Below are 144,179 nucleotides of genomic sequence, written 5' to 3'. Positions count from 1 at the left end.
GTGTCCACCATCCATGTGCATCGTGTTGCACATTTGGGTGTTTCGTTCTAAATCCATGGACTATCAGCCGACACGGAAAGTAAGTCCAGCGTTCGCCCACTGCAGCGCTCCGGGGCGGCGCGCGCATGCGCGGTACAAAAACAACTCTCCTCTCTAGCCGACGCGCGCATCTGTCCGCAGCCGCAGCGGGAGAGGTAATCTGCAGTACGTGCCACATGGGTCTTCTCTGCGCATGCCTGGTCGTTGCCTAGCAACGGAGACGCGCGCTGTTGCTCTCTCTCATTCTCATCTTTCCTCCTGGCGCAATGCGAAGTACCGGCATGAGTGCCGGACTCGACGGCGGCGGCGATGGGCGCGGGACGGCGCCGAGTGAGCGCTTGAGTCCGGTTGTGGAGGTATAGCGTTCTAGAATGAAGGGAGATGAGAACGGCTGCGTCTCCTCAAAGTAGCGCCCGCAGGCGCATATGTATAGCGCGGGTACGGCTCCAATTCACCCTAGACACGTTCTGCGTGAGCACGCAAAACAACTCGAGCAAAAGAAAAAAAAAAATAAGACAGAACCAGCGGTCGCGCTTATCTTTATCAACACTGCAGACCTAAGACAAATTGGCCTATTTCATTACCAAATCTGCTGGCACTTCGGCTGTTTTGCGCTTTTTTCTTTATAGTGGTATAACGAGTGTGCAATAGAATGAGGGCAGGCTGCTGACCATTGAGTATAAGGATTCAGAGTATATCTCTAATTTTATTTCTTGCTAACACATCCCTGCGCACAGAAGGTCTCATATTCGAGGGCATGGTGAATTCTACTTGACAGCAACGAGATCGCGTTCCTTGTATCTTCGCAGTTCTACGTTTACTGTTGTGTAGTTGATTTTACTGGGTGCGCGGCGTTAAATAGTGATTAAATAATTACGCAACTGACACTAATTGGTAATTATATAGTTGGTTAGATATTAATTAGTAATTATTAGTCAGTTAGATTAGCAAATAGTAGAATTATTTGTTAATGACTTCATTAGTAAATATTTAGTAATTGATCACTGATTGGCATACGGCCATATAAGGCACGCGTTCTCGCATACTGTGGTGATGCTATATAATTGGTCGAGACCTTCATGACGTCATCCCGTCTCGGCGAATCAGAGCCGCCTTAAAAGCGTGACACTTTTGCTGACGACCATGATGAGGCAATAAAGGCTTTCACCCTAATAAACCACGTGCGGGTTGCACGCCGGCAATGAACGAACATACCTTTTGGCTTGACGGAGTGGAAGCACACATTGACCTTGGCGAGGTCCCTTAACAGCTCTTCATATACCTCTCTGGAGTCTGCATAGCTAGTCCAGGTGTTTCGACACTTTTTCTAGTCCTGCAGGTGCCTCCTTAAGATTCCTTCTTCAGGGGCCGTCGGCAAGACGTACAATCTCCTGCAGGTGCCTCCTTAAGATTCCTTCTTCAGGGGCCGTCGGCAAGACGTACAATCTCCATGGTGCTCCGTGCCACAGGGAAAGTGGCGCGAAATAACTCATTGCTGCCAGGCAGCCACACGCCTGTTCCCGTACTCCGCGTCTCCGTTATTAGGCAACGGCCAGGCATGCGCAGAGCACGTACTGCAGATAATCTATTCCGTGTCCCTATTTGGGTCTGCGTACCAGGGTGGGGGAGTATGGTAACCTTCTGTATCGGTGGCAATAAAGTTTCAAATAGTGAAGCTTTCGCTTAAAGATCACGAAGAAAATGCACAAAGACTAGCAGCTAACCATCAAAGCAATCCTGTGCTTGCTGCATTTTGCAAGGAAGCAGCAACGTGCACGAGAGGACGCATGATGGCAGAAAGCAGCGGCATAGCACGCCAAAACATTTGCCAGCATCCGATGTTATGGTGGTTATCGACGCGAAAGGCGATCACTCCGTTCTCCCACGGTCGCCTCGAACGGCGCGCACCAGTCGAGGCGGCCGTGGTTCTCCCAGCATGCTTTGCGTGGGTCCACCAGGGGATGGCGTGACGCTGAAATTTGTGGAAAGGTGTATTCTAGGTTTTCCTCCCTCGAATAATCTGGCAAGCAACCACCCGGCCCGTCGTTTATGTAACGATCCCGAAGTTCCTTTATAAACTCTCCAAATGTATCTTGATACTATTTGCCCCTTTCGCGCCGACTTGGTCGCTGCCGGATCAACGACGACAAGGAGGAGGTGAGAAGGTCAGGAGGTCGCGTGGTGGAGGCTAATACCCCAGTCACACGGTCATCTTCAAAGGCGATTGAGTTGATAGCCTTAGAGATTTTCAATCGCGATTGAACTCGAAGGAGTTGTGCCGCTGCTACACGGCAAAACTCGAAGGCTATTGAAATAGGTCTGGTGTTTGGCGTCAAACGTTTATGACGCCACTATCGTTGCTTTCGGTTTTGCTTAAGGAACTAAAATCTCTCTATAAATGCAAAATAAAATATAACTGTTACCTTTTTTTAGTAACTGCAGGTGTTTAGTTGTTATTCAAGGACAACTTTTTCTTTTCTTTAACACGTTGGCGTTCATACGACTGTGCTTTTCATTGTGTTTGTTTTTCTCGGCATCGCATGCTACAGTAGTAGAGAAGAGTACATACATAATACGCCTAAAAAAAGAGCGATACTATTTTAAAATTATTACGGGTATTAATATTTTACCGCGTAAATTAAAGATATAAAATAGTACCGCTTGTTCACGTTTTTGCATCGTAAACGCGCTGTGCACGTGTGTGCGTGACGCTCCTCGGGTCAACGCTAGCAACCTTGCGCGACATTCGAAGGCCTTCGAGATCTCGATAGAGTTCTGAGCTGTTCCGTGTGACAGTACCTTAAATTATCAAGTCCAAGAAGCCAACTGCGTACACAGTATAAAATAAACTACCTGTTAGAAGAGCACAGTCAGCAGCGCGAACATCGTTGATTCTTTTTTTTTTTTTTTTTTTTTGCAAAAATGAGAGTCCGTAAATTTTTATTTTACACCAACTGACTTACTTGAGGTTTTCCAGCACTTCTCGGAGCCAGCAGTATAGTGCTCTAGAAGATTGGGCAGTGTGTCGACCGCGCTGCGAAATGCATGGGAGCGGGGGGCCGCTTTTGCGGTGACGGAGGCGCCGCAGCGCAGAGGGCGCCACCAGCAACTGGTGTGTCAGCCGTCCGGGCGCCCGCGTATGCGCGCTGTGCAGCAGGGTGGATACCGCGCGCACTGTACGTTATTGTTTGCTTGTGCGTCGTCTCGAGCTGTTCGCGACAAGATTTTATAAATGTGCCGGTTAATGGGGCTCAGTACTGTTAGCAATCACCTAATTTATTTTCGCTTTTGGCCGTCGGCAACACCTCGCGGAAGCAACATGACAGGAGCTGGACTCCGAAGAAAACAGCTTGGAGAAGGCGTACAAATTCAGGCTCGCACACCACGCTTCACTCGCCGTACAGCTTGCTTTAGCATTCCTGAAGCACCTAATTGACGTCCAGAAATGCACTCCTTTTGAAAAGAGGGCAGTGTGGAGACAAGATGTATGAAGAAGTCAAACATGCCACATGTGCGTTCGAGCGCTGACTAAAGCTGGCCACAGTAACCCCATTATCAAAACAGTCAAAAATGGTATATTCCGTTGTTTCACGCGCAGACTATGCCGACTGCACTAAGTTACCTGAAGCCACAAGAAAAGTCGGCATTCAGTTCGAATGAATTAAATATGGACTACCCCGCATAGAGGTAGAGACATGAAAAACGAACGACACTAGGTAAACGGCTACTAAATAACTAAACACAGTGGGCCAGGAAAGGTAGAGGAAGTGGGAAGTAAAGGATGCACAGAAAAAAAGAAAAGAGACGTGTCGCCTACAAGGGAGGGACAAAGGAGGCACGCAGCGCCGTGAAAAGAGCGACCGCGAATGTGAACAGAGGTTTGGAATTGTCGTGCGGCGCAGCAAACGCACGACGAAGAAAGCGGGCAGCTAAAGACGAAGAAAAATGGAGAAATATGACAGGCAATAAAAAAAGGGAAACAATCGAGCTTAAGAACCAAATGGAGGCCTGGGAATCAAGAAGAAAGCACACAAAAAGGCTGCAATCGAACGCGTACATATAAGCGTCGAAATTTAAGTCAACAGCTACGTAAAACTGCACACTAATATAAGAACAAACCATTTTATCTTCTTTCCATAAATTGGAACATTGCTGTAACGGGTAGCTTTAAGTATCCAGAGATGCGCGCTATACTTAAGACATTTAATCTCAATGCATTATAGTTTGACAATGACTTAATTGTTCCACAAAATGTTTTCATTCTAGGTAGTTTTTATTCTGCGTGCTCAAGCAACCGGTGATATGTAAGTCACTGACCACAGAAGATCGTTCTAGTCCTGTTTTGGTGCGCATATAAAGTGAAAAAAAAAAAAAAAGAAGAAAGAAAGAATAGCTTTGAAAAAAAAAAAAAGAAAGAACGATGGAAAATAGAGGACGCAGAGGCTATATTGTACGCCTAATTCGCTTCCGCTACACAATTCTTCAGCGAATGAGAGGTTGTGAGGTCGGCACGGCTTTTCGCCACAAACAAAAACTGCGCCATAGGCTCCAAGCTATAGTCGCAATTTACTCAAAAATTTGGCTCGGGTATATGATCCTTTTGGACGTCTTTGCACTTGAGATTTTGCAACCTTTATCTAAAATGTGGAGGTTCAAAAATGTTACCTATTAGAGCACCAGAAAGCTCACACTTGAAATAATGAAAGCTCATGTGTTTTTGCGGCTTCGCTCTTTGCGAAGTTAGCGAACAACGACAAGAGTTCTCAAAGGGAAAATAATTGAATTCCCTTCGAATATTCCACGTGTAATATCAACCTTGTTAACAATTATAGCCTGATTAGTGCTGCAAATAGTACCCGCGGCAAGTAGCCCGATTATAGTCCGGCAAGCAGTAGTTGGCGAGTTTATCCAGTCGATTACTCACATTCTCCAACCCCCCGCCCCATACCACACACTCGAAGAATAAACACGCATCTGAATTCGCATCTGAATTCGGCCTTATACTAATTGCATGGGCATTTGGTGCCCGTCACCGTTTTCGAATTTTTCGTTTTCTTGCGGTGCGCGCCAAGAACTGCATCATATCTGCCAATACGACGCGCAATTATAAGTGTTTTTTTTTTCTTTTTGTTTTTGTTTTTTTGCTCTGTACCATTTGATGCCAATAAAGCGTCCGCTCTGAAGTGCCCACTATGAACGTATTCCCTCGTATACGTATGTGACAGGTTTAATTTTTCATATTTTATCTGAAGTATTGTCCTGGCTGTACTTGACATTTTTTTTAATCTAAACAGCTGGTTCACCCTTTAGTCAGTGGCACGTAAACAAATGTCCGCGATATATGCATATTTGTTAATCATGAACAGAGAATTATATTTTCCTTTTTTTTTCTTTTTGCCGCTAAATACCGCAGTGCTTTACATTAGAACGGTAATAAATAAATGTGCTTTGCTAGCACACTGTATTTGTAATTTCTATAAGTGGTGGGTGATTATAGGGCACATAAAGAACACCTATTAAAGGATATATATTACAAATTACTGACGATTTAAGATAAACGTTATGTATTAATAAGCACAAGCAGCAAAATGTAAGCAAAATGTTCGTAAATAAGGTTCGTAAAAAAAAAAGCTGTTCTAAGAGACCTTACAAAGCACAAGCTTTGATTCGCATGTATACTAGCTGTTATTCTCCGCATGTTAATAGCGCTCCTCGGCAGTAGCCTTTATTCCCTTACTGGAAGAACGAACGCAAAACATCAAGCTTCGTTGAAAACATTAAGCACAAGCTCATCTGGACGATTTATGGCTGCCCGCAGGAAGAAATATTGAAAGAGTTTGAAATAGCGATTAAAATATCGCGCGCTGCTCCGTAGGACTGCCCAAGCGAGCACGGCGTCTCCAGATTAACCTAATGGAATGGCAGGGATGAGTTTAAGCACTTGTAATAAGTAGCCCCTTTATTAAATATTGCACCATTTGCGTAGCGTGTCAAAATAGCTCCAAAGAGAACCGCGCCTCTCCTCTGTACCCCCGCTATCCCCGCGGCCGCTACGCGCCGAGCGGCGAACGTGGCACCCCTGTTGCACGTCGCGCCCTCTCGCAGTAGTCGGTTCCTGTCATCGCAAAAGCGGCCCGCTCTCCGGCGCCGGTCGTCACACTGCCCAATATTCTAGCCAGCAGTAAGGTAAAAGCAGAGACTGGCTATTGTTTCGAGCGCGTATGCCAGTAGTTGAAATCCGACTTGTGTGTGAAAACTCAGTTATTGTTTGTTTTTTTTTAGTTTACACAACGGAAGTTATTGGTCATTTGTCCATCAAGGTTCGTTTCCTATTAGTTTGCATTTCGAAATTGTGTCTTTAAAGTCAACATTTAACTGTCTCATATATTTTCATCGTTTCAAACAACAGGTTCTATTTAACAATTTGTCAGGTGTTTTATAGCCGCAATCACAATTTTAAACTCTTCCAGATAGCCCGGAACGTTGACAACGTTGGTGCACTGAACGGTTGGCCGAGGCTAGAGTCACGCCCGTGGCAGCAGCCGACCCCACACACGTTTCACCTACTGCCACGCACGGAAATACGTCACACTCACGTGACCCGTGCATGATGACGTCAGTGGATGCGCGCTTCCGTTAAAATGGCGCTCTGCAAGTGTTCTGTACCAGCGTGGTACTGTAGCCGAGTGGCGATTCATCTGTGTTAAGTTTGCTCGTTGTCATAGCTTTAAAGGCGTTAATTTTGTTGCGGCGGTGTTAATGATTGCTATTGGTACGCATGAGCTATTTTGTGTTGTGAGTTGTGTGGTAAAGGCGAAGTGTTGCACGCGCGCAGCGAGAAAAAGTCAATTGCTGCGTTCCTGTCTCGTGTAAGATACCTTCATATTTTGGCGACGAGGATGTTAGCTTAATCCAAGACTTCGGCGTAGACTGCTGACCGTCCATCATGAGTTTTTCAGGTCTTCAGCCGCCTCCGCCCTTCCGTGGGAGTAATGGAGGCTGGCGTTCCACAACTAATGATGGCGTCTGGTGTCTCCACTAGATACCTCCACACTTCTGCTAACCGGAGAGGGCTATCCTGCCAGCGAATTTTCTACACATTGTCGCCGTCGTCCCCTTCAGCGCCTACCGCTGCTGCCTCACACTCGATGCTATCTTTACAAATTTTCCGTAAATGTGATCGCCGCACGCCACCGTTTTCACTGCCGAGTACAAACTGCCGGAGAGATAGCATATGAGTACATCGCTGCCCTTCGCAGCCTTGTCGGCGACTGCGGTTTTGGGAGCTTCGCGGACATCATCAGGGACCAGCTGGTGAAGACCATTAGTCACTATTTCAGTGAACGCCATCTCCTTCTTGACTCTGTCGCGCTAGACAGTGCCAGCAAGCTTCCTGTGAAGCAAAGGAGCTGTCAGAAGAGGTCGCACCAGTACAGCGCGTGGGATGCGAGTGCACACCATAACGGGTCCTTCAGGTCCCTTGCATCAAATGCAGTTGCCACCTATGTAAATCTTCATCTGCACTTCCGGAGTGTTCGTGCTATCGCTGCGGTTCTCCTGCCCACTTGGCGAACGACTCCACATGGCAAGCTCGCAAACGAAAGTGTCGTCGGTGCGGCGAAGTGGGCTATTTGGAATCTGTCTGCAAGTCGTCTGATCGTTCCAGTGAAGTGCAGAAAGTCGAAGATGATTCTTCCAGCAGTGCTGCTATTGTTCAGGTCTCTACTGTTCCTCTGCAACCTGTTGCTTTGCCAGGCAAGCTTTGGGATAAGCCTGCTATTGACATCGTGGGGCGTTTCGACCAAGCTCCTAGTAACTGTCGCTTTGCAATAACACTCATTGACTATTACAGTAAATGGCCAGAGGCTTCTTTCACAACTGCCACAGTTTAAGAATTGCTTCTAGGTACATTTGTTCACGAGGATTACCCTGAGGAAATAGTGTCGGATCACGGACCAAAATTCTCATCCTCGGGGTATACGTAACTGCTACTCCTCAGTTTATGACCCTTAACCCAAAGAACTTGTAGGACAGTTTAATAGGGTTTTCAGGGCATATGTTCAGATGGCTCTTTGCGAGCAATGTGACCTACGTCCGCTATTATAACTCTGTGTCTACCACTGTGCGCCACATTCCACGGCAGGAATCGCACTAGCCATCCTAGTTCATGGCCAGATGCCTTGCATAAGACTTAACGTTGTGTGCCTGCCCGGATCAGTGATTCTCGACTGATCGTACAAGAGCGCTGAAGCTCTATTGCCAGTGGCTAGAGCAGAAGCAAGCCAAATATAAGCTTTATGCAGACCAGCAGAGTGGAACCGAGCACTATGACTTTCAGATTGGCGACTATGTGCGAGTTTGCAAGCAGATTGTGCGAGGCAAGCTGGCTGCTCGGTTCCAGAGCCTCGAAGAGTTGTGGAGCGAATTGAACCAGTCTCACACCTGCTGGATGATGGGCGAGTGTGGCACTCGTCCAAATTATGAGCTGTTAGAAAAGCAGTTGTTCAGCGCCAACCTCCGCCTTCGGCTCTGATGGCTTTCCCCACTAACATATTGTTGCCCACTGACTGCACCCGAGTGTCGACCAGTCCACGTACCAGAAACGCAGACCAGAGTCCAACCTCGCATAACCCCAATAATGCAGATGTTAGCCCGGGAACTTCCTCATTCCTGGCTTTGCCCGACATAGAACCGACAGACCCCCCTCAACCAAAGTGTGCCTCAACAGCAGCAACTACTACTCCTCTTCCTTCTCTCCGCAGAAGTAAATGTGAAGAGAAACTTCCCGCAAGGTTTAAAAGACTGTGATGTATTAGAGGATATTAGCAAGGTTTTTTTTTTCTTTTAAGTGCGGTGGAAATATGATAAAGACTGTGTTGTTGCACATGTGTACGCAAGAAAACGAAGTGAAATACAGAACGGCTGGAGAGTATTCAATTTCTGCGTTGCTGTCTTGTGTATGCTACAAGTTGCATTATGTTTCTTTGGTTCGAACCCGGGTGCTCCATCCAGAACAGTAGTTGGTTATGTAAAGTATTGCTCAATTCAGGTATAGGCATTTGGTAGGAATGAGCCAGTCTTTCGCATATATTACATAGCCCTTCTGGCCTTTTGTGCATATCGTCGTGCGAAAGATAAAGGGATGTTCCTTACTTTTGCTCACCTTCAAATAGTGTGTCGTGTGGTGGCTGCATGGTGACTAGGACAGTGAATTATGTTGACCAATATTTTTCATGTAGCAGTCACGATTTTGTACGAGCAGACAGAAATAGCTAAAGATGTTTGCACGGGGCAAATGACATCTATGTTCTCATTTACCAACTCACTTGACCGGTTAGGTTACGGCATTGTCAAGAGCAAGCCTTTGGCGTAAATTGCTTTCTTCGCCATTCTCCTGTGAGACCAGAACAAGTACACAGCTAATGTAAGCCAGACCACTCAACTTCTACACACAAACGATCGTTATAGGTAGGCACTGCATTGTGTATCCAAGATGGTGAGGGAACCATATCTGGTAGACTACCAGTAGGCCTGTTCCTTGGCTGGAGTTGCAGAGGCGCTCTATTCAGCGCACCTACTGGAGGAATAGTCGAGTCTCCCCATTTTGGGCTGGAACTGACCTGCGACGCTATTTATTAGGACGACTTTCCACCAACAAGGTTATCTGCTTTTACTTCAGGTTTCCATGAAAATAATTAAATAGTGCTCCTTTGTTAAGGCGCGACACTGATCCGCTCCCTTTTTAACATTGATCGGACGTTCCAAGAGCCTAAATGGGGAATGTTGCATACACATGCAGTTAAATTACTTAGCATTTACTAAACATGTTTATTCAGTCATATTTTTTTACCTACTATGTCTAAATATTAAAACATCCTCGCAGTCAGTGGAATTACATTTTTTAATCAATAGCTTTACGGGTTGAATTCATGATCGAACGGGATGAAAAGCACAACAGCTGTATACATTCCAGACTAACTTGGGCTATGAGCGACACTGTAGGGGAGGGCTCTGGATCATTTCGATCACCTTTAACTTCTTTAAGAGGAACTGACTGTGCACAGTACACGGGTGCTATGCGTTCTGCATCAATTCAAACACGGCTGCCATGGCTCAAACCACTGTACCCTGGTTCAGTGGTTGAACATCTTAACCACCGAGTCACTGTTTATTTATATTTATTTATACAAGTACCTGCAGCGCCCAGGGGCATTATAGCAGGGGGGGCAATAACGGAAAAAAAATACCTAAAATGAGCATGTTACAATACTGAAAGTATACAGTAAAGCACATTTGTTTAACAATAAAAAGAACAACACTGAAAATGTGAGTGCGAGAAACAGGTTTAAAAGGGTGGAGAGCTACTACGACAAATTGGACGCCAGGAAAGACTGAAAATGTTTACCTGTTTTACATTGTGCTATGCTCTTAGGAAGACTATTCCAAAGTGAAGAAGTGTGAGGAAAAAAGGAATTACGGAACACATCAGTTCGACATCGCGTTACAAGAACTTTCAGCTTATGGTCGCGGCGTTCAGAGATAAAATGTGGAGGTAGAATGTACAAGCTCTTGTTTATTCCCGTAAGATCAGAGTATATTTGGTAAAAAAGTTCTAATTTTGCGGTTAGTCTCCGGTAAGCCAATGTTTTCCATCTAAGGTTTTCTTTAATTAATGTGATGCTACTACGGAAGTTATAGTTGCCGGAAACAAACCTGGCAGCGCGGTTTTGGATGCGTTCAAGTTTTTCCACAAGGTAAGAGCTTTGAGGGTCCCATGCCGCACAAGCATACTCGAGTATAGGACGGACGTTAGTTACGTATAGCTGTTCTTTTACTTTTGTGGGGGCTTTATAAAAATTTCGTCTAATGAGATTTAGCGTTCTAGATGACTTTAAGGTTAAATATTCTATGTGTCGGTTCCATGTCAAATTTTCTGAAAAATAGACCCCTAGATACTTGTAATGTTGGACCTTTTCAAGTGGTAGCCCGTCCAAATTATAGACTGATCTCACGGGAAGACGTTTACGGGAAAATGACACATACTGGCATTTAGCAGTGTTCAAAGACATGCCCCATTTAGTGCACCAACAATGAATTTTGTTCAGATCACTCTGTATACTACTTACATCAAGATCATTTCGTATATTCCTGTAAATGGCACAATCGTCAGCATATAATCTCACTTTACATTCAAGCCCTTCAACAATGTCATTTATAAAGACTAGAAATAGCAAAGGCCCCAAGACAGACCCTTGGGGCACGCCAGAGGTTACGGTGACATTCGTTGAATTAGTACCATTGATTACAACATTTTGAGTTCGCCCAGATAAGTAACCTCTAATCCAGTCTACTACTTCAGGGTGTATACAGAGAGAAGATAATTTATATAACAATAAAGCATGAGGAACGGTATCAAAGGCTTTGCGGAAATCCAAAAAGATGCAGTCTACCTGAAAACCAAGATCAAAATAATAAAAGAGATCATGAGAAAATTCTACCAGTTGAGTCGTGCACGACAAGCCAGGCCTGAAGCCGTGTTGAGCATTTGAGAAGAAATTATTGTTTTGGAGATGTTTCATCACAGAGCTGTAAATAATGTGTTCTATAGTTTTGCAGCATATGCATGTAAGAGAGATTGGTCTGTAGTTTTGCAATGCCTTTTTGGGACCACTTTTGTGGACTGGGATGACATTTGCTGCCTTCCAGTCTGCAGGTAAAGAAATGCTGTATAGTGATTTATTAAACAAGGCTACTAAGAAATGCGCAATTTCTTGTGAGCAAGCTTTTAATACATGCGACGGGATGGCATCAGGCCCACTGGCTGATTTGTTTTTTAGGCTAGAAAGTAACTTGAGGACACCGTTATATGTGACAGTAACCGCGGGCATGTCCTCGTAGGCTTTTTCTTGTGTTTCAGGCAATTCACCAGAGAATGCGGCAGTAAAGACGGATTGAAAATAAAAATTGAAACAGCAGGCCTTCTCATAATCGTCGGACACTGTCTTCTCGTCAACTAACAAAGTAGGGACAGAGGTCACCTCTTTACTATTGATTTTAATAAATTTCCAAAATTCTTTTGGATTTTTGGTGGCGGGGTAAAAGTAAAAAAATAGGTATATAAACCTTGACTTTTTTCTTGGCACACACTATAGTTTATTTCATCCATGTCTCTGCTGTAACACCCTAAGTTTACTTCACTTGACAATAATGAATCAAAAGCCAAGACATTTGTGTTTGGTGCATGATAGCCACAGTTGCTTAAGCGCCATAAAACCCCATATAGATAGACATTGAAGTTCTGCATATGGAGCCGCAACTTTAAACCCAAGCTCTAAGGCCATCTTGGCCTATGCAGTGCTCAGGGCACTGCTGCCACCCAGTCAAGTGATCTTGCAACTTTGGTGACAGGTTGCAAAGCTTGAACAGTTACTGTGCACTCCTAATGCACTGTATGCAATGACTATGGCGAAGGAAAGCGAGAGACGGTGGCAGGCGGGCACCGTCTGCAAAGCTATCCGATAGCCCCTTTCGGGCCCTGACAGAAAGAACACATTCATATAATGCCTCCTTCCTGGTAAGCACGTGAAGCTCTCATTGTTGTTTTTTTTTTCTTTTTAATTATGTTTATGAAGAGCAGTACTCTCCCCCATGTTTTCTTTGTGCCACCCCACCGAGAGTACCATAATGGCAGACCCTGACTCTCTGCAAGAGCAAAGAGTAGAGTTGCCTGGCACTTCCTATGATTTTGTTACTCTTCAAAAATGCTTTTGTCGCAATGCCCAGTCTACTACTCCCTTGGCTTTGGTATCTGTGACAGCACCTTTTGCATGACATTGTGGCCCATAAGGCTTGACAGCAGTAGTCAATAAGCCAAGCACAGATTCCTCGTGAACTTTTACTAAAGCTTTCTTAGCACACTTGTTGCATGCAGGTTACCTGCATGGTTGGTCAAAGGACCCCATGCCTTGGGGTGTGCAGTTAAGCTGCACAATAGGGAACTTGTGAAGCTGCCGAAGTTTCTCGGGGAAGCAGACAAGACCCATCCTCACCTTACATACATCTTGAGCTTTGGGCTATTTGTGCCTCATAAAAGAGTCAAAAGATTGTAACCTATTATATACATTCTGCTTCATAAAGTGCTTTTAAATGGCACCTTCGTTTCTTAACAAAGATACGACTTTTCAATAACCAAGAAAAAGCAAAACAATTATGTCGAATTCAGATTTACTGCAAAAGCATGGGGTAAATAAAGGTGTGAGGTATGTCTGATGCCGTGACCTTTGTCTTCAACTATTTGAGGATGCCTCTTGCAGTTGGCAGGCGACATGAACAGGTGACTCCTGTGACGTCACAAGACCGCATGTCACGGTTGAATCGGCAAGTGCTGCTAACTTTAGCTTCGCCATTGAGATGGGAGGGTGAGATCAGAATCGCCTTCTAGGACTCTTGGGTCCCAGGCTAGACATGCTACCCTAGGTCACGCAAGCACATTCATACGGCTTGGTTAAAGTTGGGCTTTATATCTATGTCACTCCTGGCAGCTTGAGCAGCACACATTACGGCCTACCTCACAGCATGCCTCTGGCAGGTGGCATGCCTTACCACTTTTCGGCTGTTTCTGCGACGTCATCTGTCTTAAATTTACCTGCCTTTGTGTTTGCTTGCATTAAATGTGCGTGTGACATCAGCAGCGACATATGTTCTCATGTGGTTTAACCATGTAAACTGTCCTGATCTTCAATCTGCTTTAAAATAGCAGGCCTGGTCCTTTGTGGCAGTTGTCAAATGCCGAGAAACTTGCGCTAAGCGATACAAGGAACAGCAGGCAAGAAGATACAAAGTCATCTACATACACCTTATATCACATATATCAAAATAAACTACGCCAAACTAATGTTCTTGCTTGCTTTATTAAATTTCCCACATTAAACATTTTTTTCAGGTCTATATGACAGCAAAAGAGCAGAATTTCTTCGTTACAGTACAGATCTAAGTATGACCATTTTTGCATTAACTACACTTACATTGAATACTTGGGCTCACAAAAAGACTGAGGTAGACCCTAAGTTCCATGCCGCGGCGACCCCTTTTTTGATAGGTAAACCAAGGTGCCCTTGGGTTGTGCAATGTCAGTGCACGCTATAAAACCCAGGTGGTTGAAATTTCTCGACTATTCTACTATGCTTTGAGACGTTAAACCCATTAACTAAAGAAGTAAACCCCAAGTGATCTTTCTTTACCCACACAGGAGTAGCACATTATACGGCTGAAAAGAAAGTTAACTGAATCACAGAAAATGTGAGCGCATACAGCTGTAGGTATAATAATCTACTGGTAGTAAATTTACTGCCAGCTGGTTCTTAAAAGGACATGCATGTGTATGCATACTGCTATGACAGGAAGCACACTTCTAAGCAGTAATAATTTTTTTTTAGTGCCTAAAGCTTTGAATAAACATGTGCATGTCTTTTGAGTGTCCTGCGTACGCTGACGAGCGTGCATACTACGAACATAGCATAGAAAAGCTCTCCTCAGGGCCTTTAACAATGGGCATTGTTTTAGGTCTCTTAGCCTGCCCTAGGCAACAGAGACTCGCAACGAACTTTTTATTTACGTATTTGAAAGACATTGGACTTTTAGACAAACTAAGTTCACCTTGAATGTCGCACTGTGGCATTTTTCATGCTGTGAACTATATAAGCGCATTTATCGGACTATGCATTTCATCATTTCATTTTATACCATTACTCCACGATGCACCTTAGAACACACTTAATGGCTGCATTTTATCTCCCTCTTAATTTCTTTTAATCTCCTCAGGATTCTTTTTCCATCTTTACCTCCCGAATTCCCCTTCCTACACAGAGTAGCATGTCAGAGAAATTTAAACGGCTAAAATCTCTGTTCTTCATTAAAGGGTCTCTCTCTCTCTCTCTCTGTGCATGTCTTTTGACCTTGTGGCCAGCAGGCACCACCACAACACTTTGAACTCGCACAGAGAACATACTTTTGTCAGCATAAAGGAATTTTTCAAGCTCACAATACTTTTAGAATAAAAACAACCAAAGTAATATATATGTCTCTTTGTGTGCATTCTTGTGACAACGTACCAGGCACATGGACTCTTGCGAAATTGCTGCACCTACTGTCCAGTAACGAAACATTTAAACACCCAGCACAGCAATCCTGTTTTGATCTGTATTTTTGCATGTTTTCGAAATAGCGCAAGTGCACTGGTCCACAGTCAAGAGATGTGTAAGAATGCCCTTCCCAGTTGAATTGAGGCCTTTTGTAGTTAGAGTCGGCACCTGTGACTCAAGTCCCAACATCAACTACAGTTGATGTCATGACACATAAGCCAAGGTGGGGCTCATTTCTAGAAGAGTCAGTATTTTTGTCCACTTGGGCATGCCTGCTACGAGCAATGATGAATATGTTTTGAAAATGCCCAAATATTGCAGACAAGAAAAGCATACTCTGCAAAGTCAGCATTAACCGTGCCCATGACATGGACGAGCAGGGTCATGTGTTTCTAGTGAAAGTAGCAAAGGACAATTAAGCTCGGCTCAGTGACTACTTTTATTTCTTGAAGTACTGGGGAAGGTGGAGAGGTCCTGGGTGAAAACAGAACATATATGAGGCAACACAAGCAGAAGTTCTTTTAAACTGATGAAGAGAGTATACTTAAGTTCTTTTGGACAGCAATAGAAAATGAATTGACTGGTTCTGTTCAGAATTTGTGGCAGTAGCACAGCACAAAAGGGTAAACAAGGATCAATATATTTCTAGCGTCATCCTGACATTTCAACAACTCATTTGGCATCCTGGACAGTATGACGAAATATTTACAGCTATATGAATTAACAGTTAACTAAAATGTAAGCATGTAAAACAAGGCAGAACATGAAGTCCCGGCGGCCCATGACATGAACTAAAATACAGTGATGATCATCTGCCCTGGTGCTTCTCTGCAGTGCACAGGTACAGAGGGGCGAAGCATACACAACAAACGGTGTGCTAGCATACAGGCAGGCTGTGCCTAAAACAGCTGAAAGCAACAACGATGCACTTACATATGAGGTCCAGTTCTCGGGAAAGCAACATAAAAAAAAAAATACTGCAACAGCGAGTAGCTACCGCACCAAATTAACATGTACTACGTACTACTTTAAGTACAGCACTGCACACTTGGAGAAGAAGTGACCGAAGGGGCTGTAAGCAACTCGCACTGCACACAAACCTCGCAGGTACACACACTGTCCCGCTTGTATCCCAACGACGTGAAGAAACCGGGAGCACAAATGATTGAACTATCTACGCGCAAATTTTACGATAAATGACTGATGCAATAAATACACTGAACTTTCAGTAATGCTAAGAGAGCCTTACCAAAATAGTCAATGCGGGAAGTGTTCTCAATGTGGTAATATGGTCCCTGGAGGCTAGCACACTAACTACAGTGGTTAGAACACTACTACAACTATGGTGTCTACTACAACGACACATCTCTTCGCCGCCATTTGTAATACGTCCCGCAGTGAAAGTAGCTTGCAGCAGTGCCGCACTGTACCAATTGTTGACAAAAAAAAGAAAGCAACCGCAAATGAAAATATTGCACTTAAAAATTAAATTTCAGACTCTATAAAGGTCCGCATAGATGGTGTGTTTTAGTTTTCGCCTGTAAATTCTGTTATACCATCCATGGCTGCAGCTGAGATGGCAGACGACGCGGCCTGGGAGACACGAGAACACCATACACGAGATAGTATACAACTTCGAGTGTCTCAGAGAATTGCAGTGAACAGGACATCCCACCTAACGACGCCTAAGCGTAGCTATATATTATCCGTAGAGCTTCCGTGTAAGCAATTCTAGGTTATATGAAATGCGAATCACACTAGGGTCGCGGTAGTGCGCGCGGCCTGTTATCATATGTGCCACATATTACAAGTGAGACATATATGTACCACAGAAAGAACAGGGTGCTCGCATTTGGGCGTAACAGCTGGTTGAATATATTACGAAACGAGCTGTGGTGATCATGCAAAATAGTAATAAAAAACTAAAATCTTTATTTAATGCATGCGGGTTGAACTATAGTCACGAGGCACATATTATATCTGCCGGATTTTTCAGCGCTGGAAAATATTTACTTACTGCCCCATCTCAATGATTTTCCAGGTACGCTGTTTTTGAAAGAGAGAAAAAAAAAAGGAACACTGTAGAATGATGGAATGCAAGGACGTTTTCAGTATACAAACAGGGGGCTTCTCTGCATGCCAACTTATGTTGCTGTAAAGCCCACCCATTATGATATTTTTTTACAAAAAAGTACCCGATATCCTCTTCACTGGCTGTGATGCTGCATCGTGGGCGGAAGCCGGCAAAGCAGTGATAGGAATTGGTTAATGTGATAAAAAAGATCCATGTTGAAAATTTATAACTTTTGCTACAAATATATTCTACAATTTAGCTCAAAGGACGGGATTGCTGCACATATGTTGGTCATGTTAATGTAAAAGACTTTCTCCGCAGAGTGAACCGCATGCAAAGGTGATGACAAGACCTGTTTCCGCTCATAGATACATGTTTCATCTATGCCAATAAACAATGAACAAGAAGCAAATCAGCAATTGCCAAATAATTCTTCAGCTGGAAGCAACATTAGAATAATAAAACTATTGTGTAAGTATTATTGTTTGTGTTACATAAGTAATTATCTGATCTTTTCAATGTTACAATTATTATGTTGTTATAAATTATCAAAGAATATCATTATGTTGTATTATAAACATTATTTAACATTACAAAGCAAAATCCCTTTGATATAGTCTTCTCTACATTGTTATGCACGTTTTCAATAATGACTATAAAACAATATAATAAAAATATACTTGAAGCAGTGGGTTGCAGAATTTTCCCCCTGTCTCTTACCGCGAATACATTTAAACTAACAGTACTTTGCAACTAAATCTCTTAAATTCTGCCTGCAACAAAGCGCATGCACAGATATAGTATTTTGTTAGAAAGGTTTTCTTACTACCCATTCATCACTACCCCATGGGGCACCCTTTTTTTTCTATTTACATAAACAATAAAACAGAGGGCTCCGGCTACTCATTTTCACCCACTCATATGAATCACCTGGTCTGACATTAAGCAATTACGTTAACATATCTACATAATATCGCACAAACACAATCAGTACACTAGCATATAAAACCAAGTACTATACAGCACCTCTTAATTATGGCCTGGTTATTATATGCTTGGCTCCATGCATGGTATCGACGCGAGTGCACCGAGTTGTATATGTTGTTTAGTGTTGTGCAGGATCATATATATGTCACTATATGACTTTTTGGAGTCACTCTAGCTAAAAAGTGTTTAGCTGTTTGACTGGAGAGGTAAATTTTCCCTCTGGAAACAAAGATACATTCCAGATTGATAGGTAGTTCAATAATCGAGCCTGAAAACTATGTCATTCTGGCAGGAATATGGTTTCTAGCTGGAAAGAAGTGATTTCCCGTTCAAAAGCCCAGCTGTAATTCAAATTATTTTAATTCAATTCATCTAATTTATGCTGAACATTTCATTTATGAACTCTCGGACAAAAAGCTGCAGAGACAGTTTAGGACGAGGTAAGGGAGGCTGCAGTGACAGAATTATCAAAAGTTCAAACAAGAAGTTTCTAACGAAGAAATTCAGCCTTTTCTGAGTGCATGCATATAAATGAAAGATGAACCAAAGTACCACCAATATGCAACATTACTATTCCTAAAATAACATAGCAAAATGCACACGAAATTTCCATTTATAGGTTCAGTGAACAAGGTACCATGCATTGCACAGTAAAATAGAAAACACAGGTCCCTCTAGAAATATTGAGCACAAAACTTTGTCACTCACATGGTTGATATTGAAAAAATACAGTTTATTTAGTAAAACCAGCACTGTACAAGTTAAAAGACTAAAGGAGGTAATTAGTTTGGCAATGTCAAATCATCCCTTTTTCACAGGTACAAAATATTAAAACAATGTTGCCCCTGATTGGGTTAATAAATTGCTGACATTTTTCGTCATCAAAGTGCAAATGATAAAAAGATGGTAATAATAAATTATAAAGAAATAATATAGATAGACAATTTGATGCTGAATGATTAGCTCTGTTGAAGCTTGACAGTACATTGTTTATGAAACAAACGGCTTTTTTTTTTTCTAGAGGCAGAAGTGCACTGATGTCTTTTTTTTTTAGTAGTTGCCTTCCATACCAGCGTGCAATAGTTAAGGTGGGAACAGAATATGACATGGTAAACTTGATACTGAGTCTGAAAGAGGGCATACCTACAACACAGGACAGTCTTTTGGATACCTGCTCAATATGACTATCCCATGTCAGCTGACTTGAGAATATGCACCTAGGATTTTATGGTGTATCACAACGTTTATTTCATGACTTCTTAATTTTAAATTGAGGCTTGGGGAAACATGTTTGTTTTTAGGTGCAAATAAAATTTCTTTGATTTTAGTTTCATCAATTTTTAGGCTGTTTATTTGGTAGTTCAAGTAGTTTTTACAGTGCACACTGTTAGCCATTTCAAACATATCAAGTTTATTAGTTGAGCTAAAAGACAAACTTAAGTTGATGCATGAGATCATTTATGTATAAATTAGATTTAAGAACAGCCCAAGAATGCTGCCTTGTGGAACATATATGTGCAAATCTATCTAACTGGCTTAAGGAACAAATTTCCAGTTCATCCCAGTTGGATAACAATGGATCCCCAACTGTAATTCTACTGCGATTAACTGGAAATTTGTTTTTTAAACCAGTTAGACCAGTTAAGGTTTTCACCTGGCATAGCAAATTAGAATAATATATCCATTGATGTGAATGTACCGAGTTCAGCCGGTCAGATATGATTGCAAAAGAGCATGGGCACTATAACAATCTAATTTATTAAGAGTTACATGGCATAATAAATAAAACAAAAATGCCAAAAGTGAATATGTCCGCCTTAATGTTGTAACCATAGAAGGGCGGATCGACCTGCCCTTTCGAAAGCCATGCCAAGATTTTGATAAAATATTGTGCTTGACTATGTCGAGGTGGCTTAGAATAACATTTTCAAGGCCCTTGGAAAATATTCTTTCGTCTTTTATATATGACCAAAACTTTTCCTCATTTTATGTCATTTAGAAAACTTCCAGATGAAATAAGCAACTAGAGGTTGAAAATTCTGTCTGGTAAATTCTGTAAACATGTCAAGTCAAGTCACTTTTATTTTTCAACATTTACAATGTTGATGGTCTCCAGGCAAAAAGCTGTAGGGACAGCTTGACGGGGCCTGGAAACCGGCGGCAGGCAACAGTGACAGCAGTCAGTGACAGCAGTACAAAAAAATGAGTACAAGAGATCAGTCGCTACTTGGAAAAAAAAAAAAAAAAAAAAACTGATATTTTATCACAGACATACAAATGAGACGAATGAAGTGAAAATATAAGTTATATCAGGGTGTTATATAAAGACTAGCGTTTACATACACAAAATATTACAACAAACCGATAATTACAACATGACGGACACAAAAACTCAATCTACTATGTATATTACACGCGGTACCATTTTACACTGGAAACAAGCAAAAACACAGGTCAGCCTATAAACATTGATGTAGTGCTAACAAATGTCAACGTCGAAGCTAGTGTACCACAAGAAAGTATGATACACTTACGATTCATCTGTGTGGTGGCAAAGAGGGAGTTAAAGTGGCCCCAGTAAAAAAAACATTGGAACCCCCTGGAATGTCAATCGGTACTGACGCACTCAATTTTTTTCCAATTGGAATTTTCCTTTCAAGTGGGCAGCCCAATTGGGCTCAATGGGTTCCAGTTGGAATTCATAGGAACCCACTGGAAAGTCTATTTGGAACACTTGATTCCATTTGAAAATCTCATTCCAGTTGGTTCCAATTTGATTCAATTGGATCCTGCAACTACTTGTGCAAAGTAGTCTATAGAGTGCCATCTGTGCATAACTATAGTATTAATCAGTTCATATATGTTCCAAATGATTACTCTGTTAGATGAATCTTTACCAACTGGTTAGCCCACTTTATCAAACCCATTGCATACAGTGAGACAATTACCATCTGAGTTCAATTGGTCTGGAAGACAGAAAACTGGACGAGTTGGTTTGGATATATGACTATCAGTAGCTTAACCTGTAAAACACAATTCTTCCTCTTACTATCGCTGCGCCTACAAAATTAAATGAAATAACTACACTCGAATGGCAAGACTGGCTCCAGCATGAGAGTAGAAAGAAGTATGTTTGCTGGGTGTATGGAATCTTGTGTTATATAATGCATCTGTGAAACTGTACAGTATTGCATTTCTTATGCGAGACGTATGCTTGCCTGTACTCCTTGATATCCATCAAGAATGTTTCCATGCAAATTGTAAGTCAGTCTACCTTTTGTCCCATTCGGTATGTTCCGTTGAACCCAAATGAGTGTGACCCATTGTATATACGTACCATTGGCACATCCCATTGGACCCACTGAGTGCAATTGGTCTCACCTATTGGCTGCAATGGGTTAAGTGTCAAAAAAACACCATTGGTTCCAGTTGGAAAATTAAATGGCTACAGTTGAAAATATCCAATTGGTCTTTTTTGACTGAGCTCGTATAATGCAGGCCCTGAAAGCATTGATTCAGGTTGAATAAGTACTAGTACTAGAACCCCTTTATAGTAAAGTCAGTCGGACCAGCAAATTTATTTACTATATCTGCTTATCAGAGCTGCTGATCCTAGTGGTAAAGAGTTTAAAAAACTTTGCTTTTGCGATTCTATAGGTATATTTTAATTCATGGGAAGTACGTCGGCACGGCCAGACACACTTCAAATTTTTGTCAAAAATGTATTTACTATAAAAGTGAAAAAATTACAGTCGTCTGCGGAAGACGAACTGGGACTTGAGTTTTCCTTAAATGTAACCGTGAGCTGTTTGCTGTAGCAAGTTCTATGCTCAATTCAGTTCAATTGGCTAGCCATAATTGGTCTGTACATCAGATGTCAGTTTATTTTCAAGGTGAAGTTAGCAAGCAGGAGATATATATGGCTTGTTTCTCTTCATTGGTACTTGAAGCAACCACAGTACCAACAGTCTTATATTTTAATTAATATTTTCCAAGTGCTGTACTGGAAGCTTCACTTTCAGAAGACTGCAAATATAAATAAAGTAATTGCAGTACTCAAAAGCAGTAGATATTACTGCTTCATGTCTCCTTATCCATAAAATGAATGAATGAATGAATGAATGAATGAATGAATGAATGAATGAATGAATGAATGAATGAATGAATGAATGAATGAATGAATGAATGAACATTATATATTTTACACTTGACCACAACAGCTTGCAGTTGGTAATGTTCACGCCATAAACATTTGCACCTGTCTCTCCTCCCCCTCTCCCCCTTTTCACCCATGACGGCAAGTGTATAGCACCACTGTGCCTATAGCTGACACAACAGTGAGTGCTGGTGAGCACTTTCAACTAGTTTTGAATTTCAACCACCTTGCACCATCTGTCCCTTCGACGGACCCTCGACGCCTCACGTACCTTAAATTCTGCATGGAGAATATATGGTTGTGACTCAGCGACCGCAGACGAAAAAGCTACCACTCTGTAGCTTGAAAGTGAGTGACCCAGTGCAAAAGCAACATAAACAACAAAATGGCATACAAGGGAGCTTGCAAACAAAGCTAACGAATTACACGGCAATATGTATATATATATATATATATAATGGAATAATAATGTTGGTGTATATCAACCATACTCACGACAAAATGCAACTTTAGTGCCCTCAGAGATGAGGAAAAGAAATCATTTACCCTGGAAGTATATTTATTTACCAATTAAATGAGGCAATGAGAACTACTTTAGCGCCTGCAGTGTCTTGCATAATTTATTCTTAAGGGTGGCAGATATTTCTCTTTTGGTTTTAATTTAGAGAGGGACACAAGAAAAGCAGCTGCTGTGGGAGAAGAGAACCTCAGATAATATACTAGCTGGTATTTAGAGAGGACATTAATGCAAGTAACCTTATATTTAAGAAAACAAATCTGCTGTTATGAGCTGTATAACTGTCCCCGACAATTAATCTAATTACTTTCTTTTGAAGCATTAGTAACTTATTAAAGTTAGTGCTTGATGTGGTGGCCCAGACCAAATGGCAATAGTTAAGATAAGATTCGAATATTGTGTTGTAGATTATCAACTTTAGATTTGGAGAAAATTTTGAGACATCTGCAAAGGATGCCAACAGACTGTGGCTACCCTCTTTGCAATGTATGTAATCTGTTCTGTTCCTTCCGTATGTGCATCAAAAATGATGCCCAACGATTTAAAGCTGTAGATAATTTCTATTCTGTTAATAAATTTTAAGGTAAATAAAATGGGCATTGATGAAGTTACTTTAAAGTTTAAAAGTCAAAAGAGATGTCTTACTATTGACAATTTTAACAAGTCCATTTGATCTTAACCGTGACTGAAGAACAATGTTTCCTCTTTTTAATAGGTTACTTATATATGGACGAATCAGTAAGAAAAAGCTTTTATCATCAGCATACAAAACATATATAACGTCGAAAGCAAGTTTATATAACTATATCATTAAGCATTAAAAAGAAACAGACCCAGAAGGCTACCCTGGGAAGCTCCACATTGTATAGCTCTTAAACTAGGCAGAATACCATCAATACAGACAGCCTGTTTACATTGACTCAGATACGATCGAAACAGAATAAGAAGGGAGCCGCGGATGCTGTACCTTTCAAATTTATTAAGCAATATTTTATGATTGAGGAGATCAAGTGCTTTACTAAAGTCTAAAAACATACTTAGTGTTGTATTCTTACATTCAGTACCCTGAAAAATAATTTCTTTTTGCAGCAGCAGAGCAGATTCAGTGGACCGTCGTTTGCAAAAGCCGAGCTGACTGTCATTAATAATAAGTGTTTTTTGAAGAGTTCTCAGTTTTTTTAACTATAACTCGAGGCACTGCAGATGAAGTTATGTGATATTAGGAAGATAGTGAGAGACCGGAAAGCGTGGCGTGACATGGTCCATAGGGTCACGAAGAGTCGGACACGACTGAACGACTAAACTGAACTGAGAGCTTTTGAAGAATCGGATAGAATGGATATTGGTCCATAGTTAGATATTTCTTTCTTATCTCCTCCCTTAAAATTATTGAAACCTTGGCAGACAGAAATGAACAGCTCAGAAATGATGAAGACACAATTCGTGATTCCTTTTCTTAAAGGAATGACCAGACAAATGAGTGCTCATTTTGTCGTTTGTTGCTATATGTGCCCCTATCCATTTTTGTGTGCTGTCCTTCATGCAACACAAACATGTTCAATCTACTACATTAATGAGCTTCATTTCTTGTCATATGGAGCACAAAATTTGTTCTCAAATTGCTTCATATCTTCACATTAACACATTCTGGCGGTTGAGCTGACTGCTGTGTGAGCCACTATAGCATCAGGGTCTTTGCTATATCAGTTGTTGGTGATGACATATGGTCCTGAAGATTCTGTCTAGTAGCTGAGTGGGCACTTAATGAACGTGTCTTGTTGCTTAATGAAAAAAAAAAAACACTCTGAAATCGCTTCCATCCCTCCCTTATCATGTCTTCATGCACTTTTTTTCAGTTACAAAATTTTTTACATCTAGTGGAAGTACCTCTGAAGAATGAGGATGTGGCTACGAATACAACCAAGTTTGATTTCAAGTGAAAATCAAAGCCTTGCATGAACATGGCGTCACATTTTGCTATTTCTGTCTTTTAAAAGGCAATAAATGATAAATGCGAGTGGCAGTCAAGTGCTGCAATACTACACACGCTGCACCTTCACTTCATTGCCACCGCTGCCTCATGCTTTCTGCTGCAGTGCTGGGAATGTTCGCCCGTTTCTTCCCCTTAACTATTTCTTGGTACACTTTTACTCTCCTTTATTCTCTGAACGGACCGCGCCGCTTCCTTTCCATGTTTGTAGACAGCTTTTTCCTTTTTTATCCTACGCGCTGCGTGCTTTCTCTCACGGCGCCAAGGCCTTTGTAAAGTAGGCTTCTTCTGAATACTGCTAAGTCTGGTGGTAAAGCCACTTGAAAGGACACTCGGTGTTATTTTGTCGTGAAATATATATATATCTTTTCCTCGTGATTTTAGGTAGTACGCGGGCGGCGATGTCATATCTTGGGAGTCGTCGCCGCGGCCAGGCCCACTTTACTATAACCGATTTTTACCAAAATTATCTTTACATAAAGGGGGGAAAAAGTACAGCTGTCTATGGAAGATGAACTGGGACTTCAGTTTCACTTTACTATATCCGAGTTTATTACAACGGGGTTCTACTGTAGTTATATGCTGCATCAAGTGGTGAACAAAGCTCAGTGTTTCTAAATGCATCCATGAGTTACCAATTAATACTATCGATATTATCATATACATTCTGTCAGAATCAGTAAAACTGTATGCTGCAGAACATGCATGGTACAGCTAGTGAAGCGAAACTGCAGTTCCATTTTGCCGCCTATAGATAACTTCAGTTTTTTTTTTTTCATTTGATGTGCGTATGTCTATATACTATCCACATGGTAAGTATAAGTATTTAAATAGCGCTCCAACCTGATGGCTCAGTGATTGGGTGCTCGACTGCTCTATTGAAGAATATGGGATCGATTCACGGCTGTGGAGACTGCTTGGAGGTGCCCATGTGCTATGCGATGTCAGTGCACAAGTGGTAAAAATTTATGAAGCCCTCCACTACAGCATGTCGCATAGCTTGAGCCGCTCTAGGATGTTAAAGCTCATCCCAGACGAAAAAAAACACTCATTTTCTGCTGGATTATGGAACCGTGTACCGAAATTATCCAACTGGAAAACTGTGATTTCCAGCTGGGAAAAAGCAATTCCAGCTGGAATGACATCTATTTCCTGCTAGATTATGGAACCAGAAATCATGCATGCCCAGCTGGAATTTTGAGATTTCCAGCTGGAAAATTTACACCTCCAGTCAAGCCTCTATCTGGAATATCATTTTTTTTTCCAGCTGGAAAATATGGCCGTCCAGCTAGAAATTCAGCTGGAAATGTGCTTTTCCAGCTGAAATGGCTACGTTTGAACAAAGTCTACTAGGTGTCTATTTTCATGGGGGATAACCGACCTAAACCTCAGTTTCTCTTAGGCATGAAAATGTTCAACACAGCATGCCTCTCCAGGGCATGTAAGTTTCAAGTTACATATCATTAGCATAATCGCATTCACTATACAGCTAGGACAAAGGCATCTATAGTTTTTCTCCAACTAACCCTCTCCAGTGTAAACTGCTTTATCCCTACAAGCTATCTACTTCACCAGCCCACCTGGCTATCTGGGTCCCCTTGTTGCATATATCTTTTCCTGGAATTCATTCCTTTACAACTAACTGTTGGATATCTTGCCTTTGAGCTCCTGTTGGTTCACTTCCACTAGGCTCTCTTCCTACCTTTGCTGCTGTCTTAGATTCAATTTCAAGCCTTTTTGAAGTTTCTATCTCATCAATGGTCACAAGCAAGCTATCATATACTTGCTCTTGGAGGCATATCGATTACCAGCTACTAGCCCTGATTTCAGTGGGAATATACTTGCCAGATGCACTACACTAGCATTACAATAAAGGTGCAATTCACAATAGCCCACATTATTATTTTAGATACATGAAAAGATTATCACTTAAAGTCAGGGGGGTGTCATTGTGTCTGAGAACCCTCATCAGTTTTTACGAGAGGTCTGAGACCCCCCGCACTTGAATATATCCGGTGTCCAGCACTGCACGAATATGAAGCAGGTGCATTTGTTTGGCAAAGGCCTTTATTGCCTCATCGTTGTCGTCAGCCAAAGTATCACACTTTTGCGGCAGCTCTGATCGGTCGAGACAGGATGACGTCATGGAGGTCTCCACCAATCGCAGAGCACCACCACAGTATGCGCGAATGCGTGGCTTATATGGCCATATGGCAATCAATGACTGTTTACTAATCACTTAATGGCTAACTGCAAATAAATGACTTATTTATTTCATTACTAATTACACATTAATGACTAATTCATTCATAATTACTAATTAATGCCACACACCTGGTAAAATCAACCACACAACAGTAAATGTAGAACAACTGCAAAGATACAAGGAGCGCGATCTTGTCACTGCGCTGCCAAGCACAATGCACTGAATAAATGCACTTGCAGAATGTGAAAGAGTATTCACTCGCTTTACTTGTAGCAGCACTCATCGCTACATGCGCAACAGTCGCGTAGCAGAATGCAGCACTCAGGCTTTCGCCTTTCATCACTTTAGTCATCAAAGTGTCCTCGAATTTTATTCTTTTCAGTGGCAATCAGAGAATGCTTATGATTGTTAGAAAATTTTGCAGCAAGTTTTTGTAAGAATTATTACTTAATTTTAGTAAGAATTAGAATTTTCTAAAACCTGTGATGAAGAAAACAAAAGTTAGTCCCTTTACACAGAGGCTGGAACTAATTAAGGTATTTTCACATGCCATCTCTTTGGTTTTGCCGGTTCGCACTGTGTTTTGGTACTAGCTGAGCAAATTGTCAATATGCTCACGCAATATTATTCAGATGATGCACTTGTCACCAGACAAACCAAGCTGGTAGCTCTTACAATATTTTTTGGTAATTTTCATTGCGTTCACTTGAAGTGTAAAAATTATAGCATATATATTTTTTACTTAGTTGATTTTACATTTAACGTGCAATTAAGATTGTACTTTCTATATAAAGTGCTTTAAAGAAATATTGCATATGTTACAAGTGCTGACACTTTGTTGTTTCACTATAAGCTGCTTTACATCACAGATCATCGATCATGCTGGCAGAGTGCAGGGATCACTTTTTCAGGTGCATGTCATAAAATGATCACAAAAACCTCCTTAATATATATATATATATATATATATATATATATATATATATATATATATATATATATATAGGATGCGAGAACATTTAACGTACTTGGCCGCTTAAAAAATAATAGAGCGAAGGGTACGCTTCATTTAAAGAAACATTTTATTAGACTCGACGTTTCGATTGGAGACCGATCTTTCTCAAGAGTCTCTCGAGAAAGATCGGTCTCCGATCGAAACGTCGAGTCTAATAAAATGTTTCTTTAAATGAAGCGTACCCTTCGCTCTATTATATATATATATATATATATAATTTCTCCCATTTAAATAGAAACATGTGCAAAGGCCACCAGCCCTTTCTCTCACCCTCTTAGTTCCTCCTCAACAATTGCGCTCAAATTTCTAGAGTCTCTCACTCTCTGATAGAGCCAGACTTTAAGCACTGAAAGTAATTCATTCATTTCAAAATTACTTTTACTAAAGTGACTCACTGCTGTTTCTATACTTCATACTATGTACTCCCGGTACGATGCCAAGAAAAGAGTAATGACATGCAGCAAGCCTGTCCCACAGTGATGGATAAGCAAAAAAGACAGAATTGAGTAGAACTACATGTTCAAGGCCTCAGACCTGCCCTGTGTCTCCGGATCACAACCATTCTCTAAGCAGAAGGTATACATGTAAGGCGTTGAGGGTCCATTGAAGTGACAGATGGTGCAAAATGGTAGAAGGTCAAAACTAGTTAAAAGTGTGCAGTAGCACTCACTGTTGCATACTGGCTATAGGCACAGTGGTGCCTGGTTACACTTGCCATCACGGGCAAACAAGGGGTTTGGGGGAAAAGACAGGCGGAAATGTTCACGGCGTGTTTGACCACGATTGTTTTTGTTGCCATTGTCTTATATTTTTAATAGCCTGTTCTGTAGGAAAAGGGGAGGGAATAGTCTTACTGGATGGAATTAGGCAGGAAGATGAAAGAATGTGCTCTAGTGTTTGGAGAGGTTTTGTTCACAAGCTTTACTTAGTTTATATACAGATGAAATCCAGACAGTAATTAATGAGAAGGAATTTGCTCTGCGGAAGTAATGGTAATGTCATTACTTTTTGGGAGCAGTATTTAGCAATTTCATTATATTTTTAAGGCTTAGCAAGTAATTGGTAATATAATTTAATTGCTTTTGAACAGTAACTTTGCCAAGTGAGCTGCCAATTTACCCCAGGATAAAAGACACCAAGTGTCTATTAGGAATGAAATAGATTAAGTCATGCCAGCTGGACTTGTGAATGTAATCAGGTAGCTCAAATGGTTTCTCTACTTCTGATTGGCACTTACTTCGGAACATTCAATAAAAAAATGTTACAACTTAAACTGCTGTGTAGTTTGCATAATTTCTATAACCACATAAGTTGTGATTAAACGAAGTAACTCTGACTCCTGAAGATCTGCCACTGAATGCAAGAGGAGGGTCCAATGTGCGAGGCATATGAACCCCAACAAAGAAAAGATCGTGTCAACTCTTCGGGTATATATAGTGTTCCTATGGTCTATGTGTCATATGAATGCATGCTTGCCTGTCGCCCGCTTGGAGCTGCCATTTCAGGTCAGTGCCAGCAAAATAAGCATCAAAACTGGAAGCCTTAGCTGAACTGCCTAATTGGAATGTTCAATTTATTCAAACTGGTGCTTCGAGTCTGTGCCAAAAGCATATTTAGAAATTTTGCAACTGCAAACCTCAATTGAAAATCATTTTTTTTCTTGACTGGGCCAGTGTCTTGATGAAAAACATACCATACTGCTCATATCGCAACTTTCACATAATAACAAGTCAAAAGACGATGCCACTGCACTGACTTGAACAAATCTCTGAAAGATGGAAACTATAGAAGTATGGGCGGGGAGGCTCCACGAAAACTGCTGAGTTAATTCAGATACAGGGCACACTCAGTACAACTGCACCTTCCAAAAACAGGAGTTTGCATTATGTACCGTTTTTTCTGACTTACACTGCTGAGCCATAATGCAAACCCAGTTCGCGGTCATACATATATAGTTTCATATAAGTACCAAAGGCAACCAAAGCAACCTCGAATATTCACCAGCTGTTGCTGCCTGCAGTTTCTTTCTGACAAGCGATGTTAACCGGCCATACAGCCTGTATTTCCTGTTTCTATCAGATACATTAAACACTGAATTATTAATTGCGAACGCGTAGCCTAGCTGACCGCAAAAAGGAATTCGGAGGTAAATAAATGCAGTGCCATAACGTACAGCCTTAGAGCTATGGAACAGAACACTGCACCAACTGCGTATTTGAAGGCGGAATACTTTCGGCAGAACAACGAGATAAGCAGCCCACGGGGAGCCTAATTCCCTTGCGTCGAATGAAGCGCACAATGCACAGCCGAACCCGAAGCCCAGAGCGAAGCTAGAAATTGCACTACACGAGAAAAACTTCGTCTGCAACTGTACGTCACAATCAAGCGCGTCCAAACTCCGTGCTTGATTGTAGCAACCAAGCGCGGATTTCTCAAATCCTCCTTGCTAATTCAGAGATTAGCAAGGAGATTAGCAAGGAGATTAGCGAGGAGGATTTGATATATGAGTACGCGAAACGCTTCGACTGAAATAGGCATGGAAATAAGCCATGAGTACAAGTGCAAGACAAGTGCGCCTATGAGTGCGCGACCAACGCCATGACCCAACCCAACGCCGCCGATAGGCCGATACCTACATAAGTTAAAATTATTAAGAAAATGAACAATAACTTATTTTAAGCCACGATTTTAAGTTATAAATTAGTATCATAAATGTTTCACTTGCTGTTGCGCACATTTTTTCTTTTGCTTAGTTTATGATGACGTAGGGTGACGTATTTTGTGCGTGGCAGCAGCGTTTTGCTGGTGCCACGGTGCGTGTCACCAGTCTCCGCCTGAACGGTTTAAGGTTACAAAATCGTCTAGCAAAGTATCGAAAATTTTTTCGGGGTGTTTCAGATAGTCTAGGTGGCATTCTCAGGTGCATTGAAGCTAAAATTGTATTTCGAACGCTTTCAAACGACTGTGGACGTTGGTGCACTGTACGACAACGACAACTCTTCAACCGTGCAACCGAAAGTAAAACTGGAATCGAAACTGCGGCGTTGCTGCTTCACAGGGCTTAGCTTTGTCCTTTGTTAGCTTTGTTGGCTTTGTGTTTGTTGGTCATCATTCCTCTCCACGTTTGTCATCATCACATGCGCGCTGCCCTTCACTGCTTTATCTGTTGTTTTCCAGAGGGCGGCCGAGCGGCGTGGTTGTTTCGACGTGCATTAGACGTGCATTTGTGTGTGCGCGTGGCTTGGTGACGAAATTATGCATCAGCTGTGACGGGGAGTGCCTCTAAAGCGCTCGACGCTCCCGTGGCGTGTGTATCGGGCGCGGAAAGTCGCGATCGACAAGTCGCGCCAGCCTCTCGTTGTGTAGTGCGCACTGTAAACTGTGCAACCATGTCTTCGGCCGCGTCGCCGACTCCGCTGCAGTTCGTGCCCTTCTCGTCGGCGATGGATGGCACTTTCTGGGGCGAGCTGAGCCGGCGAAAGTTGGTGCAGTACCGGCTCAGCGAGGGGCCCTTCGAGATCAGTGCCACGTACGGCTGCGGCTCGGCGGCGGGCCTTCCCGCCCTGGCAAACCTCGACATCGCGTCGTTCGGCCATGCCGGCGGCGGCCTCAGAATGCCAGGTTTGTCTTTTGCCCGGCCCTGAAAAGCAGCGCGCTATGCTTATTGCGATCTGTGGATGCGTAACAATTTCATTGCGAACGATCGCCCGTGGCAACCACTTGTTTTGAACGATTCGCTACGATCGCCCTTACCCATGAGGCTACAGGGTACGTGAGCAGCTTTTGCATTGGCATCGCGGTGTAGAGCAGCTGGAACATTCCAGGGAAGCCCGCAACATACCGCAAGCGTTGGCGAGTCTTTGACAGCACGTAATCTAATTACCTCCTCTCAGAGCGCTGGCTTCGGTTTCCCGTCCTTATCTTACGTAATTCACTTAACACAATAATTGACTTTTGCTTGCATTAAACTTCGTGCTGCTCGGCCGCAGGTCGTCCTTAGACCCTGGTCTTTGTCAAAAGCGGGCACAGACGAAGTCCACATGGCACCATGAACGCTTCAACTCTTCATTTTTGAGTCGCTTCACTCACCAGTTGTATGTGATGCGCTTGTTTACTGATTGGTTTCGCCCGTTTAAAAACACCATTGACAGTAATATAGCTTTGCATGTAAAGGGAATTAGAAGGCAAACAAACTTATGCTATTTTGCATTACTCAGCATTGATGTGGTGCTTCAGTTCCATACTGCAATATATCAGTGAACTTTCAAGTGATCAAGAAAGGTATTTCGTAATGTTCAGTTTGCAGAGTTGAAGCGCTTGTGATCAACTCGGGTGCACCCGCGATGCCCCTGCGCACTGCACTTGCTTTGAAGGAATGCTGGACACTCGATGCAGTTATTTTGAAGCACATAATTTGAGCCTTTGGGTCTTTCTGGCTCTGTTTATATGTCTGCCAGATAATGACACGTTTATCAGTTACCTAATTGGCTGTAAATAACCTTCCTTGCACTCAGTTCAATCTTGTGATATATTTGAAGTGATTAGCGAGTAGTATAGCCTTTGGAGTCTACGTTAAAAAACACTGGTTAACATTTTGCTTGTGAATATAGCTGGTGACCACACCAGCTGTCACTTCTAACTTATAAAAGCTCTGTTTTCTGCTAGTGTGATCTCTTTGTGATTAAAATGTGGTACCCTACCGATACGGGCCAACATTGCTTTGCCCTCTGTGCCTCTTTAAGCCCGGCCACCTGGTTGACTGACCAGTGAAAGTGACTGACCACTCAACGCTTAGGTGTTCTGCATTACATGCTTTGAATGACATGCAAAACTTGGCTGAACAATCCATCTTATGTCCAGGAGCATAACTTCTAGCAAATTCTTTAAATGTAGTGTAGAAACGAATTTGCGCGAGAGTGAAAAAAATATGGTTGGTGTTCTGGACATGTAAGTAATGGGTATTGATATTCTGATTTTGAAACAATTTGTTTTCAGCTTCAACACATTGATAAAAGCCCTATGTAGAGAACCAATTGCATTTATTGCTGTATGGGAAGCTAACACTTATCCGTTTTCATGCAATCCATGAAATTCTTATTTTGAAATTAATGAGCAGTTCGTTTATGTGCAACCTCTAGCTTAGATGAACAGCATTGTATTCCAAGTAAGCAACATGCTCTTGCTGTCTGCACGCATGTGCTTAGTTGACAACAAGAATGCGTTTTGTCATCTGTCATTGATTCCAGTCTGATGACATCAAGGTTCGCTTTTCCCTTTCTAACATACCCATTGCTTGCTTCACAAACACACCTTACCAATCACTTAAGGTCAGCTATACCAACATTAAGAGGGGAAAAAATCTTTCCATTGCCGCTCGTTTGACAGAGTAGGTGTTCAAGCATACCATTGGAAGAACCATTTCTTGGCAAAATGAACAAGATTTGTGCTCAAGCTTCATCTAACGTCAAGGCAGCATTAGTGAATGGAGGAACCTTTTCAATACCTTGAAGAGAATCTTCACAATGGGACACAGCATCTGCTATGGCCATAGCATGTGTGTATGTAGGCCACACTTTCACAGACTTCTTTTGTCAGTGTAATTAGATGCGAACTGAAAAAACTTGCACTCCAATTTTGGAAAAATATTGTGATTGTAGATTTGGACGCTGAGCTGTCTGGCAGTGAGCCTCTCTGTTGAGTGTAATGTGCGCAGCATGGGGAAATGCCATGCTGCGCGCATGCCACTTGACTTCTACATACCTTTCTCAGGGCTGAAAATAGGAATGCTGAAAGGGATTCTGATCAACTGGGACAGGGTGCTCACTGTTTTTACTCACGCTCTTCTCGGCATTAAAATTTAGTCTGTAGTATACTAAGCATGGTTACTAGAAAGTTGTTAGAGAAGACTGCTAATGTATTTATTTCAAAAACTATTGTGTAATTAGTTTGACAACGGTTATGGAGATGTATGTTTTGCCAGTGGGATTGACAGTTATTGTCCAGTTTACTGTTAGTCTGACAGCTGGTTTGCAAAATGAGAGCATCTTGTTCCTGGTGTTACTCATGCATCTGAAGCCATTTGCACAAAATTATTTTAATCTAGCTGGTATTTTGTGTATGTGTTACAAGTTCTAGATGAATAAATTTAGAATGTCTGCTCCTATTATCTGGCCACAAATTCATGGTGCAATGACAGTGCATACAGGGCATGATATTCATATAGAATTTTGGGTAGAGTTCTGCCTTTAATTTATATTGCCATGACTCAAAAGGTTGCAAGATGGGAGATATCATTACCAATCAGGGTGTAAATGTAGGTTTTCCCAGATTATGATGGGGCACCATTCTGAGGGGCAATCTTATCTATCAATCACAAGCTAGGAAACAGACCAAATAATCATGCAATCCTTTTGCAGGAGTGGGAAGTGTACCTTCTCTGTGCATAGTTATCGATATTTCGCATGAACCAAAACATTCAGGGTGCCTTGAAAGAAGTGCAGCTTTCTTAAAAGCTGTCACAGGTTTGTGGAGGCTCGAGCAAGTTTTTATTTTGCGCCATGAGCCGTAACATTGACAGAAAAATCTTACAAAACACTGTGGAATGAAGTGTGCAAATATTTAAGCAATTGATAAAAGAAAAAACTTGTACGGGAACATAACTGTGCCAGCAATGAAAAGAGGCTGTCTAGTTTTTAGAGTGTGTATCTAGAGTGACCTCTTGTTTCTTGAATGATGGACCCTTGGACACATACCAGTTTGCTTTGCCTCTGGTTTAGTGCCAAATGTTCGCACTTTCCATGGAAACAAAGCAAGCCAACATTCCCCATTTAGTCCATGCCTAGATCAAGCATGGACTAAGTGGGGAATATTGACTTGCTTTGTTTTTGGGTTGGCACCACATTTTTGTTGCTAATGTGAACCTCTTTACTGAGTCATAGGAAAAAATGGTAAGATGGGCATGCTCGTGTGGTACCAAAGCATTGGAAATGTAATAAAATGCCAAAATATGCCAAACATTTCTTCAAGCAGTCAAAACAGCATTCTCTTTGACCAGTAGATACAAGGTGTGATAGTGGACAGGACAAACGAAGAACAAACATGGCTCTTCTGCAACTGAAGTTTATTGCATGAACTCGCCTTTTATGACAAGTTGCAAGAATGGGAGCCGAGAACACAAACTCTCCGTCTTTCTGTCAGCATCCCAATTTTTTTTTTTTTACCCAGTATGCAGTTCATTTTGTTTTCTGGGATAACTTGAAAAAAGCCTTGGGGGGGGGGGGGGGGGGGGGTCGCCATCATGCAGTTATCACAGGTACCAACGTTGATATGATATCAGCGAACAAAGCTCAGTGTCATTCGGCATCTCTTGTCCACTGCATATAATGCTCACAGCCATGGTAGTGTGGACAGAAGACATCAAACAGCAAAATTATTTATCCACCACAGAGTTTGAACTGTGCGATCAAAGGCCCGATAAGCATGCACATTTTACCTCTATGTTCTATGCTTAGGAAGGAATGGATATGTCTCACTGTGGGCATGTTGGTTACTCACCATGAAATGATAAAGCACTGGGATAAAGCGAGGACAAAGAAGAGCCACAAACAAAACCACAAGAAGTGTAGCTGTCTAATTGTTTCTGAGTCTGTTCATGGTATAAGTTTCTTGCACTGTTTTAGATAATATAGCCAAGAATAGACTTGGAAAGCCTGTGACCAAGGCTGTGGCAATTTGCATTGTGCATTTCTGTTACAAAAAGATATATAGGCTGGCATGTGTTGTGAACTCACCTTATTGCAGCATTTCATAGTGGCAACCACGTGATGGGGCTGGTACTTTTTGAGAAGTCAAAAGCATCTCTCTTCTGCGTTATTCATTGTATGTAATGCTTGCTGTTAGTTGTTGTCGGTAGTGAGCTAAATTGGGAAAAAGTCAGCGCATGTACACAATGTCATGAAGACTTGTGACTACATCCACGCTGGTACCAGCACCTTCTACCATTTGCAGCACCGAAAAATGTTTCCATAATAGCTCTTTCATGATTTTTGTCAGTCAAAAAAAAAAAAAGGATTAGTTGTGGTTTAGCTTTGGTTAACCCTTGCCGAATTGCGAAAGCAATGGCAGAAGCTTCTTTTGCCTGCTACATTATTCCCCTATCACGCCCTATCAGTGTAAGGTGCTACATTATTGGGGACACGTAAGCTCATTTTTTAAGGGTATGACGTGAGAGCGTAAGCTACCAGCCCACATATAAAGTCACGCTTCAGCCAAGCCATATGAACGCGCCTGCGTGTCGTAGGGGTAACAAGAATGCAAACGATTCTGACAGGCTGATTCTGATATCACCCTCCAATATGAAAGGAGCGACCCGTGTTGGCAGCTCTTTTCCGTGTCATAGGGGCAACGTGAATTCAAATGTCATGGCAGGCTGATTTTTTTATGAGGATACTGTAGCTATGCCTCTTCATGGCGTAGCTGCAGCCACCGGAGGTCTCGCTTTAGCTGTCGTAGTATTGCTTTCGCAGTAAAAAGAAAAGATCATTTGCCTAGTGGTATTGCGCTAACAAAATCAGAGGGGTTAGATTGCTCACTGCAGATCACCATTGGTACTCTGTAGTGATGTCGTGTTTGTTAAGCCCAGACTAGGTAGGAAGTTGGATGTGACAGTGTGTAAGCTGAAATGAGATAGGAAATGGGGCCACACTGGATGCGTGAAGACAAAGTGGCATCTTTAAAAGCTGGAGTCCACGAGTGAACTGCACAAGAGTTGAAAATTTTCCCAGTATCCTTGTTTGTCTGCATTTGCACCGAGCATTTCTTTTCCACCCGTAGTCACACAATTAGAGCCACTTGGTATGTTTCGCGTCTACCTCACCTTGCCAGACATTTTATATCCTAAACGAGGCACACCAAGCCATGGTCTCTATTGAACCTGCGGTGCCTGCTCACAAGACGGCTTGTATGGTGACTTGCAGTGCCGTACATTTCTTCACACCATGGCACAGTCCCAAAAATATTTGTAATGGATCTCTAGGAAGTCTAGCCTAGCACAATGCAAGCTATTGTGCTTGCCAAATCATATCATGGGTAGCCATTAACTTCAGGATCTCATTGTCTTTTATTTCTCGCATTCTTTTGTATGCTGAGCAGAGACCGTCTGGACACCTAACTGGCTTCTGCGCTCAAATGACAGTTACGTTCTGGTTATTGAGCAGAGGGCTAAATGGTGGGTATACCATTAAGAGATAGGAAGTGTGCAGATCGGGTCAGAGAAATGACTCAAGTTACTGACATTCTAGTGGAAATCAAGAAGAAACGGGCACGGGCTGAACATGTAGCACGTAGAGAGGACTACCGATGGTCGTTTAGGTTAACAAATTGGATTTTAAGGGAAGGAAAGCGTAGCAGGGGCTGGCAGAAAGTTAGGTGGGTGAGTGGGGTTAAGAAATTCGCATGGGTCAAATGGATGCAGCTAGCACTGGACCGGGTTAAAAGAAGGAGTATGGGAGAGACCTCCGCCCTGCAGTGGGTATAGTCTGGCCGATGTTAAATATCAAGTGGAAGCTGGTTATGCATGGAAATATATGAAATATTTATCGCGGTCTCAGATTCTTTACATGGATATGTCAAAGAATACCCCAGTCAGTCAGTCTCGCATGACACCATGGTCACCGTGCTACTTCTTATTCTTTTTTCTTTTATTGCTCAGTGTCTGGCTAAAACTTCACTGTGTCTGAAAGTCTTGAATGTACTCTAAGCTGTTTGTTATTGCTCCTCGACGTTGCTTTATGCTTTGTTCATCTGGCAGTCTTATTTCTTTCTTTACGTTTATCAGATAAAACGCCCAGTCCATGCGTTGGATTAAGCCATGGACTACGATTCGAGGGGCTACATGGTTGTTTCATCTCGTTGTTGTTCTCCTTTACTTAACCTTTCGCTTTATGTTCACCACAGAGCACTGCTCCAGCGCTCTAGACAAGTGTGACCAACTCTGTATACCGATCAGTCAGCATCTGTTCTTTCTCTTTATTTTTATTTTTTTGTTTTTACTATGAGAGGACAGCGGGGGGAGGGGGCACTATAACTGAGTACTTCAATGACAATTTGTTTCTATTTGCTGTAGATGAGCCAATACACAAAGTTGTCTTATCAATACCTCATTTTCAATACCTCATTTTGTACTCGTCATCATATCTAGGCTGTTGAACATTACCTTAGTCTTCTGCATATTGATTTTTAAGCCTACCTTTCTGCTTTTTCTGTCTAGGTCATCAATCATTATTTGCAGTTCATCCCCCGAGTTACTTAGCAAGGCAATGTCATCAGCAAATCACAGATTACTGAGCCATTCTCCATCCACCCTTATCACTACTGCTCCCATTCCAAGTCTCTGAATACTTCCTCTAAGCAAGCTGTGAATAGTATTGGGGAGATCGTGTCTCCTTGCCTAACACCTTTCTTTGTGGGAATTTTTTTACTTTCTTTATGCAGAACTATGGTTGCTGTGCAGCCACTATAATATCTTCCAGCACTTTCACATACGGCTCGTCTGCTCCCTGATTTCGCAATGCCTGCATCACCGCCGAGGTTTCAACTGAGTCAAATGCTTTTTCGTAATGAATGAATACTATGTATAAGAGCTGGTTATATTCCGAGCATTTTTCTATCACCTGGTTGATGGTATGGGTATGATCGATAGTAGAGTAGAGTACTGTTTCCGAAAACCTGCTTGATCCTTTGCTTGATTGCAGTCTAAGGTTGTCCTGATTCTATTAGCGATTACCTTAGTAAATACCTTATACGTAACAGACAGTAAGCTGATTGGCCTGTAATTTTTAAGGTCCTTAGAGTCTCCTTTCTTATGAATGAGGATAATGTTTGCATTCTTCCATGTTTCCGGTGCCGTCGATAACACCAAGCTGTGTATACGGGATGGCCAGTTTTTCTAGCACGATATCCCCCCCGTCCTTTAACAAATCTGTAGTTATCTGATCCTCTTCAGCTGATTTCCCCCTTTTCATAGTTTCTAATGCTTTCTTGACCTCGTCCTTCATCACTGGTGGAACGTCTGACTGTTTTTTCCTACCGCCAATCTCATTACGGTCCTGACTACTTTGGCTACTGTGGAGATCTGTATAGAACTCCTCGGCTACTTTGACTATCTTGTCCATATTCGTGATGACGTTGCCCGCATTGTCCCTTATCACATACATTTGGTTTCTTCCTATGCCCAATTTCTTTTTTACCGCTTTAAGGCTTGCCCCATTCTTTACAGCATGCTCAATTTTCTCCATGTTATACTTCCTTATATCGGCCACCTTGCGCTTATTGATCAGCTTTGATATCTCGGCCAATTCTGTCTGGTCTGTTGGATTGGAAGCTTTCATACTCTGGCGTTTCTTAATCAAATTGTTTGTCTCCTTAGACAGCTTACCAGTATCCTCTAACTATCCAACCTCCTACTTCTACAGCGCACTCGGGAAGGAACAGCAGTTTACTTTAGGTAGCAAAGTACTGGAAGTAGTAGGTGAATATGTCTATTTAGGACAGGTAGTAACCGCAGATCCGAACCATGAAAAGGAAATAGCAAGAAGAATAAAATTGGGATGGAGCGCATTTGGTAAGCACTCGCAGATTATGACAAGCAGCATGCCGTTGTCGCTGAAGAGGAAAGTATACAACAATTGCATCTTACCTGTACTCACCAATGGGGCTGAAATGTGGAGGCTAATCAAGAGAGTTCTACTTAAGTTGAGGACAACTCAGAGGGCTATGGAACGAAAAATGGTAGGGGTAACATTAAGAGATAGAAGCGTGCAGAGTGGGTCAGAGAAATAACTCAAATTACCGACATTCTGGTGGAAGTTAAGAAGAAGAAATGGGCATGGGCAGGACATGTAGTGCGAAGAGAGGGTGACTGATGGTCGCTTAGGGTAACAAACTGGATTCCAAGGGAAGGAAAGCGTAGCAGGGGGCGGCAGAAAGTTAGGTGGGCGGATGAGGTTAAGAAATTCACAGGGGTCAAGTGGATGCAGCTAGCACAGAACTGGGTTAATTGGAGAAATATGGGAGGGGCCGTCGCCCTGCAGTGGGTATAGTCAGGCTGATGATGATGATCATCATATCCAGCCTGACTGCAGTCACTGCAGGGCAGAGGCCTTTTTCTCCCATATTACTCCAACTAAACCAGTCCTGCGCTAGCTGCATCAGCTTCCTTATCTCAACCGCCCATTTAACATCCTGCTATACTACACTGATGCGTTTGCCTTCTCTCAAAGCCTTAATCACCATCGACTATCTTGCCTTCCATTACATGCCCTGCCCATTTCTATTGGATATTTACTGCGATGTCTCTTATATTTTGCATTGGCTACACATTATTGTTGTTGCATATTTACTGGCATAGTAGATTTTAGTAAATTGTGCTGGAAAATATTTTCAAGGATACTTTTTTTCTTTTTCCATTCAGTACTTTAGTCCACAATTTAATAATACCAAGTCATGGGCCCAAATGTGGAAAGCGAAGTGAAACTTGTTTGGTTTCCTTATACGAAGTAAGCAAAACTGAGCTGGACACCAGGCAAAAGGTGCTATGTACACTTGACTAAGAGCTTCCCTCCCAAAAAACGACTGCGAGACAAGAAATGATCGTCGAATAAATGTAACTTCAAAGTGTACAATTTTTCATGCACAGGATCTGGGGAAACAGCACAGAGTGCTATAACACCGATGTTTGGGCCAGTTGGTAATGATCCATATTAAAACCCATCCTGTCGTGTGTGTTTTCTTCCTGTCGTTGTTTTATTCGTGCTGCGAATGGGTTTTAATATGGAACAGAGTGCTACTCAGAAATAACCTTTTGTGAGACAAGGCTTTGCTATTAGCTCGCAAGACGCAAAATTGAACAGGGGCAAAAAATAGACTCCAAGAATTGCGGGTAGTAGCCAAACGGCGGGGGTAGCAGTGAAGAAAAGAAAGAAAAAGAGAAAAATCAAAACGTTTAGTGAAAAGTACAAAGAATGAGTGTATAGTGCAGTTGCATAGACTATCAAGCCATACTCTCCAGAATGGATTAATTTGACAAGGTTTTGGACGAACGATATGCACCAGTGCATCTTATTTGTCGGTAGTACCCAAATCAGATGCAAGGCATCAAATATAGAGATTGACATTCGTGATGGTCTCGAGGGACTCGGCTCCTGGGGATTAAACATGAGCGGGTGACGATCAAAGCAAGTAAAAAAAAAAAAAGAGCCCTCCTCTGTGGACATGCTTGCTTACTGACTTGCTACTGCTAGGAGAACGTTCACGGAGAGAGTGTGTTAAACGTTCTATAATCATCGGTGCATCTAGCGCTTACACGTAGAGAGTGTTCAGTTAGCGGCTAACGTCTTCTCGAGGGAGCGTTGCTAAATCAGACGCGATAGCTTTGAAAAACAACTCGTATTGAAAATTAACTGTGTAAAAAGTTAAGCAAGCCGCACTATAATTTATACAGCTTGAGCGAGTTTGTGTTGCTGCAATAGCATGCGAAGTAACGCAATTTTAATCGATTATTCTTCTACAGTTATTAGTTACTTTTCTGGGGCAGTAATTTAACTCTGTAATCACTTACATTTGGAATAGAGTTATTGTAATCGGTTACTTATTTTCTGTGGCGTGTACAAGACTGTTGGGCGAGCGCCCCGTCCTTTTCGCTGCGGCAAGACAATGATAGCGCTCCGCAACACTCTCCGCTGTTGACGTCACTTGCGCTAGACGATGCAGTGTGCGTGAACTCGGGTGAATTCCTTACCGCGCTTTACCACACGGTGCGAAAGCTATAATATTACAGAACAAATTGTGGGTCCAGGACAGCGAAACTAAAATGACACCCATTACCCATTGCCACGCCCCCCCCCCCCCCCCCCCCTTTACGATCCAAAGAGGCGCGGGATCCCCTTTACGGTGACCCGTCGTCCCTCCATGAGGTTTTAGAACACATTCAAAAGTTAGGCCGGTCAACCCGTGAAGTATGTGTGTCGGTGTGTGATTGATTATAATACGAAAGCCTTTCTGGGCTCGTGGAGCGAAAATCTGTTCGTAGAGGCTGTGCGCGTGATCTGTGAGTCGCATCGTGCGCTGATGTGTCCCTCGCAAATCGGACCTGTTAGAAGGGAGATGAATAATGAAAACGATTGATGGCAGTAGGTAATGAATAAAAGTTATGAACAGACATTGATAGAGTCAGTTACTCTAATAATGATGATTAATATGACTAAAGATGACTTGTAATGACCAATATGTCAAACTACAACTTGTAAAGACCGCAACTGATTAGAAATTAGTAAAGATTATTAATAAGTGGTTATGACTACAATGACTAGGCATGACTCATGACTGCTAATGACTGCAAAACGACCAATGTGTCAAACGACGACTTGTATGACCGCCACTGATTGGAAATGAGTAACTATGCTTGGCTGATAGTGGTAATGACTACAATGGCTAGGCATATGACTCATCATGCCTACGAAACGACCACTATTCAAACGATGACTTGGAATGACTGACTACAAATGAGTAAAGTGACTAAGCATGGCACATGACTGCTAATGCCTACGATACAATCAATATGTCATATGCCGACTTGTAATGACCGCAACTGATAGGAAATTAATAAAAATGCTCAGCTCTGAGTGTTAACACTGGGCACGACTCAGCATGACTAGACACCATAGCATGACTACGAAACGACCAATGTGTCTAATGACGTCTTGAAATGACTCCAACTGATTGGAAATGAGTAAAAATGCTTATATATTAGTGGTAATGACTGCAGTGACTAGTAACGACTGATATGTCAAACAATGACTTGAATCACCGCAGCTGACTGGAACGAGTGAAAATGCTTAGCGATGAGTGATACTGATTACAATGAGTAGGCATAATTCATCATGACTACGAAACGACCAATAGGTCAGATGACGGCTTACGGTTACGATAAGATAAAAACGATAACAGGCAAACGACCAGACGCAAATGATAGGAAAAGAATTGTAGGCTTTCACAGTTCTCCTCTTCAACATCCATGAGACCCCCTTATTTTTTTATTTTTTTTTGCGGCGAATGTAAACAAGTGTTTACATTCAGTGTACCGCAGAGGCGCAGGAATACGCCTCGTCCATTTTGATTGTGGAGTTTCTCAAAAGCTACCATTCCTTTAAGTGAAATATCTAGCCGGCTGGTAAGAGATCGTTATTCAGTTGCGCGTAAAAACTTATACTGTGCACTTGCATGCGTCCAGTCGCATGCTCGTGTGCGGATCGATGTGCACCCCCACCCATTCTTTTTTAATTTTTATTGTTTGTATGAATGTACTTGAAATTTATCTGTGCATATTTATTAACTATCTTTTTAGCTGCCGTTGCGGTTCCCAGGAGACTGGTGCAGATTGGTATATAATGTTACATCGACTAGAATACCTGGCGCAACAGATTTGTTCTGTGTTCCCAACTAGTAACTTTCGGCCAGCATGAAAGCAATGTTCTGTGTCGTACTGATTTCTGACGCCAGATAATCTGCAAGCTTCTAGCAAATGGGTGTCACAAGGCAATGGAACTACATCAATGGTACCAGCTAGCAAACGAAAAATGCAATATCTTCTAAACCGCGTGAAGAACGATAATGTAGCAAACCTGATTTCTTTTTTTTTTTTCCCCGACAAAAATGGGCGAGACCAGTGCGTTACCGTTACTTTCTCTTCACTGGGAAACGGCGCTGCAAAAGAATGAAGGTCAGACAAGCAAACGCGCTTCACAAGGCAACCAGATGTCCCGCCTCACTTTGTTCCGCTTATACAAAGCGAGCCATTGTTTCTGAGTGTAATCAAGTAATCAAAATCCGCACCCCATCCTCGATGCAGCAGCGTCGACATGCGTAATTCCTCCCTGCGATCTTCGCAGGCATGCTCTTTCACACACACTCATTTTATAATGCAACACCACTGCGCTGCGCGTAGAGGCGATTCTGAGGGCCGGGGACTTGCGAGGCCAGGCGACCTGCAGTTTTCCACCAGCACACTTATTTTTTTCTTTTCCATCAATTGTTGGCCGTACGATATTCATACAGTCACTATTGGCACTGTTCTGAATAAACGTGTCAGAACTTTCCTGTTTGCTGTTCCAAGTGTACGAATGCGCTCATTCAACGTTCGGACAGCGGCCGGGCCCGGTGGTCTGGAAGGGAAATGGCGCGGTACTCTGAAAATTTTCAATTTCCAGTGACTCTAGATGTCCTGACAGTGCAGCGGTGGCGTAGCGGTAGAACATCCGCCTTGCATGCAATAGGGCCGGGGTTCGAATCCCGGTGCCGCGCAATTCTCTACCGGATGAAAAAAAAAAAAAAAAAAAAATCAGCGTATCGATGGAATTGCATAAACAGGTTTGGGGTGCGACCTGATGCCGGTGAACACCTCCGGCAACGCACTCCCTCACCAGAACAGGAGTTGGAACAGGGGCAGTAATTGGCCGCAACCTCCCATGATTAGTTCCATAAAACCCCGGCCCTCAGTCACCAGCGGCTGCGGAACAACTGGCCTAGGCTGCGCGGTGAGACCTGTGACGCAGCAGGGGGTGCTAAGAATGCCTGGCTCCGCTGGACAGGCCGCCATTGGAAACTGACCCTGACAACGTTTAATGCTAGAACCCTAGCTAGTGAAGCTAGTTTAGCATTGCTGTTAGAGGAACTAGAGGATATGAAATGGGATTTCATAGGGCTTAGTGAGGTTAGGAGGCCGAATGAGGCATATACTTTACTGAAGGATGAGCATATGTACTGTGTTATCGAGGTTTACCGGAAAGGCGAGAACTAGGAGTAGGTTTCCTTGTCAATAAATATATAGCGGGTAATATAAATGAATTCTATAGTATTAACGAGAGGGTGGCAGGCATCGTAATTAAGCTTAATAAGCGATATAAAATGAAGGTTGTACAGGCCTATGCGCCTACATGTAGTTATGATGACCAGGCAGTTGAAAGCTTCTACGAAGATGTAGACTCGGCAATGAGAAAAGTACAGACGCAGTACACTTTAATCGGCGATTTCAGTGCCAAGGTAGAGGAAAAGCAGGCAGGAGACCAGGCAGTGGGTGACTATGGCACTGGCAGAGCGTAATAACTTAATCATGAATACCTTGTTCAGCAAACAGAAGAACCGGAAATGGACATGGAAAAGTCCTAACGGCGAGACTAAAAATGAAATTGACTTCATACTGTGTTCAACCCCCGCCATTATAGCAAGATGTATAGAGGTAATCGGGAAAGTGCGATGCAGTGACCACAGGATTGTGAGGTCCCGAATTAGCCTAAATCTGAAGAAGGAACGTAACAGATCAGTAGGAAAGAAATCCATCAACGAATTAGCGGTGAGGGGGAGGGCAAAAGAGTTCAGGATCTCGCTACAGAATAGGTATTCAGCTCTTAACTGAGGATGGCGACATTACTCTAGAAGCAAGGAACAATAATTTCAGAGATATCATTACTGAGTGCGCTGTAGAAGTAGGCGGTAAGATAGTTGGAGAGGATACCGGTAAGCTGTCTAAGGAGACGAAAGATTTAATTAAGAAACGCCAGATTATGAAAGCTTCCAATCCAAGAGACCAGATAGACTTGGCCGAGATATCAAATCTAATTAATAAGCGCAAGGTGGCCGATATAAGGAAGTATAATATGGAGAAAATTGAGCATGCTGTAAAGAACGGAGGAAGCCTTAGAAATTGGGCATAGACAATTAAAACCCAGATGTATGCACTAAGGGACAAGGCGGGCAACGTCATCACGAATATGAGACAGGATAGTCAAAGTAGCCGAGGAGTTCTATACAGATATCTACAGTAGCCAAAGTAGTCAGGACCGTAATGAGATTGGCGGTAGGGAAAAACAGTCAGACGTTCCACCAGTGACGAAGGACGAGGTCAAGAAAGCATTAGAGACTATGAAAAGGGGAAATCAGCTGGAGAGGATCAGATAACCACAGATTTGTTGAAGGACGAGGGAGGGGATATCGTGCTAGTACAACTGGCCACCCTGTATCCGCAGTACCTGGTGTCATCGATGCTACCGGAACCATGGAAGATTGCAAACATTATCCTCATTCATAAGAAAGGAGACGCTAAGGACCTTAAAAATTACAGACCGATCAGCTTACTGTTTGTTACGTATAAGGAATTTACTAAGGTAATCGCTAATAGAATCAGGACGACCTTAGACTGCAATCAAGCAAATGATCAAGCAGCTACTATCGATCATATCCATACCATCAATCAGGTGATAGAAAAATGCTCGGAATATAGCCAGCCCTTATACATAGCATTCATTGATTACGAAAAAGCATTTGACTCAGTAGAAACCTCGGCGGTGATGCAAGCATTGCGAAATCAGGGAGTAGACGAGCCGTACGTGAAAGTGTTGGAAGATATATATAGTGGCTGCACAGCAATCATAGTTCTGCATAAGGTAACAAAATTCCCATAAAGAAAGGTGTTAGGCAAGGAGACACGATTTCCCCAGTACTGTTCACAGCTTGCTTAGAGGAAGTATTCAGAGACTTCGAGCAGGAAAGTAGTAAGGTAGGCTTGAAAATCAATATGCAGAAAAGACTAAGGTAATGTTCAACAGCCTCAGAAAGGACCAGCAGTTTATGTTAGGTAGCGAAGCACTGGAAGTAGTAGGCGAATATGTCTACTTAGGTTGGCTGGTTTGTGGGGTTTACCGTCCCAAAGCGGCTCAGGCTATTAGAGACACCGTAGTGGAGGACGCCGGAAATTACGACCACCTGGAGTTATTTAACGTGCACTGACATCGCACAGCACACGGGCACCTTGCTTTTCGCCTCCATCGAAAAGCGGCCGCCGAGGCCGGGATTCGATCCCGCCTCCTTGGGAACAGTAGTCGAGCGCCGTAACCACTGTGCCACCTCGGCGGGGACAGGTATACTCCTTTTAATACATCAAGTGCAACACTGCTAACACTGCCAGAGCTACAGCTCTTGTTCGCGCTCTCTGCATCCGCGATGAAAAATAGTACCTGCTCTTGACGAGAGAAAATAATAGTTGCTTTGTCTGCAAGCTTAATACATCTTACATTTGCCATCAACTTCATAAAAAGCCCTTTTTTTAGGGAGAAAGGGTCGGATTCGGTGAATTTGTATGTTTTTATGTCATTTTTGTTCTTGCCGCGTTTTCGCAGCCCCGCAACCTTGTCAGCTGTGCCACTAGATGCTGCTGGCTGTGCCCTCCGCACTGCGAAGATGTCTAGGCATGCGAAGCAAGTTATTGCAAACGTGTATGCTCGGAATAGAGCCCGTTTCCGCAGAAACCACTCGATCACAGAACGAGCGCGTAGTGATACGCCTCCAGTTTTTTTTCTTGCGGACTACTTACGTAGCTTTCGCTGCGTTGCACCTGATGTATGAAACGGAGTATAGTAACCGCAGATCCGAACCATGAAGGGGAAATAACAAGAAGAATAAGATTGGGATGGAGCGCATTTGGTAAGCACTCGCAGATTATGACAAGCAGCATGCCGATGTCGCTGAAGAGGAAAGTATACAACAGTTGCATCTTACCTGTACTCACCTATGGGGCTGAAACGTGGAGGCTAACCAAGAGGGTTCTACTTAAGTTGAGGACAGCCCAGAGGGCTACGGAACGAAAAATGGTAGGGGTAAGATTAAGAGATAGGAAGCGTGCAGAGAGGGTAAGAGAAATAACTCAAGTTACCGACATTCTAGTGGAAATTAAGGAGAAGAAATGGACATGGGCAGGACATGTAGTGCGAAGAAAGGATAACCGATGGTCGCTTAGGGTAAAAAACTAGATTCCAAGGGACGGAAAGCGTAGCAGGGGCGGCAGAAAGTTAGGTGGGCGGATGAGGCTCGGATGAGTTCGCAGGGGTCAAGTGGATGCAGCTAGCCGGGTTAATTGGAGGCATATGGGAGAGGCCTTCGCCCTGCAGTGGGTATAGTAAGGCTGATTATGATGATGAGATATCGTGACACTACCCCCCTCTCATCCATGCTTCGAAGGGCCGCTTCTGTCCCTATTTTGTTGCGCTCGCTGGCTTGGTACTACTTCGTCTCAGATTTCGCTCGTCGAGGGCTGGGTACTGTCTATGGTCGCAATAATAGAGCTGTATTTCGCGGAAATCGATCCCGCCTCTGTCCCAGCATCCATGGTGAGGGGGGGGGAGGAGGGGGGGGGGGTTCGTTGAGCTGGGACAAGAGAGAGAGGAACCGGAGTGATTTCACTATTTTTGAAGCGGTAGCTTCATTACTAGAGTTCTCGGGCTCTGTTCTGCGTGTGCGGCCCGTGACCTCCAAAGCTCAGCCAAGGTCAAGCCTTCAATTATAAGTTTTGAGAACCACTGGATGTGGTCAAAGCCATTGCATATGTTAAGGTCAAGCCGGGGACGTCATGGCCACATCAAGGTCAACCAGAATCTGGTCACATGATTAGACTCTTGGACTCGTTGAGCAGCCTAAACGCGCCGTTTATGCGATAGGGCGTGACGTCACGCCATCCTACACCGAGTACATGACGGCGCCAGCGCGCCTACGAATAAGTCTACATGCGGTGTTTACGTGCTAGGCCGTGACGTCACGGCCTCCTGAACCGATTACAAAACTGAAGTAGCGCCGCGCACCTGGCACGAAGTCCATATGTGGTGTTCACGTTCTATACGATGCTGAACAAGTGTGTCGCTGCACAGCCCCTCGTCTGATAATCCAGGCATCATTGCGATTGGCCAGGAGCGTCTACGAGAAGTTCGTGAACAGAAAAGGGCTATGAAAGCAGTCCGGGGGAGCGGGAAGAACTAAAGTCCCTTGATAAAACGAAAGTAGCGACTTTCTGTGAACTTTGCCGCCGCTCCGCGCACCCTCGCAGATCCTCCTCTCTCAACTCTTCTATCGGCGCTCTTCTCAACGGTGATTGGCTCCGCGGGCCGTCGCCGGGAAAAGCGCACGAAAAGTTCGCTCTTTTTGTGTTTTCATTTTTAGCCGGCGCCATTTTTTAGGCAGCCGCTGTTTGTAGGAGCGAGCTCCCTAGCATTCCGCGCTTGCACTTCGCGCTATTCGCGCTGTTTTAATGCAGCGCTATACCGAGCTGCGGCATATTTATTTGCACAAGCTGTCGTGAAAAAGGCTTAATTTTTTTCGCAATTCCGAGCGGAAAGAAGGCCACCATTCGAATAAAAAAGTGGTTCAACAACATCGGCCGCAAGCACTTCACCCCGACGAAGACTAGTCACCTCTGCTGCTTCTGCGACGTACTGTGCATTTGTTCCAAGCGACATGAAACTGCTTGCAAGCGCATCACAAAGCTGATAATCTCACTTAATTCACTGATAATTTTGCGCCGTTATGCGCGTTATTGTTTTGACTTCATGGTTCCGCTCAACGTGCTATATAATAGCGAAAGCTGATGCACACAATAGCCGCTTTAATGTCTGAACTAAAGGTCTCGCTTTTCAGCGCTAACGCGTGCAATGAAGGAGATTGTTTATTCATTAATAAGTTTATGTCGCAGGAGAGTGTAGAGGACTCTTTCGCAGAACTTGTCCACATAGTGTATATATATCCGCACATCAAAATTTTGTCTCTTTAGACCCTCGAAATTAGACCTCGTCCTAATCTGGCGAAAATTGATGTCCTACCTAATTTGAATATTTACTGGTTACGTCCAAATTTCGGTGGGCCTCCCTCAGAATGTAGCCCCAGAAACCCCTTAAATTTGACCACTTCAAAAGGTGGCAAAATTAATGACCAACCTCATTTGCGTAGTGCGAATTCAGGGATTACCTCCAAACTTAGGTGGGCCATTGCCAAAATTTAGCTCTCTGGACCCCCGAAGTTTGACCTCGTCCGATTTGACCAAAATTGGTGCCCAACCTAATTTGCGTATGACGGATTGAGTGGTGGCCCCCAAACCTAGGTGGCCTATTCCCAAAAGTTAGCTCTCTGGACCCCCGAAATTTGTCCTCGCCTGAATTGGACCAAAATTGGTGTCCGACCTATTTGAGTATGGGAAATTCAGTGGTAATCTACCAATCTAGGAGGGCCACCCCCGAAATGTGGCCCTCTGAATCCCCAAAATTTGACCTGGTCCGAGTCTGACCGGAAATTGGTGTCTATAACCTAATTTGCGTATGGCCAACTCAGTCTTGATTTCCAAATTTAGGTGGGCCTCCTTAATTATTTGCCTAGTTGACGGGCGTCATGTCCATTTTCGTAGCGTAGATTAGCCGTCGGCCTTGGACCTGAGAGCTCTAGTGTGTACAAAGAAACAATACTGTTTGGTCTTGAGTTGACATAGCAGTATTTTGTACGTGCGCACCCTGTCGCAGTTATCGACATAAGGCCTGTATTTCTTCCACATTTTGCCACTAAAGAGTTGAAAGCGTTGTAGGTCACGTTTCTTTAGTCTAGTCAAAGCAAAAGAAAACGAAAATATTGGTCATACTAAAATTAGAGTTGACACCAATGTGGATGAACTTCAGACAAGGTGAAGTATCGCTGGTTGACTGGCCAAATTTTGGGGTACGGATGACGAGAAATCGGTGCCCTGATCTTGGCTCTCGGTTTCGGCTCGACGTCACTTCAAGGCTGCCGACAGCAGGAGCTAGATCCGTTTCATTCTTAACAGAAAAAAGTTGATATTCGATCGTTTTCAAGCAGCCGCGAAAATTTTTAACTACGAAAACAACTAAGCAGCTGCATGTGCACTGCGCGGTACCAACCTTTAGGATGACCATCAAAGCATTTGTTCCAGCCTCTTGCTAGCAACTATCGCATTAATGAAACTCCGCTCGTTAACAACTGCATAAACTTTACTTCCGCTAAAATTAGTTTGAGGTGAAAATACATTTAACTCAGCATTGGTATGCTGAGAATATTCAGGAATGTTCAAATATATAGTAAATATTATGCTTAATCTATTATGGCGGGTTGAGACACACGGTAATGAAAAGTCAAAAGGAATGTGAGGTGTATGCAGCAAGCGGTTTTTGTTCATGCGGCAAGCGCTCGTAATTTGAACTTTCATTGCGTGTACGAGACGCTAATTTATGTGGCTCGCGGTACAGTCAAGCAATTCGCATGTCTTATTCGTGTCTTTATTCGATAACAGAGCGTGGAAAACGCGCAAACTTAAGAGCGCGCGTGCCAGCCAATTTCCTTGACGGCGAAGGAGCGCTGCCCAAAAAAGCGTGCCGTGTGCAGCGCGCGCAGGCGGCGGGCGAGGATATTCGAGGAGGAAAGTGCCGGAGTGGAGGAGAGTGTCGCTACTTTCAAATTATCGAGGGACTTTAGGAAGAACGTCTCGCGGACGCCGCGCGGCTGAATTAGTCGGCGCTGGTGTACCATGGTTTAGCCTTGTAAATACCAAATAAACGCTCAACGAACAGCATAACAAGATTTTGGCAGGCTACCGCGTCTCACTCGGTTTAACCAAAGCTTAACCACCGTTACTTTTTTGCTTGCTTGACCCGCATTGCTGTCTAGATTTCAATGCGATGAGCTAGCAAGGTGGGGTATAAACAAATCTCAATTACTTTTCAGCTATAATTTCTCGTTCTTGTTTTTCGGAAGGTTCTCGGAAGGTAAGCGCTCGCGCCGCCGAATGGGCCGTCTCGTTGTGATTCAGTGAGGATGCACAATCTCCCGCGTGCGCTGGGAACCACTTGATGCAGATAGTGTTGCCGTGGTCTTGGAGCTGGAGCTTACTGGTGATGGCACTGTCACGGCCCTTGTTTGGAGAGCATGGCACAAAACTGATGGAGTGGTAAGTGTACGTAGTGCCGTTATTGGTAAGCAACTCTTGAAAGTTGTTTTGTTGTCTTGTAGGGTATGAGTAGTTCTGGCTATGAGGACATTATATAGGGGCTCCGGATAATTTCGACTACCTGGCACTGTTTAAAACGCGCACTCATAGTGCACAGGCGCCTAGCGTTTTTCCTCCATCGAAACGCGGCCTCCGCAGCCAGGATCGGGCCCGGGTATCCTTACTCAGTAGTTGAGTGCGTAAATGTGCGTGAGATAGAACTCATTTTGGAATTTCGAGACACCACAAACTTTAAAAATTACTGAGCTATCATATACTGTGTGGTGGCTTTCACTTGTCTCAGTTTTGTATCGGCCTTTATGCGTAGTTCGAGCAGTCTTCCGTAACCACTCGTTGTTAAGTGTGCCCTCTGTGACCAGCAGCGACTTGTCAACCAACTTGGCGTGTTTCAGGCTGACCTGTGCTTGGGAATGCGCGCTGCCTCTTTTTCGCAGATTCCTGTCCGCTGCAGGGCCTCCTCTACTTGCCCAACAGCATGGCCGACATGAAGAAGATGGACAAGGCCGAAGTGATGCGCGCCTCGGCCGAGCGCGTCTGGCAGGCCGTGCGCGACGGGCGAGCCGTCAAGGACCCGAGCCTGCTCAATCGCTTCCTGGCGCTCATCTACGTGGACCTGAAGAAGTACACCTTCTGCTACTGGTTCGGCTTTCCGGCGGCGCGCCTGCCTGAAGAGGTGACAGTCACGCAGCCGCTCGGGCGCCTGGACGACATCTTCGAAGATGAACGGTTGAGGCAGCTAAATGTCGCCTACGCTGCCCTGGACTCGCCCGAGAAGCGGGCAGCGTTCCTCGTGGTCCCGGGGTTAGGAGGCCTCGAGATTCGTCCTCTGGAGGAGGTGCCCGCCCTTATCGGTTCCAAGTTCTATCTAGCCTTCTCCGACCCGGCGACGTCGACCAGTCACCCGGGTTGGCCGCTGAGGAACCTCCTGGCCCTTGTCGTCCACCACTGGGGCCGCCTGTTGTCCGAATGCGACGTCCTCTGCTACCGGCGTGAAGCTCGCCACGGCCGCGTGCAGAGTGGTCACAGCCTGGTGTTTTCCGTGCACCTGGGCGGAAACTTTGTCATCGCGGACGGCGACGACAGCATGCCCGGGTTCGTCGGCTGGGAGCGCAACGCGGCGGGGCAGCTCGGACCGCGGACCGTCAACCTCAGTGCAAGTTTGGACCCTGCCCGACTCATGGAGAACGCGCTCGAGTTGAACCTACAGCTGATGCGTTGGAGGCTGGCGCCCACGCTCGACCTGGAGACCGTGGCGTCAACCAGGTGCCTCTTGTTGGGCGCCGGCACACTCGGCTGTAGCGTGGCCCGCTGCCTGGTGAGCTGGGGCGTGCGGACGGTCACGTTCGTCGACAACAGCGTCGTGTCGTACTCGAATCCCGCGCGACAATCACTGTACACTGAGCGCGACTGCCGGGATGGAGGACGGCACAAGTGCGACGCCGCTGCCGACGCACTGCGAGCCGTTTCGCCCGCCGTGTCTGCCCGGGGCGAGAACCTAACGGTGCCTATGGCGGGCCACAGTGTCCCGGACCGTGCGGAAGCTCAGGTCCGAGCCGACGTCGAGAAACTGGAGGCGCTCATTGCCGAGCACGACGCCATCTTCCTGCTGCTGGATACGAGGGAAGCCCGATGGCTGCCAACACTCATAGCGGCCGCGCAGCGCAAGATCGTCATCAACGCAGCGCTTGGGTTCGACACATTCCTTGTGATGCGACATGGCGTCTCAGGTGAGGTCGGACCGGGCGACGCCGAGAAATTGGGCTGTTACTTCTGCAACGACGTTGTCGGGCCTGCAGACTCGACGCGCGACCGCACTCTTGACCAGCAGTGCACCGTGACGCGTCCTGGTGTTGGCATGATGGCCGGGGCTTTAGCTGTGGAACTCCTGGTGGGTCTTCTTCAGAGTCCTCTCAAGGGGCGATGCCCTGCTTTTGGGGCATCGCCAGGTGGCACCGGCGACAACGAAACAGGGGCTGCCGAGAACCCACTGGGACCAGTGCCGCACCAAATTCGTGGTTTCTTGGCTCGGCACATGTACATGACACCGGCGTGCATGGCCTTCCCCATGTGCACGGCCTGCTCACAGCCCGTGCTTGAGGAATACACTAGTCGTGGTTGGGAGTTTGTGCTTCAGGTGCTCAATGATGCCGCCTATTTGGAAAGACTGACAGGACTCAGTAAATTACATGAGGAAACGGACCTTGATCAAGTCTGGGCTCTCAGTGACAGCGAGGAAAGCAGTTCTTGAACTGCTGAACTTGCATTGTGAAACATGCTCCATTATCTGTCATTTTTCCATTTCTGTAACGGCAGCACAGGTTCATTGGCCCATCTGCACTCAAATTTATGCTGAAGTGCATACTTCATGCTTAAGAGATTATATGATGTCATTGAAATGCAGTGATGGGTAGACATTCTTGCAGCAATACATAGTAGCCATTGCAGGTTTTCTGCCGTCATGTGTCTGAAATATATTCAATTTAAATCCTATTAATCCTTCCTTTTGTGACAATACAATGCATGCTCCAGCACAACATTACTAGATCCTTGTAACGTTGGCTCAAGCTGTTGTATATGTATGTGCCTGCCATATAAATCCTGCCTGAGGTGTAACGTCGAACCCGGATATATCAAACTCGAAGGGGATCGTGAAATAGTTCGATATATTGATGATTCGATATACAGAAATCGTCTTGAGATGCCGCTTGCGATCGTGAAAATGATACCGTATTATTAGCTTAATCAACCCTTCACGTAGAACCCACATTCCACTTTTACCCCCGAGAACCGGCCTTGAGGCCGGTTCACATGCAAGCGATTGAGCGAGCTCAGCAGCAGCGACAGAGCAAAAAATGTCCAACTTATTGGAAGTGCGACGCTCGAGCCGCCACGACAACTCAAAACAGGTTTTTGCGTCGCCGCGGCAGAAATCGCGAGCATTTCCGCTTGCATGCGAACAGCCAGTCGGTGGCGCGTCTCTCCGTTTCGGCCGCAGCTCATTTGTTGGCAGCGCTAGGGTCCCTAGAAATATGCTGCGCAGCGAGCACGTCACAGCTCCTGTGATGGCGGGGAGCAAACTTGGCTATGCAGAGTGCCCTGGTGGCTTGATTGCACAAGCCTTGTTCGATTTATCACGCCGCGCTTGGGGCGGGCGTATAGTCCACTGCCCACAAAATCACTGGAAAGTGTGACAGCTGCAAATGTCGTTTGAAGCTAACAAGGCTAAAAACCGGCGTCATGATCGCAGCAGACCGCGTGCTTTCGTTGATTCATGGATGCAAGGATGGACGGCTCTCGAAAAAAGAAAAAAAATCTGCCGTTTCTTAACGTCCGCAGCCATTACAGCTTACGCACGTTCAGAGCGACGACGCGAGACGCGCACGCAGGTCAGCTGCCGAGCGCCGGGGATTCACAAGACGTCTCAATACACTAAATGCAAATGAGATATATTGTGTTGTGCCATGTGGTGCCATTCCTTTGCCACAGTATTTAATTCTAGTGTTTAATGTTCAATACATTGGTGTGTGTGTGTGTGTACCTTTTTGTGCATATTTATGGATGATGAAGTTGTGCTTGTTTATTCACGTGTGTCGTCTTTTTACAGAACTTGTATGGGTTAGAATCTACAGTAGAGACGATGAGCTTGAAGGAAATGCCTGTGTTAACATTTCAATGCTCCAGAGTTGATATTCCATATTTGACAATGTAACAAATACTCAATCTGTTTCATCACTGCTGTGCAATGCTTAGCATGAGACTGTCAGTTCTTGTTTGAAGGTCAGTTTTGTGTGGCCCAGTGGCATCTCATTGCATGTGTGCCACATAGTTCCTAGCATAAAAAAGAAAATTCTTCCAAACTACCGCTGGGGAAGAGGAGAGAAAAGCTTGCACTGATGTCACTACAGAACAGTTAGAAATGGAATGTATGTTTTAAACCTCTAGAACATTGATAAGCTGTTTAGAACAGCTTAAATCCAACACTTATAAGCTGATCACGAATTGCTCTAGCTCAGAAACATTTTGAAAGGGGGAAATACTAAGCACGCATTGTGCATTTGAGTGATTAGTAAAGATTGTTTCAAAATAGACCTTGAGACATGCAAGTGATGTGATGCCAAGGCAGTAGACCTTCCCACAATGTCGTTGCTGGCATGCATTTGGAGTCCTGTACTGAGCCATGTAAACACGAGTGCACACTGTGAAAAGTGTGCTTCTCTGCTCGAGTGACACGTCAAAGTTGCCAGGAGTACTTATTGCATTTTTTAGTTCGATCATCGTTCAATAGTTTATGCCATCACGGCTGGTGTCACGAATGCAGCAGCTGAAGGCCCCATTGGTAGCCTTGTCTCATTCGTTCAAAGATTTCTGGCAATGCTCTGAATAAACGTGAGAATTGTCAGTGTTGGAAATTGTAGAAAGCATTGCATTTTTCACAGGTGGTGTTCTGGAGCTTAGAAGAGGTCATAGATCTCACAATTTCTCCTACTTACTTCTGGATGCACTGTTTCCATGACAATGTGTAGTGTGAGGTCAGTGACCTAGTTCTTGAGAGTTGTTTCACTATGTTGCTTAAAGGTACTGCAATATTGTGTAGACCACAGCAAGTGTTGTAGTCGCATATTCTTTGTACAACGAAATGCAGTCATTTTCTGCAGGCTTTTTACAATCTGCTTGTCATTTTTATGTGCTTACATGGTGCAATGTCCGTATAGCGGTGCTTAGTAAATACACTCACTCAAACAGCTCAAGACTGATGCTGTTTGTATTCCAGTGTTTTTGAAGTCGCACTCTAGTATGTGTGGAATTGTTAACTAGCAAAAAGACGTGCATCTGAACAGCCAAAAGAACAAAAAACAAAATGGAAAAAAATTACAAGGGTGCACATGAAACACGCCTAAATGTGAAAGCATTGCGACCTCTGTCACCTGGTGGATTTGCCCTACACTACGCTCACGGACCTTGGCCGCACTCGGGCAGATACGTATGTATACGACATACTATTTACCTAGGTTAAATCAAGGAGTGGTGCATGTGGAACTTGATGAAAATGACTGTGTTCACTGCACAGCGTGACAGTGTGGTGCTGCAGTTGGAACTTGATGAAAACAGTGATGCTTACTGCACAGCACAGGAGCCTTTCAGTTTTACACAAAGTGTGGTCGGCTGCAGCAATGACACAGTGCTTTAATGTGTGGGCCATCGAAACTCATCTGCTGTAATCATGGTCATCAACTAGCGTGCTGTCCCGTCAGTACCTTTTGTCGCTGTCCTTAGTGTTTTTCCACATTAGTTGCAATGTCGCAGTCATTAATGAATACACACCAACTAGCCCAACTGTCTTCCATGATCACCCGGACTATACCCACTGCATTGTGAAGGCCTCTCTCATTGTCCTCCAATTAACCCGGTACTGTGCTAGCTGCATGCACTTGACCCCTGAGAATTTCTTGATCTCATCCGCCCACCTCACTTTCTGCCGCCCCTGCTACGCTTTCCTTCCCTTGGAATCCAGTTGGTTACCCTAAGCAACCATTGGTTGTCCTCTCTACGCAATACATGCCCTACCCATATGCATTTCTTCTTGATTTCCACTAGAATATTATTATTGACATGAGTTATTTTTCTGACCCACTCTGCACGCTTCCAATCTTAACATTACACCTACCATTTTCCATTCTATAGTTCTCTGCTTTGTCCTAAACTTAAATAGAACACTTTTCATTGGCCTCCACGTTTCAGCCCTATAGTTGAGTACAGGTAAGATGCAACTGTTGTATACTCTCCTCTTGAGTGGTACCGATAAGCTATAACATTGTTCTCTAAAGTACAGAAATTATTTTGGAGCTGACATTTGCACACGCTGAGTGCTCGTTCAAGTCGGATAGATGGCAGCCTTTGGCAGAGCTCATCCACACAGCACTAATAACTGTACACAAAGAGAGGGTTGAATTCCAAAAAAGGTGTTGAGTTTAGCAAGAATGTCTTTCAAAGCAAGATTGAAAAGTAGTGGAAAAATCACCCCACTGCAAGATGTGCAATTAGTACCTAGGGTGATGTGAGTTAATGTCAGCCTACATTGAGAGTGGCTTTCAGGTGAAGAAAAGCTCTGACAAAGTTATGCGTACAAAAGCCACAGTTAATGAAATGATGCAACGTCAAAACTGCTCTACAGATCTAAGGCCACGACGGTGCTAACTTTTTGGTGACTGGAATGCACAAGAACTTGTAATTGCAGTTGAAAACCTCTTAGTAGTGAGGTGAACGTGAAGGCTGAACAGTCTGGTAAAAGGTGTTCTAAGGCGAGCGTTGATGATTCAAAACAGCACTCTAAACAGGAGTTAAGGAATCTGGGGCAGATGGAATAGAGATGGGTTCCTTGGGCTTGGAAATGAATTGGATTCCAGCAGTCATTCACAGGTAAAGGAGACGGCCTTGCACTAAGGCCAGGTACCTGCATTGCATATACGGACGCATCAGTTATGGGAAATGGCGGTAGAACAGCAGCTAGTCCAACACACAGCGAACTAAAGGTAAATAAAGAATACATGAATGTATGTTTCAGAATACCCGGACCCGCTTGTGACGGAACTCTATGCAATCCGCGATGCTATGGAGGCCATAAATAAAATAGATTCCATAACAGAAGCCCACATCTATACAGACTCCTTAGCCACCATAAAACAACTGAAGAAAGTAACGAAGATGCTATGTGTTACCCAGGAAATCCACGCACTCAATAACAAAGATACGCATCCAGGTACATTGGACACAAGACGATGCTGAGAACGCTGAGCAGAGAAAAGTTGACCACCTCACACACGAAGTTGCAAACACTAATGCGCCCCCCACCAGGCTCCCTTTCGATGCCCGCTCCGCTGTTCCCATCTTGGCATCCTCTTTAAGGAAAAATACACGTGCCCTCATTCCCCCGTGTACATTCCCACTCCCTCGTAACTTAACGAGATTGGAGGAGGTTTCCTTTAGAAGGATAAGAGCTGGGGCGGCCTACCCCGTCGGTAAAATGCCGATGGGAATTGCAAGCAGACATCGGACCAGCCACATGCCCGAAGTGTTCCACACCAGCTGCAGAAGTGAATGTTCGCCACCTGCTATGGACTTGTGCAGGGACAAGAGCATCAAGGACACAGATTCTGCGCAAAGTGGGACTAACCACAACAAGGGAAGAGGACTTTTCTAAATGGCTCACCGACAACACTAAGAGCGGGAGCCTGCTCCGGTTCCTCAAGGAAAACCATTTACACGAGTTTCTATAATATGCCTTATGGCAAGTTTGCGTACAAAAAAAAAAAAAAAAAATGCAAAAAGTTTTTACTCGAAACTGCGCATGTGCATCTTGGGCTAATTATTATTCTTAGAGGTTTGCCGTAATACAGCGAGGTCCTAGAGCCACAACTTTTCATATGGCAGCCAAAGCTGCACACAGTTTAATAACTCTACCTGCATCAAAGGCAGGATTTTGTGTACCTGTGTAGTCTGGGTGATTAATAAATATAAAAGGATGACGAAAAAGAGCAGACAAGCACTAAAGCCCCCTTTTTCTATTTCTTTATCCCTGTCTTGTGCGTGTCTTACTAGCCAAGGCTTCTGCCTTGCTAGTCCAAGTGGGAGGTAAAGAACTATCTGGGAGTCAACCACAGATTCCGTGCGAAAGCCATTTAATTAACCCAAACTAGGACACACAGACTGTGACGTCGCATCTGGCGGTCTAATCAGAAGTAAGGCACACAAGGTCCAAGATCATTACTCTGTTCTGGCACTCTGATGAGAGTTTTTACACTGAAAGCTCAGTGGCAGAGGAATGGATAGTTAGAACACAATACTTTGTTGCCTCTGCCCAAAGTCTCTCTCGAAGTGTTTTCACTCAACATCATTCAAGCAGACACTATACTCTCAGTCCTGAACCCTCAAAGAGCTACCCACCACAGCTACATGGGGCTAGATATTCATCAGTACCACAGGCCAAGTCCATCCGAAATTATATGTTTATTTCTCATCTGCACATCACTCAAACATTCACTCCTCATTCAGGCAAGCAGAAAAATACCCCCACATGCACGCTACATAAATTACACAAACACTCGCTAGACACCACAAAGAAGCACACTTTCGCAAACACACTATGCACACAGTCAAACCTCTGAGCAGCCATCATCAGCCAAGGTGTCGACAGAGGACACGTTTCTGCATGTGCAAATAAAGCACTAGCATTTGACCAGAATGCAAAAAGGAAAACAAAGATGTATTAAATTTTTTCGCTTTTCAAACTCTGCAAAACACTTCCGATGGCCCTAGTGCAGCTGCAATAGACTTGTCGACCTTCATCTTGTGAAACCAAAACAAGGCTGTACACTTACATTACACGCTTTTCTACACGAGGCTGTCTTCACACTACAAGGCCAACCAAGATGATACCTCAAAGCAGCATGGGCTTCTTGGCAAAACTCGCAACTAAAGAACCCATTTAAAAGCATAACGACACCACTGTGTAAAGACCCACAGGTCTGAGAACAAAAAATTTGTTTTCTGATGAGACTGAGCCAAGCTTAGGAGATAACAAAACTCTTCACAAGGCAACTCCAGATTTTTCAAACTTCGTAAACATATAACATTCCTTACAGTCCCCTTCCTTTGGCACAAAGAACATTTTTAAAATTTTCAAGTAGAAGTATTTAGCAAAGAAAGCAGATATCAGCAGGCTAGCCTATGGTGTTGCAGGTACTATCAAAAAATCGGGTAAAGAATGGATACTGTCATATGCACTTTACCTTGCTAAATTAGCAACTGTGACATCATAGGCCATTGTCTGAAACAAGTGAAGGCAAGATCAAAATACCATCTTTTAACAAACACAGTGCAAAAACACATGCAGGGTTGTGTGTGGAAGCCGCTTGAATTGAGGCCATGGAATAGGATTAATTTGAACCTACAACAGAACGTCTTGCTGCAATATTTACACAAAGGACCAGAAAACTGGAAGGAATGTGCCATTAAAGTTTCACTACAACCCAAGACAGTGGAAAAAAGAAAAATGCCAGAATTACCAATCTGCTTCAGCCTCGGTAACATTCAAGGAACAAGTGACATTCAGGTATTATTTTGTCATAGCAAGTGCTGTTTCCATTCTCAACGAAAAACTTGCCAGATGGCGTTGACCTTCAAGGTCTGTGGGTTTTGAACACTGGTGTATCCTTAAGGAGCAAATATAGCTATAAATAAGGGTTAGTGCACAGTACAGCATGGAGCTGCTGCTCAGGTGTGCCAAAAAGCTAGCCTAACCATCAGAAATTCCTGAAACGGAAGCGCCAGTTGATAGCAGACAACAGTGCACATACTCGCACTGAGCACGGCTGCCAGAAAGCACACCACCAAACGGCATGGTTGTCTGAACACAATGTACACACTAAGCAATTTGGACATAAAAGAGGGAAACTAAACAAACAAAACAGTAGCAGACAACATTATCAATCCAACTGCACAGCCCACATACTCCAAGCAGCAAAATCCATTCACTCCGACATTGGTGACAAAAAGTAAATGCCTGCTTCATGGCGACCGTCTGCTACTTGTGAGAGCACTACAGCGAGTAAGGAACATCATCATTTCGAGTAGTTATTGAGCAAATGTGTTCGGTTTAGCCCCTGCAAAGAGCATCTACAAGTTGAAGAATCCAGAGACAAGTGGAAGGAGGGCAAGGGTTTGGGACAGGCTCCCTAGACATACCATGTCAGAAGATGACTTCTGGCAGACACACCACCACGCACTGTACCACGTGTGCGAGACTCTCACAACCACTGAGACCATCACAAGTACTATAGGACCCAACATGCCACTCATGACAAGCTCGCTGGCACTCCTACAAATGGACGCCGTAAATACACCTTCAGGTGCGGGCCACATACACGATGACTGCACATTGTGGTGGAGCCTGACCTGGTCACATGCATCTAGATTGGAAATACAGCTCCAGCATAAACAAATATGCAGGTGCAGAAGAGGTTCAGAACATGTATTGCCCTTATTTGCAGGTCACAAGACAAAAACCATACACACACACGTGCAGGTGCAGTGAGTGTGCCGAGGTTTCAATGCCACCTTCGCCACATCAGTGAAGCCACTCGATCCACTGACAATGCGAGCATCAGGCAGCTAACACCAGCACCCAAACATGTCTCCATCTATACGGAGGCTTCCATTCATAACATTCCTTTGTGAAAGAAAGCAGCTTTGGAATTGCAGTGCTCAAGAAATCAAGATAGCCCTATATGACCAGAGAGAAGTTTGAAACGGTACGAAATAGTGGCAAGAAAGAATCTACAAGAGACGAGTGGTCCTATGCCTATTGAGAGCTCCAAAGAGGAGACACAGCTATGAGAGGCACTCAGTGCTATAACTAGTAGGCTAAACAACTCGGGATCATTACGAGCTGCTACCATGTCGCTTCATTTACTGAAAATGTTGAGTGGTCCACGAGTAGTTTTGAGCCCCACCAGGCTCTGCTTCACCTAAAAAGATCTGAAGAAGGAAACCAAGCCACAATGTCGAACTGGAAGCATTTCTCTGGTGTGTACAAACAAGCAGTCAATGCATGCACCTACAACAGAAACAACTAAAAAGAAAAGAAAAGGTCGACAAGAAATAAGGTCGCCACCATAATACACGGCAAGGCAGTGAAGTGCGTTCTACAAGACTCAATCATAACATTGCACCCACACAACTCGCAACAGACTAGCCCCAAAGGGAGCTGCAGTCACACTTACAACTTTCACCCACTGCTTTCGAGGAACTTGACTACGACACGTACAGAACTGAAGAGCGCAAACAGAAGACAATCCACAGAGAAGAAGAGAACACAAGGACAGGCTCTTCTTCGTGAATTGCCTTCTGTTTGCGCTCTTCAGTTTCGTAAACCAACTAGGCCCTAACCAAAGTTTTATTACGACACGTACAATGCGGGCATTTACCAGAACGCCATGTTCGGCGACTCGTGAGCTAGGAACACATGCTCGACAAGTACCCACAATGAGCTCCGGTCACACAATCATACATGGCAAAGAAGCCGCGTTACAGAGCAATGGGGCAAATCCTACCCTCCATTCACATTTCAAGGCCCAAGAAAGAAGAAAATGGGAAATAAAAAAAAAAGAGAAGCAAACACATACACAAAGCAGCCATCAAGATCACATGGCTGACCACTTTTGCCACAGCATCGCACTCCTGAAGGCCATTACGTGACCGAGTTCACAGAAACACTGCTACTCATTTCAGTACTTTCGTGTTGCCTGTAAAAGCAATGGAGTGCAGAGAGGTTGCTTCAGCTCCAACAAGAACTCACGTCACATCATGTCTCTACGGCGCACAAGCCAACGCGATCCATGACAAGCTGGACTATGATGCAGTCTGATAAGCACCAAGAAAATGCTGATTATTATCGACTTTCATTTCTTCAAAGTGCCGCACGCAGAGCTCACTAAGATAAGACACAAGTCATGAGCGTCTAACAAAAACAACCAAACAGCCGGTCAGCATTAGACGAAAAGTGGTAAGGTTTTGAATATGCCTTTAGGCAAATGACCGAGGCTCTCAAATACTTGGTAGCCCGAGTATGAACTCTGAAACAGTAACCAGCACTTTGAAGTTTCTCCAGAACTGCGTGCGGTGCAGTGCACTTCATCGCTCTGGTCGACGATTCATCAGAGTTGTGCCAGACACCTGCACGGAACGGCAGCACTGTCTAGCAAGCACGGTGCACTCACTGTGTGGACGAACCAGAAGGTGGCAAGATGGTCAACGCAGCCCACATGGCAAACCATGGCAGTGTCCAATGTGCACAATGTTGGTTCAGGAACCTCCTCTTGGGGGCTGCTACCAAAACTGGCAGCACCACTCACAACGGCGCTTCAGTCTGCACCTCACACTGTGAAATATGATCGACCCGGGCAGCACCAAACACCGGCCCAATATCAGGACTGTGTTGGCAACGTTCAACCGACACAGGAATAACACACTCCAATACCAGGCTGATGTGTGCTCCTTTGGAGGCAGGAATGGCATGCCTCTTGCTGTCCACTGCATCCGTCCCTACCCAATATTAAAGGATGGTTGAACACATCAGCTCCATGTATTGGCTACATCAGTCAGTCTCGATGCAGTGCCAAGGTTTGAATTCATCAGGGTCTAGCAACCAACCTAGGTTCAGTGTGACTTCATTTCATCAATCCGAAAAATACTCGTACTTAAAAGACCAAGTCGTCACAAAGTCAAGAACCACTTGATGGCACTAGGCTGAACACCTTGCTTATCCTCCTATCGCAAATAAAAAGGTGATGAAAAAAAACAACAAAGAAACAAACTACCACTTGGCAGCCATTGCAAAAATCCCCCCCCACGAGTGTTCTCGTGCCCCCTCAAAACCTGAGATGAACCAAATCCTGTCGCAGCAATGGACCTACACAGCAGATCGCACGATGCAAAATCGCTCCGGCTAGTTATGATTGAGGACACAAATCTTGCTGTGCTCATTTCACAAGACAGTGCTCTCGATGACTTCTCGATGCAACACAGGAAATACAACGTCCACATTGACAGGTGCATCACAGCCTCTATGAGAAGTCTTCAGTGCCAAGTGTTGTGGCATTGTTCCAATCTCCTTGTTCTCCTCAATGTCTCCACGGCAGCACGCTGAGCAAAGAGGGTGCCCAGCAGCATCGGTCACAGCATTCTTTTTCCAATATCCAGCACTGGAATTCAGCTCCGCACTGAGTTAAGTGTCCCAGACACCGCCGGCTGATGCCGCACCATTCACACCTGGGCAAATGCGGTCCCTGAACTCCAATGTCGATTGGACTCTTGAGACCAGAGTGTAAGTGCCAAAGATTGCGATGAAATGAGTGGGCCAGATGAGGAAAACACACACAAACACACACAGTCGAGAAAAGTGAAGAGGCAATGGCACCCCGAACGGTGCGGTCCGAGCAGCCAAACTTCTCCATCATCCACAAGTTAGCCAGAAGCCTCGACAATTCCGGCAGCAGGGTGCAAGACAGGTAACGGCCGTCACTCGGTCACGGCTGCCTCTGGTGGGCGTGGTGGACGGAGTGCCGCCTTCAGAGGGCGTTGTGCACCTGCGGAGGCTTGTGAACAGCCGCCGCGGATGCTGAAGTGGGCCGGATCAGTGGCGGTGGCTGCTGGAGGATGGACCAGCTGCTGGACCTGCAAACGGAGAAAACGCCAGCATGAACAACCCGCTCACACCACTTGGAGACAGACAGCTGTGCCCAAGAGAGAGGCACTGATACAGTCAAACCCGGATATATCGAACTAGAAGGGGATCGTGAAATAGTTCAACATATCAATAATTCTATATACAGAAATCGGCTTGAGACGCCACTTGCGATCGTGAAAAATGATGCGGTATTTGCTGTCGCGTAGCCAACCCACTGGCATAATGAACCCACTCCCCACTTTTGCCCCCCGAGAATTTGGAAAAAAAAAAGGAAAAACGTGCGTTTCGACCGTCGCATCCAAGCTCATTTATTGGCAGAGCGCCAAGATGCTGCGCAGCGATAACGCCGCAGCGTTTATCTTTTAACTGCACTTTTCATAGATCCTGCGGTGGCAGGGAGTGAACTAGGCAGAGTGCCCGCGTGACGGCTTGATTGCACAAGCCTGGTTCGATTTATCGTGTTGCGCTTGGGGTGGGGCGGGCGTAGTCCACTGCTACAAAATCATTGGAAAGCGTGATAGCTGCAAATGCCGTTTGGAGCAAACAATGCTAAAAGCCGGTGGCATGACCGCAGCCGACCGCGTGCTTTCGTTGATTCATAGATGCAAGAATAAACGACTCACAAAAAAAAAAAAAAAAAAAAAATCTGCCGTTTCTTAACGTCCGCAGCCGCCATAGCTGCGCCGCACGTTCAGTCTGACAAGAACAACTCTCGCTAAAGAAAAAAAAAACTGCCGCTTCTTAACCTCCGCTGCCGCCATGGCATACGTTCAGCACGACAGCAAGAAAACAGACTCTCGCAAAAAAAAAAGTATATATCTGTTGCTTTTTAGCGTCCGCGGCCGCCGTAGCTTACGTGCGTTCAGCACGACGACACTCATCGCACGTCAGCCGGCGCACGCAGAGCGTTCACAACACACACTGGAGAAGCGTCTGCCACGGGCTGAGCTGGCTTGTCCGCGCATGCGCAGCGCGTGCTGCTGCGAATAAGACCGGGAAAGAGAGAGGAAGGGGAGAGATAAAGCTCAGCAGAGTGGGCACACCCTTGCGCTTCGCTCTATCGCGTTTTTCCGCTCTCCCGAACACCACAGCTGCATTGGCTCCCTCTCGTTCCTTCACACACGACTTGCAAACGTCACCTGCTAGCGCGGCAGCGATCACCGCAGACGCGCGCGCCTTTGGGGAAGGGCGCAGCGCTGCTCTAGACCAGCCATCGCCGAGCTGTGTCCTCTCATTCCTTCCGTGCATGGCTTAAAAACGTCAAGCGGCAAACGGCCGAGGTGATGCGATCGTCTTTGGGGGATGCGCATCGTCCAATGCGTGGTGCGGAGTTCGATATATCGAACGACAGGTGAAACCGAGTTCGATATACGACGCAGCTTTCCTATACTTTTAAATGGGATTTTCAAGGGGATATTCCATGAGTTCGATATGACCAAAATTCGAAATATCCGGGTTCGACTGTATGGGCATGCAGATTGCTAGTTTTTGACCCTGTCCTACAACCTTCATAGTGACCATCATCATTAATTACAGGAGTACACAAACCAAATTTTGATTTAATTTTTTTTTTTTTTTTACGTTAATGATGTGTAAGACATTACTGTACACGGATCACAATGTAGTATTTGCCTATGACTTTTAAAACTTAAAATCGAATTTTTGTTTCTCACTTGTCTCAGTTACAGCTTCAACATAATTGCTTCTCCTTCATTCATTGAGTTGTTTTTTTAAGAAGACTGAATTTAGAGCTTTAGTGAATCAAAAACAACTATGCAGTTATACCTGGCACTTCTTTCCTCCCTCACATGACTTGCATTCAACTTTGAAACCACAGCCATCGCTCAGCTATTCAAACAAAAACGGTTGAGAGAAAAAATATCAATCGTAAATTATTTAGCGGTAACAGGCAAATTGCCAATGTGCATTAGAAATTTGCCTGCTAAAATTAAATAATCAAAAATCAGTTCTAATGTCTTACTTATACTTAAAACATCTTACTCACTGCTGCAAAGAACAGCATACACAACCAAGAAAATGAGATGGAAGGGGGGATGGAAGGTGAAATTTTTTAGTTTTTGAAGTAGAGCAATTAAATTTGGCACACTTATTGGAAAGTGTACAGAATAAATACAAAGTGTCACTAACATAGCTCAAGTATTTTTGACACCACAAATGTTTGTAGGCATTATTGCTATACCAAATTTGCAGAAAGCCTGGCATGACAACAAAAAAAGGTAAGAGCCTGCAGTTGCTTTTCAAGTTCAGCTATAAGAATAGTTCTTGCAGCGACATTCTCCAAATCATTTTATCAGCCCAACTTTTCTTAGTGAGAACACAACACCCATGCTTGCATAATGCGCTTATTTTCACCATGTCAATATATTTAAAACAAAAAAAATGAGACCATATTTTAAGTATACAGGAATGTCACTGCATAAAGAATTTACCAAGGAATGCAATACTACAACAAACCTCATAGAAAAACACCAAGCCACTGCCGTGCTACTCTTTCTGCAAGCAGGACAGTTGGCTCAAGAAGCACTTTTGAGAAAACTGACACTAAAGTTGCGCAGGCACTTTATGTCCATCAGAATGCCTTGCGGTTGAAATACTGCATCACAGACGCTTTCTGGGCTGTTCCTGAAGGCACAGAACACGGTTCCAGGTGCACCTAAATTCTGCAAATCCGGTTACACAAACATTTGCCATCAACCTGGCACCCGCCACCGCCAAAACGAAACATTTCCTGTATCGGAACTGCATCGCGATGTCGCGGCTAGTGGATAGGGGCCGGGGCCTTGGATTCACTGCTGGGAATCGATTACAGGTGCAGATGCCGTGGAATGGGGCTACAGTGAAAGCTCGTTAATTCACAACTCGTTAATTCGAAATTTTGGATAATTCGAAATAGTCATCGTGGTCCGGTCCGCAGTGCATAGAAGTCTATGCGCGTAACAGCTCGTTAATTCACTCAAAAATTGGCGCCGCCACCCATAATTCGAACTGCGCGCCGCCAAGCGGCGCTGTTAAAAATCATCGTTGGAAGCTTTCACGGCAGAATGATAGGTGGCACAACCATCGGGGCGCCGCTAGGGTGCTGGAACAAGTACTAAACAGTCTTTCCTGCCGCAACTCCTTCGAGGAACGACGTTTTAGTGTTATCGACCACGGTTTCGTGTTGCATTTCGTGAGCCCTCGTTTTGCACGCCACTTGTTGTGAGCTTGTGTCCGCGAGATGTGTTCGCGTGGGAAATACTGTGCCAAGACGGTGAAGGAGAAAGTGGCTATTTTACGCGAGGTGGACGAACGGAAGGCCAGCAAAGTGGAAATCGCGAAAAAGCACGGGATTCCACCAAGCACGTTGTCGACGTACGTCCGAAATAGGAAGGCCATCGAGGATGCCTATGAAGCCGAAGATTTCGCCAGCAACAGAAAAAGGCTTCGGTTAGCCAAGTATCCAGAAATTGAGACCGCTGTGATCACGTGGGTGAAAGAAATGAGAAGCGCTGACATTCCACTGAGCGGCCCAATTATCATGGCGAAGGCGGCAGATTTCGCCCTGCGCTTGAATGTGGAAGATTTTGTCGCCTCCGAAGGATGGTTTCACCGCTTTAGAGACAGACATAATCTTGTCTTCCGGGTGTTGTCTGGAGAAGCCAAAGAAGTGGATGCAGAAACTTGTGCCACGTGGCGAAGCGGTGCTCTGCAGCAGTACTTAAAAAGCTACTCGGCACATGATATATTCAATGCTGATGAGACGGCTTTGTTTTATAAGCTCCAGCCCGACAGAACAGTAACATTTAAAGGGGACAGCTGCGCTGGCGGCAAGCGAAGCAAAGAGCGGATTACTGTTCTGGTCGCCGCTAATATGACCGGGACGGAGAAGGTCCCTCTTTTTGTTGTCGGCAAGGCACATAAGCCTAGATGTTTCAAGAACATTAGGACGCTGCCGACGGAATACTCCGCCAACAGCAAGGCGTGGATGACGGGCGAATTGTTTAAAAAATGGCTCTTGAAATTCGATCGGAGGATGGAGCTAGGGAAGCGTCAAGTTCTCATTGTGGATAACTGCTCGGCACACAAAGTCGACGCCGAGCTGAAAGCCACAAGGCTCGTCTTTTTGCCCGCCAACACGACTGCGGCCTTGCAGCCGATGGATCAGGGGGTGATCAGAAACATCAAATGTTTCTATAGGCGCCACATGATCAAGCGCATGACTTTGTGCACTGGAAACCAGAAGACCAGCACCATCACATTGCTCACAGCAATGCACATGTTGGTGCGTGCATGGGAGCAGGTCACGCCGTCCACAATTGCAAACTGCTTCCACCACTGTGGCTTTGCTGCCGGAAGTATGAAAGAAAGTGGCGACGATGGGAGTCCGGAGCCTCTGCCTGCGGCTGTGCGTGCTGTACTGCAGGACGTCAGTTTTGATGATTACGTTGGAGTAGACAGCGATGCAGCAGTGTGCGGTGCCCTAAGTGATGAGGACATTGTCGCTGAAATTGTTGGGGAGCAGTCTGTCCCAGAAGAGGCAGAAGACGAGGACGACGACGAGGAGCAAGAGCCCGTGCGTCCATCCGCGGCAGAAGTTATGGGAGCGCTGAATGTCGCGCGCCTTTTCTTCAGCTTTGAAGAGGGGGAAGAAGACTCCCTGCGTCGCATTCGCATGCTAGAAGACCGAGTAAGTACGGTAGCCCTCAGAGAGAGGAAGCAGAAGATGATAACAGACTTTTTTGCTAAATAAATGTTTTTCGTGCCCTCCGGGCATCAAACGCCTTCATTTTTGCTCACTTTCATTAGTTCGAATTTTGGTTAATTCGAACTGGCCTGGCGGCCCCGTGGAATTTGAATTAACGAGCTTTTTATTCCGGTTACACAAACAGTTGCCATCGTACTAGAGAGCTCGCGGTGCATCAGCATCACCCGTGGTTTTGAAAACGGACTTTTCCCCGTGACGCAGCAGAGGGGTTGACGAAAAATGCAGAACAGCAGCCGCGGATTCACTAACTACCCAGCAGTTGACGAAAGCGTGTGAGGCAGGAGCAGACGACACGAGAAATGGCGCGCTGAGCGCCACATGATTGACGCGAGCAATAAGCACCCAGCAGTGGCTCTGCAGGGCCTTAACATTTTTAACGCTTGTGTGTTTATTTTTAACCGTAGACTCGTGGCTTCGATGTGAACGAGTACTGTGGTGAAACAAGCTTTCCAGTGGTACTAAACTTATTGCGATCAGAGGCACGGGTACGGAGTTACTGCGCTCAGAAATTGTCCATTTTCGCGGACATTTCGGCCAGTTTTTTGCTACCAGCGGTTAGGAAAACCGCTTTTTGGCTCACTATGAGGATGTTCTTATAGGGACCGGACAGCTGAACGGGTGGCGTCGCCTCTCGGCGCATCGCTCAATCGCCGGAATGCGCCGGCCGGGGCCGGCGCATTGCCAGCGCATTGGAGCGTACTGTGTGTCATTGGTTTGTGTGGAAATTGGAAATCCTAAGGTTTATATGACGTTATGCGTGAATATATCCTCAAGAGAACAGAGAGTTGGGCTAGTTGTGTGAATATGTCCAGTGAAATGAAGTCTGGCCAAACAAGGCTGGCGAAACATGCATTTTGGCTCCACTGGCAGCGACGCAAACTCGTCGGACGTTTTTAAGTCAATTCATTTCTGCGGGTTTCCGCAGAAGCATGAGTGGCGGGTGACCTAAGCATGGTTCTTTGAAAGGCAAAGGCACGAATCTACGTATTTGGTTACTGTGTGGTCATGGAAAGTGCCGAATTTTTAAAATTCCGCTTGCTACCGGATGCTCTGTGCCTTCTGTTCCCCAGGAGTTACGGCACGAGAGTCTCGGAGTCGAAGCCGCACTCCTTCATCTGTAGTCACTTTATTGACAACTGGAAATTGAAGTAACCCAACAGCGTAAGTTACAACGCTAGCATTACCCCGCCTGTGTACAAAAAAACCCCAGCACAGAAAAATAAAAGGCAGCTCCACCCTCGTCGTTCGGGCTGCGTTACGATTTTCAGTGATGGGCAGAGACAATGTTTGTGCAGATACTTTCGCAAACATAGTCAAGGATAATTTACTTTTATCTCTTAACAGAAAGAGCAGATAGGAGACATGGACAATTCCTATTACCATGATTTTGTCATTTTTCCTCTTTTCGTTTGTCAACCAATGAAAATGCGCTGACAGCTCTGCGTTGATACTCTTAGAATTTGTTAACATTTGTTTGTGGCATGTCCATTTCGCCTAATAAAATCACTCCTTTCACTGCTCAATCAGTACCGCATGGTAACAAAATCTGCTATCGGCTTCATATAAAAGTCGAACAAGAAAAAAAAACACAATTTAATTTGTGGAAACGAGCATAAACGTAGCAATATTTTAATTTCGAAGGCCATGTAGCAATTCTTTTTTCGCATTCACGTTGCACCTGACACGGCTTTACGTATTTTCTCAGCAGCGTCCATTTCCTGGCCCGCCTAAATACATGTGTTTCTCATCGGCGTTTTAGTGAACGTGAGATTTCCTGATTGGGGCGTAGTATGACAAGACCATTTTACCTCTCTCAGAAATTGCTTCTATGGCCAATGTAAACAGATTTAGTAGCATTCCGGCAAGCTGCAGTGACAAAGTTGTAAAAGGAATAGCTTTCAGTTATCCGGATTCCTTTACGTACACATAGAAAACTATACATGGTCGTGTCCCCTCACACTCATCAGGTATCGAGGTCAGCTAGGTATTGGCCCCGCAAGTTCGTGGTACGCTGTGAAAGTAGACCACCTTAGCGAACGAGCCATCAGAGGAATTCATTTAACAATAGAACGCTCTTTTTAGTTGTCGGTGGCTTATCTTACAACACATCACACTGTGTGTGTGTGTTTTTTTAGATTGTATTTAACAGTCTGACAGTTTGCCTTCACATGTTCAAGGCAGGTGCGGTCAGCATTGAACTTCCTGCGCTGAGACAACGCTAGCAGGAAATGTTTTTTTCTTTTCACAACCTCCGCAGCATGTCGGGAGAAAGGCATGTATAGTATAATATTTTCTAAGTCAATTATATGTAGCAGCTCCGACGTGCTCAACAAGAGCATTGTCGTATATGTAAATGATGCTGAGGCGGTATTACTCATTTGGCTTATATTATATGATTAAGTTTGATAGTCTCAAGGCCGGGTTCAGGGAGCTATTGTAGCGTAATTGTGCAGGAAGTCCTGGAAGTATATGCGTGTTTGCTATTCCAACCATAAATAGGATCCTACTTTTGTCTTGCTTGTTTATTTTTCTCTTTTTACAGCTCTCGTTGCAAGGTTGAAACTGGAATGTCATTTGCTATTATTCTGCTCTGAATCGTTTGAGCCTAGCTATTACCAAAAAAGACAAGTGCAGCATCGCTTTTATTTTACATGAACGCTGACCATTACAACTACCGCTACTACACGGCTACACGGCTCGGCGGTATATGATCTTCAGGCAGGTTTCGACAGGACCTAATATAAGATGGACGCGCAGTGCAGGCGCAATTCCCGTCTCCGAAGTCGCCTTACCAAGTGCCTAGCGAAGGTGTTCCTAGCGCGTGGTGAAATCACGCGCGCAGCATTTTCGAGTTTATAACAGAAATACCATGCGCCGGGCGGTTTAAAAACAAAAAAAAAACAAAAAAAAACACTCACGCCCTGCTGAGAACGGCCCTTTTCTTTTTCAAGATTTCCCGATCAAAAAATACTTCTTGCGATTACTCAAAGCAGCTCAAAGCTCTCAAAGCCACACCGCAAAATGACGGGTAGGGACAGGCTCAAAAACGCCTCGCGGAACGGAAACGACTGCACCGCTCTGCTGCCTCGGCATTCCGCTGTTTCGGCACTCCGCCGCGGGAGGCGCTGTTCTACCGAGGCGACGGTGGCGCTATACAACGAGCGCCCGGTCCCTATAGCGGAATTTTTTTGCAATGTGACTGATTGTCACATTGTCACTGTAGATGTCACTGTAGACAATGTCACTGTAGATTCCATATCTTATCTTTCCCAAGGACGCGGGATCGAATTCCGGCCTCGGTGGCCGCTTTTCGATGGAGGCGAAAAGCAAGGCACCCGTGTGCTGTGCGTTGTCAGTGCACGCTAAAGAACCCCAGGTGGTCCAAATTTCTAAGTCCTTCCGACTACTGTGCCGGAGTGCCCGGGTTCGATCCCAACCGCGGCGGCTGCGTTTCGATGGAGGCGAAACGAAGAGGCGTCCGTGTGCTGTGCGATGTCAGCGCATGAAGATCCCCAGGTGGTCGAAATTACTCCGTAGCCTTCCACTACGGCTCCTCTATCCACTTTCTCTCCCACTTCTTCCCTTACAGTGCAGTTCAGGTGTCCACAGAAACAAGTGTGACAGATACTGCGTCTTTCCCTTCCTGTGAACCAATTATTATTATTATTACTCCACTACGGCATCTCTCATAGCCTGAGTCGCTTTGGGACGTTAAGCCACAAAAACAAATGAAAATCTGATTTTTTGCGATTTGAACCCCATTTCACCTAAGGGGCTCAAGGGTGCAAAGGCTAATTATATTAATGATTTTTTTTTTTTTTTTCACGTGCCTATAAACAGAGTGGTGCCAAGAGGTGGAACAAGAGAACAGTGAGTACCACTTGTGTCGCTGGCTGGATCCACAACACTTTCTGGTCTCTCTGTCGCACTCTACGCAGACATTCAGTTGACATTCCCACTGCTACTTCCACTTCCCCCATGAGTTTGAACGTCAGCTAAGACAAGTTCAATGCATTACCTGTCTCTGTCTGCCACACACTACGGGTTTAGCGCTGTCAACTGCATGAGCACAGCTACAGCAATTCCAGATACGTTAAGTATGGTTAACTACAAACATCACAATTCCTGGTGTCAAGAGGAACATGTACGCCTACCTACTTCCAAATCAAATCCAATATTTTAAAATATAAATACAGCTAGTATAAGCTAAAAATGAGTCCTTTATGATGATAGATGGTCAAAAGAGACAAATTCATTACTGACAAAGTTTTACTTAACCACCATCTGCATGATTAAATGTACACAACCAAACCAATTATTATAGCCCCAAGCTTCGCAGAGAGTGATAAAATAAAATATTATATGGACCCACCAATAAATCTGCCTTCACTTCAGCACAACCCCAACCTGTTATGAATTCACCTGGGGTAAGGTAGATTGAGCCAGCTATTTGGTCACGAGTGAAAGGCTCATTATTACGTCACTTTTCATTGGCACCACTGCAGCGCCCAATAAGAAGCTAATAAAAAGGAAAGCAGTGTATTCCTCAGCTCGCTGCTTGGTCATGCGTGCACACACCAGCACTGCTGTGCAGAGTCCACACCCACCTGGGAGCAGCCACAGGCAGGCCAGGGGCCCCCTTGGCCTGCGAGGGGGAGCCAGGTGGGGGCCTCAGCAGAGGGGGAGGGTTGCCCACCCCTGCTCCAGAGGCCGGAGCAGCTCCGTTGGACAGGGCAGTGTTGCCAGTACCACCCGCCGTGGCTGGCGCTGCACTGGGGGATCCCGGTCGGCTGCCTCCAGACTCCTTGGTGGGTGTGGCCGGTTCCGAATCACCTGCCGGCTGCACAAGACAGAGAGAGGGCGGGCGGTGAGACTTCCCTTGGGAGAGAAGGCGACAGCACACGACTGCTGGCAAATGGAATTTCAGTTGACCGCCATTAGAGTGAACAGAAACTATGCGGCGCTTTATACAGTTCCACAAAACGCCACTCACCATTTAGCAGCAGTTGAATTCAACTATGATCACCAGTAACCTCAGATTCGGTGAACGGCATCAAGACATCAAAAAAAAAAAAAAGAAACCCCTCATTCCAGCCGTGGCGGACGGTTTTCAATGGAGGAGAAAAGCTAGGCGCTCGTGTGCTGTGCAGTGTCAGTATATATTAAATATCCCTAGGTTGTCTGAAGTTCCCGAGCCCTCGATTGTGGCGTCCCTCATAGCCCAAGTCGCTTTCGGAGATTAAACGCCACAAACCAGACCTTCATATTGGTCGAGTAAGCTGCATTTTGAATTCCAATATGTTCCAAAATGTCAAAAACACTCTAATAAGGGAGTGATTGGTCACCAACATTGGTCGCCAACATCTACCTAAGCACAGCCATATGGCTACAAAGGAGAGCTGTACGGCTTCCTCAAGAACTTCATAGTTGAAGAAAAATATGTCCATGTCAGAGGTTCAAACCCGGGGCCACCGCTTTTCCGCGGTAGTCGCTCTACCAAACACACTGCTCTCCAATATTTTGTAGTCTTTGATGCATGGCTTTTGCAAATAAAATGCATACATCAACATACAAACAAGCGCAGCTGTGCCGGAAAAACAGTGGGAGCCATCGACATGTGACGAGGAACTCCCATTCCCCGCCGTCACAATCAGGCGATGCCACTTGAGCACAGACCCATCCTGTTTTCCCGTTTACTCTTTTTCCTAAGCATAATTTCATTTTCATGAGTTTGCCAACCAGGCTTTCAATCATATGCCGGATTTCTCAGCCTTGCTCAGGCCTTTAAACTGAGAACAAGAGCACAAAAAACTACAGTCCCCTCTCATTGTGGTCTAGGCTCGACCAGCTGAGCTGTGCACGCAATGACGTGACAGCCCATCCAGCTTCCATTATTTATCTACTACCTCTGCTCCATCAGCATAGGCATATTTTGTGCAGTCTCTCAAGTTTCTTTCAGCTCGCCACTGAAATGTCATTGAAACACCCGAAAGAAATTGCAGAGATCAAACTACCCTTGGGGGCAGGCCTAGACGCTACAATCGCCTTCTAGCCCTGGCGTGCCAGCCCTACCAGACAGAGCTGAGACACCCAACCCGCAGTGTGAGAAGTCGCCACTGCGGCGGGTTCGGGCCAGATGGGACAAACACCCGAGTTACGTACTCGAACAGAGTTTATTGTGCTGAAATACACGACAAGAGAACAACACTTAAATACAACCGCCGTAGCGAGCAAATGTTCCGCTCGCATACGGGGGTGAAATAAAAACCCACCAAAATGGGAAGCACACGCAAGGAGGTGAGAGGAGTGTTCTATTCAGCTGGCATGCCTTCGCGCTCACGGCCCATTGCGGTGGGTGTGTACGAGGACCGGGCGATTCTCATGACGACGGTGGTCTCCCAGGTGGAAATCAGGAACCGCACGCGTGCGCACTCAACCGCCAAAGAACCCTGAGCGAGTTGCGACAGAAGCACTCCTTGACTCAAACCGGGAAGAGGAGGTCTCCGGGTTATGCCAGGAAGAAAGAGGAAAGACTGCGGCAGCGTCACCGCGGGAGACTGGGAGGCGGTGGGGGGTGGCAGTGTGCCCTCTGCTCCGCCAACCACCTTAACAGCGTGCGTAACTCGCGTTATAATTACGCGCTGCAGTTATAATGGGGGCAGGACATTGTGAATCCCTACACCTTGAATAGAGTTTCACGAGCGTTAGACATTGGTCGCAGCCGCAGTCACTGCTGTCGCTTAGATCCTGGCTCGCTTAAGTGCTTGGTAAGCTTCTTGGCAAAGGCCTAATCTGGCTTCTTGGCGTTCGATGGTCTCAGCAGCCTGTCTGGCACAGCTGCGGTCTTAGCCTTTAGCAAGGTGGCGTATGCACATGGCTTTACCGATGTTAAATGGAGAAGCGGCGCAGATCAAACTTCATGAAGACAACAATGCTCAATGCAAAGCTCAAGAGTACGGTGTTGCAGTTGAAATTTGACCAAGATGATAATGTTTTCCTGCGAGAGTGTGTTGCAGTTTTACACGAAACGTGATCAACTTCAGTGCTAGCATAGTGACCTCGTGCTGAGCACGATGATGAATGTGGCCATGTTTGTAGCACAGTGCGAGAGTTTTCAAGGTCACAACTGCACCACCCACTGGCCTTGAGGTCTATGCATAGGAGGAGCACAGCTGACACTCCAAAATGAAGAGTGCAATGCTTTTTCTGTCCTGGCTTAGCTTAGCTAACTTGGCTACATGCCCTTCAGTTGTCACTCACCACGCTGGCGAGTGCACATATCCCAACGAGTATCGCCTTGTTTGTGGGCCATGCCCCCTACCTGCCAGCGTTGTAGACAAGCAGGTTGCAGAAAGCATTTTGGCGAAATGCTAAGGTCCGTGCTGCAGACAGAGCGAAAGTGAAGAACTAGAACAAGAAAATCTAACACTCTAAAAATAGACTTCAACAAACCAGGCACTATGCCTGGCCCAAACATCGGGCAACAAGCAAAAAGAGAGGGGAGGGGGGAGCTAGTGGAAGATCAAACAGTCTGTGGAAACCCAGTTTGACAATACCTGAATTGGAGAGCAAGTTGATTAAAGCAAGTAAGAACACGCAAACAGCTGATAGTTTGATGACACACCTGAGCCCATACGGGGAGTCAGAAGGAGACGAGTACATGAGGCGACTGACTCGAACATTTTGCACCCCCAATGCATATTCTGCATATTCCAATTAAGGTTTTGTGCCGTCTGCCATCTTGTTATCCATAATGGAAGCCATTATAGCACCTTGCAGCCGGGCATGAGTGTAACAGCAGCTGTCAACACCTAAAGGCCCGCAGTCCAGCGATGGCAGAAAGGTCATGCGACTAAATATGATGGTGCCCATGCTCTCGTGTTGTAAGCTTGCTGTATGGGTTGGCTGTTTCGATCATCTCTCCCTTTGCATTTTCCTCTGCAGCCTAAAAGAAGTAGTCCCTAAATACTAATCAGCAAGGGCAGTGCATAAACAATCAAGCAGTCACCGCAGAGGAAGGTGCAGTGCATGCATGCCGCAACTTCATCCACAGCTGCTCTGAATGGCAGAGAGGCATTTTAGGCTAAGAGTGGGTCTGGGCTGGGTGGTAAAAAGTAAAGAACACAAGAGCGCCGAAGACGGGGACAAAAAGCTTGTCCGTGTTCTGAAGCTGTCAACATATGCCAATAAAGACAAAGCCGTACTTGCTTGGTTTACAGACAAAATAGCACGAATTGTTCCAATCAGCGGTGCTCTCTTAAAATACAAGCAAAGGTTTATGCTCTTGCCTTGCACTGAGATGACATGAAACCGGGCTACAGATGACTCCAGTGCTTCAAAGGCAGGCGCAGGATTGCTGAAGAAATGATAAACAGCAAATCCTCTTCTGCAGACAGCTATGCTGCACTTCGTGGTTTCAAGACAAACTACCAATCTTGGGGCACTATGACGCATCTGAGAGCTACAGATGAGACAAAGCAGTACTTTTTTCTGAGTAACTGCTCCCAAATCGCACCGTTACCCTGAGAAGCGATATCACCCATGGCAAGTAAGCAGAGTTTATTTATTTATTTATGGCGCTGAGTTTGCCACACGGCATAAAAGGTGGTGGTAGAGTCACAGGAATGTGTGGAGTGCAGCCATGTGCAAGAAGTCACATAAACTGCGTGCATAAATGTTGTTTGTTATCCATAAGTGGAAATGATAGTTCCAGCTTTTTGTAAAATGGTCTTGCGTATATGCGAAGTTCCTGGGCATGTCCATATTAGATGCCGGACGTAAGCAGAGCAACCTTCGTCTCATTCCTTTGCTAATTGTGGACAGAAGTGATAAGCGAGCGAAACTGTTATCGGCAAGAGCGCCCAAACCAGGTGCTTCAAAGAGAAACACACAGCCGGACTATAGCCACTGCAGGGCAAAGGCCTCTCCCATACTCCTCCACTTAACCCAGTCCTGTGCTACAGTCAAACCTCGATATAACGAACACGCATATAACGAATTATTGAATATAGCGAACTCTTCCGAAATATTTTTGTCAAACACATGTATTTTTAGCTTCCCATAGTGAACGCGGTTCGACATAAAACGGATATTACGAACTTCGCGACGCCAAGCACTACCTCACTTTAATAGCAGGAGGCAGGCTTCATTGCACTACATGTGTGTTATGCGGCGCAGCAAACTGTGGCACAGGGCGTGATACGGAACACGATCAACACAAAAAAGCAGGCCGCGATAACGCAGTTCTTTGTGCGTAAATAAACGGACGTGACCCAAGAAGGCACCCTCCGAGTTGCTGTGTCTTCTCTGATTGAATTTTGCTGCTCTTGCATGGATTTTCTACGAAATTTGATATTACGAATTATGGATAGAGCGAACTATTTTCCGATTTTTTAACTTTTCGTTATAACGAGGTTTCACTGTAGCTGCATCCAATTGCCCCTGCAAACTTCTTAACCTCATCCGCCCAACTAACTTTCTGCCACCCCCTGCTACGCTTTCCTTCCCTTGGAATCCAGTTTGTTACCCTAAGCGACCATCGGTTATCCTCTCCTCAAACTACATGCCCTGCCCATGCCCATTTCTTTTTTTTTATTTCCACTAGGATGTTATTAGATTGAGTTATTTATGTGACCCACTCTGCACGCTTGCTTTCTCTTAACGTTACACCTACCATTTTCCGTTCCATGGCCCTCTGCGTCGTCACCTCAACTTAAGTAGAATCCTTTTAGTTAGCCTCCATGTTTCAGCTCCATAGGTGAGTACTTTAGACAACTGCTCTGAATCTCGAGCTTTCATGTACTAACTTTAATATTTAACCGCAAACTTCACTCACTCAGTTTCTTGACTAGAGAATTATTAGGAGTGTGAGTACTGCTACTGGTATAAACTAATCCAACAGATGCTTTTTCACATTCATTTTTTATCGGGAAACGAAAATGAGACAATTTTTTGAGTAGCTGCGATATCCAAATCAATCCTGGCACAAAACAAGTGCGGACAATATTGCTAGGTGCGTCAGGAAAGTCCACACAACGAAAGAGGTTCAGGCTGCATAAAGTGACGGCGAAGAGCAGCTCTTAGAAGTGCAGCCTTCAGAGAAGCCTTATAAGCCAAAGTTTAGGTTTCACTGCACGTGATTGTATGAGGCCCGGATGACGCGTTGACGTGCAGCTCTGGACAACAATTGTGCCAAGACTATAAAAAGGATGTCCAATGAGGCACTGGTGGAAATTGTCGAATGCCCCAGTGGCAAAGATGGATCTTCAAAGGTCCCGTCAGTAAGTGCTATGCTTTCACCAAGTGTGCTTACGGGTGCCATCAGTATTTTGCACCATCTCATGGGTTCTGCTGGACGATGGCGGAGCCACATTAGCAGCCAGTGGGGCCATCCCTCATCAACAGACAGCAGAAAAAAATCAATTGGTTCTTTTCAGTGCAAAAAATGCATTTGGACAAGTTCTCCAGCCCTGGCCTTCCTCTTAGTTTGGTTTCTGTCTTTGTTTTTGTTTATCGGGTCTAATGTCCCAAAGCGACTCAGGCCATGAGAGGTGCCGTAGTGGAGGGGGTGCCGTAGTGGAGGGCTCCAGAATAATTTAAGACCCCCTGGCAATCTTTAATGTGCTCTGACATTGCACAGCACACGGGCACCACTCTGTCTGCTTCAGTTTGAAAAACAAAATTTTCTCACAGAAGCTGCAGACTATAAAAAAAAATAAAAAAAAAAAAAAAACTAGGTGCCTATAACGATTATTTTCCGCATTTTGCAATTTTGGTATAACCAGGTTGAACTATACAATTTTTTTATGCGCTAGGTTTGGTTACTAGGTTTTTCCAGCTCATAGTTTTTTTGTGCTTGCTTGTTCTTTCCTATGAGCAAGATTAGAGCTGGATTCTCCTGTGCTCCACAGAGCTCCTTTCCACCTCAGCAGGTTCCTTTTTGCGGACTTGGTTGAGCCACTGCGCCACAGTTCAGTGTTGGGGCATTATGCAGACTGCTTCCTTCACTCCCACCCAGAGGGACATGCATTCCCCAAATATGGATTGCAACTCTTGTATCATTCACTAACAACCAACAACTACGTTCTCACACACTATAACCAGCAAAGAGCCACGTGTATGCTAGGCACCTTCCCATCATTCCCTTCCATCAAAAAGAATCAGGCACAGCCTGCTCCAAACACTCACTGCCTGCTCAATTGACTCCATAATGGGACTGACAACTGACAGAAATACATTACGAGGGAAAGTGAGGAGAATCCTGTCTCAGAGCCAGGTGTGGTGACACGCTCAATGAGGCACTCTTCACATGAAGTGACACAAACCAGTGTTTTGCAGCCAAACTGTGGTACTCTCGCAATATACCACCTAGTGACAACGTTCCAGTGGTTTCCCTTTCAAACCTGAAACTTTTGATCGCATTTTCGTTTGCTTTCTCCACTGCACTGTCCACGGTAGAGAAAGGTTAAGCTGGAAGGCAGTGACACCTTCCTGCCAATGAGTGGAATGGCTTATTACAGGGGTGTCACGTGCGTACCACTGCTTTTTGCACACACACGTGCGCCACTTGTGGGAAATTCAGACCACTGTGTCCATTTAGCCACAAAGTACTCAATGCCCTTGAACATGCACACAGTTATTTTCCCATTCATGGTGACTCTGATGACACAACATATGACGTGCATACAGATATAATTTCAAGTGATGACCTCCAAAAAGGAAACAATTTCAAAAGCACCTTGAAGATTTGACACATAAATGCAGATAGCAAGGGCAGAAGTGCATCTGCCCTTTGACAAAATGCTGGCACTTAAACCCTGTTCAATCCCACTTCAAGCCACAATGATACACAATCAAACCTTCACAGGGCATACACATGCCAAATACACTCGGCAAATGAGATTGTTCTGTATTCTCAAAGTAAGTTTCCAGACTACTAAATCATTTCACAGCAGTCATATAGGTGCAAGCTCCTTTCAAATGTTCCCACCTAGCACGCAACTAAAAAGCCCAGTGGGCCTGGAAACAAACCTTGGTGTCGTCGGTGCTGGGCGTGATGCCGTGCTCAGCCTCAAACTCCTGCAGCACAGCGTCCAAGTTGTAGCGGCGCCGGTAGTTGACAAAGAAACTGCGCACGTGCGCCTCTGTCTTGTTGCCAATCACCTCCGCAATGGCCTTGAAGTCACGGCCGTACTTGCGGATGCCTGCACAAAAGACCGAGAAGGCATCACCGGCCGCCACAGAAGACGCTACCAACGGCCTACAGGAAACTGGCAAATGTTTCTGGGAGGGCGTACTGCCAAAGAAAAATAAACCTCCAAGATTCATTGCCGATCAATGTAATCCTAGATATGTGCACGCACTTTCTTTTTTAAAAAGCAGGAATATTGCAGGGCTCTGAGCATGATGCGTTGTCACAAACTGCCAAGCAAGGAAGCCCGTAGGGAATGAGACAGAACTTGTCATTGCATCCACTACCCAACGGGAAAAAACAAAAGCGGAAGAGGGAGAGCACGTTTCCGTGCAGTAAGAGGTCAGCTGCAGACCTGCACAGTTCATTCTGTAACTAGTTGCAAACATACGAGAACTACACAGTCACCAGTTAGAGCTGCAGGCTATGTAGACCAAGTGAGAATATCCTGACATCACTAGCACCTGGCTCTTACCGTACACTGACCCAATGCCAACAAACTATCCCAAGAGCAGCTTCTCCCTGCCACCCTATCCCCTGGCAACAAAAATTGCTGGGTGTGATAGATTTCAAACATTCTGAATTCACTTCAGTCTTGAGCACCTGTGTTTCCTCGTAGTACCACTTGTGATTAGGAAAAGTGGACAGTTGCGCACCAATGTCTAACAGGTACAGCAGCTGAAAGAAATGTAATTGTAGGGTTTAATGTTGGTTAGCCAGACATGGACTGTGAGGGACGACACAGTGCTTTTGAGCTCTGGATCAAATTAAGACAACCTGCGGTTCCTTAACGTGCACAGACGCAGCACACCACACAGCAGCCACTTTGCGCATTGCCACCACTGAAACTTGGCTACCATGGCTGGTATCGAACCGGCAACCCTCGGGTCAGTGACCAAATATGGCACAGTTACCACAGTGGGTCAACTGTTCAAGCTGGTCAGCAACATTGCAACCCAATGACTAACAGGGTTCCCCTATAAACACAGGTGGTTAAGCCTACCGGCCCAATGCCAGTCACCCCCACAACACAACAGTGCTTCAACAAGCCAAGGAATCCACTAATGTGGACACACAAGAAAACACAACGTGGAGAAAATGAGAGGCCGTGAGCATTGAAACTTTGTATTTTGCCATCCTTCTTCCCATCTCCGATGCTACCAAAACAATGCAGCGCCATCATTCCACATGAAACAAGCCTCACACGCTGCTAATCACCCCACTAATGCTATGCAACTTTGGAATGCACAACAGTTACACAGCTCCCTCGTCCCAACTGTCCCCTGCTAAAAGCACCCTCATCTGTGGGGGCTCAAACAGAGTTCCTCCTCTAGATCAGAGTGACCACTCACCCTGGACTGCGATGAGCAGCTCGTCATTGGTCCAGCGGGCATTCACTCGGGTGTTGCCCTGCAAAGCACACCACAGACACAGACACACACATGGCACCGGTCAAAGCTGCCTTTATTCTCAATCCTCTCTGGTAATTTTGTCACAAATTAAATGCACAAACTTCAGCCTGTACCCGTGGCGAAAAGAAAAAAAAAAGGTGAAATCGCTGCCTTTCTTTGCACCTGCAATGACCGAAATGAACGACTTCAGTCTTTGCACGGCGCACGACCCCTTTGGCCAAAGAATCAAAAAAGGTGGTTGATGATTTGGTCAGTGTGGTTAGGAAAAAAAAGTCTTCAAACCCAAGGTGCTGAAATTTTCTCATCAGGGTACTTGTCAGTTAGAAAAAGAAAAAAACTTTAAATTTAGGAACTCGCATACCATTTCGTGCTCGACTTTCCTACAGCTACAGTGCGCCACCAAGAAGGCCAGCACAAACCGGCAGTGGGAGGGGGGAGAGAGAGAGAGAGAAGCGGTCGCTCACCTCGGGTGGGCGCAGGTTCTCGATGCCCATGGCCGTCTTGTGACGCAGCTGACTGATTATCTGCTTGTTGTTCTGCACCTACAACAGGACACAAGGGGGCTCAGCACTCACTGAGGATACAGACATGTGACATTGCTGCAGAAACGTCACAACAAACACTCCAAAAAACAAGGTTGTCACAACTCTGACGGCCACAGCAGAGCTCCGACATCCTTGCAACAGCCAAGGACAGTGCTCTGGTAAGTGCATCAAGTCTGGCCCTAGCAAAGGTGAGGAGGGGAAAATGGAGAGGGAGACAGAGAACGAGGCTGGCAACCTGTATGACACATTGTTTTACACAAAAGGGCAAAATAACTTCAACAGCTTCTTCCACTGAAGGATCTACACGACAAAATCTGCAAAAGCCGAGCGATTTCTGAAGAAATGAAATAAAAATGGCCGCAATTGAGTTTCGATGCCTTGTCAGCGTAAACAGGTAAGCTGCGCTGGCCACTGCATGAGAACACAATGTCATCCCCACAACCGACCAACCAGCACGTTCAAAGTGGCCTCTCTCATGCTGTGTGACTGCATACTGCTGCCGACTCTTTGTAGGGCGCATCGACCTCCGTCCAGCCTTTCTTTCAGGCTTTTTGCTGGCGCATCCGGTGTTGAAGTGAGCCCCCACCTGTCGCTTGAGGGCCACCAGTTCGGAGTCCATGGAGCGGAGGATGGCGTCCCCCTGTCCCTGTGGTCCAGTGGCCATGGTGACCAGGTCCTGGTACTGCAGGCACATGCCCCGGGGTGGACGCCGCTTGGCACCTGCTGCGCCACCCCGGCTGGGGGCCTGCCGCCCACCGTCGTGGTGCTTGCGGGCCAGGGTGCCCTTGCAGCTGCCCCCCGAACGCCTGCACACCACCAATCATTGTTGTTTGCTTCCACTGAATGCAAAACAAAGGCCTCTCCCACATCTTATCAAATAACCCAGTCCCGTGCTAGCTGCATCCTCCAGGCCCATGCAAATTTCTTAACCTCATCCACTCACCTGACTTTCTGCCACCCCCTGCTGCGCAATGCTCCCACCCTGTCCTCAAGAAGACTGCTGTACAGAGCAGTTCACTTATAACAATACTGTATACAGTAAAGTATCGCTAAGCATTGCAGAGAAATTTTCAGTGTTTGAAAGTCTGAATTATCGAATGTCCCTAACAAACTGTGAAAGACAGTTTGCATCACAGCAGTTTTCATTGATGAACACCCGTAATATGGTTATTTATATGCATGAAATGAAAACGAAGCAGAAGTTACAGTATTCCAGAATGAAAATAGTGACGCGCAAAGCATTGCTTCAAAACTAACCGATTCACACACCTCAATGGCCGCATCAGGTTCATCTGAATTAAAAGAGAATCAAAACAAACTATGCACACGGGGGACCTTCCAATTGTTATCATACTTGCCAAAGTGCGCACGCCTGAGATGTGGGCCAACCACTGTTCCACGCAATCCACGTTTGGGGAGATTTATTTAGCCAATTGCTCTAGCATCGCGGGTCGTACCCCAAAGTGACCTCGCATCCGAAGTAACCGGTGCAAGCCCGCACAGGTCAGAATTAACGAGTTTCCAATGTCGTAAACTTCGAAATCAGCCAGGACTGCACTTTACGTTTGAGCTACCTGAATTTCCAAATAAATGGGACTCGAATTACTCTATTTTACAACAATGAGCTCTAGTAAATCTTCAAAATATGCAGTTCCCGTGGAAAAATAAATCGCACATAAGCAATACAGTACCTCCCACATGTGGGTTACAACGATCTAAATGGTGCCTTCTGAGCAATATTTTCTAGTCTCACCAGCTACCAAAATTCCAAAACCTGCTAGCAAAAAAATGCCAGGAACTGAGTAAACTATCATGGCCGCTCACGGCACCCACGATTGGAGGCAGCCATTTCTATATCCATCGATGTGTTGGCGCGAGGTATCGAAACATGGCGCCAGGTGCAGAGACCGCTGTGCTTGGTCGGTCAAGGTCACGCGGCCGGGAGCAAAAAACAAAAATTAAAAAGAAAAAAGACTTCTCTAGCTGTGCAAGTTATCACAGTGCCGTTGCGTACCTAAGCTTTTCTCGCGAAAAACTACAAATTGAAATTAGCGCAGTAAACAATCTCGTGAGTTCTGTACAGAGGGAACGCAGCTATCCGGAAAAATGTTGAACCGCCGTATATGCGCATTAAGGCACGCAGTTGTGATGTTGCAGCTGCAGCTTGCTGGTATCAGACTTCTTTACTGCGCCAAATGCGCGACGGACCAATTTAGTTGATTAGAGAGCCAAATAAATGCTTCTTTCTTTGTACAACCTCTATTCCACAATGCCTGCTGTTCAACTACTATAATGGCACAAGTGAATTAGAGCACATGCAGGTGATTTTGGGAGGCTTTCCTTAGCAGTCCAGATATACAACAATCAGAACAATCAAACTTCTTTTCCTTTGAATATTGTAATAACTGGACTGCACTGTACCAACACCACAGACTGAAATGAACTGGCCAGTCCTTCCCCTTTTCAAATTTCAGGATCTGACAGAAGCCTGTTCAACCCCGAGTGCCCTGTGGATCAGGCCCACCTCGGTGATACTGTCTGAGTAGGAGCAACAGACAATACAACATGGTACCGCCCTGATGGCATCCAGCCTAACAAAGCTGTTGCCGTGAAAAACAAAAAAACTAAATCTACAGATTACCACCTCGCCATCACAACCTATACCCAAAAAAACCAAAAGCAACGACACACATACAATGCCAAGCCCTCCTGCGTAGCAACCACAGACTGCAAGATATGCCATGGCATATGCATCCTGAATCTAAGCGCACATAAGGCAACTGCTCATCAAGCACCCAAATCTCAAGACTAAGCTGTCTGTGTGATCTCCATGCCCACCTGGTGCTATGATAAGGCTTTCAACAAACCTTTCACTTCCATACCTGGCCTTTGAACAATACAGCAACTGGTTCAGGCAAGGGCATTTATAATACCCTTTCCTCCACAGCCTCTGCATTACCTAAGCTTCTGTAATTATGTGCATGGCGGCCAAACATAGCTCAAGGGGAAAGTTTTTTTTTTTTTTTATGCAGACACTATTGCAAGCCCACAACCCACAATCTTGACTGGTAACAATACTCTTCTCCCCTCACCCACCCCCAGCAGAATTATAAACATCTCACACAGCTGCCTAAGCTGAAACCTCAGTGTTGCCACAGAACTGGTATAGCTGTCCCTAAGGGCGACATCCTGCTACTGCTCGCACAACTGGTGGTCAGGGTGTGGCAGAGCCGATGAGAAGCTCATAACAGGATTGCAATTTCTGCCCACAGAACACGGAGAGCACTAACGAGAATTAGAGCAGCCACGGTCGCATGTCGATGGTCAATCCACACTGATCCACATTGAAAGGCACCATCCTGGCCATCTCGGCTGTCAGCTCAGACATTTGAGCGAGTGCGTCAGGCACAGTTATGCAAATGTTGGCCTCAAGCATGTGCTGCACAATAAAACAGACATAAAGGGCGACCAATATTGGATCAATGCGGAGAAAACACAACAGCTTATTTATTTTGCTCTCAAGTCTATGTCACTCCAGACTCCACTCCAACTATGGGTTTCCCCCATTTCTATTTGTAATGACTTTTGCTAAGGCATTCTAGGTCTGCAACCTCTCCCGCACAAGCAGAGACAAATCTACGTCTCTCCACCTGCCAGCCATGGCAAGTGGCAGCTGGCAAGGCGACAGGTGACAAGCCACGACCAAGGCAGATGCATGTGCTTCCAAGGAGCACAACTTAAGCCTCAGTTGCGAGACAGACTGGTAAGTGCCAAACAAAACACGGGGAATCAAAACAAGCTCCACGAGAACACAGCACTCGGCTTCCCTTTTTCTGGTGCTCTAGTGATGCGTGTCACGAGTATAAAAGCCGAGTAAATATTCGCAAGCAGGAATACTCAGCCTAAAGAGCTAATGAAGGCCAGAATACAAAATAAACCATGCACTGTGCTCGACCATGTTGGCTGCTCTTAGCTCTGAACCTGAGAGAGCTGCACTACGATTCCGGAATAGCTATGAGAATCCAGTCGAAGTTCAAATGGACATACCAGTCCACCTGTAGCAGTTCAGAGGAAGCAAACATTCCTCCATTTTCCATGCCAGAGTGAGAAAGACACTCACTTCCAGTGCTGGTAGCAGCTTGCGCAGAGGCTCCCCTTGCTGGAGGTGTATGACTGGGACATGGGGGCCCCACAGCTGGAACAGGGGCCGCCCAGGGTGGCCCCCTCTTCCTTCTGCACATAGCAATCCTCCACCTGATGATACACTCTACTGCATTTACACACCAACAACCAACACCCAACAGTGACCCTGGCTTTGTTGCCAAGGTGCCAGTCAGGCTGCTTTAATGACACACACTGTCTTAATACCTCCAAACTCACTGCACTTGCTGCTTAGTGCTTAAGCAGGTTGAGTGCATGTCACACTGTCAGTGGTGACTACTCGGAGCTAGCTTCACGCTTTTACTGTCACCCTTCACCAGTAACACCACTCCCATGGCACACGCATACACACAATGAAAAATAATGGGTGTTTAAGCATACCTTGAACCTAATGATATGACCGAAAGCTGTGTTGAGAATGGTTATGCATTGTTTGACAGTTTTAATTAGGAAGACCATCAAGCTTCACCTTCCACGATAGTCCCTGTAACAATCTAATTTTTTGCAACAATCTCCAATAGCCTTTTCAATCCACAATTTTTATTTCTTCCTCTTCTTTTTTTGTGCATAGGAAATGAGAAGCTCGGTATACCTTTGGGTGAACTACTTACACCCAATCATCTCAAGGTCACACCACCTTTTTGAAGGCAAAGCAGCCGAACAGGTTGACCTTGGCTGATACAAGATGTAGTGAAGCTTTCAGTTTAAAAAAAAAAAAAAACCTACAAACCACAGACAGCTGTGCACCCTGGTTTGCACTGGCAGCGCAGAATAACAAGCGAGCAGCATTTCATGGCAACCAGCACGTGCAGCTTGTCGCTGCATGAGCATTCAACCACATGACCAGCTCAGCTCACGCAATCTGCAGCTCAAGGAATCATCACAAAACAGCCAGCGAACAGAAGGCAGATGCATAAACGGAAGAGCACAAGGCATGCTCGGAGACTGCACTCTCCACACCATATCAAATTCAGCTTGAGCAGTGCTGAAGAGGGCAACAAAGGGCTTAAGGCTCCACGCGAAACATTGCAACTCGAGAGAAACAGCCTATCCTAGAGGAAAATGATCCCCGCAAATTTCCCCCTCGGCAGCATACTGTTCAGCAGCAATTTCAATCAGTGATGCCGAGACAAGAAGAGGTGAGGACATATAAAATTGCATACATCGAAAGTTGCATCTGCTATGGGAATCTCCAGCAAAGATGAATTCCCCAGCTATGGTTTTCACAACACAGCCAACAGAAGGCAATAAGAGCTACGCTGTGGCACACTTACATGGGCACAGCTATTTGCAATTTGAATTAGTTGAGATGTAATGGCCTAAACCGAGAGAGATCGAATTATTCGACAAAGCATTATTTCAATTCAGATTCAAAGCTCCCAACACAGACACTCCCAACAGATGTCACACAGAGAGTAGCTGAGATGCATAACTATCTGTCATTATTTGAATTTGAAAATACCAGTTGTCATCAATATCCTAATATTTACGTATTAATAAAGAATGCTCGAGTACCACTCCTGCCCGAGGGCAGAGGTTGTCATCAAAAACTCGGCCCCAAATAAAGCCAAGTGGAAGGAAAAATGCTATGGAGTGAATAACAAGGAGAGGGGCAGGCTAGCCTTGATGCCAGTTTGAAAACGAAGGCAAAAGAAGAAAAGAAAAAAAAACTCGAAAAGCAAACTGGACAGGTTCGACACCAAAATGAGCCACTACTCACATTTTCAGCATTGTCCACCTCCATGTCACTGTCATTCTCTGAGCCAGCGTCAGAGGCACCCTCACTGCATCAAGAAGGGAGAGAAAGCCTCTGTTAGGATGACCTCTCCTCAGTGCAGCCCTCTTAGAGCATGTGAAGCACTATAGCGCTTGCCCATCTAAGCATGCCTGTAACAGGGACACGAGCATGCAGTTACTGAGGAACCACTTGAGACAAACATGTCTAGGGAGGGGTCTCACAAGAATCAAACCTGCAACATTAGTACACGATGGGCAAAGCAACTCTACCATGCATTAGCCAGTGATTCGAATCAAATATAAGATTAATCATCATTATCATCATCAGCCTGATTATACCCACTGCAGGACGAAGGCCTCTCCCATATTTCTCCACTTAACACGGTTCTGTGCTAGCTGCATCCACTTAACCCCTGCAAACTTCTTAACCTCATCCACCCACCTAACTTTCTGCCGCCCCCTGCTACGCTTTCCTTCCCTTGGAATCCAGTTTGTTACCCTCAGCGACCATCGGTTATCCTCTCTTCGCACTACATGTCCTGCCCATGTCCATTTATAAGATTAATGGACACTGGCAAATTACAGCATCTGACACCTGCCTCAATTATTCCATTAGAGCTGTCTGCAGCAAAGTTGCAATGCTTGGCACGATGGAAACTTAGCATACATAGGGCACACGTGTTAAAGAGGCAAATTAATATCATATAGCCATATTATCATGCATCAATGCACATATATGATAAACAGTCCCTCATAAACAGCAAAGGTATCTGCTTTGCAACTCTTCCACAAGGCAGGGACAGCGGTATAAAGGAACAGGGCACCACCATAGCAGCTTTAAAAGCTTCAAAGGGCATAAAATCTTTATCTTCAACCACATTCAGCTTTTTGTTTTCCCCAAGAACTGACATCATCATCATCAGCCTGACTATACCCACTGCAGGGCGAAGGCCTCTCCCATACTCCACCAATTAACCCGGTCCTGTGCTAGCTGCATCCACTAGACCCCTGCGAACTTCTTAACCTCATCCGACCACCTAGCTTTCTGCCGCCCCCTGCTATGCTTTCCTTCCCTTGGAATCCAGTTTGTTACCATAAGCGACCATTGGTTATCCTCTCTTCGCAATACATGTCCTGCCCATGCCCATTTCTGCTCTATTTCCACTAGAATGTCATTAACTTGAGTGATTTCTCTGACCCATTCTGCATTCTTCCTATCTTAATATCATCCCTACCAATTTTCGTTCCATAGCCCTCTTAGTTGTCCTCAACTTAAGTAGAACAACTTAAGTAGAACCCTCTTGGTTAGCCTTCACGTTTCAGCCCCATAGGTGAGTACAGGTAAGATGCAACTGTTGTATACTTTCCTCTTGAGTGATACCGGTAAGCTGCTAGTCAAAATCAGCGAGCACTTGGCAAATGCACTCCACCCCATTCTTATTCTCCTTAGTATTTCCATTTCACTTCATTTCAGACCTCAACAAGCAAATTTAAAAAACAAATGTGGGAGCACACCCTAAAGGAAGCATCATGCATTAGAATCATCTTTGAATGGCACCGATTCTGTGGATGCCGTAAACCATAGCATGGGTGGAATCAAATGCGGTAAAAGCTTATTAATTAAACCCCCGCTAATTTAGAAATCTAGATTGATCTTCGCAGTAAGAGCAGTTCCAGCCAATGCCCATAGAAATCTATGGTATCAGATGCTGGCTAATTCGGACCAGTTAATTCTAACAGCTTCCCGAAGGCAGCTCACATCAACGTACAACTGACACGCAAGTCCTCATCAAAACAGCCCTGCATAAATCTGAACTGCAAGCTGGACAGTTATCTGTACACCTCTAACATCGTAAACAAAAGGTGTGATGAAAAGCAAACAGTTCCGTTTCTGCGTATAGCAGGACCTCTTTGTTTGGTTCGACTTTCCTGAGAACACAGTTCGCGGCAACCTGCAGTGAGAACGGCTACCGGTTATGCATTAACTAGCCAACCAAGCCCAGGGGCTGTATTCTGCAACCTGCCATTTCAGACCCATTTGGTCCTCTGGCACTGCTCACAGTTGTTCCTCAAGCTTGACACAACTGCCTGTAAAGAGGCTTCACTAATTACCGCGTCACACAGTGAAATACGCCGCAAAAGGCGTTTTTCATTTTGGAGTGCGCACATGACCTGACAGTGTCACGTGACTTGTGCACGTGAGGGGGTGTTGACGGAAATTTCAAGACCAGTACCTATCACACTGTTGTCAACTCAAAAGCAGGTGACCAAAGCGCAGTCTTCCACCAAGCAAATTTACCGTCATGCAAGCGGTTCTGAGAAGTTTTTCCGGCACCGCGAACTTAAAATTAACAAGCTTTTACTGCAACAAGGTGCATTCAGGACTGATCCCGGTCATGTGGTAAGTGACAGGGAATGACAAAAAGCAGGCGGATACACATATACACAAGTGACTCTACAACAACACCTGAGGGGGGGTGGGGGGCTAACTGGGCAAACAGGACGTGAAAGTTGGCCCTCCGACTGCTCTCATCAACGTACCTCGCATCCTCGCAGACAGGCCCAGCCTAACAATACTTTCAGCAGTTTTGCACAGGCAAGAAGTCTGCCTTGTGCTGTGTATTTTGGCACATAAGCAATGGGAAGCCCAGCATGCCAAAACTGTTCTCTCTATACCTGACACCCCCATCTATTTCGACTAACAAGAAAGCTAGCTCACCGCATGTACGGCAAAGGAACACAGAGGAAGCATTGAGCAGCCATTCTTCTCACATGCCAAACTTGTGCACCAGCCATCACGACCACTGTAAACTGGACAGCAGTGGAAAGATCCCAACCATAAATAATCTGAATTCCAACAGGTGAGCTGATACCAGTGAAAACATGGACCTTCAAAAGGATACCCAGGGACACACGATGACCACAGAGCCTAGCATATACTATCGCATTCAGTATAAGCTACATCAGGCAAGCATTCAGGCAGGTGCTAGCCTTGTGTGGCTCAGACAGTGCGACAGTATGTTCCAGCAGGGAACCATGAAATAAATACTCTTTCGAGGTTCAATCAGACCAGCTGGGTTGCACTGCACTGTTTACCACAGACAACTGCTTGTCCACTTCAAAGGACAACCCTGTTGCGAAGAGTCAAAGCCAAGAAACCACTGAACTGCACAAAACTGAATTAAGAGGGGAAGTGGGGATCAAATTGCAGAAATCGCAAAAAATGTTGATTTTCGAGAACTAAGCTTTTTGGCATCTACAACACTAAACCTTTGCAGTAGTACTCAAATACTTAACTCAAAAACTAATACTAAGAGCTCCAAATGAATATACAGACAGCATAATGTACCAAGGCAATGTGTGCCAGTTTAGAATTTTGAGGCTTCTTTTCTCGAAAGTTTAAGCTTATCAGAGCATAGCTCGGCGATGGATGCACGGATTTGAATGCCGTTTCTGTTTTCTTTTTTTTGTAATTGCAGAGATATTTTTTGTATCGAGGCTGCCTCAGATTTACTGTCTAGACTCCATTTCTTTTTTTTTATTAACCGGCAATTAGGCCATGGTGCATTCCGATGATTTGTAGTATGTGCATACTCTGTCCTTTAAAAAAAGAGCAGAGAAATTAAAAATGAATTTAAGAACGTCTCGATTTAGATCACACTTCTTAGCGAATGTTAAAACCATTTAGAGGCCCATAGCTTATTTTGTTGTCGTGCTGGACTTTCCACGATTAAGCAACCTGTGAACAACATACTATAAACAAGGATAAAACAAAAACTACTGAAGATACCAAAGTGAATCTTTATATCTGACTGTTTCATGCAATTTCAAGAGTGTGTGCTTCTCATCTTAAAGGGACAGAACACTGGCCAAAATATTTCATGAGATTATGGTGGAGATGAAAAGACCTTGCCTCATATAGTACAGATCGAGCACTACAATATCAAAGAAAAGATGGTTTACAATTTTAATTTGCCATTGAAAATCACATATAAACAACTGAGGCGCTATCTAGCGGAGAAACCCTATTACTTTCGGTGTAGAACCCATGTGACATGTAAGCTAAATATCGCTGATATTCGTGATTGCATACTTTTATTTTTTCTTCTAGGAGTGCTTGTCATAATTTATTATATTTTCTCTACACTACATCCTTAAATAAAAATCACTCCTCCTTCCACACCGCGAAAGGTATGCTTTCAGGTTTTGCCGCTAGATGGCGCCACAGTGTTTGGAATTACGTGAATGAAGCGGTGATAGTGCCCACAAAAACTTTTGTCAACAAGGCATGCGTTATTGTGCCGTAACAGCCTTGAGTGCGAAACTGAAAAGGAAGTTACTCTAAGCAAAAAAAATGTCTAATTACTGCCTGGCGAGTGAAATTTATATTTGTTTTCGGTACTTTTTGTCGACCACCAGTCGTTATCACGGTCACTGCTCATGGTTTCCAGCATCGGGCTACATAAAAACGAGCGCATGCACTGATAAAAAAATTATCGGTAAAAATGTTCTACAGCGTTAGTACCAAAACCGCTATGGAATCGAACATTTTAGACATCAATCTTTCCATTGAGCAAAAAAAAATTTCAGACCTAAATTCCAGTGTTCTGTCCCTTTAATCAGTCACTTAATCAGTTAAAGAAGGTTTGCCTCCGATTTCCTCATCCCCCCTTAATATAGATAGTCATGTTGAAATCGTGTCTATCACCTAGTGCTTCAGTCAACTGTGCCTTCAAGTAGCAGCACTATGTATGACCTACACACCGCCAAGATGTCGAGAATCAATGAAAAGTGACATCTGTAACCCCATACAGTCTAGACCACTTATGATAAACTTGACAGTCACATGGATTCCGTTTGTTGTATCCAAAGGTCGTAGTAAGTGAAAGTTCTCTATTTCAGCCAAAAAAATATTAAGTTGGAGAAAAATCATTCATTTCATTAAAATGTCACTTGTGGTTATCTGATTCTTCAGAACAGACACTCATTAAGCTGCTTTCCAAGCTGTCCAGCATGACCATATGAACCGAACCAAGAAGCTTTCAAATGGGGACCAGTCACTTCATGAACACGACAACGGTGGCAGCAGTTGAGGCATGCACAACATCTGGGCAGCCACGATAGCCAACCCAAAAGAATGAGACTGGACCGAGAGCGGATGAAAGTCCAACCTGCCTAGTAAAAAACGACAACACCTGAGACCAGGACGCACACCATAGACACGGACGACCGACACTCGACAGGACAGTGCGAACGACCAGGCATGCCACATGGAACATGGTGCCACAGACTGGAGGAGTTTCGAGCGGGTGGTGCGACGGCAGCAGTCAGAGCGCAGGGTGGGGCGGTGGGGATGGCTGCGGAGCAGGCGGTGCGGGTGGTGGCAGACTCCTGGTGCAGCCCACCTGCCATCCTCGCGAGATCCAGCCAGCCGCCGAGCCTGCCGGTCCATGAGGCTGGTGCGTGTCCGGGTCTTCTTCCATGAGTAGTAGTACTTCACCAGGCTGGGGATGGTCTTGTCGGGCAGCTGCACACAATGAGACCAACCGGCACAGTCACAAACACGAGGACGACGCATCAACATCAGCAAACACATTTACACAGGCTGGCTCATCATTTTTCACTCCCAATGTCGAGACTGCATTTTCTCGAGAAAGGAACCCTACACAGGGTCGAAAGGGGGGCCACGCACCATCTGTCGAATCTTGTGAAAGTTCTTGCCGTGGAACTGGAAGGCCTGCTCAAAGAGCACCTTGTCCTCCACGGTCCACTCATCCGGGAATGGGGTGAAGTTGGCCAGGTCAGCCACCGCCTTCTCCAGGTCATACTTGTGCCAGAACAGCATGCCCAGGGCCTGCACAACAGGTCCACCAGGGTGACCCTGAGGCAGCGCTCAAGACGCCCACAGGGTCGTCTAACCAGTAACTCTTTTCTGCCCGTCTCCCAAACCATTTCAGTAAAAACTATAACCGACCACTGAAATGGCAGAAAACCACAATCATCATCACACCAAAAGATGGTTTAGTTTCTGTGGTTTAACGTCCCAAAGCAACTCAAGCTATGAGCAGCGTTGTAGTGGAGGGCTCCGGAGATTTTGACCATGTGGAGTTCTTTAACGTGCACTGACATGACACAGCACACGAACGCCTTGCTTTTCATCCTCATTGATTCAATCCTCGAGCACAGTAGTCAAGCACCCTAACTACTGCGCCACCATGGTGGGGGCAAACTGAAATAAACTAGTCACTGAAATCACGAGCACTGTGCTTACTATCCGATGTACCTTATTTCCTTCAATCTACTGCACGCCAACAGGAGTTAGTTAGTTTGTGGGGTTTAACATCCCAAAGCGACTCAGGCTACGAGAGACGCCGTAGTGGAGGACTCCGGAAATTTCGACCACCTGGGGTTCTTTAACGTGCACTGACATCGCACAGCACAGACACCACTCCGTTTCGCCTTCAACGAAATGCAGCCGCCGAGGCCGAGATTCAATCCCGCTTCCTTGGGCACAGTAGTCGAGCGCCGTAACCACTGTGCCACCCCGGCGGGGGATGCACGCCAACAGGAGAGGCATACAAATGTAAGCATGAAAAATAATGCATATAACACAAGAAGACACACATGGGGAACAATACACTTAACAAAAGAACATTATGACAAAAAACTGTAGAGCAGTTGCTTCTCTTCTCTTCAGGCTCTTCAACATAGGTGGCTATCCTCTATATTTCAAAATCAAATTATCTCACTAAGGTCTTCCAAACACTGTTTCTTTGCAGTTTTCAGGCAGATGAGAGTCATTAAAATAGGCTGCAGATTGAATCCAACATTCTTGAGTAATTCAATTAAAATGCTGAAACAGATCATATAAAAGATAGGCCATGCCCATGTTAAGACTACTTTTTGTTTGGTCTATGAGACTGACACAGCCTAAGAGCAAGCTTTCCAGACCGATTTCCAGCAGGGCAGTGTTCGTGGGTCACATTCAAAGAGTGAAAGTTTACCGACTCTGAGCACTGCAGGCTCCAAATTATTTCATGAAAAATGTTTCTGAATGCAGCTATATATATGTACTTAAGCAGAGCAGTAAGCAGTACCGCACAGAACAGACCCCTTTGTGCAGTGCTAACTTCGCGGTCAGCAGGAAAAGGCCCAAAGAATAATTCAAAGCAAGCTGAAACCGGGCACTGGGCATTCGCAGTTCTGTTGTGAACGTGTTGATTTCAGCCAGTCATTTCCCATGACTAGGCCAATCTTTTCATAGTATCCCCAACAATTCCACGATTTTTCCAGGCGTACAAAATTTCGGCTCACAATTCCAAGTTTTCCACATCACCAGACACCCCGAATCCAGATTAGGCCACTTCAGCTTCCACATTAAACAGTAATGCCAGGCTACCTGGCACACACTGAAATGCAAATACTCGAAGAATGACACGAGGCCAGTTTGGCATTTATCACACACACTTCAACTAGGTGCCTGCAAATATTTGAAAATTCATATACGAATCAAATACTATGTTATTAGATTTACATTTGTATTCGAACTGAAATTTGCAATTCCTGAACATTCAAAAACTACTGAATACAGCTAAACTTTTCAGATTCACCACAATTATCCCGCATTGCGTGCTTCATCAAAATGCTTGACCACGTGCACAATGCAGTGAAGAATCTTCAAAACATGATGGGGCCCTTGTTTTGTGAATAGGACCTTTCCAACAGTGCGTATAAAACAAAGAACGTTATTCTTGCTCTGGTTTCCTCTCAAGTACTGACATCCATTGCACAAGTTTTTCATCACATAAAATTAGTCATGCAGATAGTTTGAGGCAGTCTTTCACCAGACCCTTTGATAATTCGAGCTCTCATTTACTCATTTTTTTTTTGTCCCATGAAGGCTGAATTAACAACAGTGTACTGCATTCGCCAGCGATTTAGCAGCTCCCCCTAGTTTCATGTAGGTCCTTCCTGTACAGAAGACTGGTATATGAACCCCGTATAAAATCTATACTGGATTCTTCAGCAGGATACACACTTCTGTCCAATTCTAGTTTAATTTTATTTGAAAATACAATTTGAATTCCAAAATAAACAAGACAAACAGTGTTTGCTGCTTCTTAGTTTTTCATTTTTTTCACTGGTCACATGCAATCGGTTCGATATTCGAAAGCGTCTTTTTCCCAAAGTCATCTTTCAATTTGTATTCGAAAATTTGAGTACTTGCACTACTTCAATTTTAACGAGATGCAGGGTAAACTGGAATGTAATATCTACTGTGCGATAGAAAAAGTTTGGTTGCACACATTACAAGAAATGCTATTAAGGACAATAAGGTTATGCAAAGCAGCAAATGAAATGAGCTGGTTGCGCATTCTGCATGGTTAGCGTGCTAGTAGATGTGTGCATGCAATGTGGCTTCATAGTCTCTTGTTCAAGGTGATCTTTTTGTGTTTACGTTTTTTTTTTCCCAACTGCACGGGGCAACCGTGGGCCACTTGTTTCACTCCCCATTTAAGAAAAAATAAAGTGTGTAGGGGGAGGGGAGAGTGCCAATGCCCTTTTCCTTTATCTAGGGATGAATACTACAGTAGCGCACATAGATGCTGGCCACAGAACCATTCTTTGCTACCACAGGCGAGAAAAAAGGCCTCTCGCAGTGATTACCAAGCAGCCCTGTGTTGTCCCAACTGCAACCACCCTGTAACAGCAATTTCCCCTCCCTGCATGTTGTCACCAGGACCTGTTGGCCCTGGCTAAGGTTTTGCTTCGATAGGAAGCAATTTCCCTAGGCAGCCAGACAGACTGGTGGACTGCAAGCATTATCCACCACCAACATCACTGGCTATGACTGCTACCATCATCTGCAGCATTCTAAACACGTCCCAGAGCCATTTGTTGCGCTTGCTTTCTCACATTAAAGGAGATGCTGGTAATCTCCCGTCACTTTGCATTACATGTCATTTCTGCTTTAATGTCAATGTAGTGCCATAAAATCATCTATTGATATCGACTCAACATCTCATTTGTGAGATACGGGCTTGCCACGGCTGCCCTTTGGGGCTAGTTGTGATTTTCTACATGGGCATAGGCCACCAACCACTACGGGTTTGAGCGTCGCGCGAGCCAAAGCCCTGATCAGCCGTCGTCACGCGCTCACTGTAACACCACAGCACGCACTCAACCTCCACAGGGAGGAGAGCACTTCGCTGCAAGGACACAAGCCTACAAGTTCACAGAGGAGACGTTTATTGAAACGCCATCCTCCAGCGGTACACACACAACACATGCACACACATACACAAATATACAAATGCGCATGCACACACATACTCGGTCACCGTGTTCCCGGAGCGCGCGAGGAGCAAGGCTCCCCTGCGCGCACGAAGTGACACTGAGTGCGCGCCGCAAGACGCAAGGGCATGCTGAGATCTCTCTCTCTCGGTGACCAAAGGGTTCCTTTGAGAGAGAGTGGGCAACCACCGCAAGGTACGCCTGTCGCGGATCGTTGGATCACGATCGACAGGCTCGAGCTGCGCTCTCAAGTACGACCCGGAGCGGACGAACTCGAGTACACACTGGTCTGCGTGGGCAAAGGCCGGCAGACAAGAACAGTTGCGTATGCACCTTTAGAAGGTGAGGGGGATGTGGGATTCGGGCTTGCCGCGGCTGCCCTTCGAGCCGCCGCGGCCCGTGCCATGTTGTTCTCTTCTCTTTCTCCCGCCTGAGGCGGCGGAGAGAGGTTCGGACGACTTGTCACTGTTGTTCGGCCACAGCTCCGCCCTGGCGTCCCAGTAGCTGTTCTCATTGGCGCCTTTTGGCGGGAACACGGCACCGCTTCGACGGAGCTCAGAGAGAGACCCCTCCGAGACATTGCAAGGTGCGTACGCTACTGTTCTTGTCTGCCGGCCTTTGTCCGCACACAAGGCCTTTGTAATATACTACCTGTTGTTCTGTGTTTGCATACTACTTTGTGCGTATTGTGTTTGATAAATCACTTTTAAATACTGTATAAGCATATGCAGATCTGAATTCATTGGCGCTCTTGTGCGTTTCATTCTTGCATTGTTCAATTGTTGCGGTTCCATAGAAATGCCCAACATTACCATGCCTTTTTGTTTGTTTTTCATCGTATAATATGACCATGAACACTTGCCCCTGCTTCAACCCCCCTCCCCCTTATCTAATGACCAGGCTCCTTAAGGGTCAATACATGATGTTGATGATGAACTGCTTTTAAATAATGCATTCAAGATTGCTAAACCTATGTGATTTTTCTAATGTTGTACAATTCAAGAACTAGATATAGCAAGCACTTAGGAAAATAGAAATTTCATAGTGACGTAGGAAATTTTTTGTTGCTCTCTCACTTTATCAGTTATTGGAAGCTACCAATTGGCATTGTCTTGAGCACATTTTTCGATGCGTTTTCTGTGTGGCTTATCAAACCTACATTGAGAGTTAGTATGTTGACTGAGGGTTGCGTTGTTACTCTGCGAACAATGGCCTCATACCAATGCATGTAAATCCACATATATTGCAACCAAGAGTGCGTCTTATTCAATCTACAGAAATCCAACTGCACGGAAATGTTTTTTTGTGTTGTGTTGGGTTTAGTGGCGCATAAGCAACTTAGGCTATCATGCGCCAACTTCAAGGTTAAGAGTGTTGCATTTACGTAATTTAAACTTACATTCTGTTTAGAAAATTTGCTTCTATTAAAAACCTAAAAACACGAGAGTATTTTGACCTAAAAGCAACGCTGAATGAAGAGGAATGTATCCTTTGTAAAACCGCGTAGGTGTAGGTTGTGGGGCCCTGCGCCACATATCTGTAGGGCACAACAAATACACAGCGGGCCGTGTAACAAACATCTTTAATCTCACAGGGGGCCGTCCAAGGCAGTGCGAGGTCGTCGTCCGGGAGGGCAGGTAGCGAACAGCCAGCGCGTCCAGGAGCAAAGAGCCAGGGCGAAGCGCAGGAACAAAGTGGCCGCAGCGAAGAGAGACCAAACGGCGGCGCATGCCTTCCATTATAGCCCCCTAGTGCGGGACCGGTTATCCCCGAACGAGCGGGAAGAGGGAAACAGGCAGCGCGCAGGGAGCATTGGGAAGTGGCGCGGTCTTCGAATGCGCGGCACGCCACGGGCCCTACAGATATGTGGCGCGTAGTTTGTTATTTCTTTCAGTGTTCCAAGTGGACTGCCATTTTTGCATCAGTTTACTTTGTATCAATTTCATGCAGTGTTGAGATGGTATCTGCACTTCTTTCACTTTCTTGTCTCGAGCTTTGGCAGTGCACATGTCTGCTTTCTCATTACCTTGGATTCCTACATGACTGGGGACCCAGCAAATGTTTATGCTTCGTCCTTCATTTGTAAGTGTTGCTATGCTGTGTATAATTCCCAGTATTGGTATAACTGCGCTTCTTGGGTGAAGGGCTGTGACTATACTTAAGGAATCTGTGCAAAATAATGCTTCTCCTGAGGTTTTTCTTTTATTATTTTCTCTATGGCAACAGAGACAGCATAACATTCAGCAGTAAAGATGGACGCACGCAGTGGAAGTCTTATTTCCTCCCATTTGCCTTGAACAACTGCACTTCCGACATAATGATCTGCTTTTGAGCCATCCGTGTAAAAGTCCATGACGCTACTGTATTTTTGTTTCAGCTGAAGGAATTCTTGTATGATGTGCTCTTGTGAGGTTATTGTTTTTTGGAACTGTGTGAGAGAGAGGTCGCAGACTGCAGGAACCAGGTACCAAGGAGGCATAGAGTTAGGTCTTTTGTCCCCCTTCCTTACAAAAGCTTCCTGTGTGTGTCTAGCAAAACAATAGTAACAAAAAAAAAAAAAAGTCACTGTCGTGTAAGACTGGTAACACAGTGATGCTGTTTGTGTTGGTATCCATGATTATGCTTCGAACCTTGTCATTTGTATCTGTTCTATTTCTATGTAGAATCAAACGTGATGTCATGATGACGTCAGTTACGGTCATTAGACATGACATGACAGACATGAACACATTCAGCTGCGCACGACACACGGAACAACCTCCGCCTTAAACAACATCGCTGTTAAAACAATAACCCGGATCCCTGACCGACACCGCCCTCCTCCCTGTCCCTCTGATGTGCTGCAGTGTGCAAGCACGCTCACCTGTTCTGCATTGTAGCTGTACTTCTCCTTGGCCAGTGTCATGTACTCGTCCACTGCACGAGGGAAGCGCACTTGTTAACTACAATTCACTTGTAAAAGACGCATAGAAGGAGACTGATAAACGTAGTGAGCATGCAGTCACCACTTTCATCACCAACCCCATGAATTAACAAGTTGTACACACCATTTATCAGCCTCTTCACTAATCTTACCACTCATCAACCTGCACATCCCTTCACCTCCACCACTGCCTGCTTTGCAACCACTACAATTAACCGCTGGCCAACATAGGCCCAGGTGTCTTCTCCATGCTCCTTCTGCATTCTAAACCTAGTACGGTTAATAAAAAGGCATGTGTGCCCTGCATTTCCTCGGAGCATGGGGTCCTAAATGAAAACATTCAATTCAGCATTCCTCATAAGTTCAGCTTAATGTCTCTTTACCTCTTGCTCCACCTATGCCTACCTTCCTCTGCTAATCAACCCTTTCCCTACACATTGATCAATAGCAGAGCAGCAACCTTAAGAGCAAGAAAATGAAACAGCAGAGGAACAATGTTGATAAGTGAACACAACACAGAGGTGGCGGCAGAAACTGCCCTTCATCCTGACAGCTAACTTCTAGCACTGCAAGATGTCAGAGCGCAAACAGTGCTCCAATCTGCCGTAACCTCAGAACCCTCTCAAAGTAACCGGTACCACAATAAATCCTCTGGCCACAAAGATTCAGCTCAAAAGAAGGCACCCAGTTACTTGAGCTACAACTTTTAAGTGTATGCAGAGCTGGAACAAACTTGGCTTTTAAATCAGATGGTACATGACGCCATGTGCATCATGCACTCTGTCATGGCTGCTGAAGTTGTGCCAGTGACTCTAAGCAAGATCGACGTCCACATCAAGTGCACTGCTGTTAAATGCTGTTTCATGTCCCAGCTGTTGGTGCTTCACCTAAATGGGTCACCATCTTTCTGAATAAGGCACACTACCTATTGAGTTCACACACTCTGTGGTGCCCCAGCCTCAAAGACAATTATAACCGTCAGTGCTTTTTCAGTGACCACACCACCCCTGCTACTCACACTTGCTATCCGAGATGTCGGCACACGGTGACCACACCAGGAGAGCCCGCTCTGGGGCAAAATCTGGGCATGGCTCTGTGTAAAGGGAAAGCAAGGCATGGCACGTTATGGTACTACTACGATGCAGTGCAGCATGCAAAGCTGCTAAGACATCAAGAGGTGTACCCAAGCTCAGGACAATCATGCCGGAATTTGGCAGGACATGCATACCCTTAGTCAAAAGTAAGCAAGCCACACGGTTTGGTTCCTTGGCTCTATCAGGCACTACTTATGACATCCGAAAACCAGAAGGCCTTCAATGGGAGAGTGCAAGGGCTCTCCTTACTCTTCAGGTGTCTAGGGCTTCGGGTCTGTCACAAGGGGCTCCCACTATTGCCCAGTATTGTGAAGCAAGCCATGTGGCATAAAGACTTCTGACAAAGAGTGTAGTTGCCCTTCCAGTCTCCTATTCTCACATATGGAAAGCAGGTCAATGGCTCAGTGACAGATTTTTACGAGTCCGCAGGCAACGTCTGGCTACGCACCAAAGAGACCTCGCAGCATCCGCAAGTGGCATATTGATTCCAGAACACCAGAGTTGCATGGATTCAGCCATCCTTCCTCAAAGTGCATAAAAGAAGAGACAGGGTGAAAAGAGAAAGATGAACACAAGATGACAGGACTGGCACTTGTGTTGGTCCTTGTCTTTTCGTGCTGCCTCTTATTATTATGCAATCCCACTGAAAAGCCGAAATTAGGACTCTGTTACCCGTGTGGCCTTCCTACTCTTTTCGGGTCAATATGCCTGTCATTTCCACTCACAATTCCGGCAGCAAACTGCAGAAAACACTCCCCTACATCGTCATCAGCCAGATCAGGTCCACTGGAGCAAAAAGGCATCTCCTAATTGTTTTCCCCCAATAACAGGACATGGTAGTAAAAAGAAAGCTTCTTAAAAGCCACACAGCTTGGCCTTAGTTATTGCTGATGCATCCCATTTACCAGGACACCACAGCTAATGTTGACATGCTTGAAGCACTTTGTCAAGATTCACAGTAACCTCTCGGTCTCTTCTGATTGGTTCAATAATGTGTATGTAGCTTGAAACTGATATGTGTTGCCGGCTCACTCTACCTGGCTCTCTACAAGACATTCTCCAAACATCCCAGAACTTTTCTGGCACTTCTAAATTTCACAAGAGCTATCCCCTTTTTAACTTTTTCATACCCTGCTAAAACACACAAGGGGCATCACAACAGGAAACAGGCAAGAAGAAACTTGCAAAGTTTCAAACCAGTGGAATGTGCTGCAGAATATGAGCCTCTCCATCGAAAACCTGTAAGACTTAAATGATGTCTGCTATCAGTCGGTTCGTGACATTTGCGGAGAGGAAGAACCTGCGGAGAGGAAGAACCAAAGTGACAAAGGCCTGCTCATCCTGGACATCTACTTCCTCCGGACATCTGCAACTGTGATGGTGGTAGCCATCGAAACAACTTTTTAAATATGGCAGCTACAGTTATCCCACTGCTAACAGTCTTCATGAGGAAACACACGTAAAACAGTCCCCATGTGTTCCACTTGAAAGCATATTCAGCACAACGGCATCCACGGCAAGGCTTGCCTATCAGGCCCAAAGCCCTTTTTGGTATATATTGTGATCCTTACTAGCAAAGACGCATGTTTGTATCCGCCATTGGTTGGGTATATGGCCATATACTTGCCCTACGTAACAGCTACTATCCAAAATCAGAAGACCCGTTTTTGTTGGTATCAATTCCTTTTGGTCGCAGTGTGGTCCAGGAAGTTCAGTCCTTGAATTGCAAGCTATAGCTTAGGTGGCACATTCAGGCTTGAAATGTTACAATTTCACCAGTTGTGATGCAACAGACTGAGCCCACAATGTCATAGCTTTCCAGTATAAAGCAGCACTTTATGCCAGCAAACTGGCTAGCTCACCTGTTGAGACAATGTCTGGTACCACAGCTTGGAAGTCATGGCCCACGCGCATTCCATGGTCTGGAAAAGAATATTTAAACAAAATATGTAACTCCGTTAATGTCGCGTTTAGAAAGACACACAATACCTGGCGCAAAAAATTCGAAACAGTAGTACATTTTTTCCTATTCGCATCTATTATGCAAGCTAACACCGGGCCCAGTAAGTGATAGACACCGCCCAGGAACGATACGCGCGGCAAGTAAAATTAGCATGAACACGCAAAAAAAAAAAAAAAAAAAAAAAGGAAAGAAAGAAAGAAAAGAAATCAGCCCACGGTACAACCGCGAAAAACAATCTGTTTCAAGTGGCGCAGTTGCCTCGCATATTCCGCGGGGATACAGCAATTGCATGCCGGACACGAAGGGCGTTCGACGGGCGACGAATAGAGAAACATGCCGTCTCTCTTGCCTTCCACTACGGTCGGTGAGGAGCTGGAAGACACGCACTGCATCGCGGTTTGCCTGACGATCAGAGTGTTGTGATCGGGCGGACTGTCGATGTGAAACGCAGCGTTTGCCTGAACAGCGGCACTGGCCTGAAACTCGGCGTTCGCCGCGCGCGTCGCAAGGGTATGATGGGGCACACCACCGGGGGAGAGGTGTTCGCGCGCAGGTTATCGGCAGCAAAGTCGCGCCCCGAGTCCTCGATCCCGGCGACAGCAGGCAGTGTCAGTGAGGCAAAACACGAGCCCAAGCCGAGAGAGAAGCGCCTGGCTCGCCACTTTTCAAACGCGCATCTCGCGACGATACGCTACTGGTGGCGTCGGGCAGGGAGACGTAGCAGCGGCAGGAACACGCACGGCAGCCGTCGGCAGGAAAAAAAAGAAGACGAAGACGACGCGTGCCCGTGGCGCTTCATTTTGAAAAATATTGAGGCAAACGAGGGCCCGCGCTTGGCGAGCACGGCTTGCCGCGGTTACCTTGTTCCGATTCGTCGGTAGCGCTCCCTTCGTCGGTGAGGTGCCCGTTCGGACTCGAGGTGTGCGATCGGCGGCCGACGCGGGACTCGTCATTTCGATCGGCCAGCACCATGATTTTTTTCCGGTGGACAGAGCGCTGCCTCGGACACAGAACTAGACCGGCGCGCGGGCACAAATTTCGTGCAAACGGTTGAGAGGGGCTACTTTTAAACTTTTTTTTTTAATAGTACGGTGCCCACACCGCGACCAACACTCGCCGAAGTGGAACTGCAAGAGAGAAAAGCGCTGCACCGGCGCGCATATGGGATCGGGCGCGCAAGCAAGTAGTTCCGTGGATAAGGCTCATCAATTTCGTGCTGCCGGCGATTCGCAATTATTTGTTTACAATTTTGCCAGTATTCGCATATGCTGGACACAAAAAGTTGTCACAGTATTTGAAATAATTTTTAAATTTTCTTTAACCAGAATCTACGGAGACGAGGACGATACTAACCTTATCAAAACAGCAGATTTTGATCCGAATTTATTATAAGCTGATCTGAATTACAGCGCTAAATATTACTTTCTCAAGAACAGTGATATCTACACTATGTTTTATTAGCATTATTTTGTCTTTAGATTACCTCCACACATAAATATAGCTTAAAAAGCGCAGGCCACTACCGGGCGGTTAGTATCACTGCAGCTCCGTAGAAAACAAGACTACAACGCAATATTCATCCGCCTTTAGTGGCAGGGCACCAGCGTTCAAAATTTTGTTAAAATAAATGCGTGCACTGTATAACGATTAACTTGGAGGTTGTGCTAGCGCAGTTAGGCGTCTTCGCTATCGTCTAACTGCGTTTCATGAGTCTGCGGGCATTTTCAGCAGCACAAACATTACACGGATGTACCGACTTTCTACGCATGGGATTTTACTCAGCGTTTCCACCCCTTGGATGAAATAGCAACTGCACCTACTCATAAAAGGGAATTCGAACCCAGCCTTAAGACTTCAAGGTTTCCTATCCGACGCTCATGTAGTGGTGGGGGAAAATTCACGACACTCTAGGCAACCACGCATCCGCGCAGTAGTCTGATGTCAACAGCCGTGGTGTCGCAATCGCGCGCAGCATGCAGCTGCTTCGGAGGCAGGCTGGGTTTTCTCAACTCCGAGCTCAGCTCCACTTGGTGGGCTTTCTTTTCGTCTGCCGAAGCACAGATATTTGCTGAAGGCAAATATTTGTTAAAATAACCGGCATGCACCGACGCACATGGGAAAATTAGAAGCGATATATCATATAATTTGCTCTGGTAAAGCTTTTCCTAGACATATATCGGTCTCGTATTCATTGTCATCTCCAATATCATACAAAATTCGAGCTCGGAGAAATCACTGAATGACTCTGGCTGGTATACAAGCATCGACCATATGTGATTTTTTTTCAGAATGAATCCTCTGAGCACGCTCGATACGCTTCTCTTCGCGACATGTGTGAGCATCTTAATTGGCAGTGCAAGAATATGGTGTCACATTTACTTTGGCGAAACGTCTTAATATTTTCTAATGGTTCGCGCACCAGTCACGCGTGGTAAAGCGCTCCGCGACGAAATGTGCGGTCTGGATAACGGGCGAACATTTAGGTTGGCTGCAGCGCTGCGCCAACCTTTGCTCTTGCAGTGCCGCGGCCTCTACTCAAGGGAAGGCAACAGAGCCCTTTCCAGCGCCGTTTTTGAACTTTCTGTCAGGCTGTCAGGTCACATTCTTGGCGTCTGGATGTCGCGAGAATGAAAATTAAACGAATTGGCTCAGTTGACCATTACAGAGATTATGTTGTGGACCTCCTCCGTACATTTGGAGTACGTATGCACATGACGATATTTGCGTTAATTGTTGCTAGCCGCAGTCATGATTAAAACTGCGGCTGTTATTGAAATACTGCAAGGGCAATGCAATATCTGCGAGCTACTGACCAGATTATTATCCTTTTATATTGCACTGAACGTTTTATTTTAACAGTCATATATCGTATGTCTTATCTCTTCGCATCAAAAGCTTTTCATTGATGTTCATATGCATATTCGGGTGCGTAATAATTAGTATATCGCGAAAACATTACTTGCCACACTGGGAGACAAGCCGGCGGTGTCGTTAATTCATCCGTTGTGTTCGCGAGCTTGGTGACAAAAATTGAAAGCATATAGCAAGAAAAAAATTATTAATTATGCATGGTTACTAATTTATACGAGCGAAAGCCCTCTTAAGTACAATTTAGGAAGGTTGTACATGCGGTTTGACGTATGCATGTTCGAATTGTAGAGGGGCGATGAACCCTCGCCTTAGAGTAAACGCGAGTTTTATTTCGTTCTATTTTGTTTTTTGTTTCGGATTGTTTTGGGAGAAAGGAAGGCGCCTCTGTGTCACTTTTCGATGGCCACGTAACAATTAGGTCAAGGTTACGTCGCGTTTTCATTCCGCGCTTTTATTTTTATTTTTATATATGTAGGTATACATATCTAAATTGAATTTATATGAAAGAAAATGCGCAGCGTATCTGTCATCACCACCATCATCATCATCATTTATTATACCCTTAAAACCCCCGGGCGGGGTATTGGAGGGAAAATAAGACTTAAAAATAACAATCGTTGGTGGTTGGAACATAGGCAAACTGCTCAAATACAAACAATTCAAAAGATGTCTGGCGCTACAATAAAATGAAGAGGAAGCGATCGATTATGATGCGAAATAGCACGTCAGGCATTCTTTAAATCTAGTAGAATCACGTTAAGTTACAATATGTTCGGGAAGCTGGGCCGGTTCATTCTTGAATTGCGGCTGGTAGAAAAGATTTGTTAAAAGCGTACGCTTTTCGGTGGACATCTGAACCGCGTAGTAAGGAAAGGGATGAGGTGAGAGTGAAATAACTTTCTTTTTTATTTTATTTTTAGGAAAAGAAGGCGGAGTATAAGTATCTGTCTCGCTTTTCGTGAACAAGTATACACTATAATTAGGTCAAGACCACACAATATTGTTACATATATGCCATTGCAGAAGGCAGAAGACGACGATCAACAACACAGACAGAAGACGAACATGACTTAATTTCTTTCCGTGACTTGACATGACTTTCTTTCCGCGATGTTTCTATATATTTATTTAAGTTGGTTTTTATGGAAAGGAATGTTCAGTATCTGTCTCACTTTTCGGTAGACACCAGCACTCAAATACTTAGGACCGGCTAGGTCATTCGGATCCAGAGGCGAAATCCGAAGTTGCACCCCAAGTATACTATATGTGGAGCTTGCGCTCCAAAACTGGGGGTGACGTGACGCCATCGCGTCATGTAAGTCATGCACAGCCAGCAAGCGGCTGCATGACGTACACAACAAACCGCGAGTATCGGCGAAGTAATTGCAAGACCCATCGCTAACCCCCCCCCCCCCCCCCCCCCACACACACACACACACACACACACATCTTCACATCTTGGTAGCGGATGGGTCATTGAGACGCTTCAACAAGGCATGTTTTGCCGCCGCACCCATGCATATACTCCATCACTTCTTTTCCCGCTCTTTAAGAGATGGAAATCTTAATTGTTATCTCATCGCCTGAGCGTTAACGTCTGCGCTTGAGTGTATGTGTACTGCAAAACTAACACTTTGTTCGTTTACTATAGGAGGTATTCACTGAGGTCGTACTACCAGATGGCGCGAGCATCGTCCCGCCTCTTCCGCCATGTCGGAGGTCGCCGGTGGCATCGGCGCGCGTCGGCTCGCGCAGTTTCAGGTTCGCTGTCAGGTGACCGCCGTAAAGGGATCCGTAAAGTTTTAGCAAGCTGGTATATACGCCCACATCCACTTTTCTTTGTTGAACTCTTTATGCGCATGGAGTCTGCAGCGATATTTTGATGCTCCGGGACATACCACTAGCTGTTCAGTGTTGCAACTAGGCATTATACCCGTGCAACAGCTCGACAGCAGAAGTGGCCGGTTACCCATTTCGCGATAAACGACTTGCAGCTCGTTAAAACCATTGTTAGCTGCCACTGGGGCGAACATTTCTTGAAAAGACAGCGAGCGCATTAAATTCCCCAATTCCAAAGTTCGCATGGCTGCGAAAGGTACACTTCTAGTGGCGGTAGTCGGCAAACTGCCGAAGCTTCCACAGGCGCTATTCCAGCAGTAAAGCGAATCAATGCAGTTACTTAATTTGTGAGACAGAAGGTCGAGAAAAAGAGTACTGTCACGCACTCGCAGGATAAACGGCACACCCAGAGAGCATGCTTTACAAATTTAGTATCGCCTGCGTAGCTCTGCTTGAAATGCACATAACCCATGGAACCTAAGTTCGCAACAACGCGATGTGTAGCGATAACGCTTGATACAGTTGCAACATGTCACTGCAAGTCGGAGGAGGTGACAGCGTTAGCTAAGCGAACAGACACGTCGCAATGTGCTCACCTCTAAAAACGGCACGCCGGTCATCGACACCCTCACGCACGTGTGGCTCTTGGCCTCGCTTTCTTGCCAAAAATTAAAACACATTGATGGCTTAGTACGTTTTAATTTCTTCACCTGTCACAAAACTTAAGACCGCACTTCACATGGCAGGCACCGATGTCAGGGAATTCAACGCGAAGCAGTGGTCTTGTAGTACACGGCACACCTTGACGAAGTTACCGCCGTCGTACGAGCCGGTGTTTTAACAAAGTCAAACATTTTGTCGAGACAGTCGTTTTTCTTGTTCCACGAAATCCACGGGTGTATGCACTCGCTCGCATGGTTTTTGGCTGGCTCACGCAGAAATTCTGTAGAGACGCGAAAAGCGTACCCCACGGATCACAGCGAGTTGAATACTACGGCTCGGTGCGGTGCCCACACACACGACCACGCGTATGGCGAATTCTGCGCTGGCCGCTAGCGCCCCTAGCGGATGACGTCACGTGCATACCTCCTATAGAAGTGAGGAAGGACAGCCAAAGGGATGAGGAAAGGAGAGTTACCTCAGGGCCCCCACTTTTTCATAATCTGGCCCTGCCCCTGCCTGTCTCGGTTGCTACGGCGAGTGGGACAACGGAATCCACAAAGGTACTTCTGTGACAGGACAGGGCTAAATGTCCCCCCCCCCCCTCCTCACAGGCATGGTGGGTAGTGTCCCTGTTGCTATGGCAACTCTGACACCACACGTTGTTGAGCTACCGAAGCTCGCTCCACATCCATAGTGCTATATATATGTAACTGTGACGCAAGGGAGCCACTACGGATGTGGAGCGAGCAGAAGGCACGATGGGATTTTTGGTACCACCACTTCCGGCGACATCTGCTTGCGTTGCATTGGACATGCAAGGCCTCCGCCTTAAAAGCAAAAGAAAACAATGCAGTCACTGCGCCATATAGAAAAAAAGAGGAAAGCCTCCCAGAAAGAGAGGAACACTGATTGTTATATTTTACAAGTTACTGAAGGAAATCTCTTATGCAATTGAAGACTGGCTAATGGCTGATGTTTAGACGCGAAAGTTTTAGAAGCAGCCGCATAAGTATGACTTTGTGAAAGCCCCATAATAGAGCTGTTTGAGTATATTTTTACAAGACCTATAAATACATGACCAACTAACGCTACTTAATTTTTTTTTTTAAGTCGATATTTATTGCCTCAGGGCATCAGTAGGTTATGAGATGAAGGATGAATAAATGATTAAATGAATGGAAAAAGGTTGGCTGATTTTATGAAGTCCAGAAGTGAGCGATGATGAGGTCCCTGCGTCCAAGTGACGTATGAGGCAGGATTGGTTGCTGAAAGGCCAGCTATTCTCAGGTGCCGGAATCGTGTTGGAATCGTGTTACTTAATTTAGTAATCGTAACTAGTGATCATGTATAGTCATATGTGGCAAGATTCTAAAAAAAGCAGCCCGATTATGAGAATCACAGCTATTTATATCAATAAAAACTTGCTACTCATTACGATAGCCATGGACGCAATGGAGACAGTTGTGAGTGGCAGTAAAACAGTTATTAAATAGAGCGGAGCAAAGCTTCGCCTAGACAGTCTAGCTGAACTGCGGCGCACTCTGAAGACGGTCGAGCCATTCGTTAAAGAAAGCAGCTAATCCGCTCGTTTTAGAGGGTCCCGCTGCGGTTTCTCCGGGGTTGCCGCGAGCGGGGCGAGGAGAGCAGCACCGGGACACGTCAGTCGCACATTCTTTTGCATTGGCCACTCAGAGAAACACACTTGCTAACTAGCTAGTGAGCGGACGTGCTTCAATAAAACGGAGCTAGCAGCGAGCGTCTTCATCACCCTTATTCCTTCTCCTCCTTCTCCACAATGAAGTGGAAATGGAGAGGGAGCGAGCGGAGTCGGCTGCTGTCTCCGCCGGACTCAACTGGCACATTACTGGCACAAACACGCGCGCGCCGCCGTTCGTGTTTTGACTGCTCTGCGGGAGACTGCCTCCTGTTCTCAGGAAGGCGGCTGTGGATACCGGGAATCTACCTAACCATGGCGCGGTGGTCTCCCATTTCAAAAAGTCGTGGTTGCAGCAAGATTTACGGCTTACGGCTGAAACCAGCAGCAGTACATCCCCTTCTCCAACGGGCCGTTCGAGCAGCTTGTAATGAATGGGACTAGCAGCCCACGGGGAGTTTTTTCGTGACTCGAAAATCATGCATGCAGTTATGATGAAGAACTGGTGGCATCTGGCTGATTAAAATAATACCAAAAGGAAAGAGGAAAATGTCGCTGGCCGCGGCAATTGCTATCTAAATCTTAAAGGCCTACTGTCCACCCTCCGGTCGAAAATATTTTCTTCCCCGGTGACAGTGAGAATTCGCCCCCAGAACTCAAGGCCGCAAAATGTTTTTGAAAATAGTAACTAATAACGCAGTTACAGCCACCGCAATCATCCGATTCTGTCGTGTTTCTCTCTTTCCGTTCCCCCGCAAAGGTTTTTCACTCTCCTGCCCGGTCGTCTAGCCTCCACAAGACAAATTCCCCTTCCTCCTCCGCGTTTGGCGGGAGGTGGGGCGTGGCACTCCGCGTGCGCGAAAAAAAAAAAAAAAAAGAAAGAAAGAAAGAAAGAAAAAAGAAACAGGCGAGGCAGCGCGCGCCGCTGGATTCAGTCCGGCCGTGGCGAGCGAAAAGCGCACAGCGAGCGGTAGCCACCCATTATCATCATCATCATCATCAGCCTGATTATACCCACTGCAGGGCGAAGGCCTCTCCCATATTTCTCCACTTAACCCGGTCCTGTGCTAGGTGCATCCACTTGACCCCTGCGAACTTCTTAATCTCATCCGCCCACCTAACTTTCTGCCGCCCCCTGCTACGCTTTCCTTCCCTTGGAATCCAATTTGTTACTCTCAGTGACCATCGGTTATCCTCTCTTCGCACTACATGTCCTGCCCATGTCCATTTCTTCTTCTTAATTTCCACTAGAATGTCGGTAACTTGAGTTATTTCTCTGACCCACTCTGCACGTTTTCTATCTCTTAATGTTACCCCTACCATTTTTCGTTCCAAAGCCCTCTGGGTTGTCCTCAACTTAAGTAGAACTCTCTTGGTTAGCCTCCACGTTTCAGCCCCATAGGTGAGTACAGGCAAGATGCAACTGTTGTATACTTTCCTCTTGAGCGATACCGGTAAGCTGCTAGTCATAATCTGCGAGTGCTTGCCAAATGCGCTCCATCCCAATCTTATTCTTCTTGTTACTTCATTTTCATGGTCCGGATCTGCGGTTACTACCTGTCCTAAGTAGACATATTCGCCTACTACTTCCAGTATTTCGCTACCTAATGTAAACTGTTGTTCCTTCCCGAGGCTGTTGAACATTACCTTAGTCTTCTGCATATTGATTTTCAAGCCTACCTTTCTACTTTTTCCGTCTAGGTCATCAATCATTATTTGCAGTTCATCCCCCGAGTTGCTTAGCAAGGCAATGTCATCAGCAAATCGCAGATTACTGAGGTATTCTCCATCTACCCTTATCCCTAACTGCTCCCATTCCAAGTCTCTGAATACCTCCTCTAAGCAAGCTGTGAATAGTACTGGGGAGATTGTGTCTCCTTGCCTAACACCTTTCTTTATGGGAATTTTGTTACTTTCCTTATGCAGAACTATGGTTGCTGTGCAGCCACTATATATATCTTCCAGCACTTTCACGTACGGCTCGTCTACCCCCTGATTTCGCAATGCCTGCATCCCCGCCGAGGTTTCAACTGAGTCAAATGCTTTTTCGTAATCAATGAATGCTATGTATAAGGGCTGGTTATATTCGGAGCATTTTTCTACCATCTGATTGATGGTATGGAGCCACCCATCATTCACCCTCATACAGCGAGACGGACCAATGCGCGTCGTTCTCTACAAATAAGTCATAGCTGCGGCTCGACAGGCCAGCGCAGGGAACGGGGAAGCTGGCTTACCGAAGGAGAGCATGAGAGAGCTTTGATTTGTATTTTCGTTGCTTTGCGGAGCGCGTGTCACTGTAGCGTCACTGTAGCATTTTGCACAGGCTATCTCCGGTACCTGATCGAAACACTGGGCTACTTCGCTTAAAAGGTCCTTCCCTGGACAGTGGCCCTTTAAGCACCCGAGTTGTGGGCGGCGGGGAAGGAAAGGGATAGGGAGAAGTGAGGAGAAGTACAGAGGGAACTCGGGAAGCGAAAGCAAGAAAGAACGGGGAGGGGCTTTGTAGTCATTATTTATAAAACGCAGTAAGTGAGCGAGCTCGTGTCGCTCGCGCTGAATTTAGGTGTCCAAGCGCTGGTCAGAGATCTATTGGCGCACGTTAGTCGAAAAAAACAAACAAAACACTGCGGCGTTTTAAAAACGAAATTCTCTGATTAGCAAAAAACACGCGGATGAAGTCACAAGTCATGTGCCATTCAACTACAACGTTGCGAAGTGCCTCGTAGGAGGGAAAACCTCGAGCAAGAGTCGAACCACTGTCCTTTCGGTATCATTCAGGGCGCGGCTACCGCACTGCTGTGGAGCGACTGTTCAAGAGTTTAGATGCCGTCGAGTGGATATATATCGACCACACATTACATTACAGCAGCATTTAGTTGAAATAAGGCCACTGTCTTCCGCGCTATTTTTTACTCCGAACGCCGACAGAACGAGCGGTCAGCCTTTTGTGTGTTTGCCTTGCGCCCTGCCATGTGTTGACGGACGAAAGACCTTCCCGAAACTACAGTGGCTAGACCGAAACGAGGGCAGCGAAGCGGCGGTGGGGACTGGCGGAGGGAGGGCGGCAAGGAGGAAACATACATTGGCTCCCGCGAGGCGCACTGTCCGTGTCATCCGAGCTGGCCGCTGTCCGCGGCGGCGTATACCTGCAACGGTTTCCGGTTATAGGAATCATTCCGATCACCGAGGAGTCGAAATACACAATGCAGCCACGGACCCGGCGAGGAGGACTCTCGAAAGGAGAGAAAGAGATCGGAGAGGGCATGGTAGACGTGGAGACTACAAAAGAGACTGGATTCAAGTGTCGAGTAGAGAGACGGCACTCCTGAGTGTCCTTGTGTACGTGTCTTCTGTGATTGTGTTTTTTTCGCTGCGGCTATGTCGAATGAAAGAGTGAAATGAAGTGTCATCGTAACCTGGATATGCTAAGTGTGGTCTGACTTCGTCACGGAATGCCGGGAGGGAGGAGCAAAGTATTTGCATGACTGCCACGCACTGCTTGTAAACACTAAGCAGCGTTATACTTTTTATCCACTACTCAGCTAGTAGATTAGTAACTGCTACTAGCGCTACTAAGACCATCACTTAGCAACATCGCGTAATGTCCATAATAAGCGTCCTCTAATATTTCTTAAATATACAGCTACATTTGGCGAAATCACATTGCCATTGTTGCCTGTGTTCTCACTCGTTCCCTACCTCTCTCCCACCCGTTCACATCGCTCGCTTTCCTCGCGGTGCCTGTCACGTACGTTATATATGGTGTGAGGGGGGGGGGGGGATCAACACGCGGGTAGCAGTAATTGGTCGACGCCACATCGTCCGGCCAAGACCGCTACTGCTGTGGTCAGCGGGATGCGCGCGCGTTTATTAATAACGCGCGCGCATCCCGCTGACCGGCGTTCGGCGATCTAGCTGGCACAAGGGATATGAGAGGCACCGTATCGCAAAACACACGGAAGTGTTTTGCACTTTGCCTCTATTGAAATGCCGCCCCCTCGACTTCATTGGATTCAACCCCGCGATCTTGGCCACAGCATTCCAAAGCCACAGGCACAATACGGAGTAGCTTTTGAGGGAAAACATTTTTCGCATGAGCGCGAAACGTGCCTTTGTACTCTCTGGTCTCCTCGTGACACAGCGCTTACCTCAGCCCCTGGGTCCCTCCACTATCATCTCTACTTACCGGACGCGTCTCTCGACCTCTCGTGCCGCTTATCAGGAGAGGGAGAGAAGACCACCACACAACTGCGACAGTGCAGTCGCGTCAGCTTTTGTGGAGCCACGTTCGATGTGCCGAGGCGGGCCTCAAACAACTCGCTGCATATTTACCGCAGTGCATATATCTCATTTTTCTCTTACTTTAATCTACCGTGTTCTTTTTTCCTGTCGCTCACCTCTTTGATTTCCTCCATCGCTTCTTACTATATACCTGTATTCCTGGCGCCCCAGTTCTGATCTTACAGATATCAGATAGCAGATAGCGGGGCTGGCAAACGTATTTCCCTTCCCGTTCTTTGATTACTAAGAAATAATCGCTTCCTACTGCTACTACTTTCGATATTTTTTTAGCGTTCCGATCAGGATTCGTAGAATGTCGCATGCAAAATTATATTTGGAGTACAGAGCTAACCATCCATTGCGACGGTCTGTTAAATATATAAGAGGAATAGAAAAACAAATGACGATCTCGTGAAAAATATATAAGAAAAAAAAATGATGCAGATGTCGTGAATAGATAAACGTTTACCTTATCAAACAGCTCTAAAAGCGCAAGTTTTATTTTGTTCCTGATATACAGATTAGGACGCATTCCCATTGTTTTGGAGCTGAAGCCGCACCCATGGTTTATATGGCGTTATTTTGTCGCCGCTTACAGCTGACCGAATGTCGGGTCATTCAGAATGGCAGTGATGAATTTCGGCCAGCCGACGGTGCAGTGTGCACCGTCGTGCATAGTTGTGCCAGTCAAGTTGGATGGACGCGAGAGAGGGAATTGATGCTTGTGCGACATGGAGGGTGCTCACTGAAGCGAGCTTGTCGAGTTAAAATTCCATGACATGACTGATTGTACCGTGAGATTCCTGTTTCCTGCAGCCGCTACTCATATATAGGCAACAACGGATTAGAAACGCCAGCTTACTGGAGTCCTTACGGTTAATGACGACCAGTTAATTTGGTCATTGTCATTATCACAGGCCAGGTTACATATGTCTATCGCGTTTCATTAACCGTTAGACATGCTGCCTCTCTCTATAGTTATTCCTGCCTTGCAGTTCCCCGACTCCTGACAGAGACTTAAACCATCGGACTGTGACCGCAGATAAGCACTCACTGCGGACAAATAGGTGTCTCGATTGGTGAGGGCATCGTCCTTATGCAGAATATCATATGACGTTCAGCTACACGCATGTTTTTACCTTTTGGTTCGTCACCCGCATCTCTCATTGCCCTTTTCCTTCAGTGTTCCTTTCCATACTCGCAGTGCAGGGTAGGCAACACTCATCTTTCTCTTTCCTTCCGTCTTGCACCAGTCGTTTGCACTCTATCCCAGCACCCGTCTCAACGTTGTCCCGAGATGATCGACTATCTGCCACTCCTGGCGACCTTTTCCTCCCCCCTAATCCACTCAGTTATTTCACTGGACCATCGATTATCTGTTCACCGCTTTACACCAAGTTTTACTTCGATAACACGTGGCTCTCACCCACCGCGCTTAGTCAAAAGGACGGCGGTCCCGTTCAACACTGCTGGCTTTAGGAGAATTCTTTGCCCCATCAACCCCCGTGCTGGAAAGAGTGACCGGCGGTTGTGTCGTGCCCGCTGGTATATATATACCTTGAAGAGAAGGTGGGACCGGAGGGAGTAGAGTTAGAAGCTTTTTTGTTGCATATCTCCCGACCCCATATTCCCCATAGCGCCTGACTAATATCATAATAGCATTTACAAACCACACTAATAAGATCCCATAGGTTTCTATATAGATCCTATGGGCCCTGGGGCCTTTATTCTCTCCCTCCAGTGCTCCTCTTTGTGTCAGGAGCGGCTCACCATAATAACCATATACCACGCACTCTATTCACTGTTGTCAGCTAAGTGTCGCAAGGTCACCTACGGAGTCAAGCGGCCAGGTGCATGTGCATTGGCGAGCAACAAGTGCCTCCCAGCCCCGATGCTAGGAACTTTTGTCCTGGTTTGGTCAAATTTTTGTTCAGCAGCAAAGGCACAGGTTCCAATAAGGATCAGGATCTAGATTTTTATCTCTCTTTTTTTTCTTGGGGGGGGGGGGGGGGGGGGGGGGGGGGGGGAATGCGTAAAGTAAACTAAAAACGAAGCAACCCGCTTCTATAAGAAGCGATTCCCGGACCAATTATATTCGACAATAAGCAATTACTAGTGCCACAAGACGCAAGGCGAGCAGGTTGTGCTCTTGTACTTGCCGTTTTGAAAGATCGAACAAGTGTTTTCCCGTAGTGGTTGGCCTCTCTGCCGCAGGCGGGCAGCTGCGGTTTGCCTTTTTTTTTTTTTTTTTTTTCTCTTTTCTAGCGCATATCACGTGCCTGCCCCGGTGAGCGTACGTTTCAGGAAGGCCCGATCGTGGACTATCGTGTCCATCACTTCCGAAAGGCGCCCCTGCTTGCATGCGTTCCAGCTGTGGAGATCCTCGGCATGGCGCTGTATGGCGGCCATTGCTATAAGCCATCGCGTGCGCACACCGGCTCAAGTTCAATGGCACACCGGCGAAAATGTCTGTCACCACTGTGCCCTGTTCACCCGCTGCCGCCTGACTTCCAGGTCGTATGACGGCTCTCAAGACTTCTCCGCCTTCCTGCAGCCCTCGTTGCATCGCTGCTTATCTGAGACGCTTTGATGGCCTCCTGACACCCGGCCGTCCGGCTTCCTCGTTGGACGGTGGCCATCTTGAGCACCTTGAAGTACAGTCGCTCCAGGTCCAGCGCGCGGCTGCATGTAGTTCTCATTCCTGCATGGGTTATCGCGGACTTGTTAGCATTTGCGCCAGCCTCCCCAAGCGCAGAGCCGAATTAAGAAAATGGGCCAATGCGCATGTAGCTCCCGCCCTCGTTGCCAATGTTGGCGGTCCTAGCTCCCTAAAATAGTGGAACACACCGACAATGTTATTTTAAGGGCCGTGAGTTTAGAAAAAGAACAAAATGCGATGATTGGAATTAAAGCGACTGAATGTGTTAGCGCTTGTTTACAGCACACAGAATACAAACGCTACCACTGACGCTCAGACAATAAGGAGATAACTGGGTGCTTTTCCAGGAGGTACTTTGTCCTTCCTATTTCCCTTTCCGAAACTGAAGAAAGGAAGCGATGGAACTTGAGGTTACTGCCTAGGTTTCAATTGGCGACGCAGTGAAGGTACATCTTGTTCAGGAAGATTTCTTTTTTCTTTTTTTTCCATCGCAGAACTCAAATTGCGTACTTTTCATTTCTTCATAACAGTCACATCTTGCCCCAAGGTTCGCTGGAGTCTCTCTCTACTAAAGAGGGAGACTTGTAGAAACTTGTGGAAAATCCGCGTCCTGAAATTTCTTATTGGCGGAGTGCGCCCGTAATGACATTTATTTTCGTCTCTCAAGCTGCTCTTCCCATGTTTTGGAACTTAATTGTGCATATAACATTTTCATAGTCCTCAGAACATATTCTTAGAACTGGAGAAAACCTACCGTAAACTAACAGAGACGACACAACAGGCAAGAAAGACAGGACAGCGCCCTGTCGTGCTTTTCTTGCCTGTTGTCTCTGTAGTGCTTATACAAGTTTTCGAGCATGAAACAACTAGCCCCGCAACGCACATTACTAAAAACCTGCCGTATTCGGATTAAGTACGTGGTCAAGCTGATATGCCGATGCGGTGCTACGTTGCGTATGGTGCATGTCTCTTCTGCATGCCTCTGTTTCAGCAACAGCATGCATGGACGAAGAGAAAACTACAGCGGTACGGTTATACGCGGAGCATGACTGATACGATCAACTCATGTATAGTACAACAAAATTGGACACAGATGTCAGCGCCTTCCTTGTGATGCAATTTTTTGAGCGAAAGCATGCATGCGCTCACCCACCATCATTCAAAATCCTGTCAAATCTTTTCCTTCTGCCATCGCTCTGATTGGCTGAGCTGTTTCTTGAGGTCACAGGGACATGGCCTCGCCCAGGCAATTCAAACTCAGTCTACTATAGCGGGAATTTCACCCCTGCTGATTAGGACGAAAATTGCTGTCCAACCGAATTTGACTATGGCGAACACAATAGAAGTGAACTTTGTGTAACCATTCACTACAACCGGCATGACCGGGCTTCAACGGAGGCGTGGTGGGCGCTTCGTCGCCGCTGCAGCACATTATACCAGTATACTTGGTTGCAAACTTCCTCACTAAAAATATATTTCTTAATAATAGCGCATTTGGACCAACATTAGATGAGTTCCTAAGATTGGAAATGTCATAATAATAATTGGATAGTCTAAAAGGACTCGTGTTTGGGCCATTTAAGTTTCCATTTGGCTCCGCTTTAAGTGTTAATTGTTGCAATTGAACAGTTCAGACAGGCTGCCATTTGGTCCCGTAATAACCATTGTTATTTGCAATACAATCGATGAAACGCAGGGACTGTTCTGTGTTTGGCCTGTTCCAAGATCGAGTGGCCGCATCCCGGCCAGATGCGTCTCTCATATCGACTTGGACAATAATTTGTATACTTTTAAAAATGATGTTATACACCATGAACCAGCGGAAAGGGGAAACAAAAAAAACGGACGCATGAATAGGACGTCGGTTTTCAGTAATATCACTCTATGTCTTGGTACCACTCGCTGGACTCAGATTCCTCCTTGGACGGACGCACTGCAGTCTATCGCGACGCTTAGCTGGGAAAGATTTAAGAGCTGGCTTCCGTTATGGCGTTTAGAACAAGCCTTACTAAAGACAAAGACCGCGCCGGCACCCAACGGTAAGCACGAACAATGAAAGGATTTCAAGGACAGAGCATACGGGGCAGCCATATGTCGGCCGTGTCCTTGAACGAAGGTCACGACCATTTTGTGCGGCCATGGATCTGACGGAGCGCACAGCGCGGATTCTCATGTTGTCTGGAAGCGCGAGCACACATTTGTTCCTACAACCAGGCAAGCCATGAAACTCATTGGTTGGTCGTTACACATGCTGAACATATATGTGACATGGTCAAACTTCTTCCCAACCGAACAGTTTCTGCGCAGACCACGACATGCAAGCAAGTGCAAGCGGTTTTGTGCGGCGTACCCAAACCGCCAGAGATACTCCAAACCGTTAGCGGCCCCTGAAAACGGCCGCCTTCGCCTAATGACACTATTAACGCGATTTCTGTTTACAAAGGATTGCATGAGTTGAACACGTCGGCTGCGTAAACAGATTACGACATGCCCGATCGTTTAGCCAAAAAACAACGAAAGAAGACAATAAAAAATAAACACTTCCATCATCAAAGCAACAGCGCATATGTTGCCATCTAACCGCAATTCAATGAACTGCCATTTGTGTTTTAAATAGCCCTCCCCAGATGTCGCCTCATTTGTACGCGCCAGAAGTTTTTAAAATTTGAACACTGTATCGAAGAGTTCTAGCTGCAAACGCAAATTATTATTGATTTATTTATTACTCTACTAATTTGCAGTAGTGATTAGATGGAATGTCTGTGAGTGACTTGTTACAAGGTGAATAACAACAGTTTAGTTCTCATTAGACCCAGCCAGTCTTGCGTCTCCGGTTTTGGCCATGCGCTCTCTGCTTTTCTGCATGATCGTTCGCTTTCAAATAAGTAAAATGAGCTATCCAGAGTTTATTAGGAATGAGAGAACGCTGACAGAAATAAATGCTTCGATTGCTTGAATGGATACTGAAGCAATAAGTGAAAAAACAAACAAACAAACAAAAACAATTAACACACACACACACACACACACACACACACACACACACACACACACACACACACACACACACACACACACACACACACACACACACACACACACACACACACACACACACACACACACACACACACACACACACACACACACACACACACACACACACACACACACACACACACACAAACAAACAAACAAAACAAATAACACGTTGAAAATGAAATGCTGTAGCTTTCAGCGGATGGGATTGTCTTGGAAATTTTAGAGCTTGCTCGCCCCTTGAAATCGCTGTAATTAACCAGCTAGCCCTGCGGTAATTTGATGTATATATATAGTAGTATTGTGGGACAGCACTTGCACAAAACGTCTGTTCTATTCCAGAACCAGCTGGCACACAGCCGCGCGACGCTCCGAGCAGCAGTCAGCGATGATGATGATAATGATGATGGATCTATACAGATGAAAGAGGTGAAAGTTCACGCGTTGCGCTCACAGTATTCGAACGTCCCGAAACTGCACGTGGGCTAAGATAACTCGGCTATGATTCACGAAATCGGTGCCACGCTGCGGCGCCGCTATACGAACTGATCTAAGATAATCGGTAGCACTGACCCGTCGAGGCGAGTGCTTCGTCGGCTCAATCAGACGTTGTTGTCATTGCTTTTCCCAGGCCACTATTAAAGGAAATTAAGGGCCGTCGGCCAGCTAATGCACATGCAGGTAGGTTTCCTCTCCCTTCCACCTTTCATTCAATCATAAAATTAAAACCGCGGAAACGACAGAACGGAGGCGTGGAGACAATTGCACAGGGCGACCGGGCACTCGTCCTGTCGTTCCCGCGTTTTAAATTTCCCGATGTCCCGCCAACTGCCCTACAGCCAAGCTCCTTTAAGTTCTATTCACTCTTGGCGGTCCACCATACATCGGTTACACTACTGGAAATTTTGCGTGAACTTGATTACGCAGCATCAATATGGATCCTGATTAGCAGAGCTGAACGCACTCACATCGAATTCTCAAAAAATTTTGTCCAGTTCCTTCTCTCTAACTATAATAGAATTGCAAGCTATAACCAATGAACGAGCGGCGAGAAGTCTGCTGCATGTATTTGTATGTCATATATTTCATTTATTGATTCCTTAAGGGCCCGAAAGGCATTATATAAAAGGGGGGGACATATATAGTTTTGGAAATGGCTGTAAACAATGGAAATAAAGCCAACAGTCAAAACGGAAAAAAAAAAGGGAACTACAAAGTGCAACCCACGCGAGAACGATGTATTCATGTAAGAGTTTAGCAAATGATTTTACAGAGCTATAACGTAAGGCTATAACGTAAGACTAAAATAACAAAAAAAAAATGCACAAAAAACAGTCGATATTTAAGTGAAATGAGCTTTAATTATTCGCGGGATGTTTTATGATCAGTACATGAAGCGATATCCTTAGGCAGCGAATTCCAGAGTACTATTGCGTTAGGAAGAATGAGCTTTCATAAGCAGACCTGTGACCGCTTATACGTGCTATCGGTTTATCGTGGCTGAGGCGGGAAGACGTTCTTAGTGGGGAAGCTATCAAACAGTGGCGTGATTTTGTATTATGATAAAATATATGAAATAAACATATGCGGGAAACGACACGGCGTGATTCGAGTGTTGAGAGACGAAGGGACTGCTTGAGGGAGTTGACACTTGATTTTCGTGAGTAACATGAATTGATGAACCGAGGTGCACGATTTTGGATTGATTCCAATTCGATGGTGAGATAGGATCATTTGCGTTTGTGCGTGTACGTGCAAAGAAAGCAGCCGTGGCAACGCCTCCTCCATCTGAACGGTTCCGAATCTGAACGGCATCACTCCCGCAACTATCCCCAGCCAGGCCAGCGAGTGAGTTTCTAGGAATTTGACAGACATTTGCCGGTATACGACGGCGACAGCGGAAAGACGGCGGGAGAGGAGGGCCCGGAGTGGAAGCTCCGAGGGGTCCGAACGACACGGCAAGAGCAGACTTAACGTCGATAGCGACTGCTAGATGATGGCCCCCCTCCCCCTCCCAACATCCCATCTCCCCTTCCCCCGGACACAAAGAGTGCCGCCGCGACATAAGGCCGGCATAACCCGTGTCCGGTATCCCCCCCCCCCCCCCTCCCCCCTCCCCCCTTAAGAATATCCCACAGAACTAGTAGTAGTAGTAGTAGCAGACTGGAGTCGGGGGCTGAGAAGAGAGGTCGTACCCAGAGAGAGAAGGAGTAATGCTGCGATTTGTGTATAGCTGTAAATAAATTCTGTATTCTGTCATTAGAGGGGTCCAGGCTAATTGGGAAAGAAGTGAAATTTAAGAGAGAAAAGACCCTTGGCAGTTTAAGTGCTTTGGTCTCCACTCCATCGCGCTCTTCGGAGAACACTTATTTGCCTTATCCATAAATTTGTTCACCACTCTCACTTGCGTTGAGAATATGTTTACATCCGCAGCACGGGTCATCACGGATATGGGTCACGCCAACTAAGTTGGTATACCATTCTGCAGAATGAAAAAAAAAAAAAAAAACTAATTTCCTTCGTCTTTACCCCGGATATACAATGAGCCTCCCCCGCATCACCTTCCCGCATAATTGGCTACAATTAGGGATATATTTAAAGCATGGGGTGGTAAAAATTGTAAAACCAGCAACCTTCTTGTGAAACTACGCTTTGTTAAAATGTTTTTTTGCATTAATTTTTATAACCTCTGCAATGTTATGTCAAGCTTGACGACTGGGCGAGTTAGCGTTTGTTCATCTTAAAACCTTCCATCGTTCATTTTAGGTATCTCTTTTTTTTTTTTTTTTCCTGTTAAACCTCTGTCGCGGCGTCCCAGTGGTAGGGCGCTCGACTGCTGATTTCGAGAACGGAGGGTTCGATCTCGGCCGCTCCGAAAGGCGCCCAGCATATGACCGCACGTTAAACAATCCCACGTGGTCAACGACACCAAGGCCCGCCCCTACATCATCCGTCAAATAGCCGATGTCGCATGGCGCGTTAAACCTATTGTTGCTGTTGACCAAATAACTTATGCTACATACCCACAGAGAGGGATCGGCCAAGAATTGGGTAGCAAAGAAAATTTTTGAAGTATACTTGCATAAAAAATAAAAGTGATTTGAGGGGTAGAGGAAAGGAAACAAAACGGGAAATAAGTGAAATATAAAATGAAAAGTGATAACACACACGGGAGATTGACACTACAATTGTAGAACAAGTGATATTTAAATATTTAGCAAGGCAAACGATTTGATTCCAGTAAAAAATTTCGCATGGCGGTGAAAACAGACCTGTGACTGTGCCCAAGGATGGTGGCGCCAAATGATAATGTCGGGCTGCTTAAACTGAGGCCAAGCTGTTGCAATGGCCTTTCCATCAACTGTTTTCTCAACGTAGTAAAGCGGCGGCAAAACAATAAAAAGTGATCTAATGTTTCTTGTTCACCGCAAAATGCGCAGACGGGAGGACAGTGCCAAACCAGACCTGTAAATTGATAGAAATTTAAAGGTGGGATACGGCATCGCAGCCTTGTTAGTGAAATCTCAAGTTGCCGTGAATGACATAATTTTCTATTCCAAGAATAATTTAGATACAGGTAGACATCAGATCTTAAAAGATGTTCATTTTTCACATTTAATGGAACGTTTCTCCGAAACCTCGCTGCGGTGATGTACACTGTCGCCGGAAGGATAGATGATACGGAGCCATTGAGGGACTCTTTTGACAAACTGTCAGCATATTCATTTAAATTCACATTGCTGTGGCCTGGTACCCATACCATATGTACAATTTTCGAATGTCTAGGGATCAGGGAGAGAAAAGTTTTTACTATTGCAGAATCCGCCGACGAAGAGAACGATGAACACAAGGATAGAGAGTCGGAAATTACAGCCACTTTAGAAAAAGAGGAGTCTAATTTCCGTAAAGCGAGTACCACCGCCAGAAATTCCGCTTCAAAAATTGGGGTGAAGTCCGGAAGCCGGACAAAAAGACCAGTCTAAATGGGGACAATATATTCGCCGCGAGATCGACCTAGAGGTGGCGCCACCATCACTCCGGTAGTGTGGATCGGCAGCCGGCGGCGCTCGCAGAAACGCACGCTGCGTAGGTCTGCTCCCGAGTTTACGGCGGGTTTGTTGGCGATGAAAACGTGTCTTCTGTAGTATTTTTGCAATATTGCAGAAAAAGATCCAAGGATTTCGCCAATGCAGCAGAAGAAGAGCGGATTTTAGAAAAACAAAGCACGCAACCACCAGACTTCCAGATTTACTTTGCACGTTTCTTGCGCTGTACCGCGCTCACGCGCCTAATGCTTAGGCCTGCCTAATGACAGCTTTGTTTTTCTTATCGACTTTTAAACAGTTTGCGCGTGTCTCATGCGAGTGAGACCGGCGAATTTAGTGTCAAGGCCAGGCAGATACCTGCAATACTTTAGATTGAATCGAGAAAGCCTGGTTCATTATATCGTACTTGATTCGAGGATTAAGCGGGTTAAATGTAGCATTGGCAGCGCACTGCATGGCGAGCTGCTTTAGACTGAGTGCACATCAACTCTGGCCCCAGACAACCACGCACAAGTATTTCCCAAAAATGAAATCACGCCGACAATATACAGGAAACCTCGCCGCACAGGAAAGCTGATTGTTCACTTGTGCAGCGCTGAATGGATTGCATTTGCCGAGATGATTTTTGCGGCCACTGTCATAGAATGTGATAGTGTATTACTGCATGCGCCACTAACTGTAAATGATTTCCCGAAACCGAGGAAAGTATAAAGGATTTCTGATGTGTGTGATGTTAATATATAACGGTAAATTAGTAGTGCAATTATTTTGTTTTGCAATGCCAATAAAATTCACTGTGTGAGGGAACATTTACACACTTGACAGAATTTACAATAATCAGCGATTAATTTTCAGTAACGTTAATGTGCAAGCTACGAATTACTCGCTGCGAAGACATCGTTCTAAACTGCGCATGGCCACTGTCATGTTCTGGGAAGCAATTCTACAGGCTGAAAATTTCTTTATTACTAATTATTTAGCAGTGACTAAATCTTATGCGAAATAAGATATTAGGGTTGCTTCCAAAACAGATGCCGGATATAAAACTATTCCGAAAGAAATGGAGGTCATCTTATCATGCGGCTATAAAGATGTATTTATTCCCGAACTAAACACTGATTTTAAGCCCGCATGAGGCTGTATTACTCCCCTTGTCAGAAACGACGAGTTTGCTCGGAAGACAGCACTTGGGCGAAAAGGGAGTATAATGATTATAATAGGCTACCAGTAAAGCACATTAATCTAGGTGTATAATATAATATTTTGTGTAACAATTAGGTGCAGGGAATATGTTTCCCAAACATTCGAGCATTTCTCTAAAGCAAAATGTGCTCACTAAAACTTTTACGGATGCACAGGAGCCTTCAACACCAAAAAAAGAAAAAAAAAGAAAAGAAATACATATTGGCCCGGGTTTAACGCATGAAAGCGGCATCGGCTATGACGGATGATTGCAGAGGCTGGTTTTGGTGTCGTTTTTTTTTTTTCTCATTATTAACACCACGCGGGATTGCTTATTGTGCAGTCAAATCCCACAGCAGAGGAGCGCCTTTCGAAACGGTTGTGATTGAATTCCCCGTTCTCGAAATCAGCAGTCGAGCGCCCTTACCATTGAGACACCGCGACAGAGATTTAAAAGCAAAAAAAAAAAAAGTATACTTACACAACTCTATCGTGAATACAGAAGGCATAGTAGGCATAGAGTGGTCTGTTCAAACTGTATTCTGCTATATGAAGCAGTCTGCGGTGGCATATGTTTCAGTAGCTGCGGTATTCCAAACAGAAACGGGAATATGCGATTTCTGAGCGCTTGCATTAACTTTTATTGACGGCAGCGACCTGTTTTGCTTTGATACGGCGGTAACGACAGTACCACTTCGTTTGAGACATTGCATGTCAAAGGATCTCAAGCGCCGAAGACCGCGATGGATGATGTTCTTATCCAAGCATGACATGCTCGATACGGACAAGTATATATATTTTTAATGAAGCGTGGGGTTATAGACTGTTCATATTTCTTTTGCAAAAGGCATATAGGTAAGCAAAAGCGCACAGGAACCGCGAAACAAACAAAAACACTCCTGTACACGCCGTATGCGCGCGCGTAAATCACTGCGGGCTGGCACGCGACGCGAAAACGCATCCACACTGAGTAGGTTTCGCCGCTGAGCCGCAAGGTGGCGACTCTGCTCGATCTCGAGGTCTCAGTGACGATATAAGCCAGTTTGGAAACGGGGCCAATATTATTCTACTGGGGGACATGAACGGCCCCATCGACGATCTGGATGGATACACGGATTGTAACGGCAAGCTAATGCTAGATTTCTGTGAGCGACACGATCTAGTTATAGTAAATAGAGAAACAAAATGTGAAGGCCAAATCACGTGGGAATTCCGCAACAGGCAGACGACCATTGACTATTGTCTAATGTCACAGGAAATTTATAGCAAGGTCACAAAAATGGAAATAGAGGAAGAAGGGGAGTGTAGTCTGGGAAGTGATCATAAACGTATTAGTCTGCAGATGGGGCCCTTGATGAAAAGAGAAATATGGAACTTAGACAAAACGTAAACGCAAAATTGAACGACGATCAAATAGCGCAGATAGCAGCAGACATAGAGGAAGCAATAGAGAAAAGCCCCATGGAAGACTGGAATTATGAATAGGTAGAACTACTCATAAGGAGGAAACTTCAGGAGGTTAAAGTAGCAAACCGCTGGAATGGAAAGAGGAAGCCACGGAGCTGGTGGAATAAGGAAATCAGGGAAGCTATTGAACAACGACGGGCTGCTTCAAGGGAACACCGAATGGCAAAGAAGGCACACGTATCTCAGGAGGAAATCGACCAAAAATGGGAATCATATCGACAAAAGAAACTTCAAGTGCAGGCCCTCGTACAAAGTAAAATAAGACAGTCCACCGATCGCTGGATGGCTGATATACACGATGCCTCTAGAGGCGGAGCAAGAAAATTCTGGAACCATATAAGCTGGCTAGGGAAGAAGAATCAAAGAAAGCAGGATCGGATTCAAGATAACGCGGGAAATTGTTTAAAGGGAGATAACGCAGTGAACTACATTACATCAGTTATAGCCGAGTCGTTTAAGAGTGACGATAGGGTAATCTCCGCAAATCAGGAAGCAACACAAGGTAGCAGAATACAAAGCAGCTTAGAACTGACCAATCTAAACTGGAAAAAGGCCGAAAAAAATATTCCTAAAAACACATCTACAGGAATAGATGGAATTCCAATCAAGCTGATTAATGAACTCTGTCCAAAAAGTAAGGAAACGTTGTTAAAAGCTCTAGAAACAGTCATAACGAATAAGCAAATTCCGGACAGCTGGCGGCAGAGTAAAATGAATTTGATCTATAAAGGGAAAGGAGACAGGATGCACATAAAATCCTACAGGCCGATTACCATAACATCTGTTATGTACAGGTTAGCCATGCAGGCGGTGAAATTAAAGGTGCAAGCATGGGTAGAACGTAACAAGATACTCGGAGAACTTCAGAACGGCTTTAGAAATGGTAGGCGCTTAGATGATAGCCTGTTCGTGCTTACCCAATGCATCGAAATATCTAGAGTAGAGAATAGACCTTTGTATTTGGCCTTCCTGGACATAAACGGGGCGTACGACAACGTAAGCAGGGAACTCCTGTGGAACATATTAAAAGAAGCGAAATGTCTAAAGGTACGTCCGACGGATCCATTCGATTCTCGTAAAGATACGGCGGACGTCGATATACAGGCTCATGGCTATATGCACGTCGAACTCGGCCCCATTCCGCTTGCTACGCGTGAATGGATCTCATCCTCTATGATATCAGCTAGCCGCGACTCTCGATGAGGTGCTGCGAAGAGTGCATCCGTTCTAACATAGATCACGGTCTTCACTTAGGGTTGTGTACGGCAAACATCGCTGTCAAGCACATAGCTGCAGGCGATATGCTACGTACTGCACCAGCTCCACCAGCTGGCATCGAGATACGCACATTCACGAGCAGCTTTCGCTTCGCACTTAACTATCACCCCGATCTGCCCGTAATGCGAGCGAGCTATTCCTAGCATTTACGCTGTCTTAGGTCCTGCATCGACCTCTGAAGATCTAGCGCCGGCACAACACACACACACCTCGTCGTGCAGCTGAACATTCGGCAGTCCAAAGTATGTATGTGAAATGGCATTGTGCTCGTTCCTCACATGCAGACCGAGGAAACAGGATGTTTTTAGCTAAATTCTTCGTTTAAATTCTACCTCAGAGCCGTGGCAGAAGACATGCCGAATCTACTAGAGGCCTGCACATCGACTCGTCGAGGCGAAGACCTACTGCACCGCACCGCAAGAGTGCACAACCGGAAAGCCGGAAGCGTGAATGATCCGAATTCCCTGTGAACAGCAATGTTCTTTGGTATATAGGGGATTACTAGACTAAAGTGCTTAGGCTGCATCTTTTTCTTGTCGTTGAAGTTTGCGTACATGTAGTTTAAACCCCCGCATGCTCGAGGTTAGCGTGACCCGACTGAACGGCCGCGCAGCTTTGAAACGATCGGGATCGATATGCATGCATCGCCGGGCTTAGGTACGCGGTAGAAAATGTACGCTGCACATTTCGTTGAAGAAGCTGACTCTTGGAATTTTGCAGAGTGTGCCATGCAAGCGATCGTTGCTACAACCACGCATCCATGTTCCCACGGCTGGCCTACCCCGAGGCGCATAAATGTTCAACCGTGGACGTATCAATGATCGAAGAGAGGACAGATTTTCACAATATTGGGCGCGAAATCGATAGCTACCAGTGCTCAGTGTTAGAGAAATTCTGCCTTGATCATGCGCAATTCAGTGTTTCAGGTGTGGTCAGTAGCTATATAAGTTTGAACAGTTCGCCTTTCAAGTCAGCGGCGCCAGCGATGGATCGGCGGAGCGATTTTCCACGCTACACCGCTGTCTTGCTAGAAAGGCTATCTAGGCGGCGTTTGACATTCACCTGCTTTTTGTTGGCCCCGTAATTGAAAGCAACGCCTTCAGAAACGCGTTAAGTGTTCAAAAATGTATTCTCTTCAACAGTTTCACTCCAGGCTGTCAAAGCAGGCGGACGTTGATAAAACAGTTGAGCACTCCAGTCTTTAGAAATCTGTACAATCACCTTCAGTTTGTAAAATTATTGGAATAGGTCACTCTCCGATCGCTGGGACATAGACCCTCATGACAGCGCTGTCACGTGAATAAGGACCACACCAGGCCGAAAGCTTGTCTCATATAACATAGCTAACCAAGGTACACCTTACTACAGCATTGTGTTGATTTTTATGGTGCCTAAGCGACTAATGCTGCCATGCACCAAGAACAAAATTTAATGTATTTATTTTGTGTGTAATGACTAAAATGTTCTTTAGGATGTAGCTTGTTTAGGAACATTTTAGGAAACCAAAAATGCAGGAAATTTGCACGTCTCTCCTAGGATCATGCTGGGATGGAAATGGATCTGTTGGAAATTGTACAAAATGTTTCCTCTTTTCTCGACTCTGGCGCATGTGTAAGATATGGTTTATTGTTAGTTCATCTCCACACTCCTTGCATATTGATTTGTCCTCTTTCATAAGCATGAAGCTGTGTGTGAGGTTTGGGTATGTGTTTTGTGAAGATGACCTAAAATGTCCTCCATGTTGTGTTTTTGATTACTGCATGATTTCCATTCCTTAATGACAGGTTTGACAAGTATAGTTTGTAGTTTATTTCAATGTTTCAAAAATCCTGCCATTTCACTCTCACTTTTCTTTGTACAAGCTTCTTGGTATCTTCATGCAGCATATTCACCCTCTGTAATTTAGCATTGCGTCAAGGTAACCTGGTTATTTCTTTTCACCTTTCAAGACTACTGTCCCGATTTCATAAAGTTTCTGATGACAGGAACTCCTTGGAAGTCATAGAAATAAATGAGATCCACAATCATGAGCTATCTAGGGTATGCATATACATGTCCATCGCTCAGTGGAATGGCGTCAGCACGCTGTTAGAACAGGTCTTGAGATAACAACAACCATTGTCTGAGGTGGTCCTTTAATGGGCATTGAAATGCTATGTAACTACAGGTACTGATAGAACTCTTGATCATGTTATGTGATGATGCGATCCTTGCATGAATATAGGTATACATTTCAGAATCTGCAGTGCACCACTTGACCATTTGCCACCAGTTTGTGTGAAAATGTATTTTTCATGCATGTTAACCAGTGTTTAACAGATGACCCCTGTGCACAAGCCAAAAGTGCCACGAGCCAAATGTCACGAGGCCACACGACATGGCAGGAGCTGTTAAGCCAAGCTTACAAAGTTATATTTGAAATATTTCATCTTCAACGTTTCAGCTCCAATTAAGAAAGGTTGAGGCTTACAGAGGTCTATGCCAGGTTGTCTATCACCTAACAGGGCAGCCTACGACCGTATGCTAATGAGTATATCTGAGATAACAGACATGAATTAAGGAATTAGTAGTAATGTTTGTAGCAAAGGGCATGTAAATTAACGAGAATCCACAGTGGGATCTGCAGACAAGAACCATTAACGCTGGCACACCATACCCTTACAGGTGGAGATTAGGAGTCTCCCTAATTTTTTGTCTGCTCAAAGCTTGTCATTTCCTTCGTTCTTCCAGATGAGGAAGATGTGAAAATGATAGCATCTAAAATGCCAGAGACCATCGTTAACAAGGATGCTGATCCCAACAGCGTAAAAAGGAATTTCAGAAAAGATGGGTGACTAGTAATGCTGGCAACAGTTGAAACTAAGTGGAAAGGCATGAAATTGAAATGCAACATATGCAGAGATATGTTGCGAGACGACCAGTCTGTGGTGTGCGACATCTGTCTCCGTTAGTTCCATCAAGTGATTGGCCAAAGCAGATGGGGCTTGTGGTTTTGTGATAAGTGCAGTGTAGTAGCATAGATGCAACCTTGCCCATTAATAATTCGAGTGGAGTAAGTGCATTGTTTTGTTTTGTTCATGGTTTCCATGAAAACATTATGAGAAATTTTTTCCTAGAGAATGTTTGCTGAAATGTGAATATAATGTGCAATAAAACTAGTGTTTTCTTGCTGTTTACTTTTCCTTGTATACATTAGTTCTGTGAAGAAAACCACAGGCTAGAAAGAAATGTAATGGCATGCATTTTGATACTTGGCCCCGTTGTGCTGGCTCAGTAGTTAGAGTGCTTGGCTGCTGAACCCAAAGATGCAGATTTGGTTCCAGCCACAGCAGGGACATTTTAATAGAGGCGAAACAATAGGCCGTCATGCACCGTGCGGTGTCAGTGCATGTAAAAGAACCCCAGATGGTCGAAATTATACCGGAGCCCTCAACTATTGTGTTCCTCATAGCCGTAGTTATTTTGGGATGCTAAACCAGATATATATCACATCATACTCTGAGTAAGATGCTATTCATGGTCAGTTAATCATACACTAAATGATCAATTTTTTTTCTGCATGGTACAGCAGCTGTTGTACAATTTTACTTTAGCCTTCATGAAGAATATCACACTGGCTCCATATGGCCTTCTGTTGACCCTTGATATGCGTCACAATCACACACCCGAGTATGTATTTGTCTAAAGGCACCTATGCATGCAAGGAGGGGACCGTTACTTTCCACTTGTCAGAACTGAAATGCATGATCCACATCATTTCTGTAATTCAACTGCTTGCTATTTGAACTGCCCAGCATTGATGCAAGTTTCAAAGAACTGCAATTAGCAAATTAATCTAAGCAGCAAACCATGCCAAGAACTGCTTCGGTTTCATCTTTAGCAACTGTTTGGGAACTAAAATTAGCCAAATGTTGCAAAACATAGATGAGAGGTTACAAAATCTAAAAAACAATGCAGCCTACCTGTGGCATGTAGGGTTTCACATCCTAAAGTGACATATGTAGCTATGAAGAATACCGTAGTGGAGAGCTCCAGACTAATTTGACTGCCTGGGCTTTGTACTTTGAATTGACATCTTGCAGAAAACAGAAGCATTTGCATTTCACCTGCACCAAAGTGCGACTGCCATCACTGGTATTAAACATCACGACCTTGGGGCAAGTAGCCTAACGTGCCACTAAGATGTCGCAGCGTGTACGTACATGCTATACATGTCAACCTTTCTAGCATTAAAGCTGTCACATGCATGGCAGATATTCATGTTCAGCTTTGGACTGACAAGTTTAAAAGTGTACTATTTGTGTTTGTCTAGCATGAAAAACAAAGGAAACTAAGGAAAAACGAAAAAAAAAATGAACATAATATGTTGAAAAAGCATTAGTCATTAACACATAAAGCATATTCGTTCCTTTATTAATGATAAAGTGGCCTTCAACAATAGTACAAAGCCTGAACATTTAGAAAGGTGCTGTGCCAGGCAGCTATTTTACAGAAACCTGAACCATTTCACCTGTAGTAATACGCATCCCGGCGGTGTGGGCTGGGCACTTATTTTTCGGTCCACTCCAAGATGCGAAAACTGCATCGTGCATTCCCATTTTCCGAGTTTTGAGCTCTGTAGTACAGGCTAACAAATTGTCGATGACTTATTTTCGTCTGATTGTTGCACAGCGCGTGTAAATAAATTACCACTGCACCTAATAAACACTGACATGCACGTGCAACATCGCCGATCATAAACGGACACACTGATGTCCGTCCGGACATCGGCGCACTCATCACAGCACTCTTCGTAGTCTCACACAGCACTCTAGTAGGACGTAATCCGTAATCACAGCATCTCACGGTAAGCACAAACCACACCTCCAGTTGTACAACAAACACGAATGACGCGATGCTTGGGCTAGAGACACGCCGGCGGTGCCCAGCTTTTTCAGCGCCGCTTGTACTACGTAGAACTTGCAGCACCAAACCTCAATGCGAGCAGAAAGCGATGCGTTACGTGACGCATCTCATCACAGATGGAAGTGAGGAAACTTTGAAGAATCAAAACTACATAATTACATAACGACCGTCGTAGACGTTAATCCACATAATAACGAGGACCAAATGAGCGGGCGTGCGGGCCGCGGGCTGGCCGTCAACACCGCGATTACATGCGCTTGCGCTCTGGTCGTGCTTGCCACCCTGCCGCGGTCCAACTCACGTAAACCTATCATCATGCCATCACGTAGTATATCACCCATTCTAGGCACTATTCTTGCCACTGTACTATTCTTTGTAATTTCACATTTCACGCATGCAGTATGTAGTACATACTTCTTACACCTCGCACGTAGTACACCTCATACCAACTTCGATTTGGCTACATATGGCTACCATGTTGTTGCTACAACCACATCTGAGTCCGGCTTTCCCGACGGATCCCAAGGCCCATATCGGAGAAAAATGCGTTGGGTCCGTCGGAAGAACCCTACCGATCGGGTCCGTCCGCCGTACCTCTGAAAAATATTTCCCGGATCCGTCGGACGGATCCCGAAGAAAAACGCACCGGGTCCGTCGGACGTACCTTTAAGACAATTGATCGGGTCCGTCCGACGTACCTTTAGCCACAGCCTAAAAGAAGAAGGTATCGGTTATGAGATAATAGAGTTCCTACAGGAAATATACCGGGATAACAAAGTAGAAATTACGTGGGAAGGGATAAGAAGTACGGAGGATGTCAAAATATGCAAAGGATTAAGACAAGGCTGTCCTCTATCACCGGTGCTGTTCATGCTTTATATGATAAACCTGGAACGGAGGATACAAGACAGTAACCTAGGTTTTAACCTGTCATATAGAGTACGTGGAAAGGCGGTAGAGCAGCGCCTCCCCGGTTTGATGTATGCAGACGATATTGTGCTGCTAGCTGAGAGCCTGGAAGAATTGCAAACTCTAGTTAAGTATTGCGGAGACGAAGGGGACGCTCTAGGCTTCAGTTTCAGCGCCGTTAAGTCGGGTCTGATGATTTTCAACGGCTCAGCTGATCAGGGCCTTAAAATACTAGGCCTTGAAATACCTAGAGTAGCAGAATATAAATATCTGGGGGTATGGGTAAACGAAGGTATGCCATACATTGGAAAGCACGAGCAATCACTTAAGGCCAAAGGGCGAAGGAATGCCGGGATAATGAAGCATAAGGCATTGTGGGGATACAATAGGTATGAGGTTTTGAGGGGTATTTGGAAAGGAATTATGGTGCCCGGATTTACTTTCGGAAATGCGGTTTTGTGCCTAAAATCAGAGGTACAGTCGACATTAGAAACAAAACAGAGATCCGTTGGACGATTAGCACTAGGTGCCCACGGCAAAACTACAAATGAGGCGGTACAGGGAGATATGGGCTGGACATCTTTCGAAGTACGGGAAGCTAAGAGTAAAATATTATATGAGGAACGCCTGAGGAAATTGGACAGTAACAGATGGGCAGCTAAAGTATTTAAATACCTGTACCTAAAAAGCGTTGACTCACAATGGAGGAAAAGAACTGGGAAACTAACTAGTAAGTATGCTAGTAACAAGGACGGAGAAATAAAGAGCATTAAGCAACAGGTGAAAAGCACAGAAGGTAAAAATTGGATAAATTCGATGGTAAAGAAACAGAGTGGGGAATTATGCCGAAAGTGGAAAATGCAGATCAGGAAGGAAGATTTCTTTGATAACTCAAGAGGCAGTGCCCTACTTTTTGAAGCTAGATCAGGGTGCCTTAGAACACGCAGCTACAAAAAGAAATTTAACAATGGAGATGACGCATGTGCTGTATGTGGAAACTTCAGTGAAACATTTGACCATATTATACTCGAATGTAATGGTATCTATCCGGAAGTTGGTGCAGGCGCAATCTCTGTTCCTGAAGTTCTGGGCTTTAGAGGTAACAGTGGCCGGGTGAATAAACCGGCGGTGAAAACTAGCAAAAAACGACTGGAAGATTGGTGGCTTAAAAGCAGAGAAGTGACATAATGTTAGTAATGTAGGAACAAAATTTAATAAATAGAATGGTGGTTTAGTTAACCATTCTAAATCAATAATTGAGATATAGGGAGAAAAATGAGCATGATAGCTACTGCTACCACCCCGTTTCAAAGGGGACGCTCCTATATTCCATCCATCCATCCATCCATCCATCCATCCATCCATCCATCCATCCATCCATCCATCCATCCATCCATCCATCCATCCATCCATCCATCCATCCATCCATCCATCGAGGCCACACCCGCCTTTTCATTACATTGAGATGCGTCAGTAGCTACTACTAAACTAGCAGAAATGCTTCTTAAATGATCTTCTAATAATCCGTTTAGAATAACGGATGATAAGTCTTTAGCATTATTCGGAAATATGTCGTCAAATACAATTTCAACAGATGAACCGATGGTTTGTATGGGTACAATACTAGGAATGGAAATAAAAGGGTCCAGCAAATTTTTGACCATAACAACCTGCGGGGTGTGAAATTTAGGCACCGAAAAATGAGGTCGGTTGACAGCAAAAAATAGACATAGATCGGTGAAAATCTGATTCATATATCCTTAGGTTGTGGGATTCGGGCTTGCTGCGGCTGCCCTTCGCGCGGCCGCCGCCCGCTTTCCAGTTGTTCTGCCCGTTCCCTTTCTCCCGCCTGAGGCGGCGGAGGGGGGCTCGGACGACTTGTCACTGTCGTTCGGGCCACAGCTCCGCCCTGGCGTCCCAGTGGCTGTTCTCATTGGCGCCTTTTGGCGGGAACACGGCACCGCTTCGACGGCCGCGCTTGCGCGACCGTCCGAGCGGAGCTCTGAGAGAGACCCCTTCGAGACATCGCAAGGTGCGTACGCTACTGTTCTTGTCTGCCGGCCTTTGTCCGCGCAGACCAGTGTGTACTCGAGTTCGTCTGCTCCGGGTCTTACCTGAGAGCGAAGCTCGAGCCTGTCGATCGTGATCCAACGATCCGCGACAGGCGTACCTTGCGGTGGTTGCCCACTCTCTCTCTAAGGAACCCTCTGGTCACTGCGAGAGAGAGAGAGATCACAGCACGCCCTTGCGTGCTTGCGGTGCGCGCGCTCGCCTCTGAAGGGAGCGGCCGCACGTTCCGTTGCCTCCCGACCAGGCGCGCTTCCTCTCGCGTCAGTCGCCTTTCAGCTCTCGGTGGGGGCGGGTGTGTGCGGCGCTCGCTCCGGCGAGCTCGTGCGCGCCCGCTCTCACCGAGCGCTCGCTCGCCTTCGCCTCCCTCCGGCGCTGGCTCGCCCTGCTCGCCCCGTCGCAACTTCCGTCCTCCTGTGCTCTGGTTGTTACCGGCGCACCTCCCTGGTCCTTTGGATCATCCCTGCTGGTTCTTCCAGCCCTCCAGCCGAAGCGGAGCCCGGACCCGTCTCCCAGCCCAACCCCCGACCCTTGGGCGTGCGAGTGTGTCCCGTGCTGCGGGCGTTGCCAGGTCTGTCCCTGCCAGCACACCCTCCTCCCTTGAGGAGTTATCGGTGCGGCCCCCTTTGACCTTGGTCTTCGCCTGTGGCGCACCGACGTCGCCCTCGCCCGAGGCGAGCCCCAGTGCTGGAACGGACTCGTGGTTCTTCGCCAAGGCTCCCTGCTGCTCCTTCGGGGGCACAGTCCTGCTGGCCCATGCCAGTTTCCCGCTGACCGCAAGGTTCGCGGTCCTCGGCGCATCCAGCGTCACCTGCCGCTTCTGCTGTTGTGCCTGGCCAAAGCCGCCTAGAAATTCAGCCGGACGCCAAACTTCTTCGGCGAACGCCTCCTTCACAAACTTTGGATACTTCTCTGCAAAGCACCAATGCACTGGAGGCGAGCCGTACCAAAGGGACAGAAGCGACGTGTTTCAGCATGCGCTGAACGTCCAGACAGCACGGCGCGCCGTGGCCCTGACGGTGAACCCCTTCTCGCCCCGCGGCATATTTGAAGCGAGAGCGCAGCAAGCTCTCCCATTGGTCCTGCGAAAGTGCTGCCGTCGGATTGGACCATTTTGAGCGTCAACGGTTCTCGGCAACGGAGTCTCAAGTGCTTCCGTTCGAGACTCCGAGTGTGAGTTCGTCACTAGCGTCCATCGGGAGCAGTTCGCCCCCTGACAGTGCGGACGCGGCGGAATCTCCCCGGCCGTCGCTGCGCGAGAACAGTCGCGTATGGCTATGTTAGCTTTCGGCCCCAGAGCCGATCTTGTTGTGTAAATACATGTAAATAGTGTATAAAGCCTTTTCTTCATCTCACCAACGCCGACTCGGATTCATCGCTACCGCCCAGGAAGCTGACAGCCCTCGTTCACGAAACGGGTGACGAGCGCTGCGTTACCAGCTCCTTGGCACCACCCTGTTGACGGTGGGCTACTGTGTGATAACCCCACCGGCACAATATTGGTGGCAGTTGCAGGATCCACTGGCACAACCCTGTTGACGGTGGGCTACTGTGTGATAACCCCACCGGCACAACATTGGATGGCAGCTGCGGGATTGACCGGCGTCAGGCACCTCGGCGCGGTGAGTACCTGAAGTTTCCCACAAACGCCAGACTTTAACACACAGGGTAGCTTAGAGAAAGGCTGAGCGTAGCATTGTGTTAACCTTGCGTGTTTCAAGCCTACAGGAAGTGTTTTGAAAACCAGGGGATGCTGAGAGGGGAATCAGTGTGAGAAAGGCTTGCGCATCTCTTGCTAGGAGCGAGATAGCGAACGTATAGTACACTATTCTAAAAAGGCAAACAACAAGAGGCCGGTAAAAGATGGAGAGTTACAAGGTCAGAGAACTTCTCCAAATTTGTGATGAGTTGGGCATTGATGTGGGCTCAACAAAAAGAAAAAAGGAAATTCTTGAGATCATGCAGGCAGAGGAAGTGACGGTTGAGGAAGCCGCAGAGGCCTGGGATGATATTCAAGAGAGAAAAGAGAAAGAACGTCGCGAGAAAGAGGATCGTGAACGTAGGGAACGTCACGAGAAAGAGGACGCCCGCGTAAGGAAACTGATGCAGCTGGAGATATCAGCGCATAGAATGAGCGTGGAAAAGATTAAAGCTTTTAATGCCATTCATTGTAACGGTTCAATACCGCGAGACGGTCCACCACCGTTCCTAATCGCAGAGGATATGGCAGTGTATTTGGCAGACTTCGAGAATGTCTGCAGAAGTAAACGTTTCGAGCGAGATAGTTGGGCGCAGAAGTTGGTAGCTCTTCTTTCCGCTGAAGCGTCGGAAGAAATCAAGCGATTGGTTGGCGACCGCTTGAAAAATTACGATGAGCTAAAAGAGTCATTGCTGATACGATATCAGATAACGCCTCAGGATCTTCGAAAAAGATATGAGAGCGAGAAACATTTTTACAAGTCGTACCTTGATTTGGCGTATCAGTTGAAAGCCGATGTAACCGAATGGCTAGACAGTGCGGAAGTTCCGGAGCAAATCGAACTTGCACCGGAGTGTGAGAAACAGCTTGGGGAAGCGGCCGAGCAACGCGATAGCAGCAGCGAGTCGATCGAGCCTCGAACAGAAGTTTCTAGGGTTACCTTGGTCGAGCCACTGGCAGCTGAGACGGTTGGAGCCGACTCCATCGGCGAGAAATCCGAAGTGACACCGTCCTGCACGCATTCCCACGTAGCTGTAAGCATTCCACCAATCGAGAGTGAGGAACTGGCAGTAAATCAACCGCCTGACAACTCAGAAGCAGAAGTTGTAAACTGTGGCGGAAATGTAGTCAGGCTAGGAGACGACAAATTGGCAATTTCCGATGTCAGAGTCGACGTAGATCATGACACACAGAAAAACGAAGTTGCGCTCATGGGAACTGCGCAACTCACGAGTGTTGAACAGCCAAGGCAGACCCATGACGCGGATGCTGTCGAGAACCACACCTGTGAAGTCGACAGCGAGCGACTAGACAGGAGCCATGTTTCGTGTACTGACGCGCTCAATTGTATTGGCGAAAACAACCTTGGTGAGAACATGGACCTCACGCGATCCGAAGCGCTGCAGCTGTCGGACGAACGTGATCGTGCGCCGGTTAGCGCTGAGCGATGCGGCACACCGGCGGATCAGTGTAACTTGAGTGGCGAGCCTGCAGAGGATATGCCTAGCCCGGGGGCTGGCGTGAGCGAGCCTTGTCCTTGTTCAGACGCGACTGGCAGTGAGTCATGCGCTGCTGGCCGCGATGCAGGCGCGACGCCGCACTCCGATGATGTCGGCGCCATACTAGCTCCGGTTACCGGCAGCTTGAAAGAGCTGGCACCAAAAGAAAGAAAGCAAAATTTCAAGCGCTGCCGCCGAAAAGAGCGGAAAGGCAGGTGCATGAAAGAATGTTCTCATCGAAAGGTGAGAAAACGCAAACGATAGCGAAAGGAAAAGAAACGGCGATCCCAGCGGCACAAATGCACCCGTGCTGAGAAAATGCGCGATTGGTGCGCAAAGCGTAAGGAACGAGACAGATCCTTCAACAAAGCGAGTAACTTGTGCTCGTCTGTTCTTTCACACTCAAAGTGGAAAGAAAGGTCTCGTAGAGAAATGGACAGCCGAAGCTGTAGCGGAGGGAGGAGAGCCAAACCGCCCGAGTACTGCTACGCATTCTGCCGCTTGCGGAAAAGAGCACCACAATGCGAACTCGGATGCTTTCAGTCATTCGAGACATATAGCTACCTTCAACGAGCATTTCGTCGCCAACGGTAATGCTGTAGGCAGATCGGGGCAAAATTACATGACCTCCTTGCTTCCTCAGTTGTGGTCTACGGTCCAAGTGATTTCCAGGAGACTCTTTTCTATTACTGATTATTAATTTTCCATCGTATTTAATGTATCATTAATGTGCAAAATTGTTGTTTGAACCTTATGCACTGCATCCTATACACTTGTCTCTTGTTGTAGTGGGAGCAAAAATGGGACAACAATTTAGCTAACTGAATTTGAAATTTTGACTCTGTCTGGTGTTTGATGGGTGACCGAGGGTACTTGCTTGTGTTGGGTGTTGCCTGTTGTCGGTCAGTTTTGCAAGCCGCAGAAAAGTCTACCGTTACCAGTGGCGAGTGGCAAGGGCATCAGAGCGACCCAAGCGAAGTTGACCGGCGTGCCCCGGCAAGAAGGCAGTCGGCAGAGATCCTGACCTGGCGAGTGGAACCCGAGGCACGTGAGGCTACCTGGCGCCCGGACACTGTACATGAGCTTGGAGGAACCTGGCGAAAGAGCGCGCCCGGCATCCGAGCCACATGCGAGCAGCTCGTCTTCCCGGCGCATTGTCTGATGGCGGGGGTGCTGTTGTGCCTGGCCAAAGCCGCCTAGAAATTCAGCCGGACGCCAAACTTCTTCGGCGAACGCCTCCTTCACAAACTTTGGATACTTCTCTGCAAAGCACCAATGCACTGGAGGCGAGCCGTACCAAAGGGACAGAAGCGACGTGTTTCAGCATGCGCTGAACGTCCAGACAGCACGGCGCGCCGTGGCCCTGACGGTGAACCCCTTCTCGCCCCGCGGCATATTTGAAGCGAGAGCGCAGCAAGCTCTCCCATTGGTCCTGCGAAAGTGCTGCCGTCGGATTGGACCATTTTGAGCGTCAACGGTTCTCGGCAACGGAGTCTCAAGTGCTTCCGTTCGAGACTCCGAGTGTGAGTTCGTCACTAGCGTCCATCGGGAGCAGTTCGCCCCCTGACAGTGCGGACGCGGCGGAATCTCCCCGGCCGTCGCTGCGCGAGAACAGTCGCGTATGGCTATGTTAGCTTTCGGCCCCAGAGCCGATCTTGTTGTGTAAATACATGTAAATAGTGTATAAAGCCTTTTCTTCATCTCACCAACGCCGACTCGGATTCATCGCTACCGCCCAGGAAGCTGACAGCCCTCGTTCACGAAACGGGTGACGAGCGCTGCGTTACCAGCTCCTTGGCACCACCCTGTTGACGGTGGGCTACTGTGTGATAACCCCACCGGCACAATATTGGTGGCAGTTGCAGGATCCACTGGCACAACCCTGTTGACGGTGGGCTACTGTGTGATAACCCCACCGGCACAACACTGCGGCCCTCCCTGCTGCTTCGGCAGCAATCCCGGGATCTTCCTGCTCTCGGGCCTCGACGCGCCGCCCTTCCCGGCGGTCCTTCCAGCGTCACCCGCCGCGCCTCAGCCTTGGCTGAGGTACCACTGCGGTCCCTACCGCTGCCTCAAGGATTTCCCAAGAGACAGTGTCCCGTGTGCCTCTCGCGCACGGGCCTAGGAGTGCCATCTCCCGAGATGCCCCTACCCGCCGCGCCGCTGCCAAGGCAGCGGTTTCCCAGCGGTCCTCCCAACTGCCACCCGGACTTTCCGACGTGACAGCGCACTGCAGACCCTCTGCAGTCACCCCGGCGTCCTGATCTGTGACAGGAAAAGGACGCTTGCCGAGCAGCATGCTGCTCGCACCAAAGCCGAACCTGCACTGTGTGGTGACTTACCTGTTGTGGCTGTGCTTCTTCTGTGTGCTACCCGTTGGGCGCCCAGGATAGCCCTCTGTGTTCTGCGGACCTCGTCGCAGTGCTGCCGTTCTTCGGCCCCCGACTCTGCGGACTTGCTCGCGCGTCCTCCCCCCTCCCCTCCCAACCCTCCCCTATCCCATTCCCCTGGGCACCAAGAGTGCCGCCGCTAGCTCAGGCTGGCATACGTCGTGCCCAGTACCCCATCCCCCATCATCATAGTATCCACCACCACCACCACTCTGTGTCACTTCGTGCGCGCAGGGGAGCCTTGCTCCTCGCGCGCTCCCTTGACACGGTGACTTAGTATGTGTGTGTATGTGCGTTTTGTATATATGTGTATGTGTGTGCGTGTGTGTGGGTGTGTGTGTGTGTGTGTGTGTGCCGCTGGAGGATGGCGTTTCAATAAACGTCTCCTTTGTGAACTTG

General features: G+C 45.7%; 2 protein-coding genes and 2 long non-coding RNA genes across 5 annotated transcripts; 2 read left to right on the top strand and 2 right to left on the bottom strand.

Moving 5' to 3' along the window:
• Positions 1-15,600: 15,600 nt before the first annotated feature.
• Positions 15,601-16,563, bottom strand: LOC146177631 (uncharacterized). Its single transcript, XR_014701056.1, has 2 exons — positions 16,429-16,563; positions 15,601-15,653 (listed from the first exon to the last, which is right to left on the bottom strand). It is a non-coding gene; the product is annotated as an uncharacterized LOC146177631 (long non-coding RNA).
• A 14,660-nt stretch (positions 16,564-31,223) lies between these two features.
• Atg7 (Autophagy-related 7) lies at positions 31,224-56,020 on the top strand. Its single transcript, XM_084580520.1, has 2 exons — positions 31,224-31,745; positions 52,437-56,020. The coding sequence occupies exons 1-2, from the start codon at positions 31,514-31,516 to the stop codon at positions 54,248-54,250; spliced, it is 2,046 nt and encodes a 681-aa protein (XP_084436646.1). The 5' UTR covers positions 31,224-31,513; the 3' UTR covers positions 54,251-56,020.
• Positions 56,021-59,670: 3,650 nt separating this feature from the next.
• Positions 59,671-106,450, bottom strand: LOC146177629 (REST corepressor 1-like). Of its 2 annotated transcripts, none has more exons than XM_084580521.1 (14): positions 106,190-106,450; positions 105,229-105,288; positions 103,291-103,365; positions 102,213-102,265; positions 95,748-95,909; positions 95,347-95,582; positions 90,039-90,102; positions 88,278-88,390; positions 84,744-84,963; positions 84,077-84,154; positions 83,553-83,610; positions 82,041-82,213; positions 74,618-74,850; positions 59,671-65,232 (listed from the first exon to the last, which is right to left on the bottom strand). In XM_084580521.1, the coding sequence occupies exons 1-14, from the start codon at positions 106,299-106,301 to the stop codon at positions 65,127-65,129; spliced, it is 1,743 nt and encodes a 580-aa protein (XP_084436647.1). In that variant the 5' UTR covers positions 106,302-106,450; the 3' UTR covers positions 59,671-65,126. The 2 variants fall into 2 exon arrangements, with proteins under 2 accessions (XP_084436647.1, XP_084436648.1); XM_084580522.1 differs by having other exon boundaries at positions 95,461-95,582.
• Positions 106,451-130,196: 23,746 nt separating this feature from the next.
• Positions 130,197-133,487, top strand: LOC146177628 (uncharacterized). Its single transcript, XR_014701055.1, has 2 exons — positions 130,197-130,553; positions 130,649-133,487. It is a non-coding gene; the product is annotated as an uncharacterized LOC146177628 (long non-coding RNA).
• Positions 133,488-144,179: the final 10,692 nt, after the last annotated feature.

This window comes from Amblyomma maculatum, chromosome 10 (assembly GCF_055883805.1).
Source record: "Amblyomma maculatum isolate TAMU_Amacu chromosome 10, ASM5588380v1, whole genome shotgun sequence".
NCBI lineage: Eukaryota > Metazoa > Arthropoda > Arachnida > Ixodida > Ixodidae > Amblyomma > Amblyomma maculatum.
Note: the sequence above shows the minus strand (reverse complement) of the source record. Positions and strands in the feature narration are given on the sequence as shown.

Bases quoted from the DNA above. Each gene is read 5' to 3' on its own strand.
- Atg7 (XM_084580520.1), top strand. From the start codon at position 31,514: ATGTCTTCGGCCGCGTCGCCGACTCCGCTGCAGTTCGTGCCCTTCTCG. The intron at 31,746-52,436 runs GTTTGTCTTTTG...TCTTTTTCGCAG, and splicing joins CGGCGGCCTCAGAATGCCAG to ATTCCTGTCCGCTGCAGGGC.
- LOC146177629 (XM_084580521.1), bottom strand. From the start codon at position 106,301: ATGGTGCTGGCCGATCGAAATGACGAGTCCCGCGTCGGCCGCCGATCG. The intron at 102,266-103,290 runs GTGAGTAGCAGG...TCCCTCGTGCAG, and splicing joins CGACATCTCGGATAGCAAGT to TGGACGAGTACATGACACTG. The intron at 88,391-90,038 runs GTGAGTAGTGGC...TGCTATGTGCAG, and splicing joins AGGTGGACAATGCTGAAAAT to AAGGAAGAGGGGGCCACCCT.